The sequence below is a fragment of the Pteronotus mesoamericanus genome, unplaced genomic scaffold (genome assembly GCF_021234165.1).
Source record: "Pteronotus mesoamericanus isolate MK-2021 breed Mesoamerican mustached bat unplaced genomic scaffold, CSHL_Meso_final contig_50, whole genome shotgun sequence".
NCBI classification, from domain to species: domain Eukaryota; kingdom Metazoa; phylum Chordata; class Mammalia; order Chiroptera; family Mormoopidae; genus Pteronotus; species Pteronotus mesoamericanus.
The window spans coordinates 9,533,675-9,677,853 of NW_026555186.1; the positions used below are offsets into that span (position 1 = coordinate 9,533,675).

The 144,179-nt window shown below is 41.6% G+C and overlaps 3 protein-coding genes across 4 annotated transcripts; 2 read left to right on the forward strand and 1 right to left on the reverse strand.

The window, feature by feature from the left end:
* The first annotated feature begins 23,494 nt into the window (after positions 1–23,494).
* CMBL (carboxymethylenebutenolidase homolog) lies at positions 23,495–38,751 on the forward strand. The gene is made up of 6 exons (XM_054578332.1): positions 23,495–23,621; positions 30,033–30,266; positions 33,168–33,275; positions 34,071–34,213; positions 36,618–36,709; positions 38,064–38,751. The coding sequence occupies exons 2-6, from the start codon at positions 30,052–30,054 to the stop codon at positions 38,241–38,243; spliced, it is 738 nt and encodes a 245-aa protein (XP_054434307.1). The 5' UTR covers positions 23,495–23,621; positions 30,033–30,051; the 3' UTR covers positions 38,244–38,751.
* A 4,602-nt stretch (positions 38,752–43,353) lies between these two features.
* CCT5 (chaperonin containing TCP1 subunit 5) lies at positions 43,354–58,294 on the reverse strand. The gene is made up of 11 exons (XM_054578333.1): positions 58,102–58,294; positions 55,411–55,471; positions 51,887–52,051; positions 50,655–50,853; positions 49,565–49,757; positions 49,335–49,484; positions 47,007–47,126; positions 46,184–46,369; positions 45,501–45,638; positions 44,778–44,958; positions 43,354–43,716 (listed from the first exon to the last, which is right to left on the reverse strand). The coding sequence occupies exons 1-11, from the start codon at positions 58,204–58,206 to the stop codon at positions 43,589–43,591; spliced, it is 1,626 nt and encodes a 541-aa protein (XP_054434308.1). The 5' UTR covers positions 58,207–58,294; the 3' UTR covers positions 43,354–43,588.
* A 316-nt stretch (positions 58,295–58,610) lies between these two features.
* ATPSCKMT (ATP synthase c subunit lysine N-methyltransferase) lies at positions 58,611–74,283 on the forward strand. Of its 2 annotated transcripts, none has more exons than XM_054578205.1 (5): positions 58,611–58,655; positions 63,774–64,063; positions 65,870–66,007; positions 67,199–67,249; positions 73,728–74,283. In XM_054578205.1, exons 1-5 carry the CDS (start codon positions 58,637–58,639, stop codon positions 73,896–73,898), a joined length of 669 nt encoding a protein of 222 aa, XP_054434180.1. In that variant the 5' UTR covers positions 58,611–58,636; the 3' UTR covers positions 73,899–74,283. The 2 variants fall into 2 exon arrangements, with proteins under 2 accessions (XP_054434180.1, XP_054434181.1); XM_054578206.1 differs by having other exon boundaries at positions 65,870–65,961; positions 67,197–67,249; positions 73,728–73,753.
* Positions 74,284–144,179: the final 69,896 nt, after the last annotated feature.

Below are 144,179 nucleotides of genomic sequence, written 5' to 3' on the forward strand. Positions count from 1 at the left end.
GAACAGCCCAATTTGCTTGTGGGTAGCAGGGGGGAAGTGACTGAAAGCTCACAGAGAGCCCAGCAAGCAGCCTTGTTCCCTCTCAGAGCCCTCCCCCACTTACGCATCACAACTCAGCGACCTTAGTTGCCCCGCCCTAGCAATACCTAAGGCTCCACCCCTTCCAACTTAACAGGCGCGCTGAGACAAAGAAATATGGCCCAAATGAAAGAACAGATCAAAGCTCCAAAAACAGAAATAAGCAATGAAGAGATAGCCAACCTACCAGATGCACAATTCAAAACACTGATAATCAGAATGCTCACAGAATTGGTTGAGTATGATCACAAAATGGAGGAAAAAGTGAATGCTATGCAAAATGAAATAAAGAAAAATTTACAGGAACCAACAGTAAAGGGAAGGAAACGGGGACCCAAATCAGCAATTTGAAGCAGAAGGAAAAAATAAACATTCAACCAAAACAGAATGAAAAAACAAGAATTCAAAAAAATGTGGAGAACCTGAGGGACCTCTGGGACAACTTCAAGCGTTCTAACATCTGAATCATAGGGATGCCAGAAGGAGAAGAGGAAGAGCAAGAAATTGAAAACTTATTTGAAAAAATAATGAAGGAGAACTTCCCCATTCTGGTGAGGGAAATAGACTTCCAGGGGATCCAGGAAGTTTAGAGAGTCCCAAAGAAGTTGGACCCAAGGAAGCATATTCCAAGACACATCATAATTACATTACCCAAGATTAAAGACAAGGAGAGAACCTTAAAAGCAACAAGAGAAAAGGAGACAATTACGTACAAAAGAGTTCCCATAAGACCATCTGCTGATTTCTAAAAAGAAACCTCACAGGCAAGAAGGGGCTAGCAAGAAGCATTCAAAGTCATGAAAGACAAGGACCTACATCCAATATTACTCTATCCAGCAAAGCTATCATTTAGAATGGAAGGGCAGATAAAGTGCTTCCCAGATAAGGTAAAGTTAAAGGAGTTCATCATTACCAAACTCGTATTATATGAAATGTTAAAGGAACTTATCTAAGAAAAAGATGAAGATCAGAAATTATGAACAGTAAAATAACAACAAACTCACAACTATCAACAACTGAACCTAAAAAAAAAACAGAAACAAACTAAGCAAACAACTAGAACAGGAAGAGAACCACAGAAATGGAGATCAGAGGGGAAGGGGAAGGGGAAGTAGGAGAATGGGGGGGGAAGTACTGGGAATAAGAAGTATAAATAGTAGGTACAAAATAGACAAGGGGAGGTTACAAATAGTATAGGAAATGGAGAAGCCGAAGAACTTATATGTACAACCCATGGACATGAGCTAAGGGGGAAGGGGAATGCTGGGAACAGGTACAGGGCAGAGGGGAATAAAGGGGAGAAAAAAATGGGACAACTGTAATAACAATCAATAAAATATATATAATAAAATAAATAGAAATAAATACATAAAATCTTTAAAAATAAAATAATTAACTGGCTGTGGAACCTCCATGTCCTGAAGGAATCCTATTTCCGGGAGTGGGAGCCAGGCTAACCCATATGAGTTCACGGGCTCAGCTCCAGAACCTCATGAGAGCTCCATGGCCATCAACGAGCATTTCCATGAGTGAACTTCTTAATGTTCTTGCCTTTGGGATATGGTATAGTGGGCTAAATCGTGCCCCCCGCCAAGAGATGCCCATGCCCTAGTCCCTGAAATCCTATAGTAGTCTTTGCCAATATAATTAATGATCTTATAATGATGCCATCATCCTGCATTAGGCAGGTAGATGATAAATCCAATGACAGGCAGTGGGAGATTTGAGACACAGAGAAGAAGGCCATGTGCAGACAGAGGCAGAGACTGGAGTTAAATAGCCTCAGGTAAAGAATGGCAGCAGGCACCAAAAGCTTAGTAAGCCCTGGGCAAACATGAACCCTGCAAGAAAGCAAAACATCAGCTAGTGAGCGGGTGCCTATCAGAGACCAGAGCCCATTAGAGCCCGCAGTTGCGCCAGCCCTGGGGTTGCAGATTGGGTCAGAAAGAGGCATAATCTGGCATTCCCTCATTCTGCCAACCCAGAGAAAACAATGCAGCAAAGGATTTTCCTTAGAGCCTCTGTAACAGGAAACGGGGTCTTGCCTACACCTTGACTTCAGACTCACCCCCAAAACTATGAGAGAATAAACTCTGTTCCTTGAGGCCACCCAGTTTGTGGTAATTTGTCACAGCAGCCACAGGAAACTTGTTTTAACCGCCAATTTAGACTTCAGCATTGAATTGCTGGCTGCAGAGGCTGTGGACAATCCAGTTCCAACCCCCTCTGCCACACTGCAACAGCTCCTGAGCCCCAAAGGCATGTCTTTGTTACTGATGTGTCTCTTGAAATATACGTTTCCACCTGATATTTTGGTTTCTAACCTAAAATTGTGTATTTGATGTACAGTGAAGCTATGCCTTAGAGGTTTTAATCTTAGGTGCACGGAATCCTAAGGAATCTTTAGGGATTATCTGGCACCTCCCATTCCTGTATTTATGGGGAAAAAAACATTAAACTCTGAAGCTGAATTTCTTGTCATCCTCTTGTATATCTTCATTATCTTCATCAGACATTTGCTGAGAGCTTATTCTGTTGCATATGCTGTCTGGGCCTGGAAGATAAGCAGGTCAGACAAGTCAAAAACCTGATTTTTGTCCCCAAAGAAAGTTAGCATTGAATTATGGGCTGAGGCCTAATTTTACAGAGAAAGAATCTTTTTTACTACCTCACTTGGGGAACCCATGTAATTATAACCATTCTGACTGCTTAGATGGAACTTTGAAGTTTAACTATAATTTCTGGCTTTCTTGGGTTTAAATTTTCTTTTGGACCCAAATGGTAAGCTTATGAAAACACGCACATGTCATTTTTGTTTGTGAAGTCCTCCATCTCCTTTCCTCCTGGCAACACTATCTGCCTCTCTTTTAGAGAACTGCTCCTCCCTCACCCCAAGCACAGGGTTCCAGAGGAGCTGCCTGTCTCCCCACCGGCCCAGCCCCTTTCCTCTTCTGTCCTGCAGAGAGCATGCAGTCTGGGCTGGGCTATATGTCAATTCTTGGGGGCCCATGGATGCTGTGTTTCTACTGCTGGCTCCCTTCAATCCACTTGTGCCAACTTTCTCCACCTAACTGAGTCCAGGTTTCCAACACTTCACAGTGACATCAACACAATTTGACATTGATCCCAACAATATTTTAATTTAAAATTTTAAGCAGTTATTCAAAAGTTCTAAAATAATGTAGCTAACATTGACTGAGTACCCGGTGAATCCAAGGCACTATCCAAAGAACTTGATGCATATTAACTCATTCAGCTCTCAGCACTCTGATGAGTAGGAGCTGAGGAAGGAAACTCTCAAGTTCAGTGAGTTACCCAGCTCCCACACTTCAGACGTGACTGCAGACGTGTTTGGCTCCAGGCTCTGCGGGAACACTTCCCAGGCTCAGGAGAGAAACTCTGAGTCTCCATCAGAGGTGCCCCTGCTTCCTGTGTTTCTGGTTTCAGATGCGTGTTTAATATTACCTCCCCCTTCTCTTCCCTCCCTGTGATGCTCCATGCCCCACCTCTTCGACGGGGCTGGGCTCAGCTGTGTCCCTAAACTGCGCAGTGCCTCACCTTCTTGTTAGTGAGACCATGGGGACCACTCTCTTGATCTGTATAACGTTAGGGTAGTCACTGAGAGACTGAATATGCAAATAACAATGACCAGACCATAAAGGATAACAGAACTCTGACCCACAGTGTGCAGCAACCAGTCCAGAAAGCCAGACCACAGCCTCTGAAGCAATTGGCCCAGAGTGGTCAGAACTTAATCAATAACTGTCAACTTCTTCTTCTTCTTATTTTTTTTTTTTTGACTCTGCTTCCAGTTTAGAACTAACCAGAGAAAGACAAATGTGTTTCCTTAACCAATCACATAGGATGTCCCTCCCCGTCTAGTTAGCTGCCTCCAGCTTCCCCAGGCCAACAGCCACCAATCAGCAGCACATTTGAAGTCGGTCCTTTTTCCACTATGAAGCTTCCCCTACTCCTTTGCCCGCCTTTGAGACTCTGCCAAGCATGAGAGGGTGGCTAACTCCTTTTGTTAAGCAAGCTCTGAGTAAACAGACTTTGCTCTTCTTGTTTGGGTGGTCTTTATTTATTTCCAAATCATTTTAGCTTTCACTGGTCCTTAAACCTTCCTGTAGTGCCCTGCCCACCCCTACCCTTCAGAAAACCTTCACTACTCTCTCTGAAGCCTGCCCCAGCCTCAACTCTGTCCCGATTCATCAAGAATGACCCTGACCAACAAACCAGCCTTTTCCTGCAGTGACTCATCAATTTCCTCATCAGACCACTGTGCTCCACTGCAGGTGAGATCTCCAGTCACTGCCGTGACACCCACAGAGCCTCATTTTAGCCCCAGTACTGGGGAGCAGTTGCCATAGGGATTGATGAAGCAGGCAGGCAGGCGGAAGAGTGGCTCACTGCACCCAGCCCACGTCAGGGAGAGGCCGGCCTGTTACCGGTCCCTGCTGCTCAATCCCGATCCCACCTCCTCCTACCTCCACCCTCACACCTCCAGAGCAAAAAGGAGCTGAGGCTAGGGCTTGTCCACGGCAATCGCTCTTGGATCCCGGACTTAGCACATCCCTCACGTCGACTGCTAATGGTTGGCATCCCTTGATTGTGCAGCTTAGAGTGTGTTGCTTAGCAACGAAACAACAAACAACGTAAATCGAATCTCTATTGAATCTGCGTGAAAGCCTTGTTAACGTGGTCGCCAACTCAGTGCTGCAGCGCCAAGGTGGGGGTGGGGACAGTTTAAACCTTTTTAAATGTGGGATTAACACATACTGTAAAAAGTGCACAAAGCCTAAGTGCACATCTTAATAAATTGTAAGAATACCCAGGAACGCACACATTTCCCGTCTACCCTTCCCACTCAATACCTAATCCCTGCGGACGTGGATGTGCCTTCCATCACCATCAGTTGGTTCTGCTTTTGAACTTCGTCTGAATGGAATGGAATCAGAGAGTAAGAACCTTTTGTGTCTGACTTATTTCACTCGTCACTGCAGCCGTTGAGGTCCCCCTCATTGTTCCCTCCAGCTACACACGCAGCGTGCCTGCCCCCGCCCTTTTCTTTTCTTTTGCTTATAACATATTTATAGGTTCTGGGGATCACAAGGTGGACATATTTGGAGGGCCACTATTCTATCACAATGTATTTTGTATATTGTTAAATGATGAACATAAATTATTTTGGCAATAAAAAAGTGCTAAGAGAGAAGGCCTAGATGGACAGTTACCCTCTTGCTCACCCCTGCAACTCTTGCCGGCATGTGCCACCATCGGTTGAAGCATCCCTGCCACTTTGATCAAAGGGCAACAGAGGGAGCAACTTGTGACAACGTGGCCCAAGGAAGCCCCCAAAGCAAGCCGCCCAGGTGAATGGCTCCGGACAGGGCAGGGGGCAAGATGTCCCCCATTTGCCTGTCTGTGCGATTCCTGCAGCTGGCACGATTTTTAGAGGAAAAACGAGGATACTATGGGGCGCCTGGAGCGCGGTTTTCATTCTGGTAGACGGATTGCAAGCGCGCGGTGGTGGTGTTGAACCCGTCTCCGAGCGCATTCTGCACGCAGCGCTTACAATGCTGCGCGGCCCTCCGCCTTGCGGCGCACGCCCAGCCTGCCCTGCCCACGTTGTCCACTCCGCGGGACTGGGGTCCCTCGTGATCCCGCCGCCGCGACCCCGCCGCCTTCGCTAGCTCGCTAGCTCTTAGCATTCCCGTCCCCCCGTCCCTCCAGTTTCAGCTTTCTCCGCGCGCCCACCAAACCCTGCTACTCGGACACTTTTATTTGCTTTTCTCCCTTACAACAATATTGCCATTTTGCAAGCCTCCAGCCCCCTGCTGTCCCTTTGATTCTGAGCCAGGTCTTGCTGGGCGAGTCGGACGGATTCCGCTGACTCAGCACTTGGGATTAATCCTCCCTGTTTCCTACTCCGTCCTCCCCTATCCCCAATCTCCGACGGGCCTTGGGGAACATCGCGCCCACCCAAAGGCACCTCCGGTTTCGCCCACGCCCCCGCGGCGCCTGCTGTTCTCCTTTCTCCGTCCCCAGCCCCCGCTCCCCCGCAGCCTGAAGTCGGCAGCGACTCCCGAGGGACCGGACTCAGGAGTCGGGTGCCCAGCCGCGGAGCGGGCTGGCGGCCGCCGCCCTTGCCCTCTGAAACGCTCTCTCTGGTCTGGGGATTCCGTTGTGGTTGGTTTCGGGATCTCTTGGGGCCTCTGGGGTGCATGTGACCCAAACAGCTCCGTTAGTGGCAAGTACCACCCTCCGTTAGTGTCGGCACAGCAACCCCTGGGAGCTGGGCAGGCGAGCAGGCCGTGGGCGCGCACAGCCTCGCGGGCCTTCCCTTGCACGTGGGGGCAAGGGGCCCCTCGCCAGCTCCCGAGACTCTGAAAACTCCACCCCACCGCATTTGAAAGGGGAAGAAGAGGAAAGGGAAATGGAGGCTTGAAGAAAAGGCGACAGGGGCCAAGTGCTGGAAGCAGCTTCCAAGGCGATTTCCTTGGCCCTTAGGACAGAAATGATATACAATATACGGGCCTCTATGGACTGGATGCTCCTTGACAGTGCTCAAAAGACGTTGATTTTTAACCTCTTTATTGAGCTGTAACTCACATATCATAGCATTCCTCCACTTAGTGTATAATTCAATGGTTTAGTATACTGTATTCACAAGCATGTGCAATCATCACAACGAATTTCAGAACGTTTGCCTCTCTGTAAAACAAACATAAACCCATTAGCAGCCATTCCCCATTTCCTCCTCTCCCACCAGGCCCTGGCAACCTCTAAATGAAATCATATAATATGTGATATTTTGTGACTGCCTTCTTTCACTTGGCATAATGTTCTCACAGTTCATCTATGTTGTAGCATGTATCAGTATTTTATGTATATAGTACATTTTATTTCTCCACTCATTAGTTGGTGGACATTTGGATTGTTTCCACTCATTGGCTATAATGAATAATTCAGCTATGATCATTCATGTAAAAATATGTGTGTGGACATATGTTTTCAATTCTCTTGGCTATATACCTGGGAGTAGAATTGCTGTGTTATATAGTAACTTTAAGCCTAACATTTCAAGGAACCATCAAAGACGTAATTTTAGATAGTTTGGAAAGAGGGGAGTGTGGCCAGTTCAAAAAGCAATTGAGTGGATCTGCAACCCAGGTGTTGATGAAGAACGTCGTATACAGAAAGCCTTTGGAAACTTATGAGAGAAATTGTTCACTGTATTGAGAGGAATGGTTAGGGTTCAGGAGGGAAGGCTGGATCCAGTGAGGACATCCTTCTCTCAGTGAGAAGGGAGATAGACATCCCAACTCCCAGCTATAACCTGTTCCATGGGTTTTATACAGAAGACAGAAGTCTGCAGGACCCGCCCCCCCTCACCCGCCACCATGGCGGCGGGTTGGGGTGGGAGTTCTGGGGAGGGTGTGGGGAGGAGCATAGCTCTACAGCTGAAATAATATTTACCTCCACCTCCAAGAGACTTTGCAGCAGGGGGCAGGGACCAGCATGCGGTAGAGCCCAGCTGTGGGAGAACGCCTGGTGTGCTTGCTAGTGGTGAAAAGAGGATGGGGGTGGGGGAAACCGACCCAGGATGGTAAACTGAGGCCTGACTTCCATGCCGGGGAGTTTGGACTTGAACCTATAGGCAGTTTCTTCCCAGGGAGGAATTAGCCAAGATTGCAGATGTTCGGCATGGCCCCGGTCCCCATCCGAGTATCCTTTTTTGTCACCGGAGTGTGTCAGGCTTGGCTGCCTGTGGCGGCAGAGGGCCAAGTCTGAGCTGCTGCGTGCACAGGCATTGTTATCCTGGCCTGTGTGCCTTCTGCTCCAGGGGCCTGCCAGCCTTCCAGCTCCAGTTTGCATTTATGTTCAGGTCTGCCCACATCCTCTTGGGAACTGGATACTTTCATATTTCTACAACATTGTGAAATGTTTAGACATCGAGAAACCGGAGGGAGTTGACATACAATTAGATAATAACAGTGCATTTTAAAATAACTAATGGTTTCCATGTTACTTTTTTCTTCATTGATGGCTAAAATCCCCATAAAAACCACAGGGCCAGGTTGCTCTTACTCATCTATGAGTGGTTTCCGATAGTTTTAAAAATAAGGATTAATTACATCAAATCTGAAATTAATATGAGCTTCTGATTCAAAATATATCCTTAAAAAATTTTTGTTTAATCCTCACCCAAGAACATGTTCATTGATTTTTAGAGAGAGAGGAAAGAGAAAAGAGAGAGAGAGAAACAGTGACATGAGAGAGAAACATCAGTTGGCTGCTACCCACAGTTACCCTTCCTGGGAATCAAACCTGCAAACTGTTGATGTACACACAGGATGATGCGCCAATGAATGGAACCACCCAGGCAGGACCCAAAATATATCGTTAATTTCATTTAGTTAACAGTTTCAGAGCCAAGAGCTAATTTATGTTTACGTGAGCATTAAACACCATTAATAATAGTGTGGTGCATTGTTAGTCATGGTCCTCCAACAAATGGTGTCCCTGCATCCTCATTTCCTTGCAATGTGATTTTGCTGCTCCTCCCTAAATCAAAAGGTGCAACCTCTTTCTCCCTCCTTTGACTCTGGGCTTGTTTTGGCCAATGGAAGGCAGCAGAAGTGACAACGTGCAACCTCTGAACTTGGGCCTTAAGAGCTATTGCAAATTCCATTTTTAATCTTTCAGAATACCCGGAGACCACATGGAAAGAGAAGCCCAGCAGACAGCCAGACCAAAGCTCCAGACATGTGAATGAGGCCATCTGAGACCTTCCAGCCTCAGCATTTCCACCAGCTCTCTGAACCAGGGGACACCCGCAGACACTTGAGAAACAGAACATTGTTGCTTTAAGCCACTACATTTTAGGGACATTTGTTATGCAGCAATAGATAATTAACACAAATGGTATCCTAAATAGTGACAGAATGGAGGAGTCTTTTCTATAAAAACTGACCTCATCTCTAAAAACAAATGAAGTATTTTCCCATTTTTCAGAACAGTAAGTTAGTTTCTTTTTTCCTTTGAAATAAAGCAGAGTTGTTCAAGAAAGTCTGTGATTTTAGATTTGAATGCCAGAGTATAATAATGTTTACCCATTTTTAAAAAACTGTGGTGTTTTATTAATCAGTCTAAGAGCTAGTTAGGGTGAAAGAAAAAGCAATTGATAAGTGAGTTCATTGACTGCTTCTCATTTTGTCCTTATTGGTGCTTTGCTGGCTTCCAACTGAAAGAAGTTTGTATCTGCCCTCTTTGCATTTGGCTTTGAATTAACAAAATTGTGTTTTCTTCTCTGCACCCTTTCAAAGCTAACGCTTCCTTCACAGCAGTTCCCACCACAGGGGCACATACTACGCTCTCAGCCTGCACCGCATTGAAATTAAAATTTATTTCCCAACATCAGGATTTCGGAAATGACCTTTTTGCTCTTTTATTGAAAAAGAAACGCATGACCAGACAATACTTCTTTTGTGAGATCTCTTGAAATTAAGGAATTGATAGCAGAATATTGGGCAATAGATACCTGGAGAAAAAGAATCAGTTAAGAAATTATTGTCCAGGATTTTTTTTTTTGGGGGGGGGGGGGCCAGGGGGATAAATGGTAATGGAAAAAATTAATTTTAAAAAAGAAATTACTGTTTAAACTTTTGATATTTTCCTCTTTGTATATTTTAAATTTCCATACTGTGAATTTTTATTTCAGCACGCAGACCCATGTGCTTTAATATATATGGAAATACGTGTATCCACAACCATCACCAGGTTCAAGAACCTTTCCTTCCCCCTAAAAAACTCCCTTGTGTGCCCTTGGGTTGTGAAATCTGTCAGCCCCCAGCCCCTGGCATCCACTAGTTTGGTCTCCTTTCCTACAGTTTTGCCTTTCCAGAAGGCCATATAAATGTGATCATGTAGTATGTATCTTTTTGAGACTGGCTTCTTTCACTCATCCATCCATGTTTTGGGGTATATAAATAATTTGTTCCTTTCTATATCTGAGCGGGTGTTACATTGTATGGATGTATCACCATTTGTTTGTTCATTCACTCATTGAAAAATGTTTGGGTTATTTCCAGTTTGGGGTAATGATGAATAGAGCTGCTATACATGTCTCATTTTAATTCATAAAACTATAATGCTGTATATTTCAAAACTACTTTATCAGCAGAAATATTAAATGATAGTTTATGATACTCTGATATTTATTTAAAGTGTTTATTCTAGTAGTTTTTTGGGAGAGGGGCTAAATGACCATTTCTTCTGTATTAGCACTTTTACTAGATTAATATCTTTTATAAAATAACTACCATGACTTAATATGTCCCCACAAATTATGACAACTCTAGACAAAGTAAGATCGAATCCATATGATAGATACAAAGATGGTAAAATGGTAGTTTGGAGCAGGTCAGTTTTACACATGACCTGAAGACAGAGAGATAAAAATAAATTTTTGTTTTAATTTGTTGCATTTTGGTTTGACCTGAGGATGTACTCAATATGTTAGCAGCTAGAAATGTACAAAGGATGGCATGGATTTTTTGGTATTTTTTTGGGGCATCCTTAGGGGTAGTTTTGGGTACAGAAAACACTGTCAGATGTTTGTTTTGGCTTTACATTTTTAATTTTCAATATGTGAAAATTACAAATACTAAATTCTTATTCTCTTATTGGTTATTAAAACTGATGTTACAGATCCCATTTTCCTTATTATACATCGAGCGAGTCTGAGGCATCAGTTTTAAGAAGTCTTTGGTTAATGCTTGGTCCCATTTAGTAACTCAATTAACCTTCTTCAAGTCTTTTTAACTTCATTTGTAAATGGGATGTAACTGATTTTCTTTTTAAAGTATTTTGTCAACTGAATTAACAACAAAAAAAAAACTTCCCTGAACACTAAATAATTATAAGAAATATAAATTAAATTTACAAAGGATGCACAACTTCACTTCTCTTAACTGTTACAACATAGTAAATAAACTCAATAAGATTTCATCCTCAAATCACAAGTCTAAGTTAATTATTAGTTGAACATTTTATTTTTATTTTTAACTTTATTTTATCCTTGCCCCAGGATGTGCTTTTATTGCTTTTAGAGAGAGAGGAAGGAAGAGAGAGAGAGAGAAGTGTGAGAGGGAAACATTGATCAGTTGCCTCTTGTATACTCCCTGAGCGGGGATGGAACCTACAACCTTAGTGTGTCCTGACCGGGCATTGAACCCACAGCCTTTGTTGGTGTACAGGACAACACTCCAAACAACTTAGCCACCCAGCCAGATCAATTAGTTGCACATTTTAAATTGGTATTACATGGCTGACCTTCTAATAGGTCAAATTCTCTTAATCCTTCTAAGAATATAAAATTCCAAATATGCACATATCCTACTTAACAAATTTCATAGTAACACTATGGTTTTGAGTCTCATAAAGGTTTTCATAATTATAAATCTCCCCTGACTATGAAAGATTTACTCACAGGAGAGGATACTTACCATCCCAGTTACTTGAGGCTACTCAGGCCAAGGGCATCAGACAAACTTGAGTCCTGATGCTGCTGAGATCTTGAGTGGCTCTTCTCACTGTGGGACAGTCATGCAGCCCTTTTGCAATTGTAGCCCTTTCTACAATTGTTTTGTCAATGACTCCATAACCTCAAGAAGGTGTGTTGGTGTTACCCATATGCTTATACTTCAGTTACACATGTTGCTAATTCAAACACTGTTGACTTTAACAGGGATCCCAAAAGGTGTAAATGGCTGCTTCTTTTGACATGAAAGAATGTTAAACTTGTTGCAATCTTGCTTTGTCTTATTCTTGCAGGTCACACGCAACTTTTATGGTATTTAAAGTGTTATGCAGTTGAATTCTGGATACATGTTCCAGTTGATGAGGTCATTCCACTAGCCTGCGGAGAAAGCCCACATGAAGTATGAGGTCCAGGTTCTAATACTCAGACCTTGTGTATGTGACCTTATTTAAAAAAAGAGTCTTTTGTAGATGTAATTAAGTTAAGGATCTTGGAATGAGATCTCCCTGGATAACCTGGGTAGGCCCTAAATCCACGAAGTGTCCTTATAAGGGATAAAAAAGAAGACAAAGACATGAGGAGAGGGCCATGTGAAGATAGAGGCAGGGACTGGAACTATGCAGCCACAGCAAGGAATGCCTGCAGTTTCCAGAAGCTAGAATAGATGAGGAAGGATTCTGCCCGAGGGCCTTCAGAGGCAGCATGGCCCCACCAGACTTCTGGTCTCCAGGACTGAGAAAGAATACCTTTCTGCTGTTTTAAGCCACCATATTTGTGTTATTTGAGGTGGCAGCCCCAGGAAATGAATATGAATGTGTTTAGAGGCACTTCTGGGTGACGCACATTAAGACTCTTAAGTGGTAAGTGTGGAAACTCAGTGACACTATCTTATGCATAAAATGGGCACTTGGTAAGGACAGAGTTTGCCAGAATTGACTGCCAAAAAAGAATCTGGCCCTGGCCAGGTAGCTCATTGGTTGGAGCATTGTCATGTATACTAAAAGGTTGCGGATTCAGCCTCTAGTCAGAGCACATAACTAGGTTGTGGGTTCGATCCCAGGTCCGGGCACATATGGGAGGCAACAAATTGATGTTTCCCTGTCATATGGATGTTTCTCTTTGTCTCTTCTTGTCCTCCTCCTCCTCCTCCCCTCTCTCTAAAATCAATAAACATATCCTTAGGTGAGGATTTAAAAAAAAAGTATCTGGGCCTCAGAAAGAGGTGGGAACCAGGACTCAGAATGCCGGCAAGACCCTCTGTATTTATCTTTGTGTCTGCTTCATTGTTTTTCTTACTTTAGACCTGCTACCATGTGGAATATAGCTACTCTATAGCTCCTGCATTTATGTGCTACTATTCCAGACACACAGAGCAACTAGTTAGTTTTTACTCTCCCTTATACCAAAGGCTTGGTTGAGTTAGGAGCCCCTGGTTTGGTCCAATGTGGCCCTGGGGCAGAGTCTTGCAACCTAAACATGACTGTGGGTACCTTTGTCTATGGATCAGGAGGCTGGTTCTGAGAAAGGCAGGTATCGAACAATGTCTACTTATAGCAGCAGTCTTGTTGTGTATCAGTTAGCTAGTGCTCCCCCACCACCAAATAAAAAAGCTGCCTAAAAAAAAGAAAAGAAAACCTAAAATGAAGTACCTGAAAACTAGTTATTTATTTTCACAGATTTACAAGCCAGCTGACTGATCTAGGCTGGGCTTGGCTGGACCATCCTGCTTCAATGGATGACTTTCTGGGGCTCCAGTTCAGGTTAAGGAGAACTTTTGTTGTGGTGGTGATAGAAGCTAGAAGCAGAAGAGGGCAGGTCCCAACTTGCAAGCATGCTTCAGGCCTTTTCTTACATCATGTGTGCTAACATCCTACTGGCCAAAGCAAGTAACATGGTAGAGCCCTGCATCAGTGGCATGGGGAAATACACTCCTCTTATCAAGGCTGGGTGGATGGGAGAGGATTTTGAACAATAATCTACCACGTGGTAGAATGATGGAAATGATTTGGAGTAATGGAACCAAGTAATCACACTTAACACTTCCCATAATGGGACAGTTAACAGTATGTGCCTCCTGATATACTAGAACATGAACTTCTTAACGTAACCCTTGCCGAGGGCCATAAAGACCCTTGCCAAAAATGTTTAATATGAACCTCATCGAGCCTTTAAATTTACCTTCCAATTCACAGGAAATATGGGAGTGGTAGAGCAATTACTTGTCTATTTCTGAGTAACAAATTACCTCCAAACAGCTACTTAAGCAGCAATAAACACAGCATCTTACAGGGTGGTCCAAGGGAAAACCAGGAAAAAGCCACAGTGCCTTATATCAGCTGTCCCCAACCTTTTTGGCACCAGAGACTGGTTTCGGCAAGGAGGTAGTTGGGGGTGGGGTTGGGGGCTTAGGTGGGGATGGAGCCCAGGCGGCAATGCCAGCGAATGGGGAGCAGGAGTAGGATGAAGCTTCGCTCCCTTGCTGCTCACCTCCTGCTGTGTGGCCAGGTTCCTAGCCACAGACCACAGACCAAGACCCCTGCCTTTGTTGACGTAGTCTCAGAAGGTACAAACTGTCACTTCTGCCACTTTCTGGTTATTAGAAATGAGTCACCAAGTAGAGTCTACACTCAAGAGGAAGTTCCATCTTTTAAGTAGGTAAAATCGAAAAGAATTTGTGGGCTTAATTTTAAAATCACCATGGGGTTATTTTAAGTTAAAAGAGATAAGGAACTCAAAGCAATGTGTGAATCTTGATGGGATCCTGGATTTATTAAAAAGCCCTAAAAGTCATTTTGGTGACAATTGAGGAAACCCGAATATAAAATAAATATTAGGTGAATTATTGATAATTTTTATAGGTGTGATAGTGGCATTGTGATGATGTGGAAAAAGGTCCTTGTTCTAAGACAGGATTCAGACAGACATAACCAGCAGTAAAATGTCATGAGGGCTGCAACTTATTTTCTAAAAGGTCAGGAAAAAAAAGAGATAAAGCAAATGAGGCAAAATAACAACACTTGAATTTTAGTGGGAACTTTAAATGTGTTCATTGCACTAATTCTGAACTTCTTCATACTTTCAAAATAAAAAGTAGATAAATATATTAGGATAATTTGTGGTCAAATTCAGGATGAAATCTCAAATTCCAGGCTGAGGACTTATGTTATCATGCTTGGTTTGTCCATAAGGAAAATGAGAACCTCTACTTCTAAGTAAAGATCCTTTGATCTAACATTCCTGGCAAGTGGGTGCCACATAGACGTTTGCAGGGATCCCTCCGTTAGATCAGGGGACGGAGCCACTTTGAAACCATCAAAGACATGGAGGAGAAGCAGAACAAGGCAGAAATTGGTGCGGGGGAGAAAAGCCAACGTACTTTACAAATCAGAATTTCCAGAGACATCAGGGAAAGTCCGAGGGGAAAGGAGAGTGAGCTATAGAGGTGGGCAACAAGAGCCTCTCCAACGTCCAGCCCAGGGCTTGAAAGAAAACCACCAGGAAACTTCTGTTAGACACTGAAGGACTCCTGGAGGAACAGGAGGGGAGAACTGTGTCCAAGGTGAACAGCCAAACGAACACCTCAGGATTATGCTTTCAAAAGCAGGTCCACACCCTTTGCTTGAGATTACCCAAAGGAAATGCTATGTATTAAAATTTACGGTTAGTGATGAAAATGCATAATTTAATAAAACACTTCAATATCCCATCATGATTTAATAAATCTTATTGACACAAAACCATTTCCTCCATTTAATAACATGGTGTTATTTTTAGCAACTGGATATTGCTTTAAAAATCACATTTGATTAAAGTCCATCAGAAAGACGCAAGCAAATCTAATCAGAATATGGGACTTTCTGTAAGATTATAAATGACTCAATTTCCAGATTTAAAGAGTGTTAAGAGAAAATAAAATCTCAAATCTTGGAAATAGAAACGGATGACTTAACTTCCTGTCTTTTCAATATCGTGCTGGGGCACCCACACTGGAGGGGTGTACACTTTTGCTTCAGACTATTTGAGATTAATTAATACAGTTTGCAGTTCTGTGAGGGAAGACGATAACATGTACAAAACTGACAGCGGTGCAAATAATTCTTACAGCAGGTGAGATTAATTTCGTCTGGTAGAGATACGAAGGATTTCAGTCTGGTAGCAAAAATCAAAAACGTTATGATGATCAATTTTAGTGTCTTAGAGGTTATGAACCAGTTTTTTAAAAAAATCTAACTTTGCAGTTATTTTCCAATGTCTATGGGTACTCCGTTTCTTCAAGAAGATTTCTTTTAACCCTCTTAGCTATCCTGCTGCTTCCCTCATTCATGAGTTAATGAAACAGTTGAGACCTAGTTCCTTTATGTTTATGAGATTCAGGTTTTGTCTTTTTAAAAATTCTACTTTGAAAAGAGACTTGAAAAACTTACCATCAAATGGAATATATGGGTCTTATTTGGGAGATGGTAAACAATTATAAGGTGGCCTAATTGTTAGATACTATTAAGAAATGATTGTTAATTTTTGTTAGGTGTGAAGATGGCATTGTGGTATGAAGGAAATATGTATATATACATATGTTCTCTAGTATTATGTCACAAATTCCCCCAAATCACTGTAGCCTTTCAAGTGTAGACTTTATTATTATTTGGGTATGGCAAGATCAACAGACCAGGAGATGCCTGCCATTAAAAAGACAGTTTATTATTATATTCACACATCCCAAGAGAAGGGGCCATGCTGTGTGACAGGTAGGTTATACGGGTGACCAGGGTCAGTGCAGAGGCAGAGACGGTCAAGGGAAAATGTGGGCAAGAGACTTTAATGTTGCTTTCACAGGGAGGGACAGGTGAGGCAGGTCAGGCAGGTTTCGGATTGGCTAGTCTGAGTATCTCAGTGTCTCTGGGGCACAGGGGCTGTCTCCAGTTGTCTGCTACCTGGCCGTGGGGGTGATTACTGCAGGCAGATGCTGGCCCAGGGTGTGAGAGCCCAGCAAGGGTCGGATACAGAAGATGGGTGGCGTGTGGGCTCTGGATTAGTGGGTTCGCCTATGGAACCACGTGCTATCTTTCTGGAATTGGCTGGCCCTGGGAGGGACATTCTCTTTAAGGTCAGCAAGGCCCCAGATGTCAAAGCATCAGAATCACATGGTTGATACACATAGTGGCTTAAAAACTTTTTAGCATTCCATACGATTTCCGAGAGTCAGGAATCTGGGAGTGGCTTCGTCAGGTGGTTCTGTCTCATGATCTCTCAGGAGACTACTGTCCTGATATGGCCAAAGGTGCAGTCATCTGCCCTTGACTGGAGCTGGCAGCGCTGTGGCCAAGGTGGCCCAGGCACATGGCAGTTGGAGAAAAGCCTCCATTCTTGGCTGACTTTAGCCACATGGATCTCTTCATAGGGCTGCTTATTTCTCCTAAAGCAAGTGATCTGACAGAAATAGAGAGGGGTAAGCCACTCTTAGAAAAATAAGTTAATATCAGGAGTTAATAACACCACTTCCTTTGATGCTATTGGTCACAGAGACTAACTATGGTGCAATTATGGGACAGGATCACACAGAGTGTGACTACCAGGAGGTGGGACTCAACGCGAGCCAACTTGCAGACTAGCACAGTCCACCAAAGACTCATGTCCTTCCCACATATGAAATATAGACTCTTCCAGTGTCTCCAGAAGCCTTATTCTTTTGTAGCACCTGCTCAATGTCCAGAATCTCATAATCTAAGTTAGGTCCTGGTATAATTATATTTCCTTAAATACAGTTCCTTTAGTACAGTTCTTTACAAGATATCTGCCTCCCACCTCCCCCTTTGTATTAGTCAGCTTGCGCTGTTGTACTAAAATACCTTAGGCTTGAGGGCTTAAACAACAGATGTTTGTTTGTTTGTTTGTTTGTTTGTACCCTGGAAGTCCAAGATCAGGGTACCAGCGTGGTCAAGTTCTGGGGAGGACTCTTCCTGGTTGGAGATGGTGGCCTATTTGATGTACAGGCAAAGAGACAGCTAGCTCTCTGGTCTCTCCTCATAAGTGTACTGAGCCCATCACAAAAACTCCATCTTCATGGCCGCATCTAAATCCTAATTACCTCTAAAGGCTCCATTGCCAAATACCATTACATCGGGGGTGGGGGTGGGATGGGGAGGGGAGGGCTTCAACTTAAAGCATTTTGAGGAGACACAAACAGTCAGTACCTAACACCCTCCCCCACTGAACATACAACAGAACAGACACTGAATAACCCCTCTAGACACTCTTGCTCAAAAAGGGAGGTGATGAGATCCATAAAGAAGTTACTGATCCATACAGATTCCAGATTCTCGCCAGGCAAATGTGAGTTCCATAATTCTGTCTCAAGGCTTAACACTTGGAGTGGAGACTACACTGCAAGTCTCCAGACTCTGCCCTCTGGGCTCTTGGTTCTTCCCTGTGAGTCATCTGTCCTTTTTCATCAAAGGTATCATGTGTTTTTCTCTGAACAATATTCTCAGCCTGCTTCCTGCCAGTAGAATTTTGAGGGTCCAAAGGCCTTTTTTTGTTCGATATTGTCTCTGTCCCTTTCAGTCCAAGCTGGTGATGATTCTGTACATATAATTCTCTCAAAATATTTAAGAATTTTCTGTGAATCTCGTTGGGCTCCACTCCATCAGACGAAGGCGACACCCACAGTTCTTTCTGACAGGAGCTCTTCTTCATGTAAGGCTTCTGCAGACAGCTGAGGGATAATAAAGCTAAGCTTTCTAGGGGAACTGTCCTTTGATTGAGAGCATCTGTGAGGGTCTTTGTCCGTTTGGGTTGCCATAATAAAATGCCACAGACTGGGTAGTTTATAAACAACAGAAATTTGTTTCTCATAGTTCTGGAGGCTGGAAGTCTGAGACACGGTGCCAGCATGGCTAGGTGAGCAGACTTCTTGTATCCTCACACAGTAGAAAGGGGGAGGGAGTTCTCTGGAGTCTCTTTTATAAGAACTCTAATCCCAGTCGGAGGAGCTACATCCTCAGGACTTCCTCACCTCCCAAAGTCTCCAGCTCCTAAAACCATTGCACTGGGGATTAGGATTTCAACGTATGAATTTGGGCGAACACGCACATTCAGACCACGGCAGTGAGGCACGCCTTTTTAGAGGTCCTTTTTGTCTGATTGAATAGTCCTCTGGGATACTGCCTTATATCTTTGTGAATCTCTTAAAAAATAATTTTACAGGCACAGTAGGGTTTATGTCTGGTTCACAGTTTTTCTGGCAGAGCCCTGAATTTGATCTCTGCTTGGAAGCCATTCCTTAATTCTTGCATAATTTGCCATCTGGAAAGGCTGAGAATTTTCAAACCCATCCAGTCTTCACTCCTTTCTGCTTAACATCCATCCCTTTCCTTTATCTCTCTCCTCTTGCAATTAGAAGAAGCTAAGTGCATTTTCAACACTCTGGTTCAAAATCTCCTTAGCCAGATCACAAGTTCATTAGAGGTGTTTTCTTCTGTCTGCATAACTGCAGGAAACAACATTACCAGGATCCCCCTCCTTTAGTTCTTAATAGCATTTGCCTCACTTTCCTGTGAAGCTCTGACCTGAATCTTTAAAGACAACGACTCTCTTGTTAACATTTCCTTCAAAGCACTTCAGGCTTTCACTTCCCCTCTCCACAGAGCCCCCGCCCACTTTCAAAGCCATTCCCACATTTTAGGATTTTGTTACAGAGCACCCCACTTGCAGGCATCAAAATGTGTATTAACTGTCTCCTGTTGTATAACAATGTAGCCCAAAATTTAGCAGCTTAAAACAATAAAAATGATTATCTTGCACAGTTTCTAAGAGTCAGGAAACTAAGAGTGACTCAGCTAGGTGGTTCGTGCCCAGAGTCTCTCAGGAGGTCACCACCAAGGTTACCTTTCAGATGGCTGGGGTTGCAGTCATGTGAAACTTGACTTGGGCTGGAGGATCCTTGTCCATGATGATCTGGCACACGGCTTTAGTCAGAGGCTTTCTGTGCCACATGGCCCTTCGTGGTCATATTCATGACATGGCAGCTGACTTTCCCCAGAGGATGTGATGAGAGAGAGACAGAGAGAGAGAGAAAGGGAATGAGAATGTACGATGGCAGCCACAGTGTCTTGTATAATCTAGTACCGGAAGAGACATACCACCTCTATTTCTGGATTCTACTGGCCACACAGACTAGCTCTTGTACAGTGTGAGAAAGGTGTGGATTCCCAGAGGCAGGAAGTGTTATGAGTCATCTTGAAGGCTGACTACCATAAAATTACTGAAGGGTGAAATGTTATGTTGTCTATAACTTATCTACTTTGGAAAAAAGAAAGAAAAGAAAAGAAAAAGAAACTGATGAAGCAAATTTAGCAAACTACTTTTCTATATACAGTCACACCTTGGTACTCATCAACTTTAGAACTCATCAAACCCTATACTCGTCACATTTTGAAGGGAAAAAAATGTTGCAGCACTCGGTGCTTGCTTGGGACTCATGGTACTTGTTAGAATTTGTGAGTCACAATACAGCACCAAAAGAGAAAATGATTTGTTGTTTGGTACTTGTCAGTTTCAGCACTTGTCTGGAGTTCTAGAACAGTAACAACAAGTACCGATGTGCCACTGTATTTGTAAATTTTCATAATAAAAAGGGAAAAAAAAAGATGGCTTATGGGCTCATGAATCTTCTAGAAACCAGCTACTTTCTTTTCTATCCAGCCTCTGACCTGTCTTCACCAGTAACACCTGTCCTGCACACAAGACTCGGTGCTTTCCTGCTGGCTACCCACAGCTGCATTCAAGGGGTGGAGGGGCTGAGTCTGTACCATCACCCCATAAATGGTAACAGATGAACTGGAATGGGTTCTCCCTCAGGTATTTTGAGATGTTCTGAAACACACCAGCACTTTTTCTGATTTTGATCCAAAATCCTTTAGAGGAGCAGTTCCATGAAATACTTTTCCTGACCTTGCCTTGAAGACCAGTGCCAATCACAAGGTTTTAGCAGAGCCAGCAGTTTTGTTTAACTTTGCCTTTGCTCTGTTTGTTAATTCAGCTTGGGCTCATTCAGTTTCTGGAATTTAGTTCCTTATTTCATAATGAAAAATAAAACAACTTTGGAGGGATAACCAGCTGTGACTGCTGAGTCATAGCTCTTTAATTTATTATGGAACTCCATGAAATCTTAGTGTTCACTTACACTGAGTTCTATAAGGATGTAACATTTTTTTTAGAATGTAACTTTTAATTCTTTTTTTTTTTTTGACCCTGGTTTAAATATTAACTTGAGTGAGGAATTTCCCAGAGGAGTTTAAAACTAAAATTGGCGAACCTGAAAACTGTCATTTTGGGTATTGTAAACAGTTTGTGCATTTTAGCATAGAAATAAAGATTTGTTCTTGGGCCTCAGTTTGCTTTGGGTGATAAAACTCTGGTGATTTCTTTTAATTATTCAGATGTAAAAATGAAACACCTACCAATTATTTTGGAACAACCTGAACACAGTAAAATAGTTTGTTATTTTATGTTCCCAAATTGGGTAAGAAAGGGGTAAATCTGTGTATCTCTAGCAAGCTAACACTTTTGCAGTGGCGAGGACTGGAGAGTACCCACCATGGCATGATGGTTTGGTAATGCACCCACTTGTCCAGGCTGAGCTATTTTTCCCAGAATTCCCTTTTCTTGTATATTTCCAGTTTGAGCAAGCTACAAGGAATATGCCATCCTGAAAGTTGTATCTGCCCTCCTTCAGCTGAACCTACAACATAAAATCATGGAAGGTTGACAGTGACATGACCTATACAAATTTTCTAGTTCAGTTGGTTCCTAAACTTGGTCCATCATGAGAACCACCTGGGAAGCTTCTTTGAACTACAGAATCCCTAGTGCCAGCTCTGAAGATTGTGGTTCAGTGGGTCTGAGCCCAGGACATCTGAATTTTACAAGTTTCCTCGGTGGTTTTGATGATCAGCCAAATGAGTCTGCTAGTCACTGTGATTCTGGTCTATGGCTCTCAAGGAGCGGTCCTTGGACCAGGAGCATCAGTGTCATCACCTGGAATCTTGTTGGACGTGCAGATTCCTGGAGTCCACCTTAGGAGTCCTGAACTGGAGACTCTGTGGTAGGGGCCCAGTGCTCTGTGGTTTAACAAGAACTCCTGGGGTCTCTGATGCATGCTAAAGTTTGGGAACCAAATCTTGTCTAATCTCTCATTTTACAGTTGAGGAAGCTAAATCCAAACAGAAGGGACATGTCTTGAGGGTAACAAAAATTGATGGGGCTAAGGGGCATCTACTCACTGAGCTCTGGTGTGAAAGGGAAGAATACTTATAGCTTCTGTCTTGAGAAACCTCAGATTACTATATATGTGAAAACAAGGCTCATCAACTAGAAGATGATACATGATCCTGTTGAGTAAGAACGTCCAAACCCGTAGAGAATTTTTATGAGTTTATTTTAACCAAACTGATGACATATTCCGGAGAGCAGAATCTCAAATACTCCTGAGAATAACAGTTTTGCAGCTCTTTTATGCATCCGAAATTAAGGAGGGAATGTGAGGAAGATTACTTGGAGGTAGGAAAAAAACAAAGGTGGGGATTGGATTACAGGAGAGTTAACGAGATTATGTACTCTTTGAAGATTAATATCCCTTTGGAGGGGTGTTACTTCTCGTATTTCAAAAGTGTGTTAACTCAGGTGCACAAGAACAACAGTCACAGCTGACTTAAAACCTTCCACTAGCCCTGACTGGTGTGGGTGTTATCCCACAAAGTAAAAGTTCCCATTTCGATTCCTTGCCAAGGTAGAGGCCTAGGTTGGGGGCACACACAAAAGGCAACCAATTGATCGATTGATGTTTCTCTCTTGCAAGGATGCTTTCTTCCCTCATTTTTCCTCCTCCATAAACAGACAAACAAACACCTTTCACTGACGTTATAGACCTGGGGCAGGACTTTAAAATTCAGAGACTGAAAGTAACCACATAGGATGGTCTGATCATACATTTCTAACTAAAAGGGGCTCATGGTAGGGGCTCTAGTCATATCCTAGGCTTATAGCTTCCTTGACAAACATCAATCTTTACCTTAAGTGAGCGTGTCTACTGTCTTTGTGCATCTAAGATAAAATACCTTGAAATGTCAGAATAATCTTTTTCAGACCCCTTGAAGGCACAACCGCCAGCACCAGAGCAGGAGACCACAGAACCGGGATAGTTATTATGCCGCCCTCATACCATCTCTCGCACTGTAAGTGTTTTTGTCTAATTACCTGCCCACCAGAGTAAAAGGAGTATGTGTCTCTCCATTATCTTTTATCCAATCCCAGACATTTGCCCACTTTGCTTTTCTCCTGCCCCCTTAATCTACCACCAAAGGATTGCACAGTAACCCTCCTTATGTCTCCTCTTTTTATTCTAATGTACAGAATAAGCTGCAAAACTGCCCTTCTCCAGAGCATTTTCTCCTTGAGATTTCGTTTCCCAGCAATTGTCCTCAGTTTGGCTCAAATAAACTCATAAAAATTCTCTACAGGTTTGGAGGTTTCTTACAAAGACAGTTTTTACAATCTTAGATGATCAGACAAAATATGGAGCGGGGGTGGGGATGGGGGAGGGCAAGTGCGAATATGTAATAATTTACTTTTAAGAATAGCCTAACTTTGATTTACAACGCAGAAGTTACAGGTCTTAGGTGCCAGGCACAGGTCTTCCTTCTCCAACCCTGCCTCCCTCCCTCTCTCCCTCCTTCCCTCTCACCTCCCTCGCCCCTCCCAACGGGTCTCCCCTCACTGCTCCCGCCGCCCCGCCTTCCCCGGGGCGCAGGGAATCCCGGACTGCCACTGGCCCGCAGAGATCCCGCCGCCCTCGGTCATCGCGTCCACTTCCGCCCGGGCAGGAGGCACCTCCCACTCGGCTCACCCCTGACCGTGGCTTGGGGCTCTGAGGGTCTGCGGCGCTGCCCCCTCCCGGCGTCGCCCCCTCTGCGCGGTAGGCAGTTTCCAGACGGCGGAAGAGGTACGTGCGCTTCCCAGTAGGGAACCGCGCTGGGAGCTCCGCTCCACTCTAAATCGGTCGGGTGTTCGCAGGAGGCAAAGAAGGTTTTGGCCATGTGCACAGGTGATGAGCCTGTCGAAGTCCATTTTCAAAACCTGGCTTTTATTAAAGCAGTACCTTGTCATTGCAGAAAAGCAACCCCCGCCATTCCACCTGGGCAAATTTTCCTATAATGTTTAGCCATACACTTTAAAAATAGTTGAAATCATACTGTATAAAAACTTGCGTTCGTTTTCCCTAAACGCTTGTCAGAAGTTTTCCTTCGTGCTATCAAATGCTCTTGGTATCTATTCTTCCTACAGATAAACATTTTGGTTGTATAGTTTTTTTTTTTACTACTAATATAAAGCTATGGGGAAACGAGTATATTTGCATCAAGATCACTGTCCACATTTGGCAGTATTTTTTTTAAGGGTGGATATTAAGAGAGGAGGTACTGGGTGTAGGAGTGTGATGTCCTGGCTGCTGGGTACATGCTACCCAGAAAGACTGCACAATACACACCCACAGCCATATGGGTCGTCAGGCAGAAGTGTCACCTTGCCCAGGCCTTGCTAACATTGGGTACTGCCATTTAGGTTTCTTGCTGATGGAAAATGCCACCTGTCGCCTTCAAAGCCCCTTTAAAATAAGGTGGTCAGAAGTGAGCCCTGCGGGTATCTGGCGAAATCCTATCTAGGCCTGACTGCGGCCCAAGCAAAGGTCAAAGGCAGCCAGGTGATTGGCGCGATCCCCAGTCAGCGTGTGCTCATCGCGGCTAGCTTTCTGCTTAATACTGCCTGGACCTTGTACCTTTTAGAAAATACAGATGTGATTGCTGAAAAATAACTGGAAGAATAAGTAACTGGAGGAGTTGACGTTCACATAATCATCAAAGGAGAAGTAGGGCCCAGTCTTCCCCTGCAAGATTGAAAATCGGTTCCCAGGCACACTCGTACAGTGTTTACTAAGTAAAGGAAAAGCCCGGGAGCCTTCCCGGTAGCCACCGCCCTTCCCGTATAATCTTTCAGTGTTGCTTTTGTGGCGCTTGCAGGTGGTTTCTATTTCTAAATCTCCGAAGCTTCCAGAAATTTATTCCCAGACTTCTTTGCTTTTTACAACCCCATCTCCGCCAATCCTTTTTGCTCGTCAAAATCTGTTCTCTCCGTTTCTGGTGGAGATCTCTATTGCGTTGGGAAGTATGACTTCCGAGTTATTTAAATCCTTGGGGTGTGCATGTAGGAATACGACACTTGCTCACCCATACTTTATCACCTATTTCTCGCCTTGCTGACTTCTGGTGAGAAAAAGGGAATATTGTTCAATTGTATTGTTAGAAGATATTTCTCAGCGTAAGGTAAAAAGTCATGACTCTCATACAGATATAAAAATGAACACTGTTAAAGCTCTGTTTTATTCATTAAAGAGGGAGTCAGGCAGATCTTATAACTGGTTCAAAAAAGAAGTCAAGAAGCACAAATTTATATAGAGTAGAAGACAGCTGTAGGAAGGTACACCTTAGGAGAGGAGCAAGGATTGGCAGCTTCTTGGGATTTGCAGATCAAACATGCACCCGTGATCTCCACAGGTCTTGACTTGTAATTCTGGGGAGGCACCTGCTATGTGAAGCAGGGCTGGGGGATGTTCAGGAAAAAAATTATTCATTCATGACACTTGTTAAAGAATGGCAAGGCAGACCTTATTCGGGACTGTCATGATAGGTGTAGGGACCACTGCGGTGGGATTTTGCAGTAGAAAAGAGATTGGGCTCAACTCTGAATACGAGAAAAATTGGGGCTTTTTAGCCAAAGAGCAGAGTAGGGATCGGTGGATGGAGGATTACCAAGGAAGCATCAGGGTGAAGGGAATCCAGCTAAATGGACTTTATAGGATTTTGGCACAAGACAAAGCCAAAGTTGATCAGACATCACCTGGGGGATGGTGGAGGGCGAGGATACTGATCTGATACGGAGAGTGGGAGGGCTCTGCTAGATTGACTTGGCAGGATTCTTACTAAAACTGACAATGCAGAGATGCGCTTGGAGGCCCAAAAGTCAGAGCCTAGCTGAGAAGAGGGTTCAGAGGAGTTTGGTCAAGGAGAGAATCTGCCAGGGACCATTAATCTGTAGGGGGGTCAGCTTCGCAGCCCTTCATGCATATGTGGCATCTTGCATGAATGTTGTGGGATAATCGTAGGCATTAGTGGTGAACTTAGCATGGCATTGCCAAAGAATGTGCCCAGCCAGGGTGTCCTCTGCAGAAGCCTATCTTGGCCAACCCTAGTGCCATCAAGAGGCCTTCACCGGTGGGGATCAAAGATCTGATCTCAGGGTGGCCACAGTGTGTTGCCAAACCCACCAGCCATGATACAGAAAAGTTGTTCCAGACACACATTTTACAAGGACACTACCATACATGTCAGACCCACAGTCCCATCTCTTTCTAGGAGGAAACAGAAACCTTACCACTCACACCGAATGACTCTAGAAAGGACATATGGAGAAAACAGTTTCAATGGGAAGGTATCCATCATCCACAGCACATACTTCTGGGCTGTCTGATTCTAGCACTGTTCATTGTATTTGAACACTTTGGCAATTCTTTGAAAATCATGGGTAGCTGATAGATTTGTAAATTTTGTCCTGTCTCAATTTGCAATTCATCTCAATATTCCTTTACACAACATAAACTTGTGCTCTTTTCTTTTTTCCTTTGAACAGTTATAACATCTGTCTCATGTCTGCCTATCGTATGTGGAAAATAAAATCCTTAATGTATTCATTTTCATATCTATACTAGGGTCATGGTTTTACTTTTTCCTGTAAGTTTTCTTTTAACAAATGTGTCTTTTAGGGGGAAAGAGCCAAAATGCTGAAAGGTATATTTTGCATATAGAAACTTTCCTCATAGTGTAGTCAATCAGTAAAGCGTCAAGGGTATGTCCCCTGAGGCTCTCATCCCACTAAGGGGTACAGTCTGAAGAAACTGCCTGGCCCACTGTGACCTTGGCCCTGGCCACACAGGCTGCTGTGCCACCTGAAAGGCCTGGCAGGAGCCCAGCCTTCCCCACAGGGCACACCCATGCCTCTCCTGGCCACCACCCCTTTCTGCAGGAGAATAGCCTTTGCAGGATCAGTCCAGAGTGGGGGTCTCCTGGCTGTAAATGCTCCACCTGGAAAGTGAATAACAACTGACGATAAAATTAAAAGATTCAGATTCAGGCTAATTTGGAATAACCAGGATTTTCTGTGGTCTCTGCATCCTCAGGACAGCCCAGGGATGAAATCAGCTGAGGGAATCAGTTCTCAACAACAGTGCAGTGGACGTAAAATTCACTGCTACTGGCATTGGACTCTCCTGACTTCTCTTTCTAATGGTAGTTCTGTTACTTAGTTTATGAACACAAAACAATGGAAAAGGGAGTCATGTTTCCTTTGATCAAATGGCTAGTCTTAATTTCTCTCTCCTTAAAATTTAGTTATGTTTTTTCTAGTTGTGAACATTTAGAATGCTCTGGGAAGTACACAATAAAGTATAGCTGCCACCCATTTTCACATGATCTAGATTTAAAAAAAACTTCAACCTTGGTGGTGTGACTTGGTGGACTGAGCGCTGGCCTGTGAACCAAGAGGTCATTGGTTCAATTCCCTGTCAGGGCGCATGCCTGGGTTACGGGCCAGGTTTCTCGCTGGGGGCCTGTGAGAGGCAATCAACTCATGTTTCTCTTGCACATTGATGTTTCTCTCCCTCTCTTTCTCCCTCCTTTTTCCTCTCTCTGAAAATAAATAAATAAAATCTTTAAAAAAATAAAAGTTTTTTTCATTTTTCCCCTTGTACTTTAAATCAAAACTTTTTAAGGAAATAAAACAAATACAATAAAAGCCAGCAATCTCCTTCCCCCACCAATAACCGCTGTCTAGTGATGGTGTGTTTTGTTCTCTCGAGTTATACTTTTAAAACCCTATATTTATTAATAAGTATTGTTTTGGGGTTTTAGTATTTACTTAGCATAAAAAAGCCATTCTCTTTTTTTATAGCATTACATTTTTGAGATTTATCATATTGATATATAGCTTGTTTTTTGAACTGCTATAGAATATTCTTCTTATGAATTTTTTTGTGTCCTCAGGTTTCCATAACCAATTGTCACAAACTGAGTGACTTAAGACAACAGAAATCTATTCTCTCAAATATTTATTCAGTTCTGACCCTGGTTGGGCGGCTCAGCTGGCTGGAGTGTCGTCCCACACACCAAGAGGTGGTGGGTTCCATCCCTGGTCGAGGCGCGTGGCGGGGAGCACCTGATCTATGTTTCTCTCTCTCCTTGATGTTTCTGTTTCTCTCTCTCTTCCCCCTTCCTTCCTCCCTTCCTCTCTTTCTGCAATCAATAAGCATATCCTTGGGTGAGGATTTAAAGAAAAGAATTATTCAGTTTTGGAGGCCTGAAGGCCTAAACGAAGGTGTTGGTAGGACCATGCTCTTCCTCACACCTTTGAAGGAGAATCCTTCCTTGCTTCTCTTTTAGTTTCTGGCGGTTGCTAGCCATCTTTAGTGTTCCTTGGTTTATAGATGCATCACTCCAACCCCTGCCTCTGACTTCGCTCCACTGTGTCTGTCTCTATCTCCAAATTTCCCTCCTCTGATAAGAACCCAGTTTCCTGGGTTTGTTGGATGACACCCAACCCACTGAGCCACACCAGTCAGGGCTGTATCCTGTCTTCTTGCTTTATTTATGGAGGCTTTTAGCTTATCGTTTTTCAAATTTCAGAGAAATTAAACATTTTTTGTTGAGGAAAATCCTAAGGATATATAAAAGTAGAGAGCCCTGGATGGTGTGGTTTAGTTGGTTGGGTGCCATCCAGCAAACCAAGAGGTCCAGGGTTCGATTCCTGGTCAGGGCACGTGCCTAGGTTGTGGGTTTGGTCTGTAGCTGGGGCATGCAGAAGAGGCAACCTTAGTCGAAGTTTCTCTCTCACGGTGACATATCTGACCCTATCTTTCTCCCTCCCTTCCCCTTTCTCTGGAATCAAGGAAAGAAAAAAATTTTTTTTAAATAATAAAACTAGAGAGATTAGTACAAAGGACGTTCCTGAACTCACCATCCAGTTTCAACACTGACACCGGAACACTCTCCCTCCCATCTTCACCACCCTCTGGGCTATTCTGAAACAAGTCCCGGGCATCTGGTCCGCTTACCTGTGGTCCGCTTACCTTTTTGGACATCTTTGGGTTCAGCGTTCTCAGGTTCTCCTTTCCAATGGTGCTTCGACATTTAAAAATTCAATTTAAGAACCTGTCTCAAACAGTGAATTTAATCTTTTTTAATTTATTTGGATCTATTTCAGCCTTTCTCCCTTTGCAGTGGGTAAGATTTAATTTTTCTTCTCCTTTTCTGCTTTCTGTTCATTTTGTCAAACTTCTTAGGTCCCTTCCTCATTTCTCCCCACGCTGTCACCATAATTTCTCCTGATTATTGTCTGTGTGTAGCGCTTTATACTGAGTTCCTTTTCAACGGGGAGTGTTTCGGTCTTGATTGTGAAAGTCTCGCTGTAAAGTAGATTTGCATTTGCTTCTCCTGGGTGCCCGGGGCTAATTGTTATTTTAATTTCTCAGCCCAAGCTTTGCTACTTGGAAAGGACCTTGTGAATTTGGGGGGGATGGTTTCCTTTCTTCCCCTTTCTGGGCTTCCTTACCGTATTCCTAGTCCTGGTTGGCAGAGTTTTCCTTTTTTGTTTTTGTTGTTTGTGGGGTCACCCCCACCCCCCACCTAACTCTGAACCTTTGAGGGCTCTGACATTTTGTAGAGAGGTCTCAGCTACAAATCCCATCTCATGGGGCCCCAAGGCCTCACAGGGCTCCAGGCAGTGTTAGGGTTGGTCCCCTGTCCGGCTGGTCTCCAGCCTCGCAGGGCTCGATCGGCATCTGCTCCCGCGATCCTGACCCGAGTTTCAGCTTCCTCTCCAGCCCTGGCTTGGGTGCTGTTCCTTTTTCCTATGAGCTGCACTATTTTTTGTTTTTATTTGATGGTTATGTTCACTCTGGTATTTCTAGTGTTTGCAATTGAAATGTAGTCTTATTAGCTCCAATCTGTGGTGTTGTCAAAACCAGGAGCCATCACTGATTTCTTCCCCTCACCCAGAAAATACATATTAAAGGTGTGCCTAATGGATATTACACATATGAAAGATATGTGAGAACATGTTAAGCTAATAAGAAATTCTTTCCTATAATGTCTTCAGATGAACCAAATTTCATCGTTGATTTCTTCCGTGAGTACACTAGGAATAGAGTTAAAACTAATATTTCTATGTAACCTTGATTTTAGTTTAATTAATGTTCATAATCTTCAGATTTGCACTCTTCAGAATATAAGGTATGTTTCTTTCTCTGTAGCCCGACTTAACTATCTCCAATGGCTAACGAAGCTTATCCTTGTCCCTGTGACATTGGCCATAAGATAGAGTATGGAGGGATGGGGCATGAAGTTCAAGTTGAGCACATCAAGGCCTATGTCACCAGATGCCCTGTTGATGCTGGCAAAGCCGTGATTGTCATTCAAGATATATTCGGCTGGCAGTTGCCCAATACCAGATATATGGCTGACATGATTGCCGGAAACGGATACACGTGCGTATAAAGTTCTGTTCCTTTGCTTAAATCCCTGTAAATTTCTGTGATCTGCATTTTGTTCCCTTCAGGGAAAACAAAAAGACCAAAAAACCCTGATTGTGTTGTAATTTACATTATCTACTTCCTTCGGTCTCTGGAGTGTGGATGAATGGGAAATGTCATATGAAAATTAAATACCCTTCTGCTGTCCAACGGAAACCACCTGCTCCCAACCCAATCCCTGGGCTTCAGGTCTTCCTAGGAGTGACCTCAATGTGGGCCCCTACCAGACACAGGTACAGGACATGTGTTCTTGGGCAGATGTCGCCAACTCTGAAATGGCCCATCACTTGGTCCTTGAAGTGTGTTGGCTTCGAATCAGATTTCACAGGCAGGGTGCCCGTGGTTATCCTGGTCTCCATACAAACTGTCAGGGTCCTGTCTGAGCGAGACTGGGTTCCCAAGTGGGACAGTGAGCTCTCTCCCTCATCTCCCAAAGGTTATGCTTTTGTCCATTCACGGGGCAAAAGTTGTCACCTGTTTGCTTTTCACCTGCCCTGGTGTTGGTAACAGCTTCAGTAAAGCGGTAGAGAATAGGAACTCTTCCTTCCCCTCTAGATTCAGAAAGCATAAAACCCAGCAAGCCCTGAGTTTGTTGCACCCTGGTTTCCTTTGTTTTCTCCAAAAAAGAAGCTGGAAATCAAAGGGTGCATCTTCCTTGTTTTCCTAAGAAGAGGATCCGATTTAAAAGATGCAGACCCCCTGCCGTAGGATGCAAATTTAATGTTTACCAAAAAGAGGACTTGCACTTGATTTTTCTCTCTTTCATGCCCCCAATTTCTTTTTAAGGATGAGGTAACTTAACTTCCCAGGGGCAAGCCCAGTAACAAAACAAAAACAAGAACAAAACAAGAGCCAAAAATGATTACCAGCCCCATTGCCTTTGACCCTGCCTATGTCTGTTGTGCTTAATCCTCTCAATGACCCCTCCAGGGCAGCACTGTCCTGTTCTCTGTTTTTTGGGAAACCTTGGCCAGTTGAAGTAGATTCAGTGGCCCCGGTCACTTTGCAGCAACCGGCAGATAGAATGGGATTGCGGCTTCTGTTGTTTCAGGTGGTTCTTTAGCTGACATCAAAACAGTTAAGGACGCCTGGAATTTACAAAGCTCTTTCTTGCTTGCAGACTCCTTTTGCCTCAAAATAACCCTATGACATTGGGTGGTGCCAGGTGCAGTCTCTGTTGGGAGAAAATGAGGCTAAAAGTGGTTAAATGGCTTGAAGAATATGGGCAGATGATGCAGTAGTGGGACTGGAATTCACATTCTTCTGACCCAAATTTCAGTGTTCTTTTTGCCCCTGCAGGAGGAGCTGTGTTCCCCTACCCTTGGCGATGGCCCTTTATTTTAGGAAACAGGTCTCTGGCTGGATCAGCGTTGGCCTCACCCTCCTGGATTGACTTGCACGGAAGATTGTGAAAGGGAACAGAATAGGCTGCCCCCAGTTGTGCCACTGGGGCATGTGGATTGTTTTGAGCTGAAGGCAGTCAAGGTCTGGCAGACTCAAGGAGTACTTGTACCTCTCCCTTAACTACCTAAAAAATTTTAGCTATGGAGCCTGAACCAGAAAGAGACATATGACCAAAGATAACTTTTACCTAAATGACATACACATATGGCAGGACAAACATGTAATTACCAAACCTCTGCTCTTCTTATCGTCCTGTGACTTAATGTTCCCTTTGAAGTCCCAGATCCATAACCCTGTCCTTAGATCAGGATGGCGTATAAGCCTCAATTGCCTCACTGCCTTTGGGTCTTCTATTTTTATGGGGGCTCCCCTATGTGAAATTGCTGACGTAAGAAATGTTCAAAACTGTAGATCATTTTTATGAGTTTATTTGAGCCAAACTGAAGACGTGCCGGGGAGCAGCATCTAAATGAATAACACTTCTGCAGCTTCTTTTATGCGTTCGGAATTAAGAAGGGAATGTAAGGAACATTACACGGAGGTGGGAGAAGCAAGGTAGGGATAGAATTACAGGAGTGTTAAGGAGATTATGTGCTCTCTTGAGGGTGGTTATGCTTATTTCAAAAGATGTGTTAACCTAGATGCACAGAAACAATGGACAGGGCCTGCTTAAGGCAAAGAAAAATGTTTTACTAAAAAGTTTTGTGCCTGGGATGTGACTACCCACCCATGACTTGCCCAGTTAGGAATTTATGATCGGATCACCCTATGGGATTTCTTCCCATAGAACCCCTTTTTCGTCCACAAAATTGAATTTGTTTTCACCTGTTCATTGTCTTGTGTCGATTTAATTACTAGACCAGCCAAAGAACCTAGAAGGGAAGGAAGGAAATTTTTTCCGCCCCTACAATCGACATGGACTCAGGCAAGCTGGCTGTTCTCCCGCTGCGGCCCCTTTTAGAACCCTCATTAAACCACACCATCTGGGCAGGAAATTGTGCCCTGTTGGCATGCTGGGCGGAGCTGGGGAAAATTGCTTGGTCATAGTGACTGGACATGCTAACCAGGTGTGCCCTTTTGACCTGAGGCTAACATGAAAGGCCAGCTGAGAGGTGTGGGGACTGGAGGGACCCTGGTAGCCACCTTGCTCCAGGCCCACACTGGTGGGTCCCCATGTCTCATGGGGTGTGTGCCCTGCTGAGAAACCTTGTCATTTTAGATGGGCCGTGCTATAAGTGGGCTGCCAGAGGCCATGCACCTTTGGTTGTGACACCCGAGATGGTCTGGCCTAGCGCCAGTTGGCCTCTTTGCTGTGATCAAAGTTGGCTCTTGTGGCCATGACTTTTTCTGTCAGCGAGAATCGCCAACACAGCAAGTTTTTTAATGAATATAAGCAAATACTGAGTCCCAACAGCAATGAAACTAAGATCAATTAATGTCCCTAATTTACAGAACCATTGTTCCAGACTTCTTTGTAGGGCAAGAGCCATGGCACCCCTCTGGGGATTGGTCCACCTTTCCGGAGTGGCTGAAAACAAGAAATGCCAGAAAGATCGATAAGTGAGTTATGGGTGGGTATGGCTGTGTTTGTGGTGCCCCCAGGCACCAGGGAGAGCAGAGTCCAGAGGGAGGGAAAAGGGGGCCGGGCTTCACTGTTCAGACACCTGCCCTCCCTCTGAGTAGGACGTGGATGGCCACGGACCCCTAATTAAGTTCATTGCTTCTAGCTGAAAATGTCTTCTGAGTTGTTCCAAACAGCCAATTTGCAAATGAACCATTTGCAAGACAAGGACCATTGTCCTTGGTCCCCTCGTGGCTTAAACAGTCCTGGTGGCTTTCCAAATCTTGCCCTGCTTTTTGGATACAGGAGGAGACAAGCGATGCAGAGTGGGGTGTTCAGCAGGGGGAATGAAGGTGCCAAGTTAGAGTATTGGGAGAGCTGCCCAGTTGGAGCTGGTGCCTGTTGAGAGGAAACTGGTGTGCTGGGCAGGGACAGATCTTGGGGCCAGGCCTCAGAGCTATGCTGTGGCCTTTGGCCTTTATGCTGAGGCTGGGGAGGCTATCGCTCAGCTTTCGGTTGGAACGTGAGCTGGTCAGATTTGCTGGTCTTTTGGAAGGAGCCTGCCTGCAGCCCTGTCAGGTGGTTGAGGAGCTGGGTTTGGCAGGGAGGCTTCCCAGGAGACGTGGGCGTCACTCGCCACATGGGCAGGAGGTGGTGAGGATGGAGCTCCGAGAGAAAGGCTCTCAGAACCTTAAGGAACAGCTGCTGATAGAGCCCTGTTAGCTGCCCAGTGCCCTTCCCAAGGCTTCACAAAAGACCTCTTAATTCTTGAATAACTTTTCTTTCTGTTCTAGAGAGGTTGATGCTGTCTTGAGGTATCTGAAACAACAGTGTCATGCCCAGAAAATTGGCGTCGTGGGGTTCTGCTGGGGAGGAGTTGCAGTCCATCACGTGATGATGAAATACCCGGAATTGAGGGCAGGAGTGTCTCTCTATGGTAAACATGCCTTGTACAGATTTACAGAGTGAAAACAGAAGGATTCATGGGTGACCATAACCACAAGCTTCTTCCCAAGCTAAGGGTGCCAGGTGTAACATAAAACCCAATAGTCATGAAAATGGCTTTAAAAATCTAAAAGTCGAGACAGGCGTTTGTAATGCAAGACACCAGAGGATGTCACTGGGAGTGGGGGACATGGGTCCCAACAGTGTTGTTTTGGAAAAGTCACCTAACCTGGCATCTCAGTTTCTTCACTTAGGATGAAGGGGATACCATTTATTCCAGTGACAACAGTTAATACCAGGCAACATTTTCATGAGGAATATCTATGCAAAGATTTTTCCAAGATACAAGTTATTCTCCACTGTATGCATGTGTGTGCGTGCACACATACACACAAGCACACTCTATAAAGAAGGGAAGAAAAGGAAAAACCTACTCCAAAATGTAAATAGCAATATAAACATGTCAGCCCAAACAATCCACAGGTATCATAGCACTAATAATAACATTATATCTGTGTGTGGAAATGACATACTAAGTTCATAATATCTGAGGGGTGACACAAATAAATCCAGAATTATCTTCCAGAGGGTAGGCGCCTGGTAGTATAGGGTTCTTCCGCTAGTCGAGTGTTCTAGAAACCCATCTGTATCAGTGTACCAGGTGGCATTGTTGTGAGGGTCTGCATATGGCTTCAGTGAATTTTTTTTGAAGACCCATTTCGTGTGGGTGATTTACAAGTGCACCTGCCCACACTGCTTGAGTGTTCAGCAGTTTTTAACCAAAAAATGGCACGACCCCAGTGTCCCACCCTCCCTATTCACCTGATCTCAACTTTATTTTTGTTTCCCTGGATGAATAAAATCCTCAAAGGGGATCATTTTGCCGATGTGGAATAGGTGAAACAAAAAACGGCAGCAGCACCAAAAGGTGTCCAAATTGACGGATTCAAAAACGGTTTTGAGCAATGGGGAAAAAGGTCTTGACAGGTATATCAAATGGAGAGTACTTTGAAAGTGACTGAAGTTTAAACATGTAAGAATAAATACACAATTGTTTATAAGTAAATTACAGGGTTTTTTGATGCCCTCATAGAAGCATTCAGCCATGCACATACACAAAATAAGTTAAAAAAAATATTTGGCCTTCTTTCATAATATATACATCACACATTTATACTAATGATTCTTATTTGGCTTAGTGATTCCACACTGGTGTATTTTCTCTTACTTTTAGTATTAAAAAGTCCTTTTAAGTATTTACTTACACGGAAGGAATAAGTTTCCAGTTGTTACCAGGGTTGCTAGAACGCGTAGTTTCTGCGAATTAGCGCAAAGTTCTCCTGCTTGGGTAGCTCTCTGGCACCCCCTTTTGGCAACTTGTGCAATGCAAAAGCTGCGGAGCGAGGCAGGACTACGGGGCCCAGGGGCATCAAAATCGATGTCCAGCAATGTGGTGGGGCAGGAAGTGTGGCCATCTTTCCTGTGGCTCCTAGAAAGAATTTATAGGTGAGGAAAGGCTCTCTAAGTTACTAAGTTTCGCTGTTCTGCCAACAGAAAATGAGGGAGAAAAGCCATCCATTATTTTCTGCCACCTACTGACTAGTTCAGGTCTTCTTTTACCAAACTTGGGTCAGGCTCCCATGTGAGTCCTCTCTCTGAGTAGGCTCCACCCTTGGACTCAGTCCTTGGCCTACTGGGTCAGTGTAGTGAGAATCCCTCACCTTTGATACCTGATCAAATCCTCATCCCCCATCGTCTGTACCTTGTCACCAGGTCTGCCTTCAGCAACAGTCCTGCCAAGTTGGCCGGAATCCCACTTACCCCGATGTTTTCTCTTAGTTTTCAATCCATCCACTGCCTCCCATCCTGCTCGTTGGCCACAAATCCCCACTAGATAAGCTTCTCTTTGAGGCTCATTTTATAGGACAGCCCACTTCTGTGGAGTTGCTTTTAAAAAGAAAATAAAAGCCCAAAAGCACCTATTTTACTCTGAAAAATTAAAGAAAAACCATATACCGTATTTTACCGTGTATTATGTGCACTTTTTTGCCCAAATTTTTGAGGGAAAAATAAGGACATGCATATACATGGGTAGTACTAATTCCGTATCTATATGTTTTTAATTCTTTTATTTATGCTTATGTGTTAAAAGTGTGACTCTAGAAAACAATAAGGATATCTGTATGCAAAACAATACCCTGGAATATGATAATCAGTTTTGTTTCTTAAAAAAAATTAAAACAAAAGATTTTTCTTTTCCTGAAAGTTTGGGTCAAAAATACATGTGTGAAGTATACACAGGAATGCATTATACATGGCAAAATATGGTAGTCTTCCATGACACATATTAGAAACGGATGGAAATCATACCTCATGTCACTGTCCCCATCCTGCAGGCATCATCAAGGATTCAGAAGATGTGTATAGTTTGAAGAACCCCACATTGTTCATTTTTGCTGAAAATGATGCTGTGATTCCTCTTGAGCAAGTAAGTTGGCATCTTTCCTCTTTGCATTTCTGTATTTAATAACACAATTTGACATTTTTGGGGAACATACTAGAAGTTTTATTTGTTGCTTCAAATATTTTTCAGCATTTTTAAAATTTTTAACATTAAAAATTTTTGAAGACTTTATTTTTAGAGAGAGGAAAAGGGAGGGAGAAAGAGAGGGAGATGAATATTGATGTATAAGAGAAACATCAATTGGCTGCCTCTCTCACGCCCACAGCCAAGGACCTGGCCCACAACCCAGGCCTGTGCCCTGACCAGGAATTGACCTGGCAACTTTTCAGTTCACTGACCCGCATTCAGTCCACTGAGCCACACCAGCCAGGACTAAAAAAAGTTTTTTTAATCCTCACCTGAGGATATGTTTATTGATTTTTAGAGAGGAAGATAGAGAGAAAGAACGTTGATTGGTTGCCTCCTGTTTGCTCCCTGACTGGAAATTGAGCCTGCAATCTTTGGGTCAATGAATGGGCGACGCTCCAACCCACAGCCTCCTGGCTAGGGGCATCATTGAGTTTTAAAGTTGAATTTTACTGGGGACTTAAAGTGGGATTGTAGTACCCCCTAAAGTCCTCTCCATGTGATCCAGTTACTGGGCTTAAATGCGGCCCTCCCTCCTGTCTCCACATGTGTAATCTTCAAGTTGACAAGGAAAATGCAGAAGCAAACGGTTCAAAAGCATTCATGTAGAAATGATTGTTATTCACAACCAATACTTTGTTAGTATAAATTTCAAATATTTTATATTTGAGTATATTGAATTTTATGTTAAATATATTAAATATTATATATTTGAATAAATGAAGTTATGTATTGAATATTAGATTATCTAGAGTATATTATATAAGCTACATTAATACAGCTCTGGCCATTGGGGCTCAGTTGGTTGGAGTGTCGTCCCGTAACTGAAAGGTTGCAGGTTCAATCCCTGGTTAGGTGAGTACGATCCCCTGACCAGGCGTGTACGGAAGGCAACCAATCCATACTTTTCTCTCACATCAATGTTTCTCTCTCTCCCTTCCTCTTTCCCTTCCTCTCTCTCTAAATGCAATGAAAAAAATGTCCTTGGGTGAGGATAAAAAAAAAGATACATATTAATTCAATTTTGAATATTTGATGTATCATTTTTATATTGCCCTGAATTCTCTCCTTTCCCAGAGGTAAGGGTTATGTTATTTATAACATTACAAGTAAAAAATTCATTATGGCTCTGGAACACAGCTTAAAGCATTGATGTTAAATCTCTTTTATGAGCATTCACAGAAGACTTAGAGATTGGAAAATATTACTAGAGGTTTAGAGTCATTTCATCATGAAAATCTTTGCATACCAGGTCTCTTTGCTGACCCAGAAGTTGAAAGAACACTGCAAAGTGGAATATCAAATTAAAACATTTTCTGGGCAAACTCATGGGTTTGTGCATCGAAAGAGAGAAGATTGTTCGCCTGAAGACAAGCCCTACGTTGACGAGGCAAGAAGGAATTTACTTGAATGGCTGAACAAGTACATTTAGGAGTGGCCAGTGCAAACTTTCTGAAGCTTTTGTCCAGAAATAGTCTTTGAAATACTTAGATCATTTGATTTAATTTCTGTTTATATAAAATAAATCAAGGAATCCTGAAATTCATGATTTCATCCGAAACAGAAATTCAGTAGGAAATGTTAATGTTTGAAATTACTTCTTTTTAACATGCACCTAAATAAAAATTTTAAAAACAGATTAGTACCTGAAGAATTTGATTGCTAGAATAATATCCTATTAATAAAAACCTGGGGCTATTTCGGTCCAGCTGACAGCTCAGGTGTGACCTTCCTGGGCTGTAATGGACGACAACCTTTAAAATGACTAATGTTGCAAAGCCATGACGACATGAACTGTAAACTCAGGTAGACTGAGAGCCCAGCTTAATTAGACGTTTATCTGTGTCTTAATACAAATGACTTTCATGTTTATATATGGCACTGTAAAAAATAAAGATTAAAATAGGGTTCTATGGGCCTAATTATATCAAGCTAATAAACTTTTTGAGTTTTTGAATTTGCGGTTTTTTCTAAAAGCTGTCTCCTAGGCATTTTTGGGTCTCAGGGGGTGGGGCTACATCAAAAATCACGCATGCATGCAATCAGAGTTCATTAAAATTAAATAAAAAATTCAGGTCCCAAGTATCCCTGTCACATGTTCATCACTCAGTAGCCACGTGTGGCCACTGGGAACAGAATTGGGCAGTGCTCACCTACACTAGTGAGAGCGCTTCGAATTCTTTAGCTGCTCCTGTTGACTTCCTGTTAATTCTGTTATCCTGCCATGTGACAGCCCTGTGGTTGGTCTCCCTCAGTTCCTGCTGAGAATGTTTTCTTGGAAGACTGACCAAGCCTGGACCAGTCCCTTCCACTGGACCCTCTCATGCCTGCAGACACCAGAAGGGCTGGTTAGTGTCCAGCTCGCCCAGGCCTGTGCTCTCAGGAGGCTCCCTCCACTGGGTGGGAGACTGGGGAGGGGGTTTGCTTGGGTCCTGGGTGGAGGGTGGGGCTTTCATCCACATGTGCCATAGCCAACGTGGGGCCATTCCTTGTTAGCCTGGGGGCTCCTGGTTGGAAAATCATGGAAGCTGGGGAGCAAGGAGCCCTGCAGCCTCAGGGAGGCAGCCCCATTCCTCTTTCATCGCTGGGTGGGGCTGCAGAGCCCCAGCTTGCTGATGTTTTTCGTTCTTTCTCTGAGAGCAGTAGTAGTGACAGATGGGCCCCTCTGGAGACGGGGGATGAGGGAGGAGCGAGTGGCCTGACTCCAGGTTGGGGAATGCGAACCAAGTATCTGAGATCAGCTTAAGATAACCCAGGACAAGGAATAGCAGAAGAGAAGCACAGCTGTGGAGAAAAGTTTGGGTTTTGGTCCATTCTGGAGTATCAGTTAGGCTTTCTTGGGCTGCTCATAACGGAAACGCTCACTAGCACTGGCTCAGCTAGCAGTGGCTAAGAGAATAACATTGAAGTCCCTCCTACAACACCCTTAAATGGATTTAAGTGGCTCAAGGCTTTACTGACATCAAAGCATGGTTAGGTGCCTGCCATTCCAGGCCCTGCTCATGGGCATGGCTGTGGGCCTCCACCTCACAAAACAGCAGCCACAGCAGGAAGGGTGGGGAGGGCTGTCCTTTTGTTACGGAGGGAACTCTTTCCCAAAATCCTCCAGCTGGTTCCCCATATGTGTCATGAAAGACGCTGGGAGTGAGCATGAGTTGAAGTTGTGGGAGTCTGGCTGGGACTGGTTGGGTCCCCAGGCTGAGCACAGTGAAGAAAGGGGGCATGGGGCTCAGCTGAGTGGGCAGCAGATGCAGCCCTACGTGGACCTATAGCCTTGGGTGTCACCTGCCAGGTGGAGGCAGAGGGAAAGGGGTGGGAGGTGGGTGTAGAGGATGTAGAGGGCAAGAGTTCCAAGTGCCCAGGCCCTAGCATGTACAGAAGCCCTGTTTTTCTCAATGTAAAAAATCTATAAATGAGGAAAATGACATCACTTTGCGAGTGGGGTTGTTGGGGGAATAGAGTCTCCTGGGGGAGGTATCATCTGTGTACCTTGTACTCGGGTCGTGGTGGGGACCTCACATACCTTCAGAGAGGAGTGAGATGGAGCCACACGAAAATCATGGCGGGAGTGGGGGTGGGTAGAGTTTCAAAAAGTAGGCAAAAAGGGAGGGGATTGCGAAGAACATCACTGGGGGATAGGTATCTCCTTCTCCGTGGGCCACGCGAGGATACTGCAAGTAGGTGGCTGTCTACAAGCTGGTAAGCGGGCCCTCACCAGACATTGGATCAGCCAGCTCCTTGATCTTGGACATCCAGCCTCCAGAACTGAGGAATGTTTATTGTTTAAGTCACTCAGTCTGTGCTATTTTTGTCATAGGAGCCTGAACTAAGACACTTATTCTGAAGTGACAGGCTCACTATATTCACTTTTGAGAAAATGTCTTATATATCCAACTCCGAGTAATCAGTTCGTCAGTCATTCTTTGAAACAAAAATGGTGTTCCTTAAGGGGCTACTTCAGCTGAGACCACTACATACTTGTTACATGAACGTTTACATACTTAATGTCACAGAACACTAAAAGCCGTGCACTCAAGGTGAGATGTAATGATTTAGTAGTCTGCATTGCTTGATCAAGGCCATCCTTCAGGGAAAACGGTTTTTTCATGTGGTGGTGAAGACTATGACCATTAGTATGATTTGGTGCCACTGCCCTCACTCAAGCTAACAGAGCAATTTTACCCCTCACTGCTTTTGCACGCCATCAGTGCAAATTTCTACAGTGAAAAAGGCAAGTGGATTTTGTTATGGCAATACTTTTGCCCTCACAGCCCCTAGGAGTCTGTGGGCCACCCTGCAGTAAACCCACTGTTAGTATCTATAGAAAATATTTATGGCACCTAAGACACAACAAATGTTGCACACACATGTTGCTGCTTGGTTCTCCCCACTTGGCTGGCCATTTTCTATGCAGCCAGTTGCCTCTGGTATCCCCTTTTCTGGTGATTTAGATCCGTCCCCCACCCCCTCCACATCTTGCAGGGCTGCCTGCAAGATCACCCAAGATGGAGAAACAGTTCTCCGTGCTTACAAAACTAGTAATTTATTGTTTAATTACTGTCATGCCCATTTCCAAACTCCCAACCCTTCAGTGGAGCTACTTCACAGGAATAGAGAAAGGCAAAAGGATTAATGAAATTCAGTCACATGTAACAGACTAGCCTCTTGGCCCTTCCAGGCGCATTTGTACTTCAGTGGTTGTTTACAAGACCAGGGCTATTACTCAAGAAACATCAAATAAATCCAGCCAGCGTAGGCACCAGGAACCAACAGGCACAGGGTGGCTCCTGTGTGAACCTGTCCTCAGGGTCGTGCGCCTGTAGTTCTTGCCACTCATCATAAGAGATGGGGGATCTAATGTGCAAAGGATGTGAGGCTTGACAAGTGATTTGGAATCTGAAGGTAATGCTGCCTTGAGGAAGTGCTTTTCATGAAATACCAACAGCTGTGAAACATCTTTATATGGTTGCCAGTTCCTAGACCATGTAGTTTATACTCTCAATCACAGAAGAGCCAGGAACATGTGAGGTTCGTTTTTGGAAGGGAAGAGTGGTTTAGTGGCTCTTCTCACACAACCACAAGCCCCTTCAGGTGACATTGGTCCAAAGCCCGCTGCTCTATCCTCTCTGCAGGCTGCAACGAGTCCTCATCAATCAACTCACCCTAACTACCATGCCAATTATCTAAGCAGGTCCATGTCTGACGAGACCCTACCAATGGAACACGTACATCCTGATGCGACACTGAGAATGCAATAGTGCATAATAATTATGTGATGTCACCACCCATTGTATGATGAAATATACAATAGCTTGTATGTTTAGTAGGTTTTAAGCTTTCAATACTCAATTGTCTAGTTCTATAAACATTCTAGGATTAGGAACACTGATTACCACTGAGGATTTAGGATTATTCAGGAAATTACTCCTGAATAATCCTAAATCCTCAGTGTACTTGTTCTGCAAAACCAATACATTCATGTAGAGAAACACAATGACCCAACAGTTAAAGGCTCATCAGCATCCAGGTTCACAGGAGGTAACCCTGACACATTCGTCAGAACCACCATATCCCAATTTTAGGAAATCAGACATGTCTTACAAGTACATCCTCTACTCCTGATGACACGTAAGTGAACTTTTATCATGATTCTCTGTAAGCAACATTCTTTTACAAAATCCAGAGAACCATACACAAGCAAGATAGTTTAAGTGACGCGAGTGGAACTCGGAACCCTGTGGAGTTAGACAGCCAGAGTTTGACCAGGCTCTGCAACTTACAGCCATGAGACTGTCTGGCAAATGGTCAAATCCTACTTACAGGATGTGAATAAGAAATGTATCTCCTTCATAGGATGACAAGAATTGAGACAAGTAAACTCTTCAAAACAAGACCTAGCCAGTGGTGATGGCAGCCACTGTTGGTATTATTTTAGTATAGAATTAATAGCAAGTTACTCATACATGGCAATTCCAAGACATTTCCTTGTACTTTATTTCTCCCTTATTTTCTAGAATTCACTCCTCCACTTGTTCCGTCCCTCTGGTAAGAAAACCTCAATTGTTTCTGACTTGCCCTTCTAAGCATCTGTGGGTGCTAGAGGAGTCTGGGCCTGCTCTGGCCTCCACACACACACAAGCCGGCTTGCGTTTAGGATGGGACCGGGACCAGGACCAGGATAAGGCAATAGGGACTATAAGATTAAACCTCCAATGCTGATCTCATCAGCACTGTAATAATGTCCAAGGTTATGTTGGTGTAACTGTAACCTAATGGCACTCAAGACACCCCATAATTATGTGGTAGAAACCCTTGCCTATGACAGGTCTCTATAATCAAAAGATTCACCCATTTAGATATGCACATGTACATACATTTAATAGGATCGAGCCCCTACTCATCTCAATGTTAAAATAAATCTTAAGAACAAACTCAATGTTTAAGCTGTTAAAACAGTTCCTAGAACTTTTTAAAAACAAGCTCCTTGAATGAAGGCAGCATTTGATTACAACAAATGATTACTAAAGAGCAACAGATAAAGGTGGTTTTAAGAGATCCTTTTAATATAACAAATACAGAAGCTTGTGAGACAGCATCCCTACAATTGCATGTCTTTGAACAAGTGAAGCTATGGTTACCAAACAACTATTTTTATCATAGCATCTACAGTGTCTGAAAAAGAACACAGTAATAAATAACCGTAGATGCACATATAACCCCCTTTTATTTAATCACAGTAGTGGATCTTACTACTACATTTTATTCTAAATCTTGTCTTTATTCTTCAGATTCTCCAGGCTTACGGATATCATCGATCTTCAAAATCATTCTAACCATTTGCGTTGCTAGAGAGATCTGTTGCTTTTTGCCAATCAATGTTTCTATGACATGTTGTTGCTTCATATCTGAAAAATACAAATAAATCGATTTGTATCCTAAAACAGCATATATTTCGTACTGAAAACTTGTTCTGATTAATGGAATCATACTAAAAAACTCAGAAATTACAAATTTGGAAGCCAGTTAAATTCTCAAAGGGATAAATTCCATTACTCCCAAGGACGTTCTGGAATTTGAACATGGTTATTGCCAGAGCCTGGGGTGGTGGCGGCGGCGTGGGAGTTGGGGGGACCTGTCCGCAGTCACAAGCTAAAGTGCTAGGCGACCGGCTCAAAGGTGGAATCTTTCAGTGACACCTTGCCCCCCAAGTATCCAACACCATATAATTTAGTAAACCTGAAAAATAAATGAAATCTAACTTGTACTTCAAGTGCAAGATAATTCTGAGACAGACCTAAAAATGGTACATTTAAGCACAACTAGGCATTCAAATTAAAATTTGAACATCTGACAAATTTAAAACTTAAAACATCTGCTGTTAAAACATCCTTGGACTTTGACACAAATGGCAGAACATACCTATACTTCTAAGTAAAAAAACAGAGTGCTTCTGCAGCCAGACCAATTGTAGAACTCCATATATGGTGCAAGCAGTACAGAAACCCCGGGGACCACCATTTCAACAGGCTAACGCTGTACTACCTTTCAGCAGGTGAACTATTCACATAGCCACAGAGGTTACAGTAAGTCACATTGATAAAAACATCCTGTAATTTACAGGGTACAAACATAGAAGCAGCTGTGAACTAAAAGTCAGTTTCAAGGTTCTTTATTGAGACCCAGAACCAAAGCACTTTGACAGAACATTTGTGTAAAAAAAGCAAGACAAGAATTATTTTCTAAAACCAGAGATGAAAATGGAAGCCATCTTTGGTATAAACACCACATTGCAGCTGCAATCAAATCAAGTATCTGTAATTCAGGACCTGAATACCTCAAGTGTGTTTAAGTGTTTAAAAGGACAGTAACCTCACAGTAAGCATTACATACTACATAGCCATGCAGGACATAATTACTCAGTTTAAATCAAACCACAGCCCTACACACAGTCCCAACAGCTCCTCACCATTTGTACCCTTGTGCAAACAATCGATTCCAAGAGCAGGGTTCATCTCCTTCACTTGTCTGGCTCGGACTTCGGTCATCGTCTGGATGGGATTCATGCCACTGTTCTCAGCAAGGGCCATGGGGATGACCTCCAGGGCATCGGCGAACGCGCGCATGGCGTACTGCTCCAGGGTGGGGCACTGGAGGGTACACAGTTAAGGTTAAGTGTGCTTGGCAACCCCCCCCTCCCAGGAGCAACTTAGAAACATAATTATATACTTTGGGGAAAAAAACCCCCCACAACAAACCAATGCAAAAACCCGTTAAGAATTCTGAAAACTCATGAAGGTTATCTTGATTATTTTTAATCTACCAGAATATGAAAATATCACTGCAGAATAACGATGGGGAAGGTATACATATGAGAGAGATCCGAGAACTATCTCTTAATTGATTTGTTTGTATTATAATATTTAATTTTGAATTTCAAATAACTTAAGTATAGAGATTTACACAAAATAACAACTGTAAAGGCTGGAGTAACTGAATGAAGCTGACAAGTGCAATTTACAGTCACACGAATGACTACATGGGCGTGAGAATTAGCGCACACTGAACACCTGCTGAACTCCCAATGTTTTTGTTCACTTTGAGTCCAGTACCTGGTTTGTCTGAAGCACCACTGCCTCACATACAGTCCAGAGCCACCTTAGCCCTTTGTGAGTCCCCATGTGCATTTTACCTTATCTGCTGCCTGGCTAACCGCCAAAGCACAAGAGATTTCAGCAGCGCCTCCACCATACACCACACGATTATCACGGATGAGGTTCCGGATGACGCACAAGGCATCGTGAAGGGATCGCTTTGCTTCCTCAATGATCTAGGGAAACAGTTCTGCCTAAGTTAATGTGCTCACGACTTATTCACTCTAGAGTCAAATACATGGCATGTCTGGTTTAATCAAAGTGCTTGCTAAAAATATTCCCAACTCCTACATTTTAAAAACCAGTTTGGTTCAAACAAATGAAGAGAGCCTGTCATAATATTTGTTATTAGACGTTTCTATCTTTAGCTCTTCTCCTTATAGTCAAAAAACATGAAACAGGCAGCCGGTGACTCATTCCAGGACACAAGACCAAGCACAGGGGTCAAAAAAAGCAAAGCTGACTAACGCCTTACAGTGAGTCACTTTCTTAAGCTTCCTACTTCTGCCTAAGGGACGGAAGAAAGGCAAATGTGCCCTGTAAAACTGACAACGAAACACGGTCTTCGGTGATTTTACACCATAATATGTCACTGTTTCTTTGAGAAAAATGATCCTGTTTTACTTACAGTTAAAGGGTCTCTGTTCAATATATTACAGGCAAAACCAAACCATATTACCAAAAACTGGGAAAAATGTAGGACAAATAGCTGAATTCTCACCATCTTATTTCCTCCTCTGATGAAAATGGTTACAGCTCTGGAGTTCTTACACTGCTCGATGACCAGCATCTTGTCTTTAGTTGTCCCAAATGAGATCTCTTTCACAAGCCCAGCAAAACCCAGCTTCTCAGCCGTGAGCTCCGAGAAGCGTGGCACGATCCGCCCTCCTGTTGCAATGGCAATCAACTAATTGCGGTGGGTCGGGCAAAGAAGGAAGACAGTGTTGGTCAACAATGAATTTTTACAACTGGATTATAAATGAGCTGACCTCAACCACCTTGTTCACTAGGGCGGCTGCCCCACTCTGGCCAAACAAATTCAGGTTCAACCCAAAAAGTCTTGGTAAAAGAACAAGGCTCTGAAGAGCTGAGTGTCTAGGTCTGGCTCTGGTGCTGCCTGACTCTGTTGCCCTGCACATGCCCCTACAGTTCTTGACCTCATCTCCTGACTGTGCCCCTGAACCAGAGGCCTGTACAGCCAGCCGTCCCTCTGCAAACTGGGCTGCAGTGAGGACCGAAGAGGCTGTGTGTAGGATGGCTGACACAGAAGCAGGGAAGACCACCTCAGAGAGCCAAGTGGAGGCCAAGTGAGATCACATATGGAAAGCACAGGCTATAGAACACAGAAAGTAGATAGCACTGTTAGTAAAATAATAAAAAAGATCCTAGCACTTTTCTCTCTCCTAGCGCATCACTCTCTGATCTATAAAGCCTCAGCATTATGTGGTAATTTAAGACAAGTGTTATTAAAGCAGCCCCAAGGTACATGAATGCATTGTAAGCTCCCACTGTAAGTTCAGAAGTCTCTTTCCACGATTTCCTACCTCAATTTCAGGTCCTCCTACCCAGCGAACTGCAGGCAAATTGTTCTGAAGAAGTAAATGATTTGCTTCATCATCAAAGCCCCATTGGCATATAGCTAGGTTAGCACCAGTTTCTTTAATCTGGGAAAAGAAATGCAATCATGTTAAGAAAAAGTAAGTATTCTTTGTGCTGTTTGAAAAAAGGTTGAAAAAAGGTGGGAGGCATAGTTGGGTAAGGTGGGTGCATTGAAATAATGTACAGAAAACATACAACTGTCTACTTTCTGTCAGCTCCATAATGAACACATATCAATAGGAATCACTTCACTTTTAAACTAGTCTTTAAAAATCAGGAATTCAGCCCTGGCTGCTGTGGCTCAGTGGCCTGAGTGCTGGCCTGCGAGCCAAAGGGTCACTGGTTCAATTCCCAATCAGGACACACGACTAAGTTGCCGGCCAGGTCCCTCGTATGGGGTGCTCAAGAGGCAACCACACATTGATATTGATGTTTCCCTCTCCCTCTCCAAAAATAAACAAGTAAAATCAGGTGGCTCCGACACGCAATTGATAGTGCACTGGACTTCTAAAAATAAATAAATAAAATCTTCAAAAAAGAAAAAAATCAGTTATTCATACGGAACTCAATTGTTACTATGGAGCAAAACGAAGAGCCAACAAAGTACCCTGCTACCTTCCAGGAAATCAAGGTTAACAGCTCTGTCCTCTCACAAATACCTATAAAGCAGTTTCATTCACTTGTGTTTAAAAAAATATCGATACACATTGCCCTTCAACTTGTTTTTCTCACCTAAATGGGCTATCCTCTGTGCACCCACGGATACTTATTTAGACACCAAAAATGGTGATCCTTGCTTCTAAGAAAAAGCACTCTTCCGCCCCTCGCAAATGGCTCATGACTCATTTGGAGGCAGCAACGCTTAGAGCCATCCCGTTTTTGGTCATCACCTGCAGTGACGGTGCCATGGCCCACAGCCACCACTTCACTTCTGTCCTCACCTGAGACTCTCAGGTAACCCACCATGCCTGGCTCGCTCTCTCTCTCTCCCTCTCCTTCCTTTTTCAACTTGCTGGAACTTGGTCCATTAACAGAAAATTCCTTCTTGCAATGTTTCCATTACATCATTGCTGTGAACAAACCCTTAGTGTCCCCTGCATTCCTACTCAGATGGTTGTTTTTTTCTTTCATGTGCTCAACATAGGAGAGGGGTCCTTCTTTTTCCTCACAGCCACCTTCTGGTTCTCTTGGGTCACTCCCTCTCATTCTTACCTCCCTTGGCCTCTCAGTTCCCATCGCTCTTCCTCCACTGCATCTTGGCCAGCATTCTCACGGCCACCCAGGTGACGGACCTTTATCTACAAACTCCTGCTAGCGTGCTCCGACCCTTCAGTCCTGCTGTTTTCTGCACGTCCCAACCACATTCCTGCCTCAGGGCCTTTGTCCATGCTGTCCGCTCCACCTTGCCATAGCCTGGAAGCTTCTCACCCAGATATGCTGCTCTTTCTGTCCACATTGTACCTTCTTACAGGCCCTGTCTGACCAGGGTCTGTGACAAAGCAAGCTCCCTGCCACTTTCCTTTGTTCTGCACCTCAAGAGCAAGAGCTCCACTTTGTTCACTGCTGCACCTCAGTGCCTACAACAGTGCTTGATATAAAGCAGGCACAGGAAAATACACCATGAAAGGATGAATTCAATACTTCTCTGAAATAGAGACATCAAATCTCCTCTAGCTTGGCTGCTATAATAATGTCCATGTTTGTGTATCTTTTGAGTTCTACTGCTTTAAATTCCCAAGGACAGAGTCTCAAAGAACTGCTACACCACAGAGCACAAACATAAAATATCAACAGCCAGAGGCAGAGAGGGAAGGTATTTTTAAAATAATACTCTCACTTGTATGAGCAAAGAACTGGGATTTCTATGATTTCATTCTAGTTTAATTCCAGGTATCCAAGAACTCCACTCCTTTGTCTAAGAGTTCTATTTAGATGACTCAGGTATGTGGTAAGCCATATTAAAATTTTCCAAACTTTGAACTTATAGTTTAGATGTGTTCAGGAGAGTAACTATGTAAAATCAAAAGCACAACTCAAGGTAACTGAGTCCACTCTTTCAGGCATCCTATACACATTATCATTTTGAGACAAAATCAGACTTCCTTTCCTCTTATGCCTTTTCTCATTATGAATATTTACTCCTTTGTTATTTACAGCCACATAATGAAGTATCAAGATAGCATGGGTTAGTGCGACACACATTTATTACCTACAGCTGCCTAACTGCATCCTTTAGGAGCTTAAATGTCACTAAGAGTTATGGGAACGCTTACTTGCTGAATCATTTCTTCAAACTTCTCCTTTTCATATTTCTGAAGGGCTTTATAGTCTTCCACAGAGGTCACATCCAGCTTATGCTTTGTCTTTGGTTTTGGTGGTTCAAAGGGACACGTGAGAATTGCAATCTTAGCATCTTCTACTTGCTATGGGGGAAAATAGAAACATTTGACTTAGTGGCTTTAAGAGTTAAAAAAGCCTGAAGCTGTGAAAGACAATGACTTACTTTAGGCATCTGTGGGTGACTGAAATCCTTGTCCACAATCACGCCCTTAATAAGCTTAGTGTCCTCCAACCGCCCGCCCACTTTGCCTTCCACTTTAATGAGCTCAAAGTCAACGTCTCTGCGTTGCATATCGGCCACAGTGAGGACAGCATTCACAGCAATCTCAGCCATTTGTCGGTGACAGCTGTTAACCCTGGTGAAAACACACAAAACAAATTGTTCACCCTTACTTAGAGTTACTGCAACCAAAGTAGACCATATAATGTGGAACTCAAATACAAAATAATATATTAAACTGGAAGATATTTTATAAAACTAATGGTGTTAAGAGTGTCAGAAAGGAATGCCAGCACAACCCATACTTTAAACAGTGTGGGACATGGATTCTTAACCTAGAATCCAATGGGAAATGGAAATATTGATGGTAAAAAAACTTACATCTTTATTTTCACTAACTCTAAAATTTAGTATTTCTTTCCATGTGTTTGTACATGATAAACATAGTCGACTACTCAACTATGGCAATAACAAAGATTTTTCCAAGATTCTGCTACTTTTTAACAGTATTAATATTTTAAAAGTCCAAAAGACAATGGGAAAAGATAAGAAACCACCCAGGAAAAGCCAATTATGTGACGGAGGTGTTGCCCTTACTGAGAAGTAAGAGTTGGTGTGGTGTTTTACCTCTGCAGAAATTTCAACTGCAACAATGGTTACAGGTAGGAAATGTTATCTTTTTGGAAAGCCTTGAAACATCTGAGTAGACTGCTCAATAAATTTACTTTTGATTCTGGAAACACCACAAGGGAAATCTAGTATTTGAAATGGTGTTTGAAATCTTATATTATTTAGGAAGATAACCATGAAACTAAAAATGTTGCTAGTATCCTAAGTAGGTGATGTGTAACACTCTATGTTGACTGTGTCTACACATACATTAAATACAAAGCAAAACCAAAATAACAACGGGAGCACAAAGAAATTAATCAAATCAACGTGAAGCCATTGAAGTCATTTCCTGTTGCCTTTAGGAATAAGTAAACAAACTTTGCCGCCTCTACAAATACTACCTATCACACTGAAAACATACACTTTGGAGCCCAGCGTGGTTTTTGCAGTCTGAATCAAGGGCTCGGTGTCCTTTACGTCAACAAGGACACTATCGCTGATTTTGTCCAGGTGCTCAATAGCAATGCGGGCAGCTTGCTCATAGCCGTCAGCGATCCTGATTGGGTGAATGCCGCGGTCCAGCAACTGCTCGGCTTCTTCCAACAAGGCGCCAGCCAGGACTGCGGACAAGACAGTGCACAACTGGTTCAGGGAAATGTTAAAACTTGTATAGTCAATACAGATTAGACACTGCCCTGGAAACCTGAAGGTTCCATGACTAACTGGAATATCTTAGAGGCTGAAACCATCTAATCTATTTTTAAAAAGAGAGCCTCTTGTTTCAGTTCCAGAAAAGGTCTAACGGGTCTCCCATTATAGGTGGATGTTCAACTGTCAGCGATGTACAGAGTGTAACTAAAAAATACAAAAACATTATAAGGGGAAAGAAAAACCTTTTATGTTTCCTGGGCCAGGGATTTCTATTCTGTGACATTTACGCTCATGGTAAAAAATTTTTTCCTTATTCACCCATTCCTAACCTCCTTTAGTGCCACAAAGATGTTTTAATACTGCTACATTCCAACACATCTAGAACAGTGTTTGGTTCCCAAAAAGTATGAATAAATGAATTATAATTCCATCGGCAGAAAAATAGCAAACAAATCTTTAATCTTCCTCAACCTTTTAACATTTCAGAACCTCAGAAAAAAAATGTGAGAACAGAAAAATGAACACTACTTATTAATAACATTTTGTCACATGTATTCTCTGTATATATACTCTTTCCCTGCTCAATTCTTTGAGAATTGTTGCAGAAACCAGGGCTTTTCTACATCAATGCAATGTATTGTACGTTATCACTCAGGAGACTTAACACTGAAAAAAAACACTATGTTGTGATATAGAATACACAATCAAATCCCCCTAAACGTCCGAACATCCCTCACAGCGTAAAATAAAATTTGGCATCTGATTACGTTTTACAGTTGGCTGTCATTTCTCTTTAGCTCCTTTACTCTAACAGCCTCCCCAACTCCTGTTTTTTCATGATGCTGATAGTTTCGAAGGATCTGGGCTACTCATTTTATAGGGTGTTCTTCAACTTAGATTTGCCCGTCATCTCATAATTTGATTCTGGGTAGGCATATTAGCCCCGTGATTTTAAATAAATAACATCTCTTAAATGAGAAATGATATTTTGCCCTTTCTTACCAACCACTCCTGTGGTTCCATCTCCAATTTCATCATCCTGTGATTTGGACAGTTCAACCATCAGCTTGGCAATCTGATGGTCAACATCCATCATGCTCAAAATGGTGGCACCATCATTAGTTACAGTCACATCACCATCCTTATCCACCATCATTTTATCGAGCCCTAAAAAGACAGCAATGGTTAGAACGGTTAGAACTTTGGGGGCAGCGTGGGGAGCGGAAGAGGCAGCCTATACAAGAAAATGTTAAGAAGTCTTGACCCAGGTCCTATCTAGGAACTTATCATAAACAAAACATTAAAATCTAAGGTGGCTAAAACCCAAGAAATGGCAGAAAAATTATGGAGTACCGCTAAATGTTGTACAAGATGACAGCTCTGATACATAATCCTGCAGGGGCACTCATATTCCGTAGGCATTTGGAAATCACAAAACCATGGACCCTAGCACCTGTGGGTTGAACCCACACACTGTAGCAGAGCTCAACGGCACACTCCTGGCTTTTCTTTCATTTGGGGGAAAAAAATTTTTTTTTTGGTTTACTTTGAAAACCCTAAGATGAGACATTCTGGAATGAAATGTAAGACAGTGCTGAAAGATGGGACTTCCAGGTTGGAAAGTCCTCAAACACTTAATGGGCAAGAGCAGAGAACAATTACAAATAGCATTGTTGCTAATGACACAACTAAATCAGAGCTGAAAGGACGCCTAGTGGCTGATGTGCACAACGGCAAAAAAAAATTACGATGCTACACAATAGACACAATAGGAACATAGAACATTAAGAAGCATGAACTAAAGTAAACAGGAAATTGTAAAGTGAGAAATGGAACACCTCACCATTGCAGTGCTTGGTGTTAGCAAACTATAATGGGCTGGACTGGGACATTTCCAGCAGTGTTCTGCTTTGGAAATGACAAACTCAGAAGGACAAAGTGGCTTTAGTACTGAGCCAAGATGTAGCACAGGCAGTTAGGGGCTACTCTGCAAGGTCTGACAGAATAGTATCAATCAGACTTCTAGGAAAACCTGTTTTAACATAACCATTACTCAAGCCTATGCTCCAATTACAGAGGCTAAAGATGAAATAGAAAACTTTACTACAAGTATTCAACAAGAAACTGATCATACAACAAAACAAGACATAATTTTAGGCAACCAGAACATGAAAGTAGGAAATAAAGCAGAATGAGATGTTTAACAATTTAGAATAGGGGCCAAAAAACGAAGCAAGAGATTGGCTTGTGGATATCTGCAAAGCCAACAACTTGTCCATCACAAGCACGTTGCTTCAAACAATTGAAAAGGCGACTGTACACACAGACATCACAGATGGTCAAAAGAGAAATGACAGACTATGTAACGAGTAACAGGAGATGGAGAAATTGTATCCTCTCTGCCAAAACAAAACCAAAGCAGATTGTGGTACTGACCACGAACTGTTAATATTGAACATTAGGGCAAAGCTGAAAAGCACTAAAATAAATTTTAGTGCCAAAATACAATGTAAATAACATTCGTGGTGGATTAAAGTCCACAAAAAGAACAGATTTGCACTGTTAAACTTAACTGAGAGCTAGATCTGTGAACTGAACCTAGAAATATTTTTATGGAGAGAGTGTGAAAAGACAATGCTGGAAGTAAAAAAGTAAAAGAACTCAAGATGATGACAGAAGAAAGCCCTAAAAATTGTTAGAGACAGTAGAGAGGTAGAGGGTGACAAAAGCAGGGTTAGAATTCTGAATGCAGTCTTTTCAATGACTATCATGCAGAGATAAAGAAAACTATTACAACATTAAAGCAGTCAACATAAGAAGAGAACAAAAAGGTAAAAACAAGAGATGTCTACCAGAAGATTCAAGAAATAAAAGAGAAAATTCAAATTTTGATTAGGAATGCTGCATGACCAATGAGGAAGCACATTATCTGATCAGGAAAAAATACAGAAAAGGTAGAAACAAGTATATTGAAATTGTATATACAGAATAGATGGGAAAATGACAGATATTTTTGTAAAGTCATATGAGGAAGAATTCTAGAAAGCAAAGTGAAAGCTGCCCTGAAAGTGTTGGGAAGAAATTAATCACCAGGAGTAATAATCTGTCAAAATCCTAACAAGACTATGCCAACATGGAAAACAAAACAGTGGCCTACAGACTGGACATGCATCCCAATCGTCAAGAAAGGAGATGCCAAGAAGTGCGGTAACTAAAGGAACACTGCTCTAATTTCCCAGGGAACTGTGAGCATTTGCTGGACATTGGCGTGTTCCAAAGAATTTCAGAAGATTACTCTGTTTTATAGGCTACAGTGAAGCCTTTGACTGCGTCAATCATGAGAAGCTATGAGTTGCTCTGGAACAGGCGTGCCTCAGCACTCCACTGTCCTGACACATGGCCTGGACTGTGAGCAGGAGGCTGCTGTAGGACAGAATACGGAGAGAGAACGGTTTCCTATCAGCAAACGTGTCACACAAGGGTGCATTTAACCTCCTTATTTGTTTATTCTGCCTGCAGAACTGGGCTAGATTAAGAGGAAGGAGTGAAAATTGACAGAAGAAATATTAGGAACTTAATATATGCAGAAAACAACATTTTACTGGCAAGAAGTATCAATGACCGGAAAAGGCCTCTGATGAAGGTGAAAGAAGAAAGTGCCAAAGCAGGGCTGCATCTGAACATCAAGACAAAAACTGTGACTGTGGAAGAAACACACAACTTTAAAGAGTCTCATGCTCTACCAACTGAGCCAGCCGGGCAGAAACACACAACTTTAATATACACATGAAGAAACTGAAATTGTTAAAGGTTTTGCTTACCTTGGCCCAACAATCAATTCAAATGAAGTCTCAGCCAAGAAATCAAGACAAGGCTGAGACTCAGAAGGGCAGCAATGGAAGACTTAGGAAAGATCCCTAAGAGCAAAGACGTGTTATTAGAGATTAAAGCTAAGGTCAGCTACATGCCTGCATTTCCAATTACTATGTACAGATGCGAAAGCTGGACTGTGAAATTAAGCCTAAAATAACACTGGAGGCAAAAATGGCAAAGCTGTCGCTGTCCTAATTTGGACACATCACCAGAAGGCAGATTTCTTTGGAAAAGACAATGTTGGGTAAAACAGAATTCAAAAAGGAAGGCCGAATGAGATGGATTGGCTCCATAAAAGAAGCCACAGGCATGAGTCTGCAGGAGCCGAGCAGAGCAGGTGCGGACAGGACAGTGTGGACATCACTCTATTCATAGTGTTGCCAAGAGTCAGAGTGGACTCAATGGCATGTAACACACACACACGATTTAGAAATGAAACGATGATACATGGAAACAAAATAATCTGACCTAAAATTATAGGCACATCATGACCATGACCATAACCGTGTTTGGTGTACTGAACACACCAGAAGTCTGGATGTAGCAGGGGAGTGGGATGGTCCCCCTCCATTCCCCTCTTCTGTAAAGAGGTTTTACTGACTAGTTTCTGATTTAAAATTTTTGTTAAGTACCTCAGAATGTTAATCTCTTACCATTTGGTCCAAGCGATGTTCTCATTGTATTTGCTACAGCCTTTGCTGCCATTATATGAGACTAAATGAAACAGAAAAAAGCAAATATTCAAGTTACATATAATTTTAATAGTTGAAAGCATACAGCTGATGACTGATATTAAGACCACTTTGCAATGCGAACTTCATGTGAGTCCAGCTGTAAACATACGGCACCTTGAACGGTCACACAATGGTTTACTACAGAAATATATTCTTCTCTCAAATGGCCCAGCCAATACCTAAATCACCCACACACAAAAAGTCATCCTTGCTTATCACCTGCCAAGGGCGTCAATACTGAAAGAACTGGAAGCTTGAAACCATCTGTTCCTGTTTCCACACATAATTAGGTCCATTTTTCCTCCATGTCTTGTTTCCTTTCTATTCTTGCTGTCACAACCTAGCCCAGATCCACAGGACCCTACTGAAATCCAGGGTCTCTTATCTTACCTCCTTTCCTTCAGGTTCATCCTACACCCACCTAAGCCATCCGTTTTTCTCTGTCGCTTCAGTCCCCAAACCTTACTGGCACCCTCTCCCTGCCCCAATGTCTCAACACGAAAGTCTAAAAGCTGCAGCTTCCCAAAGTCCTCCACAACCTGAGATTTAGGTTCCTTCCAGTGAGAATGATTTATGCCTGTTTCCCAAATATGTCCTCTGACCCCTGGACCATGCACACACAAAAGGCCCTCTTGCTACCCACCAAAACTCTTATCAGCTTCTGAAGCAGTTCAAATGCACATGTTCTGTGAGGACTTCCCTGGTCACCCCATCTGATAGGTAACAAGACACAAAGTTCATCACATCTGTGAAAATGCTGTAATCCTTAAAATATACTTTGACTGGTATGTCTGTAAAACAGAATTTTTAAAGGATAATAATCACAGGGAGGTGGTTCCTAATGCCGGGTTTTGTTCCCCAGGAGGCATCAGCAATGCCTGGAATTTCTGGTTGTCAAAACTGGGGAGGGAGCTATTACAGCAGTGGGTAGAGGGAGGCCAGAGATGCTACTTAACATCCCACACAGGGGAGGTCCCAGCACAAAGAATCTGGCCCCAAATGTCGCAGTGCCAAGGCTGAGAACTCAGGTCTAGATCCCTGGTTTTGGAGTTCAACAAAGGTGGGCTTCACCTATGGCCCTGTTCTTCACTAGTGCTGCGACCTTAAGCAATTACCTGACTGCTCTGGGCCAAGTTTTCAACTGCGTCAAGTAATACCTGTCCCAGAGAGTAAGTATTGTTATGGAATAATGCACATAGCTAAAAAAGTGGCTGATGCAAAACTAACCTGTAGCTTCTGCCGTACTGTTTAACTGTGTGCCAGTGTTAAATGTTACTTTCTCTGCTGGTCCCTTTTACAGGAAAATGGAACTGGGTATGTAATACAAGTGGCCCAAGTACCCACCGTGAACACTGTGTGGTCACTCCTTAAGTTACCCCCATTGAATACTCATTCTCAGCTTGACAGAGGTGCATTACACTGAGAAAAGGTTCAGAGAGGTTCAGTCTGTGGAAGAACTGTACTGTTTATTAATTTAACTCCAAGACATTAAGTGAACAAGAACACCTCATACCTGGTGACAAACTCTACACATATAAATGTCGTGGATTCCTTCCCTTTATAAAAAACTCCTAAGCCAGTGCCTCTTTCCCTTCCTCTGTCCTTTTTGTCGAAGCCTGGGCTCAGATGCCCAGTCCTTACCAGGACTCCTACAATGGTAGATCTGACTCCCCTGGTCTTCCGTATTCCCTTCAGTCCAGCCCAGACTCTGCTTCCTACGGCACAGCACTACCTAAGTTTTGACTCTGATCAGAGCCCTCCCCTTCCCACGGGAGAGCACCTTGACTGCGGGGCATTCAAGGGCTTCCATCTTGGGGAACTAGCGTAACCTGAAGGGGTCCGTGCTCCATCCAAACCAGGTTGCACTCTCCCCGTACAACGTGCCATGCCATCTTCTTCCCAGGCCTTTGCTTTCCCAGTTTCTCTTTTCCAGAATGCTGGCTCAATTTCATTCAAAACATGACTCCATCCCTGATCAATAAGCCATCTCTATCAAACGTCTGACGGACACCTCCAAATTTTATCTGCATTTCGGTTACTGCTGTCCATTTCTCACTGTTACAGTAGTATTCCCTTCCTTAAGGATCTACATTTAAAACTTTTAAGACACTGTATCCAGGAAAACGCCATGCACGAAAGATATTCAAAAATGAAATACTCTGTAAATGCCTAAGCCTTTAGAAAGTGACAAAATGAGCCTCCATTTCTTTTAGGGCTGCTTCAGATACACTAGCTGAAGATTAAGCATCAGAGCCTTAAACATCCAGGTGACCAGAGAATACTTTCTCTGCATCTCACTGACAAAAACACTGATCCGTAAAATTGCCAGGCTGGAGAAACGAGCGAGACACGGGTTCGCTGCTTGTGACTTAAAAAACTGCCTCACCTAACTGTGAAGGGCATTTTTGAGGCTCACCCTAACCCCTAAAGGCCTACAGCCTGGCCTCTCCCAAGCCGTAGGAGCGGGGTGCGGGTCCAGACACGAGAGGAATTCCCTCGGCTTTTACTCGGAGCACATGGCAGAACCTCTCCTAGGCTTGCGCAGGCGCAAAGCTATAGGGATCCGCCGTTTCCTCCCTTCCTACCGCCAGTCGGACCCGGTCCCGTTACCTTGAGAGCCTCTAGGCCCGTAAGACGAGTCTTGCGGTCCTGATCCTTAATGATGAGGAAAGGGCGCCCATATTCATCGAAGGCGAGGGTCCCGACGGACGCCATAGTGCAACAGCAGGGCTTACTTTCCCGCAACCGGCCGAAATCACTCCGGAACCTAGAATGCACCTTCCGCCCAAGGGCGGGCTCCACAGCCTGCGCATGCGCAGTGCAACCCGAGTGAGACTTATTTTTCACTTGAGACTAGTTTAACGCCAGACAGTACTTTCTGGAATCGGCGGCCTTCGGAAACTTCAATCATCTAGGAAGCTGTGGGGGGGGTGGAAGTTCGAAGTCACGGACGGGAACTTTAGAACCTACAAGATAAGAGGAGACAGAATTTCGTCATTTCATGAAGTTACACAATTGAGAGTATCTGGATATTGAATCCCAAAAAGCAACTCATTTACTTAGAGCATTATTTTCTCTCTCCCTTTCGGTAGGAGATGGTATAATCCACTTCCGGGTTTTTCTTTTTCGCGCTGGAAATCTCGCGATGGAAGGAGGAGGAGGAGGTGAGGTTGGAAGGACATGGCGGGTCCCTTGGATTCTGTGTGGCGTACTGGCATGACTTGGGGCTCGCCGTTGGCCGGAGTTTCGTCCCATGTAGCCCGTCCCTGTCGGGTGAGGGCAGGAGTGGGAGCTCCTGGCGCTGTTCTTCGCTAACTGTCTGACGTTGAGTGCACCGTGCTCAGGCCCACCGCACCCCTCCTCCCTTTGGAGCTTGCCCGGCTGCCCCGTCTCGGGTGGTGGGCTGAGTGCATTTGCTGGTGCTAGGATCTAGCTGCCAGGATCTGTTCTGAGCGCTTTCGGGCGAATAAGTCACGTAGTTCTTGGCACGGTCTTAGGCTGGTATGGGCACTGCACTCCCACTGCCTAGGTGGGAATCGCAGCTCTGCAATTTTACTAGCTATGTTTTGGAGATAGTGACTGGTCCACTCTGTGCTTCAGTGTCCTTGTCTGAAAAAATGGCAATAATATTGTGGGATTTACTTTACACAGCTGCTATAGGGATTCAGGGAGAACAAGTGCCTGGCGCTTAGCAAGCTCTGTTTAATTGTTTGTTAAGAAATGCCCGGTTTGCGCATACGGTCCAGTAACTTGCCCGAAGTTACACAGCTAGCTAGAAAGAAGCAAAATTGCACAGCCTTGGGCTAAGGGTCCCACTGTGAAGCCCTGCGTTGTGCTGACTTGAAAGCTGTTTCCTGGAATCCCTAACTTAATAGTACTTGGCCCCTAAATACTTGACACTGCTTTTTCTTTAGACCACTGATCATGACCAAATATTTATGGATATTTGTTAGGAGTTTTCAGCCTTCTGTACTCCCAGCTGCCAAAAAAATACGGGCTTACTCGTTTGTTCCTAGTCTTTATTAGATACTCGAGTGTTAAAAGGAGTGCACGCTTTACAACATGGTTAACCCTGGCCTGAAAATCAAGAACTGGCTTTGTCATTGGAGAGTTGATGATCACTTAACATCTCCTAGTGCTTGGCCCACTTATTCTCAAATTTTCAAGAGAGTGATGATGCAAGGACATTTTAGATTTTGGAGGTAGGTCTCAATTCACTTCAATTTGGCTGGTTCAGCATCTTCTCATTTAAAATGGTGAATTCTGCAATTTCTTTGGCTCATTAGACTGTTGTGCAGTATAGGAAATGTTTAATGATGTCTTCCACACAGTTCATTTTTATTTCCTGTCAAAAAGGTTTTTCCTAGTATCATTAGGTGCTGTATATCCAAAGCACACGAACGACATTAGACCAATACAAGAAAGCCTTAAAGGACTAAAAAATGTGATAAGGGGACATAAATATATGCTGTAATTTTTCAACTGGTATGTGAATACAAGTACCCAATAGCTCTTAAATATAAACCCCAGTTTAAACAGTGTGGCAGATAACAATTCCAAACAGGCCTGTTCTTTTTTTCTGGCCTTCTTTTTGCTTGAACTTAGATGAAAAGCCTGTCTGCATTTTTGTGCATTTCAGTCATTGCTTCTAGCTTTAGGTGACTCAGATCTGTCCCTGAAAATTGAGATTTTCAACCATTAACAGAAGTGAGTAACTAGGCAAGCGTGGGGACAACAGAAGTTCACCCCTTTGAGTCCTTCACTTTCAAGGACTGACTCCTAAGTGCCCAACAAAAACAGCTAGTGGCCACCACACCTCTCATCTAATGGAATGGCTCAAAGTTCCTAAGAGCACATGCAACAGAAGTCTTTGTCATTTATATCATAGTAAACAGTTTTATGACCCTAAATGTGTTCCATTAAAAGGATTAGAAATTTGTAGAAACAGTCTTCATTTTAAGTTTTGAATCTTCAGGGACTGGTTTTTACTGATAAACATCAAAAATTTTTTTAATTGAATGGAGGTAACAATACAGTCATATATTGGATTTACATAGTAACTTTAAAACCTCATACCAACTTTTGTGACGTTAACAGACTTGCAGATGTAAAAACTAGTGACAGAAAATTCAGTGATTTCATTAGGGGATACACTGCTGCGGCACGGATTGCCTTTCTTAAAAACACAAAGAGTGTAGTGACTTTGTTCAACAAATTTTATGGCAGTGCACAAGAGTAAAATGCACGCTTAGCCTGGCATCAAGGTCTCACACTCGCCTTCCTGCGCTATCTACCACTCTGCTCAGCAAATGGTTCCCCACCTTCAGTGCCATAGTTCCAAGGCTGGCTTCTTTTGCTAATGCCCTTTTTTCTAGCACCCTCACGTATAGCTCAAGTTCTGTCTGTCCACACCTTCCTGACTCCATCACTGGGATCAGTCTTTCTTCCACCTCCCGCTATGTTCCCAGGGTGTCTTGTGCACCTTATAGCATTTCTTACAACCTGCCTTGTGTATGTCTCAGCTGCCCCCTACCATGCACACCGGTTAGATGGGAGGCCCTGAAGATAGGAGCTCTTTATTATATCTTTTGCTGGTTGAATTGAAGGGTATAAGTCTACACAGGTGAAACAGATTTTGGGTTCTCTCATTGGGTTCTGCTCTTTCCTGGCCTATGCTGACTAGAGAAACTGTCTATTAACGGACAAATGGATTAACAAAAATATGGTATATTTATGCAATGGAATATTATTAGGCTATGAAAAGGAATAAAGTGCGGATACATGGTACAACATGGGTGAATCTTAAAAACATTATGCTAAGTGGAAGGGCAGTCACAAAAGACCACATACTATGATTTCACTCCTATGAAAGTCCAGAATAAGGGACTTTAGACACACAAAAAAATAGATTAGTGGTTGCTTAGGGTTACGGAGTGAGGGGGAGGATAGAGGAGTGCTAATGAAAGGTTAAGGAGTTTCTTCTTGAGGTAATGAAGATGTTCTAAATTTGCAAAATATCTATGAATATAATAAAAACTTTAAATTCTACATATTAAATTGTACATGAATTACATCAAGAAAGTTGTTATAAATTAATTCCCCACCCCACCCCATGATAGTGTTGAGAATAGTAATGACAGCCAACAGTCATCACTTACTCTCTCAGGCCTCTGCTAAGGACTTTGTATGCATTATTTATTTAAGGATTCAATAACCCTATGGGAATAGTGTTATTTTCAAGTCTTAGGGGGAGGAAACCCAACCTTAGCCACAACTTACCCAGTGCCATGCAAGTAGTTAAGGTCTGAGACTCCAGAACTGTGTGACTCAAATCCTCTTAACCACTGTGCTATACAATTGGGATGCCCACATGATATTTTATACAAGGCATGGTAGACATGCTTTAACTATTTAAAAAATAATCAAATGCTTGACTAGTATGGCATATGAAGTCCTCCATACAATGCTGAAAAGTGTAACTGTAAATGTATTTAGAACTCTTGCTTTCTATCAAACATCATCATCCTCCAAAACTATTATTTTACCTCCAGCACTAGCACAAGGAGTAGACTTTTGTTGTTTTTGTTTCTGAGTTGGTTTCTGCTATGAACCACTTTTAAAATTCACTTTAGGGAACCTTAGACATCAAGAACAGCAAAGCTCCATTGTTGGGAGGTACTGGTGGTTGGTCAGCTGCCCTGGAGCGGAGACTCACTGCTGTGAACCAGCTTTTGGTGTGTCCTGTGTTCAAATTTGTGCCTCCCCAAATTATAACAATCATCACATTTCATGGGTATGGTAGGTGGAATAAAGACCCCCCACCCCCAAACAGGCCCATGTCCTAATTCCCAGGAACTGTGAATGTTACAGGAGAGATTTTTGCAGATGGGATTAACGATGTTGAGATGGGGAGATTATCCTGGATTATTTGGATGGGACCAATAAAATTACTGGGGTCTCTATAAAGGAAATAGGCAGGAGGGTCAGAGAAAATGTTATAAAAGCAAAAGTTGCAGTGTTTTGGGTCACTGGCCAAGAAATGTCAGCAGTCTTTAGAAGTAGGAAAAAGCAAGAAAATCCATTGCAGACAGTTGACCTCTCAGAACTGCAGGGTAATAAATGTGTATTGTTTTAACCCACTAAGTTTGTGGCAATAGGAAACTGATCCAAGGGGTTTTTGAATGGCTTGGTAGTTACTGAAACCAACAGGAGTCTGTTGTCCTCCCTTCCTCCTGCTCTCTGTTTCCTACCTATTCTTGTGTTTTTAGTCTTAGCTCCTCAGCTAGATGGTTCACTTCTTCAGGGCAGGATGATCTTGTTCCCTGTGGGATTCCGGTGCCAGGCACTGTTCTGAGTGCTTTACCTGCACCCACTCGTTTCACCCTCACAGTGACCTTGCGATCCCCGCTTTGCAGATGAGGAGACTGAAGGTGAGAGAGGGGAAATCACTGTTGGCAAAGACTGCGCCTGGGGTTCTAAACACTGCAGGCTTCTGCTGTTATTTGTGGTGCTGTGCTCAATTGATTTCACAATTAATTTCAAGTCAATTTCAATCTAAAATACTTGAGATCTTACTGAGAATGTGGAGGTTAAAACTCAAGAGGAGGATATTTAAGATACCATTCATTTCTCTGTGATTAGTGATTGGAATTTTTTTGCTTTATTCCATGCTTGTCATAGCATTGAAATGATAATTTTATTTTTCTTTTTAGATCTGCTATAAAAATCTCATTACCATACTTATTTAAGATTTTAGTAAAACCTGAGTCTTGTCTCTTCTATTACTACAAATTGTGTGTGCAACTGGAATAGAGATGCCTGACCAGTTTTGATATGAAATCCTTTCATCCTATTTGAAATGGGGTAATAATTAGATATTTTCATGCTTATTTGTTTATGAGGCTTTGTTCTCAATCATATACATATGGAGTTCTTGATTAACTTGATTAAGTATTAATGGATATTGAATTCATAAAATACCAAATAGGTATAAACACATTGTTTTATAAAGTTGACTATTAGAGACAAAAAAATAAAATGTTGGAAAGAAAAGATTTTAGTCTTCCATTAGTATCAAATAATTTTCTCTAAAACACCTTAGTTTAGTTCATGAAATTTAGAAACCATTGTGGAATCCCACACTAGTAATTTAAATTGTATTCAGCCAAATTATCTTTGTTTAAAAAGCATGCATTTATTTCTCAATAAGAATTATAGAAAAATAGTGCCTTAAATTTCAGGTTTGGGGCTACCTATATATTTTCTGCTTACTCTCAATCTAGGTACACCCCCAGAAACACTTAAAGAAGAAAGTCAGTCAGGATATGCTCCACCTACAAGTGTTGAAGCCAGCGGTGTGAAGAAGAGCAGTTGGGGCTTCTTCTTTACTGGGATTGTTGGTGGGACCCTGGTGGCTGTGTACGCCGTGGCCACTCCATTTATAACACCAGCCCTCCGAAAAATTTGCTTGCCTTTTGTACCTGCAACAACACAGCAGATTGAAAATGTTGTGAAAATGCTGCGAAGCAGAAGAGGACCTCTGGTGGACATTGGTAGTGGTGACGGACGGATTGTGAGTTACGATAATGCGTTTTAAGGTTTAGCACCAGAGTTGTTTAAATCTCTTTCATGTTTTGTAGGAGGTTTATGCAAAGACTCACTAAACCTGACAGTTTAATAAAGTAGTCATTTCATTTTGTGTTTGGCTGGACTGTCAAACCCTTGAGCATGAATTTGGAATGTATTTTTCTCATTTAATTTTTCCTTAAAGGAGAAAGTGCTCTGTAGATATACCAGGTAAAAAGGAACAATTAATTGGTAATTATGAAATTGACTGTTAAGAAATTTGGGCCAATAGAGGTGCATAACTAGACGAAACATATTAAGTCATGGAGTTTCACTGTTTTACATTTCTGCACCATATACTTTTGCTCCTACATTTATCTGTACTTACACATGTATCCTATGGGGTAACAGTTAAAATAGGGAAGAGCATTAACCCCTACTTTTTGAAAGATCAGATTTTAGTGACTTGAACTCACTTTTAACTGCCCCCCACTGCCCCCAATCCCGTGCTGGGAAGCTGTGTTATTTATTCAAGGCCAGAGACTGGCAAATGGGTGTCCCAGAACATTTTCCTTCAGGGACAGGGTGGCATCTCAGGATTTAGGCCTCCATTTAATGAGCCAAAAAGTGAAGGTAGCAGTAGCCAAGGCTAGTATTCTCGAAACCTTTTCTGTGGAGACCAGCAGGCTGCTATGATGCCTGTCACCAGCCCCTGCCCACATAGTCCCTGCACTTTCATCACCGTGACCCGAGAACAGTCAGAGATTGAAAAGGGCCCTCTTTTTGAGAAATCAGAAGGTGCACATATTAATCAGGAGGAAGTTTTTTTAAAGATTTTTATTTATTTTTAAAGAGAGGGGAAGGGAGCGGAAAAGAGGGAGAGAAACATCAATGTGTGGTTGCCTCTCATGCACCCCCAGCTGGGGACCTGGCCCGCAACCCAGGCATGTGCCCCGATTGGGAATTGAACCCTTTGGTTTGCAAGCAGGCGCTCAATCCACTGAACCACACCAGACAGGGCAGGAGGAAGTTTTAAAATCCAGATTTGAATGCTTTACATGTTCAAAGAGTATCTTTATGATTTCTCAGAACATGGTTCCTTCTTAAGGGGTGACAGTATAGTTACTCTATACTATAAATTACTATAGCTGGGACAGCTCCTTCAGTGATGTTCCCTTGGAGAGTTGGGGCAAGACCAAATGAGCAGAGACCCCAGGGAACAGCCCATTAGGGAGACCAGCCCACTCTCCCTGTCACCTAGGTGGTGGCATTGTGCAGTTGACTTTATTCTGATTTGTTCCATTTTACTTTAACCTGCTTGCAACTTTGAGTGAACGATCTTAAATACTAAGGAAATATGTAATAAATTGCAGATTCTTGCAGTAAGTCTAATTGACAGGTTATTTTTATTGCATATTCCAACTAGCTCACAATGCATTCATTCGCCTGCTGGTATGATATCACTGATGGAGAAAGACTGGGTTTTCAGCAACTTTTGTCAGACTTAACCAGAGGTTGGCCAATCCACAGTTAATTACATAGTTGTCTAAAGCAAACCTGAGTATTTATTCTGATGCTCTAGGTGAAATCTTTAACAAAACCTGGAAGTGGAGTTAAAATTGACATGCATTATTTTGTCTTCAAATCTGCATAATTTTATACATCTATCTTGAAATGGTGTCTTGAACAAAGGAGATGCCTTTGGACGTTTTAAAATTATAGTCCATAAATAGGAAGTATATCATTTCTCAGGTACGCAGGTAAGCTGATGTTTTTCTTTTTGTCTTGAATAAATACCGACCTCTTTCTGCAGGTGATAGCAGCTGCAAAGGAAGGATTCACAGCTGTTGGTTATGAATTAAACCCATGGCTAGTTTGGTACTCCAGGTACCGCGCTTGGCGAGAAGGGGTACAGCACTTGGCCAAATTCTATATTTCAGACTTATGGAAGGTATGTAAAGCAGACAGCAGTCCTAGGAAACTCTGACTGAAACTTTATAATTCATCATTTGTATGATTGCAAACTGAAAAAATGTATAAAAATAATTAAAATACACATGTATATTATAGCATAATGAAATGTGAACATCTTTTAAATGAATAGAGATGCACATTGACTATTTTAGAGTATAAGCTTAAGATTTACAACAGGATTGATTATGTGAATTCCAAGAATTTACCCAATTAAAGTTCTCATTTCTATTTATTACAAAATTTTGATCTCATTTGGAAATCTTACAAATTGTAACATAGGCATTAACTTATTAATGTTGTTCTTGGTAAATAGTAGACTTTTCTGTGTGTGTGTGTTTGTGTGTGTCTATATTTAGAGAGAGGCAGGGATGGGTACAGAGAAAAGAAAGAATCCACCAACGATGCTTTCTCCTGGTGTTCATAAAGTATAAGATACTTCCAAGTGTATTAGTACTCTAAAAAAAAGCTTTGTAATTTTGCTTTAGGAATGCTCCATAAAATGGTTTTTCTTAAGTAAGAATTTCCCATTGTAATAGTGTCATCAGTAGCTTATAAAAATTCACTTGCATTTTGCTTGCAGTTTTCTGATACCAAATATACATAAACGATCTCTCTGTAGAGTAAATAAGACTTTTATTGGGCAATAAGAATTTTGACTGGCAAAGCACTTTCCCCCCAGTTTTTCCACTAAAGTCCATTTTATTGTGTTTTTTACTTAGTATTTTAGAGAAGAGGACAGGGACTAGAATTTTAAGGATGGTTCAACATAAAAAACTGGTAGTCTGAGATCCCTTGAGTTCTTGCAAAGCTAGTTTGGTATAGAGTAGGGTAGGGCAGTGTGGACCGGGGTGCAAGTGTCCCAGGGCCAACTGGCTTGGCCACCAGCTGGTTCTTGGTTGAGACGCTGGCTTTGTGACAGATGACCGCTGGGGCAGGCTGCTGTGAGGATGGGATGAGATGACTTCTGGGGGCGCATTTCTAAAACTGATGGGGTGAACTAACATGAATGAGAGCATGCCCGCACTGTTTCCTTATGAAATCTAAAGGGAGACCACTGTGAAACTCTGCTATTTAGTAAAATGTAAAATTGCTACTTATTTTGAAACAAAAGTTAAGCTGGATGTTTGGTTTTTAAAAATTAACCTATGAATGGTTTCCTCCTCTTCAGGTTACTTTTTCACAGTACTCAAATGTTGTTATTTTTGGAGTGCCTCAGATGGTGAGTATGCGCGTTCCTGTCCCATCTGTTTGGTTTGAGGTCCTGACGGCCCTTCCAGCTCTAACTGCCTCTCCGTGTCCTGCTCACCCATGTGCAAAATGATGGCCTCCCAGATACCCTGAGGGGACACTGGGTTTCAGTTTATTGATTAAACAAAATACTTCAGGGTCTTAAAAGTTTAATCATAAATGATTTAGTCTTATTTTTAAACTTTTGTTTCTGATAAAAATCTCAATTTTCTAAGCCCTAAAAATTCCAGTCTGAAAAGTGGAGAATTTTGAGTCCCCAGTGTCTAGTGTAGTTGGAGATTTTCACGGTCCCTCACTTCTGTCCAGTTGAAATCACTTGGGAAAGTTAATAGGATGTTCCCTTTGAATCGATTATTCCTGATTTTGCAGTAAGATAATTTTCAGGGCAGATGAGTGCTGACTAGTTTCAATTGACCTGAGATGACTGATGTGTACTGAACTTTGATTATGTACTTTCGAAAGTGAAAATACTGCAGCATTGCACTGAAAATGGTCTTAAATTTAGTCTTTGGAAAGATAACTGGGATGGGATGCTTTTGTTGTAATTGTTGGTTTACAGACCGTGGAAAGAAATCCCTTTTCACTTTTCAAAGTCTGTAATTGTAGCCATAATAGTCGTGGTGAAATTGGATGTTTGTTGAAATGCCACTATAAAACTGACATGGTTTTCAATTTTAAAAGGAAATTTACTTTTTTTGTTGTTTTGTTTTCTTATTCATATTTTAATTTTTGTACAAGAAATTTTAATGCTTGAGAAATTTATTCTTACCACTAAAACCTTCAGTGCAATGCCATTTTCTTTTATTTTTTTGAAGTCATTTTAGCAGTGCTGCATTACATATTCTTGAAAGCGACAGGATTCTGTATGTTTATAATTTCTGATACGCCTGAAATTAAGATGAAACCTGGGTGTCTACAGTTTTGTTATAGGAATGAAAAGAGGTAGAAGGGCATGATTGTTGGCCATTAAAAACAAAACAAAACTATTCAGGATCATAGAATTACTATGGAATTTGAAGGTTATTTACTAGTTATGATGTTTGGGCATTCTTTCAGAATAATGAGCATTTAGGGGCAAATAACTAACTTGAAATCCATGCTTTCTAAAAATAGAAAGTTGATATGTTTTGGGGCTCCCATGCAATGTTGAGAGGCTGAACTATGGCTGTGGGCTATGAGATGTGGGCTTATGAAGCCACAGCAACTGTGTCCCAGTGGGGGGCAGCAGTGGCCTTTGGTAGTCACTGTCACCGCTTAACCTGTGCGCTCCAATTCCTTGTGCTTCTTTTATCACAATTGAAGTACAGTCAGTTTTTAGAGCTGTTCACTCAGGGGAGAGAGTCCTATTATTTTGATGAATGCTTTCGCAGTTTTTGTCCATGCTTCTGTACACAGAAACAGTCTTAAATAAGGAACTCATAGTATTTCATTATTCCCAAGAAAAAGGGGAGCAGCTGAAATGCAGGAAGCACCTGCATTGCCTGGGATGGCAGGGATTCAGCCACGCAGGTGGATAGATCACAAGTGCAAAGTGCCCAGGTGGTTCTCTTGGCCTGGAGGCCCAATTTCACAGGTGGTGGACCCACTTTCTGCCTTCATCAAGCTTCGCCTAAGTGGATGATGGGAGTGGGAGGGAGAGCCCTGTCTGGGGAGCCAGGGGCCAGGTCTGCCATCAGTGAGGTAGGTTGTGTGAGCCCTGAACGATCCTTTGATCTATCTGAGCCCCATCATTCACTCTTCTATTAAAATGCATTTCCCTTCCCTGAGCTGCGTCAGTATTCTGGTCATGCCTAGGTGGTTCAGCAAAGCCAGTGTGGCGTGAAATGTTTCCTGGGCAGCTGAAGTACACATAGGTCACAGAGAGCCAGGAGGACCTTTAGGGAACTTCAGAGGTAGAAACCCTGGTGTTATAAATCCTCACCCTGTTTCTGATAGCAGGCTGATTATTCCTAACAGCACTTTGTAGGCGTAGCTTGAAATTAGAGGTGACCTAACATTTCAGTCCTGGTGTGTATTTAACATATAGGAATGAGGAATCCCATTGGACCTGGTAAATTCCGTAGTAGGATTGTAAATACCCATGTTTAAGACTAGTTTATCTACCAAGAGCATCTTCGGAAAATGTGGTACAGATCATTTGTATTCTCGTTTAAAACCCTTCCATGGCTTCTTGTTGCTTCAAAGCAGTGACGATAAGGCCTGAACTCTCGGCGTGGCCCTGAGGCCTGCTGTGGAGTGGCCCCTGCTTCTCTCAGCTGCCTGTCCACCAGCTTCATTTTTCTCTTGGTCCCTGGACGCCACTGTGTATGGGGCCGTGTCTTTCCTCTGACTTCAGTCCCGCAGCTCTGGGCCTAGTTAGTAAACACCTATTGACCACTCATGGTCCAATGCTTTTTCCTCAGAACTGTCCCTCACCCCCCAATGGGAGGAGCTGCATGCTCCCTGTTTTTCACGCGCACGGTGCCTGCTGCCCAGGCCTCACAGGAGTTGCTGTGCATTTCCTTGTGCAGCGGCTGTGCCGGTGTTACCGTGGCCCTGCACTGCACGGCCGACTGCGAAGGCCAGCCGGTCTTCTTGGCATCCAGACCTCCAGCATGGCAGCCCTGGCACAGAGCGATCACTCAGGGCGAATTTGCTAAATGAATGAATAAATATGGTATAAACATACCCATTAAGTACACTTTTCCCAGTGGGCTATTACATTTTGCAACTTCAAAGGATGACTAATTTAATTTTAGTTGTGAATCCTGTTTGGAATTGACAAATGAAAATATTATTAGCATGTTCTGGTAAAGAAAAATCATTCATGATTAAACTATTTATCCTTCATCATTCATTTGACCAGTATTTATTCGGGGCCCACTTGGAATACTTTAGTGAATAAAAGAGAAAAACCTCCCTGCCCCGGGTGCTTATATGCTAGAGGGGAGAACAGATATTAAATGAGATGCCTGTATAAAGTATGTCGAGCAGAAGGGGATACGTGCTCTGGGGCAAATTAAAGCAAGAGAGGGATGGGACAGAAATAGTGTCACGGAAAAAGGGACATGTGGAGGTGAGAAAGGGAGCTGTGTGTCTGTGTCCAGAAGAGGGGAGCAGCATTCCAGACAGAAATGTAGCCACTCTGAAGGCACTGCGGTGTGTGTGCCTGTTGGGTTCCAGGAACCACGAGGAGGTGGGTGTGGCAGGGGCAGGGTGAGTGAGGGGAGCTGGGGAGAGGTGAGGTCAGAGAGAAAATAGAGCTGCGACGGGAAGGACCCTGGGCCCTTGTGGGGTGGGAACCATGGGGGGTTTGAGCAGAGGAGTAGAGGAGTGGGCTGGAAATGAAAAGGATCACAGGCTTTCCTGGGGCAAGGGTGACTCGCAGGTTTTTGTCCTGAGCAACTGGAAGTTTGGAGTTGCTGTTAATGAGCTGGGAAAGGTGCAGGCAGAGGGGCTTGAGAGAAGATCGGGACTTCCAGGTGGCATGTGACGTTTGAGATGTGTGTGGGGAATGTCAGGTTGGTAGCGGTGGATGGGGGGATCTGAGGCTCAAGAGAGGGCTGCAGGTCAGGTTTTTGGGCATCAGCTCCCAGAAGTTGAAGCAGAGCGGTGGCTGGATCACTTAGAGAGGGGGCAGAGCCATGCAAGTCCTGAGCCCTGGTCTCTGACAAATGAAGGGCACTCAGCAAAGGACTGGAGAGGAGGAGCTTGGGAGGACCAAAGTGGGGTTGAGGTTTTGGGGGTGTTTCCTGGAGGCCACGTGAAGCCAGTGCCTCAGGGAGGAGGGCGTGAGGAAGGGCCTCAAAGCTGCCCCTGGCCATGGCTAATTTATCTTACATGCCTTTGAGCTGGTTCAAAGTTATGTTTAAAGTTTTGAAGATGTAATTAAATACGATGAGTTCGTGTTACTTTGAAACCTGTAATTGTATGAATAAGTTTGAATTCCATTAGACATACATGACATATCACTGCTTTTCTTTGTGTATGATGTCAGGACCCTGATTTGTTGCATATTTATGTGTAATTTAGCCAGTTAATTTCTTATGATTGAAATAGCTCCTTTCATTTTTAGGGTTATCTTGACTTAGCATATGACAGTCATTTGGAAATAAAAGAAACTGTAAAAGAGAAAAGAATAATGGTAATATGAATACATTTACAATTGTCCTTTTTATGAACAAAATTACCATAAGAAACCCTTGATATTTTGGAAAAACACATATTGTCTCGTTCTCTTCTTATTTAATTTTTCCCTCAAGGAATAAACTTTTCTGTTTTAGTCATCTTTATCTGGCTGTTAAAAGAATAGAAATATTCCACCCTTAATGGAATTTATCCTTTGTTATCTTGGTATTGATGCTAATGACAAATCAGAATTCTGCCTCACTTTAGTCATAGGTCATATAGAGGAGTCTTTCCAAGCCAATTTTAAAGGTATAAAATCTTCATAGAAGTACTGTTGATTTGTTCATCTTGATTTACTTTGGTACTTGTAAAGGGAGTAGTTTTTGCTCAGATCTTGGTTTCTATATACCAGTTCCCACCCAGAGGAACTGGAAATGTGTGAGAAATGGCCTGAGGTCCCAGGTCTGAGATCCCAGGTCTGAGATCCCAGGTCTGAGGAAGGAAAGATGCAAAAGCCTGGAACATTTTGTTAAGCCTGAATATAAGGAAGTGCTCAAAATATTTGATGGGAGCAGGTCCAAAGGAAAGAGAAGCCTTCTTGAAGAGGTTCCCAGGGGCCAAACTGGGACAATTTGAGCATTAGAATAAATGGAACAGTTGTTGCCTATCACCCATTGAATGAAATAATCTAGGAGTTTATTCTATAGTGATAGCTAGCTAGGTGGAGAGAAGGGAAAGCTGTTTCTTGAAGTAGAAAGTAGAATTCCATCTAGAAGGAATTATGGGATTAGCAAATCCACACTTTGCAGGCATTATAGCAAAAATTGACTCAGGCGGGAATCATCAGTGAATGCTACAGGGAGTGAGGGGCAGCTTGATGAGTAACAAGGTATATACATCCTCTCTCTCAAAGCACATGCCCCAGAAGTATTCATTATGAAGGAAAAATAGTGACCACACGGTGGAGACACCAGATACTACCTCAGCTGAGTGGTGACCATCACCCTCAAAGCAGGAAGACCCCATGGGCGTCTGGCTATGGGGTCCTGAGATGTTCACAACCCCACTTGTGGGTCCTTGCTAAAGACTCACCCACTGAGTCATCATGAGCAAACACCAGAGGAACCTCAGTGAGGGCCTCTGGGGAAAATAACTGGCCCATGTTCTAAAGGATGTTATTGTCGTAAGAGGCAAAGAAAGGTAGATGAACTGTTCCAGATTAAAAGAGACCAAGCAAACATCACAGCAAAATGCAATATGGGGCCCTAGACTGAAGGAAGGCCTTATAAAGGACATACTAGACAAAATTGGAATGTTACTGTTGGAATTATTTTATTGGAATATAATGCTAAATTTGCTGACTGTGTAAACTGTGCTGGGGCTATTTCTTAGAAAGCACTGAAGTATAAAGGAATAAAGGAGCATATTATATGCAACCTAGTCACCAGTTAGAAAAAATGTTCACAGAGATGGGAAGAGGGCAAATTGGATAAAGCAAACATGACAAATTTTTCTGTAAGTTTGACTTTGTTTCAAAATAAATTAAAAGGAGAGAGTGGAAAAAGATATTCTTGGGAGGTGAAGATGGTAATGTATTTTTAGGACCTGAAGATAAATTTCAAGTGATTGTTAATTTGCTGATGTAATTACAATGTCAATACTTTTAGTAAACAATAAAATGCTTTCTCCACAGGTGGATAGTAGGATGATACAAAAGTGATAAATAAGAGGATTTTATTGTTTATATGTTATGCTAACTATCAATAAATCAATTATGAGCATATTATTGATATTTTTAAAAAGTATGAAATATTTTATATTTCAAGTTGGTAGAACATGTATACTTTTAATAGTCTTTTTATTTTATGTTTTATTGAATCTAGGTGCTGTTAATTTTAAAATGCACTTGTGCTATTTAGAAAGAAAAAATATTGCCAATTACAATTCTAAGACAATGTCAATGGTATGATTTCAGCGATGTTAAAATGTGGAAAAATATGTTAAAGAGTTGAGACAGAATAGAGCGAAATGTTTAGGTAGGTAAGTAATTTAAATGTGCTTCTCATTTAAATTATTGCAACATCATGATTTTAGTTAGAAAATCAGAAATCTGTGGTAAAATTGGCATGTTTCATAATTCATATTAGAAGTTCTTAGAACTGTTATCAGTGTGACTTCTGTGTTTTGAGAGATCGTTTGATAATGTTCTTCTGCCCTGAAGTGATCTTTTTTACAATTAGCCAGTTTTGCACAGGTATTTTCAGGAACTCAAATACAAAAGGACATTTAGGAATCATTCCCTGTAACTTGCTGCTTATAATAGTGACTGTCATTCTCTGCAGATGCCGCAGTTGGAGAAGAAACTTGAGCTTGAGCTTCCGGATGATGCTAGAGTCATCGCTTGCCGGTTCCCTTTCCCACACTGGACCCCAGACCAGATCACTGGAGAGGGGATAGACACTGTGTGGGCGTATGACATGAGCACTTTTAGAGGGATTGAAAAGAGGCCCTGAAGGCTGATGCATTTTCAGTCAGTCATTTCAACATGAAATTTATTGAGAGTCTTTTTCTGCAGTGTTGGTGATCTTTGATTTTACAGAGACTTAACAGCTGTGTGTTTAGCAGAGAATACACTTTTGTTTGACATGGCATGAGAGACTACTGTTACTTTCCTTAATTGTTGGAGAAAACAAGTTAAGAACAGCTGGTAGCTTTAAAGTCCCGTTTCGTGGTATATTCTAAAAATTGTGCTTACTGCTTTTCACGTCCTTGGATGTGTGAAAATATAAATAAGTGATGGATGTTGGTGGGTGGGAAAGAGGTTGGCAGCTCTTCACATTTTGAAGAATATGATTTAATGCCACAGATAAGAAACAATTTCAAAAAGACGCATATTAATAAATGTTTGCAGATTCCTATAACTTTACTCATACTTAAGATTTATCTCTTCTCTATATGTCATGGCAACATTAATTTTCTAAGGGATTTAGAGAGGCATTTATATTTTATAATATTTATTAGGAATAATTTGTTCCTAGCCTAGATTACTGTATTTTATTAAATCTAAGATGTGTGTGTGTGTGTGTGTGTGTACATATTTTAACATTTTTGAAATTGTGAGATACCTTCCAAATGATGGTATTTTATAGCTGTATTGAGCAGCGTTGTACATAATCAATTATCATTGCTAGAACCTCAGATTTAATGAAATAGGGTATTCAGAGAAGATACATGATGCAGTGGAGTGACTGGCAGTGATTGAATAGTAATAGGAATGACCGTGAGCTTTGGAGTCAGCCGGACCTGGGTTCAGATCGCTGCTGGACCCTCAGCAGGAGGCCTTGGACACTCTCAGAGCCTTGGTTTCCTGAGTATCCCTGTTGTTGGGATAATGATTTATTCAGAAGGGGGACTGGTTTGTAAAACTCAAGGCATGTGGTCGTTGGTCTGTAAATAGTATTTATTATTACTTTAGATGCTAATGAAAAGCTTATTCACAGAAGTTGTAGATTATTTCTGCTAGTCACTTCTTTATTTTATGAAAGCAGCCATTTATTTAATATTTCTCACTTGTGAGAAGAGACGACTGATTTAGATAAAGACAAGTTAAGGAAAACCTTTGAATTTGAGTAGGCAGGCTTCATATATCTGAAAAATTAATATTGAATGGTGGCTCGACTAATCCCTGCTTATCACAGAAAAGAATTGAACTCCCAGCCATACACCTTGTAAGCTAAATACCAAACTGTCTTAGAGATCTGATCAAGTGAGATGATTGTGACTTTTACTAAACTGATAAAAATATGATCAATTTGATAATTTTTATTTAAATGAGAAGCAACTGGGGACTCATTCATTCAGCAAATACTTATTGAGTGTCTACTGTGTAATGAGCTTTTCCGATTCAATGGTGAATGCACAGGTAAAGCCCCTAATCTTAAAGAATTTATACTCTGAAAGTAGGGAGACAAAGGAATAGGTGAGTGAATGTTACTGTGTGTGAAGTCCTTGGAAAGAAAGAACAGCGTGATAGTACAAAGAGCGACTGTGTGTATTATGTGTGAGGGGACGGGATGTTGTGGACATTTGTCAGGTTTCTGGCTGCTGCCATCTTTCCTTTTCCCACCAGGCCCTGATTTCCTAATGAAAAACAGATTCTCTGCCATGGGATGCAACTCTGGTGCCTGCCCCTCACTGTCATCTCTGCTGCGGCCAGCCTTGTAGTTTGGCTGGGCACGCTTGGTGAGGGCCCCGTTGTAGCTCATTGCCAGGATAGTGTGGCGGACGGAGGCAGTTGTATTCCTGGTGGATTTGTAGAGGCATCAGGTTATATGCAGAGTCATGTATAATTGCCACTTGTTGAGTTTCTCCTATAGCTTCCCAAGAATTAAGATGATGCTTGATCTTGAAACCTTAGAGTAAAACAGACCATCTCATAGAAGTGTTGTGACTCACAGAGTCTGCAAGATTAATTGCTTCTTAAAATTGTGCCTTAAAGTAAGGACTGTTCAATAAGATTTTTCCAGTAGAGGTTATTGTATCTTCCCTGATTGGCTGCTTTAAATTTTTATCAGTTACTAGGTGCAGGACATTGATTAAATTTGCACATGACACAAGGTAGAGAGTGACAGCTACTATGTTTGACGTGAAAAATAGGGTTTAAAAATGTCTGTGTAGATTGAAATCTGGGATAGATAAAATTTAAAGTTAAAAATAAAAGAAACAAAAATAGAAACATAGCTTAGGGGTGATGCAGCCTAACAGAAGCCATTGTGAACACAGACCTACAGGGTCCCTTGACACTCAGGTCAATGATTTGAGCTCATTCCCATCTGAATACGTCTTTCTCCAAAAGCATGGCCCCAGGATCACAACCTAGGTTTGCCAGGTGGGCCTCATAAGACCCTCAGTCAGTCTGGCATTCAGATTCCTTGAAAGCCTTAGCTCCACTTGTGCACATGAAACCAAGTTTAAGAGATTTAAGAAATGAAACTCTTCTGCATACACTGTGTTTACCATTGCGGGGTTGCTGGGGTACACCATGAAAAGTTACAGGTAAAGAGAAGAGAAAAAAATGCAAGACTCCTTAAACCACACATTCCAGTACTACCCCTCTGCCAAAGTTCTTTTCCTGATGGCCAAGTGTGAGATCTGCTGTAAAGAAATGTGTCCTCAAGTCCAGGAGTCTTCCAAACTTATGCTATAACCTGAATGTCCCAGTGTGGGCGGGGCTTAGTGCGTTCCAGGAAAGACTTCTGAGTCATTGCAGTGTATACTACAGGAGTCCACTTAAGTCTCAACTGACAAACAAGAAGCACATAACTTAGTTGCGTGGTGTGTCTTTCGCCTACTGGGGCCACAGTGTGTCCAGCTGTTCATTAGGACATGGCCTCCGACCCAGGTCACCTGTCCAAGAGCAGGGGAAACCAGCGGGCCTGCCAGAGGTGTGCAGAATGGCTGCCTCCTACCCAGCACTTAACTGCTCCTCTCCCTTAGTAACAGAATCCCAGTGTTCCAGGTGTGAGGCGTCGATCTCCTCAGGGGTGATGGGCCCTGCCAGTTGTTTGGTCCCATCTCTTGAGCATCACGGTAGGTGGTAGGCATGTGACCCAGTTCCTGCCAGTGAGGTTTGAGGGACTTATGCTGGGAGCTTTGGGAATGGTTTTGTTGCTGATAGGAGATGCTTGAGGAATGAGCATTCTTCTGTCTGGACAGGCTGCATAGGGCAGTAACACCTGAAGGTTTAGCAGCCACTTTGCAACCACTGGAGGAAAGTAAAGATGAAAGCCAAGGTGCTGAGGCTGATGGAGCGGAAAGAGGAAAGACTCTGGGTCTTTGATGATGCCACTGAGTTGCTGAACTAGTCTGGAGCCTCTGACTTCAAGACATCTTGTTAGGTGAAGTAATAAACACATGCTGATTTTAAGCTGCTTTGACTTGGTGGTGTGTTATTACCCCATGCAGTAACCTGACGGGGTGGGGGGGTATAAGGCTGAACTGGGGCAGGGGGAGCCCAGCAGGGTGTGAGGCAGGCACCTGTAGGGAGGGCATCCTCTGCCTGCACCAGAGGAGATAGCACCTGTCAGAGGGTGCATCTGAAGGGTGCAAGGGGGGCAGAGAGATCTGGGGTGGGGAGACCTTCCAGGGTAGCTTCCAGAGTGCTGTCTGGGAAACTGTACCAAGTCAAGAGGGCCGTGAGCGTGGACTGGGCCTTCAGAGCTGACATGTCATCCCAGCAGATGTCCTGTTCTTAAAGGTGAGTAGGGGTGAGGACAGCAGAGCTTCAGCTGGATCCCTGCACCCAGGGAGTTTTTATAAGGGGGAAGATGATTTCTCAGGATCAGAAAGGAATTAGGAAAAGGAAGGGAAGAAGTTACCTTCAGACTGTCCTCGGCAGGTTGGGTCACCAAGCAGGGAAGCTGTGCTGTGGAGTGTTTGTGTTCCAAGAACTTTGAACATTGCTTAACCTCCAGTGTGATGGTATTAGGAGGTGGGGCCTTTGGGTGATTAGGTCATGAGGGGAGACCCCTTATCAGTGGGATTAGTGCTCTTATAAAGAGACCCCAGGGAGCTCCCTCACCCCTTCTGTTACAGGGAGGACACGGAGAAGCTGGTCATTTATGAACTAGGCAGCGGGTTCTCACCAGACACTGAATCTGCCAGTGCCTCTAGCTTGGGCTTCTCAGCCCTCTACTGTGAGAGAGAAGTGCTTGCCATTTAAGCCTCCCAGTCTGGTGTCCTGTTACAGCAGTCAAGCTGACTGAGATAAGCTGGTAACAGAAGAGCCATGACCAGCACTACCCAGACTTGTCTCAGGACCCACAAGTACTTAGCTGGCATGAGGAGAGGCAGTGGGTGGGGAGCCAAGATTCATGAGGATTCGTGGCTGGGCAGGGCAGGTGCCATCCCCCTGGTGTGATGGTGGGCTCGTTGGCTGAGTTGGGGTGCAGTTGGCTCCACACTCCCAGGGAAGGCCTTCCTGGGAGGGATCTCCTTTGAGCCACCCCTTCCTGGCTCATGAGGAGGTACTTCTGGCATGGTTTGTTCCTAAACTAACATGGATGATGTAAAAAACTGGAAATAAAGGAATAGACGAAGTCATGATGAAAAGCTAAACAAATTCTAGGTGGTGAAAGGTCTTGAAAACATACCCTAAGAGGCACAGTTAAAGAAGTTGTGGATGTTTGCCCTGAGGAGAGAATGTTTGAAGAAGTCAGGACAGATGTTTTCTAATAGTTGAAGGGTTGCTGAGCAGCAGAAGAAAGGACAGTGATAATAAACATGACTATGTGCCCCTGTTCCCATCCTCAGGGAGGAGGCACTGTCTTCATTTTTTTTTTTTTAACCAAGGAGAGTTGTCACTTTGTTCAGTCACATCAACACGGGAGCACAGGGTCTTAGTACATTCACTCACTTCCCTGCAATTAGACATTCTCTGACTAGCTCAGGGTGTAAACCCTGTCTTTGGGTGGGTCCTGAAGGGGCATAGAGTTTAAGCTCAGTCTGGAGTGCAATCTTAATTAGTCATTTAAAGTTAAAATGTATTGCCTTTGGACAAGGTGAGTTCCTTGTCACTGGAGATATTGGAGCAGAGGCTGGGCAGCCACTTGGTGGGGATGTTGTAGAAGGGATCCATCTGTAAGCAGGTGTGGAGTCCTAAAATGACCTAAAATGAGTGAGCTTTCCAACCTTAGCAGGATGCCTGCCTGCATCCTTTCAGCCGACCTCTGTGGGTTGTGAGTCATCAAAGTTGTCTTCGGCAGTAAAGTGTTCAACTCCAACAGAACTTCACATCCCCCGAACGTGAGGAGGCTGTGGCGACTTTTGACTCTGATGTTGCAAAACAAAGTACAGGCATATCTTGTTTAATTGCACTTCAATTTATTATGCCTCACAGATGTGTTTTTACAATTTGAAGGCAACGCCCTCCGCCAGCAAGAAGAATATGACTCATTTTACTGTGAGACTCACTTTATTGTGGTGGTCTGGAACCAATCCCACATCTCTGAGGTATGCCTACAGTCAGAATATTGGGGCAGCTGATGAATGAAGACAAGCTGTATCTAAACTCCAGTGAAGAAGGGTAAATGATCAGAGAAGAAAGCTGGAACCTGCCAAGTCCCAGAAGGTTTTGCTAGAGAGAAGAGTTGTATCCCCCAGTACTGATTAGAACCAGGGACTATTCTTGAAGCCCTGGCAGAAACATGTCCCTAACAGTGCCTTATCACCTTCTAAGTGACATGCCTCTCCCATAACCTTGTCAAGGGAGCAGCTTTATGAGGACCCAGAGCTCCCTGACCCCTCTTCAATTGATGGGACTAGCGTTGGGCATCTGAGACAAAGGCCATAGAGATGAGATGAAGAGTTCATGCTGAGAATTTAAATTGGGAAACAGAAAGATTGGGGACATCTAGGTAGACGTTAAGGCCATGAAGCTGAGAGTAGAGGGACTTGGAGGGCTGTGAGAGACAAGAGAATATCAGGTTTCTATTTGGGTCAAGGGTTCAGTTCAGAGAGCAGGCCAGTCAGGAGGGGTACGATCCTGCCACAGGCCCATCCCCACCCATTGTCAGCATGTCCAAAGGACCAGAGAGACAGGGGCAGAGCTGTGACTGTCCCTAGAATGTCTCAGCCCACCTCCACATCACGTTCAGTTGTGTGTTGTGTTCTTTGAAGAACTCCATCTAGGAAATAGGTTATTCTATGATGAATGTAAATACTATTGTCATAACAGGTATTAAACACAAGGAACTTACTACCCCCAAAGATGGTATGGGTCATATATTTAAATGGAAAAATGGATATTTATAGAAATGTAGGGAAGTCTCCATCTAGATAACAAAGTTCTGTCTCAGATAAGAAACTCTAGACATCTGAGATTCTCTTAGGCAGAACACCTTCTTACTTTAAAGTAAAGTGTTCCTGTAACGACATAATTATATGGGAATGGGCACACTTGTGACTTAATGGACTGATGCGAATTGAACATGAACAAAATCGCATAACTTTTATAGGTGAGGGAAATTTGATGTCTTATTTTTTCTAATTTAATATTATGATGTGAACAGTATCCAAGAAGGATTGATAAAACAATATCTCGGTCATTAGTTTTAATTCAAGGATGGGAGGGAGCAATCAAGTTAGTTTTCTTCTCTGTGGTATTGTAGGATGGAAAATTGGGCTGCGAAATTATTTTTTATAAGAATGAATTCTAATGTCAGAATAATTTAAAACTTTACGAGGCTATGTATATCACAAGCTTGGTGAGTACATTTGAGTGGGAAGATCTTATAGGGTTTGCTGTAAAGATAGCTTTGCAGTGTTATTCATGGGGAACGTGACAGCTAAGAAGAAACTGTGTCACAAGGCATTAGGCTAAATGCTGGTACAGCATAGCTAGCAGTCAGCAAAGCTGTAAGGCAGGTGAACTTTCTATAGTTTTGTAGATCTTCCCTTTTTGCTCCCCCTCCCCCATACCTATCTGTCCCAGGCACTTACCCTTGATCATTTGATCACATGACCTTTCCCCCCGATGCCCACTGACCTTTGATTTAACTGTTACATTATGTTTTGCCATTTTCAAGGGCATTTGCTTTTTGTTAAGGGATGCTTTAACATGACTTAGAATTTTAGTGAGACTGAAAGAGCTGAGTTTGTAATGGAGAAATGTAAGACCGTTTCTACCTGGCCTTTACCCCGGTCCAAACTGTCCACTGGCATATGTGTGGCAGCTCAGAAAGGCAAATTGTGGTTACCATAGTTTCTCTTGACCTGTGTTAATTATGGATGGATATTCATAGTCCAGAAACTATAATAACAAGGCTAGCTCTCATATATTGACTGTCTATCATGTTGAAGTTCTTTTACATACATTAGTTTTAATGCTTATATTAATTCTGCATTGTAGATATGATATTTGTGGGGAAAGCTCTTCTGCTCTGGAATTGATCCCATCTATCAAGTTAGAGTAGACATTAGCAACATCTGAATCACCTGAAGCTTGGGTCCCACGCCTCTTTGAATCAGAATAACTCTTTTTGCATAGGCACGGGGTGGTCCTTGACTTAGAAGCATCAGCCTGAGAGAAGGGTAAAGCAGCAGATTGTCCAGAAATTTGTTCAGCCCACTCAGAAGTAGATAGATGAAATAGTATCTTCTAACAAGAAGAACTGAATTACCACCTGCCTTTTAGGTCTACCCTACCTAAGGGTAGGTTAGTGCAAATGTAACATCTATGTTGGAAACTAAGCAGTTTGTGAAAGTACACGTCTGTATTAGTTTGCTCAGGTTACCATAGAAAAATACCGCAGATTATGTGGTTTAAACAACAGAAATTTATGCATCATAGCCTGGAGGCAGGAAGTCCAAGATCAAGGTGTCAGCAGACCTGGTTTCTCCTCAGGCCTCTCTTCTTGTCTTGCAGACGGTTTTACCTCTGTCTTTCTGTGGCCCTTCTCCTGTGTATCTGTGTCCTAATCTCTTCTTATAAGGGCACCAGTCCTATTGGATTAGGATCCACCCATATAATCTCATTTAATCTTAATTACCTTTTTAAAGGCCTAGTCTCTACATATAGTTACATTCTGAGGTATTGGGGATTAGGGCTTCAAAATACAAATTTTGGGAGGACTATGTAGTCCATAAGAACTGGCCCCAGACTCAGCGTGTATCAGCTGAGACTAGTCAAGCACATTTTGGTGGATCTGTGTGGAACAGCTGTGAAAAAGACTGCAGAATGACTCCTGCCAATGCACGTGTGATTTGTAGATAGACACTCCATCTCCTGTAACACATTCTGCAACAATGCACGTTAAACATTACTGGCTTTAGGGAAAAAGGAGGGTTAATAAGAGGCCACTCAGAAAGGGTGCAGCCTTGAAACCACAGCATTAATGGGAACAGTCATTGGTACCCGGAGATTATTTGGACAATGCGGACAGGCAGCTCTGTGGTGCAGCAGCCTGCCTGAGGGGATAGTAACAAAATAAAATAGCGTGGGAAGGCTGGTTTGGGGGCTTGACAGAATGCAGAGCTGAGACTGAAGGCCTTCTACCCTGTCTCAATCCCAGGGCTATGCAAGGTGCACGTGAGCATATCCTGCCAGAAATGAACCGTGGACATATGAGAAACTGGTAAGAGCTTTTGCTTCTAGGGAAGTGGGGTGAGGATTGGGATGTGCAGTGAGAGGAAGACATCTTTCACTATATATTTAAGAATATTTCTTGCACTTTTTACATATATATGACTTTTCAAGGAAAAGTTAATATTTCACAGTTCAGGTGTACAGATAGAAGTTTAGTTTCGATTCACGTAAGAGATGCCACTTTTTAAAGGACACATGGGAGAACTACTCAGCAGTGATGTGGGATTGAGACATGCTGAGCTGCTGTGACTGTGGACACTGGTAAATAAAATGGAAAGTCAGATATCTGGGGCATTTCAGAGCAAATCCACCAACACGCGGTGCTTTTATGAAGATGGAGAGCTGAATTTTGGTGATTTGTGTTGGTTAAATATTGTTAGTTTCTGATTTTTTCTTTCTACCTCTAAGTCTTTCCCTATCCTCCCCCATGTATGTCTTTCTCATAAATGAAAAGAGAGAAGCATGTGCTTTGTAAGATTTAGGTCAGCAGCTTAAAGGGCCCAAAGTTTGAAAGGCACTGAGAGACAGAAGGTGGCAGGCGGGCCATGGCCATGGACTTGGTGTGGAGGGGTGAGGGGAGCAGCTCTGGGAGAGCGCCTCTCCTGGCCATACTTTCCCCTCCCCACTTCTCCATCCCTGTCTGCTCTAGGTCAAGGTCATCCCCCTCTCTCCCTCTGGTTTTCTTCCTCGGTGTCCTTTCTTGGCTTCTCTGAGAGTTTGTCACTAACTTTTAGGGTTGGTTGTGACCGATACTGAATTTTGACAGTAAGTTAAAAGCCACAGTGCCTTCTCCCTTGCCATAAATATATATATTTCATATTTTATATATTACATATATTTATATATTATATATTTATAGCACATATATGCTATATATGTATATATAAATATATTCTATAACATACATAATATACTGAATATTATAAATATATTAAATATATATTATATAACATAACAATATATACTATATATTTCTATATATAAAAGATTTTATTTATTTTTAGAGAGAGAGGAAGGGAGGGAGAAAGAGAGGGAGAGAAACATTGATGCGAGACAGAAACATTGATCAGTTGCCTCTTGAATGTTCGGGGACTGAACCCACAACCCAGGCATGTGTCCTGACCAGGAATCAAATTGGCAACCTTTTGCTTTGTGGGATGACACAGAACCAACTGAGCCACACTAGTCAGGCTCTCTTCTGCTTTTTATATTGCCTAAAAAAGGACATATTGGGTAGACAGCTAGTCGTGTACACAAACAGAGCTGAACGGAACCTTTAGGATCTTGACTCTAAATAACCATAAGCCTTCCCCCACCCTATCCCTGGTGGGAAACATTTCCTTTGTGGTTATGGAACCCTATGAGAATGCTTCAGACACTCACAGTTCACTCCTGACTCTAAATGCAGCCTTTTTACCTGGGTGCACCCCACTTGAAGATGCCTTCTATATACCTAGTTGAAACCTGGCTGCCTAGCACCTCCCACCTACTGGCTCTGACTTTACCCCCTGGGGACCACCATTAAGAAACCTAATGCTTCCTGTATGGGATAGGACTGCAAAGATTTGAAGTTCGTTGTCCCCAATGAATCTTCCATATAACCCAGCCCTCCCTAGGCTGCTGACACTCCTGCAGCAGCAGGAGTTTTAAATTATCTTTCTGAACTGTGGCTCCTGACACAGCTCCTAGGTGTAGTTTAACCAGCGACCAGTGCAGAGGAGAACAGACAATCCTCTTTTTTGCTCTTGAACTTGCCCACAAATAAGACTGACATAGCCATCCTCGACTCCCATGGAAGTTTTACTTATGTTTCTAAGTTATCTGTCCTGTCTCATGGTCTAGTATAAATCACATCAGGGTAGTTATTTATTTTTTTTGACCCAAGTGAGTTTTAAGTTTCTGAAGCAAGTGAAGAACCTTATATGTATTCCTTAATGAATTTTATCATGTTAGACTTGCTCTACTCCTATGGGACTTTTAAGGGACTCTGGGATCCTAATGGGTTGTCCTTGTGGAATTTATGCCACACACAACTTTAATAACCATGCTATCAGTATCCTCATCTATGTTGTTTGAAAGAAATAGTCACAAACTTAGACTGAGACAACACTCTGAGACCTCCCTATCCTATAAACCATATGCACATCAATTTGATGAATTGGAATGCGGCACACTGCCACGAAATCATCACCATGGTCAAGGTTGTAAACTTATCCATCACCTCCGAAAGCTTCCCCCTGCTCTTGTGCTTGTTGTCATTCTTTTGTTGTTGTTGGAAAGAACACAATGTAAGATCTACCCTCTAAACAAATTTTGAAGTGTACAATACTGAACTCTAGACGCTATATTGTCCAGCAGATCTCTAGAACTCATTTATCCTGCATAACTGAAACATAATACCCATTGAAGAGAACTTCCTATTTCTTCTCCCCTAGCCCCTGGCGACCACCATTCTATTCTATGTTTCTATGAGTCTGATTATTTCAGATTCCTCGTACATGTAGGGAGGTCATGCAGTTTATCTTCTGTGACTGGCACACCTCACTTAGCGTAGTGTCCTCCCAGTTCGTTCGTGTCATCATCTACTGCTGGAGTCTCTGCTTCCTTTTTGCAGGCTTGCAGCCACCTCCCAGGCCAGTCTCTCTCCCGAGGTACCATTAAGCTCCCTAGTGGGTAATTTTCAGAATTCATTGTCCTCACCTTTTCAAAACTCACATTAATGTTTGCATACCACTGAAGGTCTCTGGCCCGTCTCCTATTCTACACAGTATCTCCAATATCCCCCAGTAAAAATTCAGCTGTCTCATTTATATTTTCTCAGTTTTCTGGGCAATATTTAATCTTAAGATGCTTGGAAATTGGATTCATTTAGAGCAGTTAACTGACATAGCTGTCTCTCTGTGGATTAAAAAAAAACCCAGTTGGAATACATGTTTCTATCTGTTCTTTTTTTTTTTTTTTAACTTCTTTTGCTTTTTATGCTTATGAAATTCTCACAGCACTGGTTTCTTCCCGAGTAAATGAGTTTAAGTTTGTAATTTTTAATGAAAAAGTTTTCTCTTAGCATAATCACTCATTGAGAGAACATTTCTCTCTACTAATAATTTTGCATTTATAATATGTCAATTAAAGAGTTTTTGGGAGAATGGTGAATTTCAAATATAGAACAATGAATTTCACATTTATCACTATTAAATGGTTCCACTTAATAGTTTTTTCTTTTTTCCCATCCATCAGTTTGCAGGGCCGCTTCTCTCCTGTTCCCCTCTTGCCCCTCACACTCACCTTCATGTTTTTTGCTGTCCTCACTCTTTTGAGTCCTGGGCCCTGTGGGTTCTGGCTTGTGCCATGTGTTCTTTCTGCCTTTGACGGGATCTTAGGCCCTTTCCTTCCACATTTTAATTTTTTTCAAATACAATTTTTGATTTCAGAATTCATGCCCTAATAAAGCCTCTTGTCATTTTGCTTTGTTCACATTTAAGTAGGCGTCACCTCTCTCTCTCTCTTTTTTTTTTTATGTTTTATTTTGTAACCTATCTGCTGATACAGCATCTCTTTTGTTTCCAGTAAATGAAAGGAAAACATTTCCACCCACTTAGTAGTTAGGCAGAGGGAAGGGAAAAAGCTTGAGTGCTCAGCAATTCTCTGAGATAAGTATGTGATGGATTTACATTTTCCTCTGCTTCATGATTTGGTTCACATGTTGGCATTTTGTATCTTCAGTAGTTTGGTGATTATTTGTTCAGGTTTTTACTCAATGCTTTTTAAGATATGAATTTTGATCCTATATAAAGAGAATTTCCATTAAAACAAGATTCTGATTTTTTTTTCGGGCATAAGGACTTACATTGCCGAAGAACACAATGGCTTATGTTTAGACTGATATGAACAAACAAATATTTCAAATTATCCATATGACTTGGTGAAATCCCGCACACTGCTAGCAAACATTAAAATAATTCAGACCAATCACGATGAATTCTTTTCCAGAATCGAATGAATGATTGCTGGAATTAAAATGAGAAAGAGAATTTTACAGTTCAATTTGTATGTGGAGGAAAATGATGAAGGACAGTGATTTGCTATTTACATTTTTTCCCTATTGTAGGAGAAAGTTTCAAAGTTTCAAAGTGGGCTTGATGCATTTTTCTTTCAGTTTTCTTTCCTGTGTTCAGAAAAACCAATATTCTTGCCTAAGGAAAGAAATATCTTTCAAGTTTAGGCTGATAATGATAACATATGTGAATATTATGCAGAAATGTTTTAATGTAATATTTTAAGGTGTTAATGATAGAGTATGAAAGCTACACACTTTGAAAAATTTGGGGTAATATTAACATACATAAAAATACACCTTTGTAGTTTATAGTGCTGTTTTGACAATGTATTCAGTTTCATATCAACCACACAATCAATATGTAGAATAATCCCATTACCCACAAAATTCCCTCATGGTCAGCCCCTCTCCTGACCCTGCTCCCTGGCAACTACTGCTCTGTTCCTTTTTCCTATAGTTTTACCTTTTCAAGAGTATTATGTAGATGGAACCATACAGAACATAACCCTTTGAATCAGCTTCTCTTAGTGTAATTTGATATTCATCCTGATGTTGCATGTTTGTTACTGTTCATTGCTGAATAGGGCTGTATGAATGTACCTGACTTTATCATTAGTAGAAAACCATTTGGATTTTCCCCGGTTTCTGATGATTATGAAGAAAGTCATTACAAACAACTGTATACAGGCTTTCTTTTCTGAATATACATTTTTGTTGAAGCCGGTGAATACCAACTTTTTGGAAATAAGAGTAAGGTTAAATGGAAATACTGTAATGGTCCATTGTAGGTCTGGGACAATAAGCTGTAATAACCAACTCTGCGCTATAATATGCTATTAAAACTAGTCTGTTTTAAAGACAAAAAAAGTTCCTCAGGGTCTCCAGGCAAAAAAGACATTATTATTAATGAGGGTAGGAAATTTAGGCTGGCATTAGACTTCTCAAGAGCAGCATACAAAACAGTTAACAGGGAAGTACTGATTTTAAGAAACTCAAAGGAAGGGAAGTGAAAGCCAAGAATTTTACACCCAGTTGAGCTCTTCTTTAAGAATAAAGGGTATATAAAAATCCTTGTGAAAGGGCAAGGACTCAGGGAATATATTCTGCTCAGGAACCTTTCCTGAGGTACTGCGAGAGAAGGAGCTTTATCAAACCAACAAGAAAATTTGGGAGAATCAAAATGGTGGAGGAGTAAGTAGAAGTCACACTGACCTCCTCCCAGGACCAACCTGGAATTACAACTAAATTGTGGAGAAATCACCTGGAACAAACAACTAAATGATAGTGAGAGAGGAGCCTTGTATCCTCAGAAACAGAAGAATCGGCTTTAGCGCAATCTAACTGCCACTTACCCTGGTCTCTGGCAAAGGCGGGGGCAGAGTGGGCTAGACACACCTGAGGAGAGACTAGGGAGGGAGGCTTTGGAGAGAGAACTAAGAGAATAGCCAGCAGGATCTCAGTGCTGACTCATCCCCCATGCGGCAGCAGCCATCTTGCTCAGGCAGAGACCACTCCCCCAGAGCGCAGCAGCATCAGAGGACCCAATAACCCTAAACCCAGGTGGGATACCACCCTGTCCTGTGTTGTCTAATCTGCCCGCTGAGTGGAGAGTGGCAGCCACAGATAGTAGATCCCTGGATAAAGGGGGTGCAGAGAGGTCTGGAGACACTTGAGGAGAGAAAGGAGATGGAGGCTTTGGGGAGAGAAGGGAGAGAGTTGCCGGTGGAATCCCAGTGCTGACTCCTCCTCCATATGGCAGCAGCGTGAGAGGACACAATAACCCCGCCCCCAGGAGGGACTGTGCCCTGCCCTGAGCTGTCTAAGGTGGCCTGCTGAGTGCAGAGTGACTAGATTAACAGCTGAAGGAGACAGCCACAAACAGTAGATTCCTGGAAGTCTTGAACAGACTGCCTAAGGTCAGACGTGGATGACATCTGACATCAGCAGAGGCAGATCCAGAAAAGAAAAACAGCAGTCTCCTGCCATAGAAGTTCACACCACAAAGTCAGGAAATCAAGACAGGTCAACTTAAGAAGCAGAAGCAAAAAGGAAGAGTCACAAATAATGGGAAGACAAATATGCCCCACTCAAAGGGAAAGGAGGAATCCCCAGAAAAAGAACTAAATGAAATAGAGGCAAGTAAACTATCAGATATTGAGTTCCAAACAACAGTTCTAAGGAAGCTCAATGAGCTCAGTGAGCTCATAGAGAATTACAAACACTACAGGGAAACTACGAGGAACTTACTGAAAACTATATCAGCATGAAAAAGGACATAGAAACTATCAAAAAGAGGCAAGAGGAAATTAAGAAGACAATTTCTGAATTGAAGAACACAGTAGAAGGAATCAAAAGCAGGCTAGGTGAAGCTGAGGATCGCATCAGTGAGGTAGAGGACAAGGTAGAAAAAAGCCCCCCAGAAAGAGCAACAAAATGAAAAAAGACTCAAAAAGAATGAAAAGGCGTTTAGGGAAATGCAGGACAACCTGCAATGTAGTAATATCTGTATAATAGGGATACCAGAAGGAGAAAAGGATGAGGAAGGGATAGAGAACCTGTTTGAAAACATAATGATGGAAAACTTCCTTAATTGGGGGAGAGAAAGTCACACAAGTCCAGGCAGCACAGAGGGTCCCACTCAAGAGGAACCCAATGAGGCCCACTCCAAGATACATCATCAATAAAATGGCAAATATCAAAGACAAACAGAGAATCCTAAAAGGCAGCAAGGGAGAAAGAGGTAGTTGCATATAAGGGAACCCCGGTACGGTTAGCAGCTGACTTCTCAACAGAAACACTGCAAGCCAGAAGGGAGTGGCAAGAAATATTCCAAGTAATGAAAAGCAAAGGCCTGCAACCAAGACTGCTCTACTCAGCAAGGCTCTCAATTAAAATGGAAGAAAATAAGGAGTTTCCCAGGCAAAAGATGTCTAAAAGAATACATCTCCACCAAACCAGCACTGCAAAATATGCTAAAGGGACTGCTTGAAGGGATGAAGAAAAAGAGTCTGTGAATACCCAGTTCCTTTCACAGTTGCCAATATTTGATATTACCAATATTTTTAAATACATATTAATCTGATTGTGACAATTATGTGTTATTTTAATTGTTCCTTTATTATTTGTTGAAACTAAACCTATTTTAGTATATATCTTGCCTCTTTCTATTATTTTTAAAAAGCTTTAAATGACTTTTTGGTATTCTTTATCCATTTTTTGATTAAATGTTTGTAGAAGTTTTTCCCCTAAAAAAAACTCCAAAACGAACCATTAACCCCTTTTTAAATGTGTTACAAATACTTTCCTATTCTATTACTTGTCCTTTAACTTTTTAAATATGTATATTACTGTACAGTCTTAAATGTTTAATATAATTATATTGTCAATATTTCACTTTATAGCTTCTGGGTTTGAATATTTTACTTCAGGGTAAGAAAACATTAGTTTGTATTTTCTCCTAAAACTCCTTAGATTCTACATATTGATTTTTAACTCACCTGAATATTTCTTGTATAATGTGTGAAAAAGGGACCTATGTTTGTTTTATTTCAAGTAATAGTGGTCCGTGTGCCTTATTTGTTGAATAAGCCTTATTTTACCTTTTGATTTGAAATACCAACTTAATCATATATTACATTGTTATATATATATGTTTGTCTCTGGAATGCTCATTATATGTCATTGATCTACTTGATTAGTTCTGTATTGATGTCATGTTGGTTTAATTGCTGTGACTTTATAATGGCTTTACATTTTAAAAAATATTTTATAATTAACTTCGACATTTAAAAAATAAAATCAATCTGCACTTAAGAAAGAAAGAAAGAAAGAAAACAAAGAAAGAAAGAAAAGAGAGGTGGAACTCCTACTTTTTGTGACAACATGGATGGAACTGGAGAATATTAAACTAAGTGAAATAAGCCAGTTAATGAAAGACAAATACTGTATGATCTCACCTTTAAGTGGACTCTATTCAACAAAATAAAATAACGAACAAAATAAACCACAGGCATGGAAATATGGAGCAGACTGAAAGTGACCAGAGGGGATGGGGAAAGAGGACAATGGTGGAAAGTAGGGGAAGGGACTAGACAAAGAACATGTATAAATGACCCATGGACATGGACAACAGAGTGGGGATTGACTGTGGGAGCAGGGGTAGAGGTGGGATGGGTGGAGGGGGGTAAATGGGGAAAAAATTGAGACAACTGTAATAGAATAAACATGATCTATTAATTAAAAATCAAGACAACTGTAATAGAATAAACATGATTTATTAATTAAAAAGAAAAAAATTTGGCAAAAGGACTGATGATGGTAATTTGATAAATTTCATTGTAGACCTAGACAAAATCAAGAGTGGAAATGTGTGCAGGAAAAAGTATGTAAAAGCCTTATCTTCTGACAAAGTTGAAATAAAATGTTATTAAATACATAGGAAAAAAAGGAGAGAAAGATGGAAAATGGTACAAGGACATTGATTGCTGTGTAGTTAATAGGAGAGAGTCAAAAGATACCATTTAAAACTGAAGATCAAGATAGTAAAATGTTAAGTATGAGAAAAGGAGATACTCTATTGAATCTGAAGACTGGTTTGTGTATTATGGCCATCTTAACACTATTAAGTCTTTTGCTCTCTGAAAATGGGATCTTGTTCCATTTATTTAGATCTTTAATTTCTTTCAATAGTGTTTTGTAGTTTCCCACATTAAAGTCTTGCACCTTTTTTAAGTGTATTTCTAAGTATTTTATTTAAAAAAATTTAAAATTGTATTTTATTGATTTTGCTATTACAGTTGTCCTAATTTTTCCCCCTTTGCCCCCTCCACACAACAGCCCCTACTCCCTCAGGCAATCCCCACACCATTGTTTATGTCCGTAAGTCATGCAAATACATTCATTGGCTACTCCATTTCCTATACCATACTTCACATCCCCATGGCTATTCTGTAACTACTTATTTGTACTTCTTAATCCCCTCACCTCTTCACCAATTTCCCTATACCCCCTCTCCTCTGGCAACCATCAAAATGCTCTCTGTATCCATGATTCTGTCTCTGTTCCTCTTGTTTGCTTAGGTTGTTTTTTAGATTCAATTGTTGATAGGTATGTATTTTTTGCCATTTTATTGTTCATAGTTTTGATCTTCTTTTTGTTAAATAAGTCCCTTTAACATTACATATAATAATGGTCTTGTGATGATGAACTCCTTTGGTTTTTTTCTTGTCTGGGAAGCTTTTTCTCTGCCTTTTGATTCTAAATGATAGCTTTACTGGGTAGAGAAATCTTGGCTACAGGTTGTTGCTTTTCATGACCTGAGTATTTCTTACCAATCCCTTCTAGCCTGCAAAGTTTCTTTTGAGAAATCAGCTGACAGCCTTACAGGACCTCCCCTATAAGTAACTAATGTCTTTTCTCTTGCAGCATTTAAGATTCTCTCTTTATCTTTAACCTTTGGTGTTTTAATTATGATATGTCTTAGAGGAGGCTCTTTGCATCTATCTTGTTTGGGACTCTCTATGTTTCCTGGACTTGCATGTCAATTTCCTTCACCAAATTAAGGAAGTTTTCTTTCATTATTTTTTCAAATAGATTTCCAATTTCTTGCTCTTTCTCTTCTCTTTCTAGAACCCCTATGAAGTGAATGTTGGAATTCTTGAAGTTGTCCCAGAGGCTGCTTACACTATCCTTGTATTTTTTGGACTCTTTTTTCCTCTTGTTGTTCTGCATGGTTGTTTTTTTCTTCCTTATGTTCCAAATCATTGATTTGATTCTTGGCTTCATTCACTGTACCATTATTTTCCTATAAATTGTTCTTTATTTCAATTAGTGTATCCTTTGTTTCTGACTAGATATTTTTTTATGCTGTTGAGGTCCTCATTAAGTTCCTTGAGCATCTTTATAACCAGCATTTCGAACTCTGCATCTGATAGATTGCTTATTTCCATTTTGTTTAGTTCTTTTTCTGGAGTTTGATCTGTTCTTTCATTTGGGCCACGTTTCTTTGTCTCCTCATTTTGGCAACCTCCCTCTGTTTGTTTCTATATATTAGGTAGAGCTGCTATAACTCCCCATCTTGGTAGTGTGGCCTAATGTAGTAGGTCTCCTGTAGGATCCAGTGGCACAGCCTCTCTTTTGGCACAGTACCCAAACAGGATACTATAGATGTGCCCTTTGTGTAGGCTGAGTACACCTTCTTCTTGTAGTTGAGCCTTGGTTGCTGTTGGCAGATCAATGAGAGGGATTTACCCAGGCCAGTCAGCTGCAAGGAGTGCCTGTGACCACTGACCACCAACTTCCACCCTCTGTGGAGGACCAGCTGTGGAGGAGCAGGATAGTGGTACTCCAGTGTTGTCTGTACCTGTCCACTGGGTACACAGGCTCTGGGGTTTCCTGGGTGGTACAGGCCAAGGTCAGTCCCTACCTATGTTTTACCTGGGGCTACTCTGCCCGAGCTATGAAGCAATCTGAGATGGCTGTTACTTGTGCTGGGCTTGGAGATTCCCAGGCAAAACCAAGCTGTGAATACAGGCTGGCTGCTGCTAGTACTGTGCCTGGGACCACTTAGCAAGAAGTATAGGGGCTGGGAGCTCACTGAGGCTGGCTGTTGTTTGTTTGAAAGGACTTAGGAAGTTGTGCAGTATGAGCCAAGATCAGCCATTCACACAGAGAAGCTACTGTTAACAGCTATAAGATGGGTGGGAAGGAACCTCAGAGGAAATCCAGGGTGAGACAAACCATGTTAGTCAGTTGATGGAGTCTCAGATATAGCACCCACCTGCCAGCTTTGTGGCTCTGTGGGGGGAGGGTTCAGAAAAGGGACAATAGCCTCTGCCTGCCCTTCTGTCTGAGAGAAAGCTGTCCCCCAGCTCTTGCCTTGATGCCAGACATCTCATTTCCTCCTGTATGCTACTGGTGCTGTTCAAGTTGCTACCCCAATGCTGGAGCTTAGAGGGAGTGAATCTGAGTAAGTCCATTTGTGGGTTTTTTAAGAGGAACTGCTTGGGACTCCAGAAGTTCCTTCTACTGGCTTAATCCCTGCTGGTTTTTGCAGCCAGAAGTTAAGGGGACTTATTTTCCTGGCACTGGAACCCTGGGCTTGGGCTCTGGTATAGGGCTGAGACTCCTAACTCCTGAGATAACCCTCCAGAATTTTTATCCACTATATGTGGATGTGGGACCAGCCTGTTCTGCATCTCCACACCTCCTACCAGTCTGGATGGATGTGGTTTCTTTAATTCTGTAATTGTTGGACTTCCATTCAACTCAATTTCTGATGGGTTCTGAGTGATGGTTTTTCTATCATTTAGTTGTAATTTCGGTGTGGTTGTGCAAGGAGGCAAGCTGTTTTAACTATGCCATTTTCTTGACTGGAAAATATTTTATTTTTTTCTATGATACTATTAATAGAATTATTGTCTTAATTTTCTTTTCAGATTGTCCATTGCTAGTGTATTGAAAAGCAATAGATTCTTGTCTATTGACTTTGTACCCTGAAACATTTCTGAACTTGTCTATTAGCTCTAACAGTATATTTATGGATCCCTTATGATTTTCTATGCATGAGATCCTATCATCTAACCTGGACACATTTATTTCTTTTCCTTGTCTAATTGCTTTGGCTAGAACCTCTAGTACAATTTTGAATAGAAATGGTGGGATTGGCCATCCTTGTCTTATTCCTAGTCTTAGGGAGAAAACTTTCAGTCTTTTAGCATTTAGTATAATGCTTTCTGTGGGGTTCTTGTAGATAACTTTTGTCAGAATGAGAAAGTTTCCTTCTATTCTGAGTTTATTGCATTGTTATGATGTAAGAGTGTTAGATTTTGTCAGCTTTCTCAATATCTATTGAGATGATCACATTGTCTTTGTTTTTCATTCTATTAATGTGGTGTTTTACAATGATTGATTTTCATATATTAAATCAACCTTGCCTTCCTGGGATGATTTTTTCATGTTACAATATTCAGTTTTCTAGTATTTTGTTGAGGATTTCTGTGCTTATAATCCTAAGGAATATTTGTAGTTTTCTTATCTTACAATGGCTTTATCTGCCTTTGATATCAGAGTAAAACTATATTCATAGACTGAGTTTGGAAAATGTTTCCTCTTCTATTTTTTTGTAGAGTTTGTGAAGGATTGATGTTAATTTTTCTTTAAGCATTTAGTGGACTTCACCAGTGAAGCCACTTGGTTACCTGATGCTTTTGAAAAAAATAAAATCTGCATTTAGTTTTACATACAGCAAGGATCAACATGTTAATAGTTTGTGTAATACTTTATCACCTTCATAGTTAGCTTATTTAAATATTTTTAGCAATAACTCATCTCCTAAATGAATTGCTAAAAAATCAGATCCATCAATAATTGGCTAGGTGCAAAGTTCAGTCAGACCAAGGAATTATGTTTGATAGACTCAGTTCTCTTTTAACTGATTAAAACCATTAATTGAATGAACCCATTCATTCAGTAGACATTTATGGCACATCTGTTTTGTGTTAGATTTAGAAGAGAACTTTTGACATGAGGATAATGTTCTAATTTGCTGCTGCTGGAGAGACTTTAGATCTAATTAATTGTGCACTGGTAAAAGTGGAAGTTTTTGATCACCCAAAATAGTGAAATTTTTAAAAATATGATTTTAATTTGCCCTATTTATTCCTTTTTGAAAACCTGGCCACTAATTTCCACTTGATAGTCTCATTGTTTGCCAAAATATGTGATAAAAGATTATTTAGAATTTCTGTTCTTTCTGAGCCTGTTCTATCTGACATTTTGTTCTTTATGTAATTAATTATGATTTAACAAAGGTGAGGTGACCTCAGGACTTTACTTAGTAGACATTTATTTTTAAGAGAATTGCTACCACCATGGATCAAGGCAGATAAACATGAAAATAAGATTCTAAGAAAACTTTCTAATTGCTAATTTGATAATTTCTTATAGTTTACTTTATCGTTGTCTCTCCTTTGAACAAAACCAACCATAGAAAGTATATTCTCAAGTGAATAAAAACATATCTTTCACAGACTTTAAAAAGTCAACTGATTTCCAAAAAGTTTATTTTTTAAAAGATTTTATTTCTTAATTTTTTTAGGGAGGGAAAGGGAGGGAAAAAAAGGGAGAGAAACATCAGTGTGTGGTTGCTTCTTGAGTGCCCCTTGCTGGGGACCTGGCCCACACCCAGGCATATGCCCTGACTGGGAACCAAACCAGTAACCTTTGGTTCGCAGGCCATTGCTCAATCTATTGAATCACATGAGTCAGAGTTGATCTCTAAAAAGTTTAATTTTAACAATCCAAGTTCAGAGAATTGCAAAGTATCCAAACGAAATTATGCTACTGAGAAGCAAATGAAAGTCTCAGTGAAAAACCTGAAGTGAGATGAATCTTCAATCACTCTTCAAAGTCTAACTCTTTCTCCTGAATTTTCTGCTTTTGGCCCAGTGACACATTCAGTGAAGGATCATGATTTTATACAATTAATTTCATGACTATAAGTACTAAAAAAAGAGAGGTTATTAAAACTCGGGAGAGTTTGAAGTTCTAGTAAAACCATTAAGAAGGAACTAATGTGATAATAAAATGGAAAGCAATTCAAAACTCATCAGCCTAATAAAGAATATTACCAAATATCTTGCTATAATAAAAATCAAGGGGAAGGGAGGGAGAAAGAGAGGGAGGGAAACATCAATAGGTTGCCTCTTGCACGTCCCCAACCAGGGACCTGGCCCGCAACCCAAGCATGTGCCCTCACTGGGAATTGAACCAGCAACCTTTTGGTTTGTAGGATGACATCCAACCCACTGAGCCACATCAGTCAGAGTGGGTTAAAATATCTCTTGCGATGGGTTTAGCCCTCATTAAATCAGCCATGATATCTGAAAGAGTATATTTAATTATTGGGTAATTTGTAACCAGATTTGTGGGAGAGCTATAGAGGAATTGTAAGCATTAGATATCATCACTACATACACAAAGTCTAGCCACAAACATTGTTTATCCTTTGGTACTCACCTGGTTTTTCTGTGATTCAGTTACAAGCAATTCTTTCCTCTGTAAGGAAGTGAGTTACACGTACGTTGCATTGAAATAACACCACCATTCTGCCAAGAAGCACAAAGTATTTCATCTATATGAAGGCAGTTTGATATCAAGAAATGTTTTGTGCCAGGTGGCAATGTGTACAGGTCTCCTACCCTCCATTTTTACAGTCCTGAAGGGAAAAGAGGATTAAGTGTTCAACCTTGGACTCTAATTCCCCTGAGTGGGAATGTGCCCATTCTATCTTGTTTCCACACAGGATTATAGAACACACAAAGCTTACATATCACGACCACCAGAAAGCATAAGTTGAACTATTGAGAAAAATTTAAGTAACAAGAATTACAGAAATGCCAGGTGCTCTCTTCTGCTTGGTGTGTCTGCCTGCACTTATCATCCCTTACAGATACTTCCTCAGCACTCTTCTATTCCTGGTTTGTTTCCTTCTCTCTCATCTCCTTTCTCCACGGTTCCCCTCCTCCCAGGACCCTCAAGCTACTTCTGGATGCCCACCAACATCTTAGAAATCTCACTGTTTTAGATTTCTCTCTCCACAACCACCATGCTTATAAAAGATGAGCTTTCTTATACTAATCTCCAGTAATTATAAAATTGAAATGGGCTTTCGGGAAATATAATCCAACTCCTTCCTGTTAGATGAGCGGTAACTGAGAAGTGATATGCCCCAGGCCATACAAAAAGTGGCTGGATTGGAATGAGAATGCAGGTGTCTTGGATCTTGGCTAACTAACTGGTTAGTTAATTCACACTAGGCTGGTAAAAGCCAATGCCGGCTTTAGAGACATTGTCAAGTCTTTAAAATGTTTTGCAGAAGTATATAAAGCCATTGGAAGAATTAATATGGCACATCTTCTTAGAGCATCCATTCAGCTACAACTATTATTGGAAAATAAGTACTGTGCTGATTAAGCGATTGTCCCTCAGCTCCTCTGGCCCCTCCATGTTCGGTGTGGTGGTGTTGGGGCTGCTTTGTCAGTTGTTCCCTTGCAGGCTCTGCCAAGAGGTAGCGCTAGAGGATGGCTGCAAGCCTGGGAGAGAAAGGAGGGACTTCTTCAGTCTGTTTCGTGTCGCTGACTCCCATGACAGGCTCTTATCTTGGAGCATCAGATGTCCCAGTAGTGATGATTGCTTTCAATTGCAGTCTCACAGGTCCCCTCTGAAATGTCCTCACTGGCGATTCATGTTCCCTCCTCAGAGACCTTGGTCCTGTACGGGGCTGTTCCCTCTGCTTCTAGGGTTTAATAATCCCAACCTCTTCTTTGTGTTCCCCACTTCTGATATGTTAATTGTTTTCTCCCTTATGATCTCTGTGAACCTCAGTGTCCTGTATTTGCAATTTTTAGGTCACCAATGCTCAGTTATCAACTTTTTATGTTAAATTCTCTGTTTAAATAATGGGCCTGATTTTTGTTTCCTGACCAGACTCTGAGTGATACAAGTACTTCGATCTGTATTTATTGTTATATTAAAATAATTATTAAAATCTCTGGAGTGGAGCACAAAATTTATTAACATTTGAAAGATGAAGCAGGAGCTTCTTCAAATAAATTTCACATTTCTTCAGAAATTCCTTCTTTATTCCCTTCTGACATCTTCATTGTCTTCTCTTAGTGGGGAAGTTTGAGAAGCATAGACTTAATGAGTTATTCCCAAGGGCATATTAATGCCAGGATGGGGACTTCCAGAGACTAGTGCCTTCATTTAAAGAGATGGAGATGGCAGTTTGGTTGGGAGGATAACTTTTAGCAACTCTTCACAAATTTTACTTATTAGCAAGTCAGATTGTGTTTTCAGAGATTAAAAGCATGTAGCTTTAAATGATGTTATTCAAGCAATGATCAGAAAATGGCAATGGATTATTTTCAGAAGCACTGTTTTCCTGAGCTCTATAAAACTCTAATAGAAAGTTTCAGCTCAGGCTGAGTTGCCTATCCCATATGGACTGGGTAGCTCATGCATGAATCAGAGCTTTAACCAGCCCTTAGAGATGGTATAAGTCACAGCTTCTGATCTGAGCCAGAACTAAACTAGCAGCTGTGGTTTGTTCTGTTCACTGATCAGTGAAAGTTCTGTTTCACATTGGAATACTTGTGCATATGCTTGACAAGCTGATGGAGTCTTGTTTGCAACTCCCAGAGAAGACATAACCACGGAGCATTATCTTCCTTGAGTGGGCTCCCAGTGTTCTTCTCGAAGTAAATAAAGCAACAGAGCAGGAAGAGAGGACACTCATTCTTGAGAATGTATCAAAGATTAAATTGTTCATAATGCAGTTTATTATCAGGAGATAAATCAGTCTTTCATTTCTAAAGTCATAAACATAATGGGAACTAGATATAAGTGGGTATGTAGCCTCCTTGTACTCCAAATTGAAAACCAGGGCATGGAAGTTATGCTGTGGCTGAAAGTAAAGAAATCTCCAGTAGTGGTTGGGCAAGATATGTGGAATAGGACAGAAGCAATGAGGATACACAGGTAAGTTTGAGTCATGCCATGGAGGTTATGGAATCTAGATGTAGCTTTCTACTATTTAAAATGAGTCAAGTTGAATTAATATGAATGGCAAGGTAGCATTTATGGGAAAGGAACTCCTAGAAGAGAAGCCTGAGCAATGTGTAGAAGAGAAGAGGAACAACTTCATACCTTTGCCTAATCAATGGTCAGAAGTTGAGAGCAGAGAGAATCTGTGATAGGAGAATTATCTATATGAAATAGCAAGTCTTTCCAAATGAGCTGTGAGATGCCTCCCTGAGTCATGGAAGTACAAAATATGAAACTCTGGCAAGCTGGTTCCCTAACATAGAGATACCTCTAATTACAGGTAATCCTTTGGATTCCATGGTTCATATTCTCTAAAATAACCAAGCCTGGAGTTAATTCACCTGACTAACAAAAATTAGACACAACACAGAATAAATCCACTTACTGAATTATTGGGTTGGCAAAAAAAATCCATTTAGTTTTTTCCATAAAATAAGATACTTTTTTCATTTTTACCAGTAACTTTATTGATCCAGATATTTTGAGTATGTTGCTATCTCCTTCAATTGGCTTCTAGGGAGTAGAGGCCAGGGGTGTTGGTAAACATCTTCCAATGCAGAAGACAGCCCCCAAAACAAAGATTTGGCCAAAATGTCAGTACTACCAAGAAACTTCACAAAACACCTTTGACATATTTGATCAGTCGTAGCACCTTTTACATACACTGTACATATCTTTTTTTTGCATTTCAGTTGCATTTTTATCTTTCTTGAAATAATAAAGCATAATACACAGAAAATGTTACATATTTTCTTTCATCTTCAATATTAAAATGGCTGAACAAAAATTCACCAATTCATCAATTTTGATAATTTTTTAAAAAATACATGCTGGTATGAAAGCTGTCACCATACAATCTAATATAATGGTTTCGAATGAAGTTAAAGAGAACTAAGCACTACTAGACAAATCATATGGAAAAAACTAAATGAAGTTTTTGGCCAACCCAATATATTTGTAGAAATAAAAGCCATCTCCCCTTAAAGTGTGTTTCGAGTTACATGAGTTCCTTGAGATGCTTCTGAGAAGTTCTCCAGTGAAGAACCTGTTAACTTTTTTATCCATCTTTTTTCAGCTTCTTTGGAACATACAGTTTTTCCCCCCCATGTAACATCTCTTAAAATCCAGTGGAGCCCTGGCTGGTGTGTCTCAGTTAGTAGGAGCATCATCTCATAACTGAAAGTTTGCGGGTTCAATCCTCAGTCAGGGCATATACTTAGGTTGTGTGTTTGATCTCAAGTCTGGGCACGAGCACGTACAACCCCGGGTCTGGATGCATATGATCCCCAGTCCAGGTGCTGATCCCCTGGCCAGGTGTGTACGGGAGGAAATGAGTTGATGCTATTCTCTCCCTGGATGTTTCTCTCTTTCTCTTTCTCTCTCTCTCTAAAAGCAATGAGAAAAATTGTTCTTAGGTGAGAATAGAAGAAAAAATTCAGTGGAACTTGCATCTAGATCACTCTGGGAAAGGTCCTAAGGTGTTCTCTCACATAAAGGAACACAAACAGAAATTGGTGTCTTCTTTTAGGCTGTGGTATTTTGGAAAGTTTATTGGAGCTTATTCTTAGGTATCTTGATTTAAAAAAAAGAGTGTGATAATTATAAGGACTGTTTATTATTATTTTGACATTCTTCTATCTGGGCACATGGTAGGATTGGACTTTCTTAAACCCTTGAAGTTAGGCTGGCCATGTGACTTGATTTGGTCAATAAAAGGTGGACAGAAGTCTTTGAGATCTAGTGCATCAATTACTCCATTCTCTTCCTCCTGCCATATTAGTTCCAGGTGGTGCCGTCTTTGTCAGACTATTGTGTAGTGAAGATGACATTGAGCAGAGCCTGCCTTTGCCTCCTCAGCAGGTGATGCATAATAGATGTGTCACATAAAGAAGAAACAATTATTTATTTTTTCTAGCCATGAAATTGTGGGGTTGTTTTTTTCTGTAGCATAATTTAGCTTATTCTGACTGTTACAGAATTTGCTACCAGGAGTGGGGCGCTAACATAGCAAGAAAATTATAATTTGTTATTGGCATAAAAAGCAAGTTGTAGCCAGCAAAAAAAATTGTCATCAAGTCTGGAAAGATGACAAGCCATGTTATGCAGTGGCAAAAAATTTGGTCAAACCGTTGTCCACAGTAACTTGGAAGGCCTAATGAATTTGCAGCTCTAGTGAAAGGGGCAGGGAAACAGAATCTTAGTAATGTATGCTGATTTCTGTTGGCTCCAGTTGATAAGGTTTATAGGAGATGAAAGCAGAAGAGAATTAGTTGGACTCCAAGTAGGAGTTAATGGGAAATTGAGGCTTTGAAATTTTGGAAAGGCTGACTGAGTTTAGGTTCTAAACAGCAGAAAATAATTCAAGAGAGCTTTATGGTAATGAGAAAATGTTAAATCTGAGTCTTGCAGCAAAGGCCATGACCTCTCTGCCTACTGTTAAAAACCATTCAACTGGTTATATTTTCTTGGCTATCACACCATTATTACCCTCGGCAAGGATTAAGGTGCATCAGAGTAAAGATCCAAATAAGATGCCTTGAAGGTAGCTATGTGTGTGACTGTGGCAGACAGAATCAAATAGATAAGAGGTTAAGTTGTTACAAGAGGTGGACGTCCAAAAGAATCACTAGGTTGAACTAAAAGAGACTGTAACTATTAAAGACATAAAATGACTCTTGGTCCCCAAAGATTTAGGGCAGGAAGCTGTGCAGCCCTCATGCAAAGCATATTCCCTGATACTACCATCAGAATGTCAAAGAGCATAATATAAAAAGAAGCCAGGGGTCATGGAGGACTGTGGCATGTATTTAAGAAGTAATGTCTCCCATGTGCAGGATAGACCTCATGGTATTTGTTTAGGGAATTTCAGAATTGCAAAGAACAGTATCTGTTGTGTATTTCCTATTTTCCTTCATCCTTGTAAATTGGGTGTTTGTGGGGTAGATAACTTTTCTTATTAGTTCATAAATTTCCAGAATCAGAGGAGCCACATCCACGCCCCATTTAGTCACTGGGTGTCACCTCCTATTATGGACTAATCAGGTCCCACAAAATTCAAATGTTGAAGCCTTAACTTCCAATGAGTCTATACTTGGAGATAGGGCCTTTAAAAAGACGGTTAGGACTTAATGAGGTCATAAGGGTGGGGCCCTGATCCAATAGGACTGGTCTTCTTATAGAAAGAGGAATAGACATCAGGAATGCACCCAGAGAAAAGTCCATGTGAAATATCATGAGAAGGTGGCATCTATAAGCCGAGCAGAGAGGCCTCAGGAGAAACCAATCCTACCGACACCTTGATTTTGGATGTCCAGCCTCCAGAACTGTGTGAAATAAATTTCTGTTGTTTGAGCCACCCAATCTGTGTAAATTTTTTTGCTAGTCTAAGCAGATTAATGCAGCTTTTGATGAAGAGACTACTGTGCATCACTTAGAGGTACTTGATCCATGACTGGATGGAACTTTCGAATTGTTTCTTTTGGGGAGGAAAGAAGTGAATTTTGTTTAAGGGAAGAGGACTAAGCTGATTATTTGGCAATTAGGGAGAGTTAGATTCCAGTTATTATTAGGGCACTTTAGCCATTCACCAATATCCTAGCATATAGGATTGTACATCAATGACCTTTGACGATGGGCATGGTTATGTGACTCATTTGACCAATGAAATGTGAGTGGAAGTGCCGGGTATTTCTTTTAGGGAGAATCTCTTAGAGCTAATGCACAACTGGCCAGCTCCCCTTCCCTGTGCCACAGCATCCGTGATGTTTTAGATGGTGGAGTATCTGTCAAACGGTGTCCCTGAATGCAAATAACATGGAGCAGGGTCCCAGCCAATCAACAATTATCATGAACATGAGTGAGAAATAATGTTTTAAGCCATTGAGATTTTGGGGACTCTTATTGTGGCATAATCTGGTTAATCTTGATTGATCTAATCAATGGTAAAAGTAGGCAAAATTTCCAAAATTCTCATAGAATTTGATTGTGTAATATGATCAATTAATTAAATGTATTGAAGTTTGTCCTTCATTAGATGAAGGAGTAAGGCTGCCATGAGAGGATGCCCATTAATCACTGAGCTGTCCTTTGTATTCAAAGATGATGTTACTGAATCACTGGAAGAATGTGTTTTAAGTTAATTTGTCAGTAGTGGTACTGCATTCTCTTAAAACCATTCACGGTTCTTTACTCAGCTGTCTGTAGAAAGGCAAGAGTTACATGTACTCATTGATTAGAATAAGCCTGTGCCTCAAACCCACATCAGTTCTATTCACTCGGTGCTGCAACAAATGGGCATGAGCAGTTGACAGCTGGAAGGCAGAAACATCAATGAATCTTCAGGTCGTGCTTAGCCTAAAAGTGCACCACAAACCAGGGACAGGGACAGGCAACCCACATATTATAGACAAGACACAGTAAGTCCTCACTTAATGTCATCAATAGGCTGTTGGAGCTGCAGTGAAATAATATGTATTAAGTCAGTTTTACCATAGGCTAATTGATATAAACAAGACTTAAGTTCCTATGGCATTTTATCAATGTTGTATCAAAACGACATTGAATGAAACAGTATTATTCAAAGGTCAGCTGTATAGTGGCCTGGGAATACCTGTTGTATGCTTTTTTGAATAATGAGATTTCCAAGGAACTTTTACCACATGCAATTCCAATAACTCATTGATAAACTCTAAGAATGTTGTCTGGTACATTATTACAATAGGGAATTCAGAGTAGCTTAAAATATTCTATAGACTAGAATTGGATTGTTATCTTATTGTTGTATGTTTGGGTGTTTGTTCTCTAACAATACTTCAGAAAGCAGAGATTTGCAAGCGTGTGTGTGTGTGTGTGTGTGTGTGTGTGTGTGTGTGTGTGAGAGAGAGAGAGAGAGAGAGAGAGAGAGAGAGAGAGAGAGAAATCTTGAACTCTTAGAAGGAATTGTATTGTTCCTTTCTTCCAGAAGCTGTCTTCTGCCACATTTTCTTAGTCATTTTGTGCAGTGTCACCCTTCCTCCTCTGCCCACAACTGATTGCCACAAGGGGACTATTGACCCAAACTGGACCCTTCCCCAGGATTTTTGACCAAGGGCCCAGAGAATTGAGCCAGTCTCAGGTGGCAGAGGTTGTAAGAGACAAAGCTTGAAGTTGCTGACAGAGTTTTCTTGCCCCTTTGGAATGTCTGTGGTGAGAGAAGGAAGACAAAACAGGTGTGTAAAGGGGAAAAGATGGACGCAAAGAAAGAGACTTGACAGTGTTCAATGGCCTAGCTTCATGTGGTCCTGTCCTTGACGATCCCAAGACAACCTGGTATCTTTGTGTATTAGTGTCTTGTGGATGCTATTACAAAGTACCATAGACTGGGTGCCCTAGAACAGAAATCTATTCTGTCAAATTCTGGAGGCCAGAAGTCCAAGATCAATGTGTTGTCACAGCTGAGTTCTTCTGAGGGCTCTGAGAGAGGGTATCTGTTTCACGCTTCTCACCTTGCTGCTCATGACAATGGCAATTCCTTGACTTGGAGATGCATAACTCCAATTTCTGCCTCTGGGATCACATGGCATTCTCCCTGTGCCTCTTCACATTGTCTTCTTGCTGTGGAGCTCTTATTCTGTGTCTCTTTTCTTGTCATAAAAACATCAGTCATATTGGATTAGGGCTCCCCCTAATGACATCATCTTAACTTGATCACATCTGCAAAGACCCTGTTTCCAAATAAAGTCACATTCACAGGTGCCGGGGACAGAATTCAACCATAAAACCTTGTCATATATCTTTTTCCTTAAGCTTCTTGGAAGTAATTTCTGCTCTTGCAATTTCACTTGGATAAACAGAGAAGACTTGTAAAGCAGAACTTGAGGGCCTGAAGGCAGAGTGAGGATGAGGGAAGGAATACTGAAGTGAACTATGGTAGGGTTAACCAGTGTCAGGAGGAAATACTTGATTAGGATCTGAGTTAAGAGAATGGCTCAAAGAAGACATGAGTGCAGCTGTGTATACTACTGGCTCCACAGTAAGATGTGATTAGCACTGCTGGGACTCTTGCAAAGCCTTGGAAGGCAGAGAAACCCAACATGAGATGGCTTAGGTCAAGAAAGGCGGGTGGAATTACTGACAGATGACTGGGAGTATCAGAGAAATTATATATAAAGCAGAATAAAACACAACCATTGGTCTATATGTCGACATCTCAGGAAGTACCAGGAAATTCCTCTTTATCATTGTCTAGAAATTAATGATGGTAGTAATAATATTTTTAAAAGGTACACCCAAATGTATTTGAATATATTGGTTGATGGCCAATTTTTATATTGATATGACACTAAAATAATTATTGAAATTATACATAATACAGGATAGGGCAAAAGTAGGTTTACAGTTGTTCACATAAATAGTCCAATAGTTAATAAATAATAATACAAGAATAAACTGTTTTATGCACTCACAACTGTGAAGCTACTTTTGCTCTATCCCGTATTACAGGGGTCTAAAGAAAGAAGGAAGAATTTTTGCTGAAATAGAAAGGTTCTCATAGAGGAGTTAAAATAGAAACTATATTTGGTGAATTGTGACTTGAAGCTGGAATTTTGGGGGCTAATTATATCGATCCCCAGTTTCAGTCATGTCATTGGAACTCAAATAGTCACCGTTCAGTGGAGGGCGTCCCTTTGCACCTCCAGTTTCTAGGCAAGGGTGAGAGCGGTGGCAAAGGTAAAGAGTGTGGATTTCATTCTCAAGCAGTCAGGTACCCCCTTTTGTTTTGTCTTTTTAAGTAGAGCAAAGTTCAGAGGATAGTAAATCAATCTCTAGAATTTATCAACCAAAAGACCGTAGTTACTTCAGTTCAATAGATAGAGTGCATGGATTTGAAATTTAAGTAATACTGTATTAGAATAACGCATGGAAACTTTTGAATCTCAATCCTCTTTCTACCTCATCTTTTGAGGTATAAGAAGAGAGCTTTAGAATCTAAAGGGAAGTAGTAGATGTAGGGAATTAATTTCCAAAAAGGCAAGATAGACATTATTCCAAAGTATGCTAACAGAAAAATCAAGTTCCCTATTTCTTTTTCTATTTAGAATATAAATAATTTTCTTATTTCTTTATATTTTTCATACTTTACAATATTTTTATAAGTAATATGGATTATTTTAATAATAAAAAGACAAAATAAAGGCAAAAAGACAAAATATTTGATAACCAGTACCAAATAATTGATAAACAATACCAAATAATAATCTTTTGTTGTTACTGTTGGTTCCCACCTGCAAAATGAGGGTAAGGGTTATCTCTTTTTTCTTTTAAGTTAAATTTATTGGTGTGGCATTGGTTAATACAGTTATATAGCTTTCAGGCATATAATTCTGTAATACAAATTCCTTATTTCTAATTTGTTTTAAATTTTGAAGAAATTAAAAAAACAAAAAGAGAGGAAAAGGGAAAAAAACACAAAGTCTTTGTTGATACCTCTCTGGCATTTCATAATGATTATGATAATTTATTAACTAATTAGTAGCTTTAAAAAAATATGTACATGATAAAATGGGTATCAAGAATAAAAAGGGTACTCAGGGTAGTGTAGCTCTACCTCCCTTTCTGGATTCCCTAATTTTTCCTTAAGGGTACCCATGGTCACTGGTATTTTATATATAGGCCTGATGATACTCTGTGCATTTCTTTATTATTCAAATGGTAGTACACCAAATGAACTAATATACATTTTTGCACCTTGAAAATCAGTCCATATGAATCCATGAAGCACTGTGCTTTCTTAATGGGAAGTGGACCTCTACCATATGAATGTATCATGATGGTTTTAATTGTTCACCATTGGTATACTTTTAGGTTGTTTTCAATCTTTGCTATTAGAAACAATGAATTTGTGGGGGGAGGTATGTACATGATTTCATACATGTGTGAGTGTATCCATAGGATACATTCCTCAAGGATAAATGTGTCAGAAGAGTTGGTCAGGAAAACAGAAGCCAGTCTATGTAGTTCTGGTGTTAAAGGTTTAATAAAGGCAGTGAGGGCTTAACCATCCAAGGTAGATCCAGGGCTGTGAAGATCAGAGAAGAAGTAAATGAAACCTTAGCCAGAAGCACCTCTTTAAGTGCCCTGGGAAACCGCTGTAGTTTCCAGGGCTCTCGAAGCTCTCATCAAGGCTGTGTGCAGGGCATTGTGGGTAGGGGTCAAGAGCCTGCCAGGAGCATCAATCTGTCTCTCATCTTCCAGTGTGTCTGGCTCCACCTGTGTATGGAAAATAATGCAGGCTCCTCTCTGGAGGACTAACTCAGAGTCAGCTGGAATGGGGCTCCTGGGGACTGGAGGTGCTTGCTTTTCTTCTGTGGTGCAGAGACTTTAGAGGGGACTGGTGGTGATGAAGAGTTGACAACAGACAGCTCAGTACAAGCAATATGCAGAGAAGTGCTGGGTCAATGGGTACGTGAACTTGAAATTTTAATTGACGACCACTTAATTGTTGCTCAAAGAGGTTGTACCAGTCTATGTTCCCTAGCCAATAGGATAAAGGATAAGAATGCCTCTTTCCTTCTGCTCTTGCCAACACAATGGATTACATAAAAGTTTTATCTTTGCTAAATGAATAATGGAAAGTAATATTCAATTGTAGTTTGTAATTTATATTTTTAAGTGATGAGATTCGGTATTTTTCATAGTTTTAAAAGCCATTTATCCCCCATGGCCTGTCTGTTTATGTCCTTTGCCCATTTTATATTATGTGGCTGTATTTTTTCTAACTGATTTATAGGAGCCGTTTGTCATAGTGCTGCAAGCATATATCATCAGTACTGCTATTTTTTTTTTGGCCATGCAGAACATTTTAATACTCTTTACTCAGATGTAAAAAAGTCTCTTATTTATAGCATTTGAATTTTGTGTCACACATAATAAGGCCTTCCTTACTTTGAGAACATAAGGAATTTGTTCATGTTTTCTTCTACAATATATTTAGATTTTTAAAAATTTAAATCTTTGACCTCTTTGTAATTTATTTTGTTATGATGAGTGTGTTAGGTATCCAATGCATTATTTTCCACATGAATTAAAGGGAAGCAGAGGGCTCTAGGTGAAATTGTGTTCTTTCCAACGATTTGTGGAAGTTACAGTTTCCAAATATCCCACCTGTAGGTTCTAGCAGTCCCTGGTCCAGATGGGCAGGCAGAGGACTGGGAAAGACTTTTCTAGTAGGAGCAGTGTGGGAGGCAATAGTGAATTTGGACTGCTCACAGCAGGGAGCAGAGGAAGAAATAAGGCTGGCCCACCAGGGGGTAGTCATGCTATGGAAACCCCTCAATACCAGGCTAAGGCAATGAGGAACAGGTCTGTGAACAGAGATCTGCAGTCTTTGTGTTTGGGAAGTTTGCCTGGTAGAGGATTGGAGAGGGCAGATACCAGAGCAGGGGTGCCCAGTGGAGGTGGCTGTCATAGCCACAGGCTGAGCCCAGCGCCTCTTAGACATAGTTTAGGGCTAGGTGGGAGGCTGAGGACCAGGGGCAAGTTTCAAGGCAGGACTCTCAATAGCGTCCCTGGAGCCAGAATCGAGCATTCCCGGGTACCTGGATGGCTGGTGTTTTGCTTCTGCTTCTGAGTTTTTATTTGACATCAGAATGAGTGTCTTCATGGCTTGTTTACAATGTGCAAGGCTGTGGGTGAGTTTTAAATGTACCATCTCATTTAATCCTCACCTGCTGTTATTCCTGTTTTATAGATTAGGAAACTGAGGCTTCACGAGATCCACTGACTTCCTCAGGTCCCAGGTATTGAAAATGGTAGAACTGGGCTGGAGAAGAGTCTTTCTGACTCCAGAACTGGAGCTCTTAGCGATTTCTGAGTTATACCTCTGTGACTCAGTGTCAGCAAAAGGTTTTTTCTGCTATTGGTTATGAGCAAAGGGCAAAGATTTATGTTCATATATACATTGTGCCGTTATAAGTTAAAAATGTCTCTAGCCATTGGGATGTACAAAGAAGTAATTGAGGATTATTGACCTTCATTCTGATCTAAGTAGGTAACTGCCTACATGGATTTTTAGAAACTTCTTTGGGGAAAAACGTTCTGCCTCCCAGAATACCCCTCTGTTTCTCACAGATGCCCATGTTCCTTTAAAGGGAGAGGATGGCTTTCATGACAGAGAAGGTTTAAAACTAAATGCTGGGGCTACAGTTTGTTCTTTTTTTTGCCTTGCACATTCTCTGCAGGGCACATGAAGTAGAGATTTGATTGTTTTCCGGAACGTGGGAGGAGAAAAGGTGACTATTTTAGTAATGTTTATCCTTCACATTAATTGCTATTTCTGTGCAATTATTTGATAAGAAAAGCAAAGTTCTAGAATTGACCATATCTATTATAAAAGGAAGGGAACTCGGTCTCTAGGCACTTTCCTAGCAGACTATTACTCTCTCCTTCACTAGCCCTGCTCTTCTGTAGTCTTGAGTGGGGGCTGGCTACAGGGCCATGCCACCCGGACCGTGGTGCAGGGTCCTGCCATTCTAAGGGCTCTATGCTTGGTTAATGCTCTGCTCTCGCTGTCTTAAAATTCTTCATAGTTTTTTAACAAGGAAACTTGCATTTTCATTTTGCACTGGGTCCCCCAAATTAAGCAGTTCCTGCCTGAAATAATGTGGCAAGGGATACACTTGTAGGGACTTGGAATAGAATACTTCAGTGTCCTCCAGTTCCGTGCTTGCCTCTTAAGGGTCGGTGATGAAATATCGGAAGCCCAGGTGCAAGGAGCAAATTTGGATAAGGTTTTGTATAGGTTGCCACCCTCCATCTCTCTACAGGCAGCTCTCTAACTTTCCTGCTCTCTCCCTTGCTGTAACCATCCACAGCCTGCAATTAAAGTGGCAGAGCTGTTATTGAGAGAAATGAGAGAGCCACGCTTACAACTGGGACCTTTGCTCCAAATGTGCAGTTGCTTATCATCTGAGAATCTGTGAGCCTGTCTTCTTGAGGTCTTAGTATCCTGTAATGTATTGCACCTGCTCATGAACATTGGAGGCATCCCCAAGCGGATCCTCTTTCTCCCAACAGCCTGGCACCAACATAGCACTTGGGCGTGTGGGTTTTGAACTTGGTTCATATTAAATCATTTGCAGAAGTCCAGGAGATAAAATACAAAATAAACTCACACCTATAGAAGCAGAGATGCCTCAACTGCTGTACTGCCTTTCTTCCTACCCACCCTCCTTCCTTCCTCCAGGGTTCCATAGAGCAAAGCTTAAAAACTGGTTGAGATCCATATATGGTCCTCCTGGTGTTTGTCAAAATTGAAGCTTACTAAATCTGAAGCATTCCTTGTCAGAGCAGTTACAAAAATCATGAGAGCATGAAAAATTCTCTATGAACAAAGGTTTTGCAGAATATTATAGTAGTTCAGAAGCACTCTTCAGTGCAGTGTTTGGTTCCTTCCATTAGAAATTATTTTTTTCTTCTCTCCTTTCTGTCTTTTTTTACCTCTCTGACATTATCTTTCCACACTCTCAACCAGCTCTTTTTTTCAACTTTTATCTCTACTCCCCACAAGGTCAAACCTCTCAGATGTTTGTTTTGGTAAACTACTGAGATTTTGCAGGTTTTTCCCAAGTTTTATTGTGATATAGTTGACATGAAACATTGCATAAGTTTAAGGCGTACAGAGTCTCACATACTGGAAAATGATTACCACCATACGATTAATTAGCACCCCTATCTCCTCACGTAATTACCTTTTTTTGGGGGGGGTGAGAACATTTAGGATTTATTCTTTTATCAACTATGAAGTATATAATATCAGCTATAATGGATTATAGTCACCATGCTGTATTTTAGATCCCCGGAACTTATTCATCTTATAACTGGAAATTTGTATCCTTCAATCAACATCTCCCCGTTTCCCCTACCCCCAGATGGCAACCACCATTGTATTCTCTGTTTCTATGACTTTCACTTCTTTAGATTCCACATATAAATGAAATCATATGGTGTTTGTCTTTCTCTGTTCTGACTTACTTCCCTTAGCATAATACCTTCAAAGTCCGTCCATCCTTCCATCTACCATGTTCGAAATGGCAGGATTTCCTTTTTCTGTGGGTGAATAACATTACATTACATATACATATATATATTTTATATTAACCAGTATAGCAAGAAAAACACTTTCAAGGCTCTACTAACCATATATGTGTGTGTTTGTATTAGGTTATTTCCATAGCTTGGCTATTGTAAATAATACTGCAATAAAAATGGAAGTGCAGATATCTCTTCAAGATACTAATTTCATTTCCTTCAGGTATATACCCAGAAGTGGGATTGTTGGATCATATGGTAGTTCTATCTTTAATTTTTGGAGGACCTCCATACAATTTGCATAATGGCTATACCAGTTTATATTCTGACCAACAGTGCTCTCAAAGCTTCCCATTTTCTCCACACCCTCACCAGTACTTGTTACTTCTTGTCTTTTTGATAATAGACATCCTAACAGGTGTGAGGTGATATTATTGTGGTTTTGATTTTCATTTCCCTGATGATTAGTAATGCTGAGCATCTTTTCACGTACCTGTCAGCCATTTGTATGTCTTCTTTGGAAATATACCTATTCAAGTCCTCAGCCCATTTTTTAATTGAATTATTTTTGTGTTTTGGTTATGGAACTGTTTGAGTTCCTTATATGTTTTGGATGTTAACCTCTTATCAGATAGATGATTTGCAAATATTTTCTCCCATTCCATAGATTGCCTTTGCATTATGTTAATTGTTTCTTCTGTTGTTCAGAAGCTTTTTAGTTTGATGTAGTTTCACTTGTTTATTTTTGCTTTTGTTGCTTGTGCTTTTGGTGTCATATGAAAAAACTATTGCCAAGACCAATATCACAGAGTTTTTTCCCCCTATGTTCTTTTCCAGGAATTTTACAGTTTCACTTCTTAGGTTTAAATTTTCAATCAATTTTGAGTTAATTTTTGTGAGTGAGGTAAGTGCCCAATTTTATCTTCTGCATGGGATTACCAGTTTTCTCAATGTTATTTATTGGAGAGACTTTTCTTCCCTTATTGAGTATTTTTGGCTTCCTTGTCACATGTCAGTCCACTGTGTATGTGCAGGTTTATTTCTGGGTTGTTGATTCTGTGTCAGTGGTCTATATGTGTGGGTTTGTTTGTTTTCTTTTTTTTTTTGCCAATGCTGCACTGTTTCAATTACTACGGCTTTGAAATAAAGTTTGAAATTAGGAAGTGTGATCTCCTGGCTTTGTTCTTCTTTTCAAGACTGCTTTGTCTATTTTGGGTCTTTTGTGGTTCCAGACGAACTTTAGGATTGCTTTCTTATATTTCTGTAAAAAATGCCATTGGAATTTTGATAAGAATTGTATTGAGTTTGTGGATCACTTTAGGTAGTATGAATATTTTTACAACTTTAACTCTTTCGATCCATTAACATGGGATATCTTTCAATTTATTTGTGTCTTCAGTTTCATCAAATTTTTATAGTTTTAAGTGTATAGATCTTCACCTCCTTGATTATGTTTATTTCTATGTATGCTATTGTTTTTGATGCATTTTTGTAAATAAGATTGTTTTGTTTATTCTTTTTCAGATATTTTGTTGTTAATGTATAGAAATGCCACTGATTTCTGTAAGTTGATTTTGTATCTTGCAACTTTACTGAATTTGTTCATTAATATGAAATATTTTTTGGTGGAGTTTTTAGAATTATCTATAAGAACATATCATCTGCAAACAAAGACAGTTTACTTCTTTTTTTTTTCTAATTTGGATGACTTTATTTCTTTTTCTTGCCTAATTTTCACTTCTCAGATATTGTGGTTACTGGTTATGTACATATGAGAGGCCTTTCTCATATGTCTCGAGATCCTTGACTGGTGGTTTGTTGTTAACGGTGGAGCACTAAAAAAGGGGTTGGGACTTTGCAATGATGGGGCTTGTTTGTTGACTGTCTGGTGAATGGGAAGGAATGTGGCCATTTCATAGGGAGCCTTCACATGCCAGTGTTTGCAGATGCTGCTATTGTGCTGGCACTTTTCCTGGGATGTCCCTGTCTTTTTACTGGAGTTTATGAACCTTGTTTCCAGCAATCTGGTGCTTGTCTTCTTACTGTGCTCTCCCAAGGCACCAATCTGTCATGACCAAGTCCCTCCCCAAAGGCCTCGCCTTCTACTACCACCACGTTGGGGGTTAAGATGTCAACATACAATTTTTGGAGGGCAACAAACTTTCAGTTCATAGCTAAAGAGTCTGATATAAACACTTTTGAACCCCAGGAGCACTCAAGCTAACTCACCTCCCAACTAGTCAGTAAGAGCTTTCCTGTTTTTGCCTCTTTTTCCCTCCTGCTGGACCTGAAGGGGTCAGAAGCTGTATTTTGAAAGCAGGAGCAGAAGTACAAGCTGCGGAGGAGAGAAGAGGCTATGGCAGCTCCTTTCCTAACTGCAGGTATTTTGCCTGCAACAGCCTGACCTGGAAAGAGTGTAGAAACCTCAACTTGGAATCAAGCTTTGAATTTTGATGCTTCCATGGGAATGGGTACTTAAAATGCAGAATTGATCTTTTGTGATTTAGGCCTTTAAAAGTTTTTAAATCCAACTGTGACCAGAACATTTATGGCACTGGGCTTTATCCAGCAGTAGAAGAGGAACTTGTCTACTAGCAGTTTTAAAACAAAAATGAGATGAGAGTGGATGTTAATAAATTTCATTTGCTTTATGATTATATTCCAGAATTTGGTCAGTTCATCATAGAGGTTACATTTATCTGAGATTATTTTTATTTTGCCCTTAAACTCTTGAGGTGACAAAATTCTAGGCTATTATTATTTTGTTAGTCACTTCAATGATATTATTCTGCTGTCTTCTGACATCTAATGCTTTGAAGTCTGTGTCCTTGTAATTATCATCTGTGTCTCTGAATATCTTGCAAAGAAGGCACTGACAGCCATTGTTCTGGGCTGTCTTTTTAAGAATGTTTGTAGAGCAAAGAGCCTTGGAAGACAGAGATGGTGTTTCCTACTGGAGCGAGAGGTAGGCTTGTTTAGCACCTTGGGAGTTAGGATTGTGTCTCCCTCAGGGTCTTTCGCCATCCTCAATGCATTGAGATCTCCTCTCCCCCTACTCCATCGTCTGTGGTGGGAGATGTTTTGAGCCCAGCTTTGTCTTTTTTTGCTTGGAACATAGGGATTACTACTTACACAGGAAGTTTACCAAATTTAAGTAAATAATCACTCTGTGAACCTTTCTTGAATATTTAATCACTTTTTTTGTGGCAGTGTGAATAATCCTTAAATTGCAGTTGTCAAAGCAATTGACTATTGATAATTCCCATTTAACAACCCTGATTTTAATTTTAGCAGACAGTGCCTATAATTTTCTCCTCAATATTTATTTCAGAGTACTTACTCTTTTCCTTTTTTTTTTTTTTTTTAGACTCAACTCATCCAGCCTTCCCTTATGGTTCACTGTCTTGAGATTTTCAGATCTGAGGTGTTGCTTTTCCTAGTATTTTTCAGGGGCAGCAGTCCCATTTAATACCCCACACGCTCCCCCCCTTCCTGCTAGATGTGTTATGTTTCTCATTGTATGACTTTTCACTTTTACAGACTGCCCTCTGTTGCCAAAAGTCCCACAGTGTAATTTGAAAAGTAGAACACTAAAATATCCATTTTTGAGTGAGCTGCTAACTACTGGGCTGTAATTGTATTCCAAATTGATAGTTCAGCTAAAACTTAAACTATTTTATTCAACTTGAGAGGTATTTTTGTAGCTGATTATTCCCCTCTGTGTCTTTACCTAGAGCTTTTACTTCACAGTTATATTTTGTACCACATTAGATATTTTTCCATCTATTTGTACAAAACTAGATAAAAATGTTAAAGACATAAAAGCTAAATGTTAAACCAGGAATAGTATGGAATCAGAAATTATATATTACATCATTTTACTTTTATTTTTTAAAATAGACTTATTGCTATGGGAAATATTCAACCCAAGAATATCATGGCTAATACAGTTATACAAAAATTTCAAACACCTTAAATTCTGGAGCCGAAAAACATCTTTCATATGCTGACTGGAAATGAAAAGGAAAATATGTTCAGATAAATGACCTGAGGTAGAAAAATAATTATCAACCACACATTTGAATGCTGTCCTGCTTGTTATATGTGTTAGACTGGGTGCTTCCCTGCTGAGAGCGGTTTTGTCATTTTAATCCCTCTGTCCCCAGTGAGTACACTTTGACCCAAGGAAAATTAAGGAACTACGTGTGGAGCAGGGAGAATTTTGCTCCAGGTGGAGGTAGATATGGAGGAAAAAAACCAAAAACCAAAAACCAAAAACAAACGGGAAATATCAGAAGCCAGTACATAATTATAAAAAAATCAACTCATCCTTAAATGTATAGTAATGATTAGTTTCCATTTTCAATGGATCATAAGCCCATATTACTGCTGGAGAATTAAGGCACAATGATAGCTTGGCTAAGTGGCTGATTAGAAAAATCATATATTTATATCGGTGCAGAAAGCTCTATAAGATATGCATCTACCTATTACTTGAAGGGTTTTTTTTGGGGGGGGCAGATTTTGGAGGCTTTTCACTTTCTACTTCACTTATTTTTTATTTAATTTTTAAAATTCATAACGAACATGTATTAGGTCCTATTATCATAAAAAATGCCCAAAATGTAAAGCACAGATTTGGGAGGTGAGGCTTTGCTCTTCACGCCTACAGCTCACCTAGGGGTAGATGGCTGTCAGAGTCCCCTGTGGGGTGTTTCAGCATAGGCATTGCCGTCTCCCAGCTCCCCTTCCGCAGCTTCACTGCCTGAGTAGCTCAGGGCATGCCCAGAGGTAAACCTGGTTATGACGGCATTCAATGAGAGGCACCTTGGAGAAGGCCGTGCACTCATTGGAGAAGTCAGACCCCTTGCTGGACCTTGTAGCCATCGTTTTCCCATCTCTGATGGGTGGGCTCAGTGGAGACCTCACCAGGGGAGATGATGATGGCAGAGGACACCAGAAGGGCCAGATTGTCCTCCACTATGACATTTCTATAGGATGGGACATCAGGAATGCACAGGGTGTCTTGTTCTCATGCACGTAACCTAATCTCAGGAATACCTTTTGCACTCTTTGCTGTCTTAGTAGTGTGCTGAAGTGGACTGAATTAATGCTTTCAATTAATGCAGTCTTAATACACTGGCTAGGCTTTGTGGTCTGGCTTAGCTCCTGAAACCATGCCCAAATCAATCTCCATGACTAGGGGGATGGAATAATCTATTTGACTTTGGCCAGTCAGGCAAAAACCTTGAATGGGGATGGGGCAGAGCTGAGTGGTGGAGGGGAGGTGTGTAAGGACTTCTGGAATTTTGTACCTTGAATAAAGGGAAATAATGCTGAGGGAAGAAATCACAGGTGTCTACTTTGTTCGTGAGTATTTTCTAGATTGTATATACCCTTCAGATGGCTGAACCAGATACTTGCAGACTTCAGTATTTTCATTTGTTAATTATCTTTTTATTGTTTTTCCTAGAACAGGTAGCTTTCTGGATAGCTCTGTTTCACAGGCATAGACGTTGCATTTGAGTTATTCAATTAATAACACAGCCATACCTTTTGTAGGCACTGGGGATACAAAGATGGGTAAGTCTGCATTAGTTATGATGATGTCAGCTGCTATAACAAAGAGACCTCAGACTAGAGAAGCTGCACGTATCAGAGTTTTGTTTCATTTCTTTGTCAGGGGAGCCTGACAAAGTGGCTCTGCTCTGTGGGGTCATTCAGGGACTTTGGCTGAACGTGACTGCAGTTTCTAACTTGTGGCTTTCACTCTAATCTTGGCACTCAAGACAGTGGGAAGGGGGAAAGAAGAATGGGGGGGCATTAACATGCAAGGTTTCAGGGGCCAGGCCTGGAAGTGACAGTTATTGCTTCTGCTCACCTTCCTTCCTTTCACAAAGTTTCTGTCTGTGCTCTCAGGATGTGCTCAGTTTGACTGAAGGTAAGATCAGCATGTGAACCAAAGGCAGAGGAGGAATAGGTCTTAAGCAGTAGTTCTTCTACCTCTCATCCTCTACCGTACAATTCCAAATTGTCCCAACACTATGAACTGTTCACAGGAAAAGAGCTCCAAGCTGGAAACACAATGCCTCCTGTTACATGGAACAAAACCATATTTAAATTTTTTCCTTTTTTTTAAATTAAGATTATGCATGTATTTATTTTTAGACAGAGGGGAAGGGAGGGAGAGAAACATCAATGTGTGGATGCCTCTCACACGCCCCCTACTGGGGACTTGGCCTGCAACCCAGGCATGTGCCCTGACCCTTTGGTTTGCAGGCTGGTGCTCAATCCACTGAACCACACCAGCCAGGCATATTTAAAAAATGTTATTTCCCCATTGTATCTGTTTCTAGTTAGCGATTTCTTGTTATTAGTGATGCTGTTAAATTTTATTGACCTCATTGCAGTTCCTGGTCATTCTCAATCACTACCCTTTGAAGAAAGACAAGTAAATACAAACCTTTATTGAAGGCTTATAATGTGTCAGGCTTATATTTCTGTCCCTTTGCCAGTGTAATTACAACATACCTGTAAGGAGGGATTATTAGTTTCATTTTACAGATGCGGACTTGGAGGCTCAGAGAATTTACAAAATGCCATTAAGGTCATATATTAATAGAGATAGAGCTGCATGTTTGCTAGGGTCACACTAGTGGCGGAATAAGTACACCTCTAAATATCAGGGCTGAACACAGACTTTTGTTTCTCACTCAGGGATAGCCCAACTCGGAGGTCCGAGTTGGTGGGTGACTTCTGTCCCCAGAGTCCTTCCATCTTGTGGATCTGCTTGTCTCTAGGACCTTGGAGCATCTAGTTGGCTTCCACCTAAGCTCATGCTCTTTCATTATTCTGGAATCCTACCTTTTCCTACGGAGTCGCGCAGATGTGCTCACACGTGGTGATTTTTGTATTTTCATATTGCCTTAGTACTATGAAATAGTGCTATGCTAGTAACTGCATTTAAAAAGCAAAGTTTGCAAAACTTAATGTCAGGAATTTTTGTCTCCCAATTTTACTTCAAAAAAGTAACAGAGAAGCAGTGCATTTTTTAGACTGTCGCCTATTAGCTTTATATTTTTCTTTAGCTTTTTTTCAGTAAAAAGGCATTTCTCGACAGTGTCTGTGTTTTTGCACTGCTCCCCTTCTCATTTCCCACCTTGAGAGTTAGTGTCTGTTGGTGTTTTGACAGATGCCTGGCTCAGACCGGCTCCTGCGGTGACTGGATGCGTCTCCACTCTCGCGTTACTGCTCAGGCTACTAACGGTTCCTTAAATGGGTTCACCAGAACTCAGCTCTCAAGTCGCCACTGGCCTTTTCAAGTTTGTCGGCTGCGGTGGTGGTATTTCTAGCCCTTCCTAAAATGTTCTGAAGCTCGTTCCACATTCACGTGATCATGCAGATCCTAGACTGGTTAAAAAGAATTCTACCTAGTTCTAGGGTCAAGACTTTGACAAGAAATGTCTATAATTTACTGTTATCAATTCTTTCTTAGTGAGCCACTTTGGGGCCCAATATGAGGGGCCTAGGATTAAACAGCCGTGAAGGATGAGTGAGTAAGAAGCTGAAAGGTTAAAGATAATCACTGTGTCATGAGTGATTCCCAACCAGTCAGCTCTATCTCAGGAGCAGGCCATCATCTTACTTGTTCTCCAGGGACCTGCTCTCTAAGTGGCATTGTCAGTCAGTGCTTTCAAGAAATATGCTATTTTCCCGGGATGCCCATGAACCTTGGCTGCTGGTCTTTCTGCAGCACCGGGGCGGGGAGGCGGGGTGGTGGGTGGTGGGTGGGGTGGGTGCTGGGGCACACCCTACCCTCCACCCATTTTACTCACTACTCCACCCCCTCCACCCCGCATCAGAAGCAGAAGTCGGAGGTGGCCTGGGGCCATGCATTTCTTGGACGCTGGCTGACGTCATGGGTTTGACTCCACCCGTCCGTCTCAGCTTGGTTCTGAGTGTTCCCCAAGACTAATGACAGGCTGGCTGTTCCTGCCTGGGAAGAACTTGGCCAGGGGACTTACCTTGCAGGGCTTAGTGTAAAGCAGGTCTCACGGGACTGCTATCTCCCCAGGGATTCCAAAAGTTGAACTGCGGGGTTGCTGAGATTCAAACAGGAGATACGTGATGACGTGGATGTGTGTGTGTGAAGCGCGCTTAGCCTCTCGGCTTTGTTTCTAGTTGTCCTGTAGAGCACGTTTTAAATCATGGATTCTAAGATATCACTAACTGTGAAGCACATTATCAATTTAATAACAGTATTTTCGTATGTGGGGGAGGAAAACAAGGTCCTACCATTTAAAACGTGCAATTTAACTGCAACATATATTTCAAATTTTAGAAATGATAAAATGCAATGAAACAGTAAAATGCTTTTAGCTGAAGGACATATGCTACAAAAGAAGATTTTCTGCTTTAGACTAGAGCAAGACCAGCTCCTTGGGCAGCTGGAGGAGCATTTTTTTTTCCAGGTTGTCTATCCCTTTGCCGGCAATGGTTCGGGGTCTGCAATTACAGGAGCAGGCAGAGGCCGGCGGCTCATGCAGGGCGATTTGTGGCTGTAATTTCTTGCCGTTGTCTGTTCTGCCGCCCACCTAACTAGCACTGAAAACTGCTGCCAGCCAGTGGACCCCTAGGGAGTGAATTAGCAGGAAGATAAATTCCCCTGTCCCTGCCTACATTTGAATGCTATTGTGGAAACTGCATAGAATACAGATTACCCCCAAGTTGAATTCTGTGTACCTGCTCTGCTAAGTAGAAAAGTGCATATTGGCTGACAGTTCCGAGACTCAGCTCTGTCTAGACACAAAACTTGCCCACAGTTTTTAATGTTCTTGGTCATTCAGGCATATGAAACTCGTTTGGCCCAATCATTTCAGGATCTCAGTCATTTTGTTTGGGGGAAGTTTTCACTGCCTGCTGTCAGCTCAGCTCTGGGTCCTACCCTCGAGAGTGTGGCATTTACCTCTGTTACAGCAATCGGCACCTAATTTGGAACTGCTTGGGTGTAGGGACTGGTCTCCTCTTAGTAGTAAGTGGTTAGCGTTAGTAGCAGCACACAGTTGATGCTCAGTAAATGTATGTTAAATGCACGAGTGCAGGGAGAACCAGCCGGGACAGAAACTTCTGCAGAGTCTTTTTATGTGGCCTTAGCTCTGGAAGGGAAACCCATCATCCCTCTCCTTATGTGTAGGGCATGTGGTTAAGATGTTAACTAATGTCTGTTGGCATTTTGACTGTTATTTTCTCCTTGACATGATTGCTTATTAGGCCCTTTGTCTGTTTCCTCTAAACATGAGTGAGTGTTGCGTGCCATAGGAGCTGGGAGAGGCTGCTGGTGCCACTGCAGCTGTGGCAGTTCTCTTCAGCCTCCAGGCAGTGACACAATTCAGCAAAGCAGGGCTAAAGATGCCAATCACAATGTGAAAATGCATGGACATTAGCATTCAATCCCGGATCAGTGCCAACTGTTGGCAGCATGGGTACTCCACGCAAGGGATTATTCGGGGATCATCAGGAAGACCAAAAGCGGGTTCCTTCACTGGTCCAGGAGCATATCCATTTTCACCAATATTACTTCATTCAGTTGAGGCTGAAGCCTTTTGTTTTCAAGAGTCCTAAGTAAAATAAAGCTCCATTTCAGGGACATGTTTGTGGGGAGGGCATAAATTGAGTGTCAAAGAACTTAAAACAAAAAATGTAGCCCTGGCCGGGTAGCTCAGTTGGTTACAGCATTGTCTTGATATGCCAGGGTTGTGGGTTTGAACCCTGGTTAGGGCACATTAAAAAATGCATAAATGAGTGGAAGAAAAACATCAGTGTTTTTTTCCTCTCTCTTTCTGAAGTCAATAAAAAAAATACAAAATCCAAATTTTGTTCTAAGATGGCTTTACCAAGATGAATCTTTTTTGTTTTTTTTCTTTGGAGACTTGTCGTGAGAGCCTGGGGTGGGGTGGGGTGGGGACTGAGCTATTTGATTGGCAAGGGGCAGAAGCCCAAATAAGAGGCTCCACCCTTTGATTTTCTCTTTGAATCCATGGTTTACTTGGGCAATTCTCACTGCTTCCTCTGGGGGTGTTTTTTTCCCTAGAGGCAGTTTTCCCTAGGGGCGCTGCACAATGGAGATTGGAGAGAGCATGTTTTGTTGTGGCAATGACTGGGGGCCTCTGATAGCATTTAATGAGCACGGCCTAGGAGCAATGTGTGGGGTGGCACTGCTCATCGAAGAATTGCTCTGTATCCTGTCAACCTTTCAAATGTCCCATATGGACATTTCATATGGGTGAAAATATTCTGTTTTCCATGTGCATAGATATGATGTACCCTGAATTTTCTAGGGAGGCAGCCACCATGTAAATCATTTTGCTTGGAACTTTACCAACAGTTGGAAAGTCACTTATGATAGTTGACTTACCCATGTAGGCCACCTCTGTCCATCTGTCTCAGTGGCTTTTGTGTCCTAGGGACAGCAGTAAGCATCTGGCTATAGAATTACAGCCTCTAGTGTTGTGTTCTCTATGAGCATTTCTATGTTGAAATATGAGGGGGCCCCCAAGAAACTGGAATTATCTTCTGGAGGGTGGGCCCCTTGTAGTACAGGCTTCCCCCTCTAGGTGAGTATTCTAGGAACCCATCTGTATCAGTGTACCAGCTGGCGTTGTTGTGAGAGGCTGCATTCTGCTTCAGTGAAATTTTTTTGAAGACTCTTTTTGAAATGTTTCAACGTGTTTGCCCATTTCATGACGGGTGATTTACTAGCACACCTGCCCACACCGTGCTGAGTGTTCAGCAGTTTCTGACCAAAAGGGGCATGGCTCCCGTGCCCCACACTCTCCATTCACCATATTTCGCCCCAAACGACTTTTTTTTTCCCCCTAGATGAAAAAAGTCCTCAAAGGGAAATGCTTTTAAAAAACTGTTTTGAGCAGTGGGAAGAACATCTTTATAGGTGTATTGCATGAAATGAAAAGTGCTCAGAAGGCAACTGAAGTTTAAATATGTAAGAATAAATACACCATTTTTTAATAAATAAATTCCAGGTTGTTTTGGGTCCCTTACTCATATATGCATGTTTTACTACAAATTTATTTTCCCCTTTAACTACAGTTAGGGCATTGTTTGAAATATTTTTTAAATTATGTTTGTGTTAGGAGATACACACACACACATACACACACACGTATCTTTTTTAAAAAGATTTTATTTACTTTTAGACAGAAGGGAAAGGAAGGAGAAACAGATGGAGAGAAACATCCATGTGTGGTTGCCTCCTGCGTGCTTCCCCGTGGGGACCTGGCCAGGCATGTGCCTTGATTGGGAATCAAACTGCCGACCATTTGGTTTGCAGGCTGGCATTCAATCCACTGAGCCACACCTGACAGGGCTATATATCTTTTTTCTTTTTAACATCTTAACCATTTTCAAGTGTACAGTAAGTAGTGTTCAGTATACATTCACATTATAGTGAAGCAGATCTCCAGAACTTTCTCATCTCACAAATCTGAAGCTCTATCCCCGTTGAACAGCTCCCCATTCCTACTTTACCTCAGGCCTGGGCAACCACCATTCTACTTTCTATTTCTACGAATTCAACTATTTTACATATTTAATACAAGGGGGATTGTACAGAATTTGTCCTTTTATGAGTGGCTTATTTCACTTATCATCATGCCTTTAAGGGTTATCTGAGTTGTAGCATGTGACAGGATTGCTTTCCCTTCCTTGTCAGGTGGAATAATATCCCATTGTTATGTATAGACCGCATTTTGTTTATGCATGTATCTGTTGATGGACACGTGGGTTCTTCCCACCTGTTGGCTATTGTAAATAATACTGCAATGCACATGGGTGTGCAGGTATCTCTTAGAGACCCTGCTTTCAATTCCTTTGGGTGTATGCAGTGGTGGTTGGGGCTTGGGGGCTTTCACCTGTTGTGGACTTCTTGGCCATATAGGTTATTACAACTCGAGCTAATACGCCATCATTGGGTGTGTTAAAAAGGTAGAGCATTATGGGATGATGATGGGGAGTGACTGAACTTTCTGTTGACAGATGTGGAAACAAGCCTGGTTGGCCTGTTTGTCCCAGGATCTCAGTTTCGAGGTGCACTTGGTGAAGCCCCTTTTGCATTAACCCTGGGCTCATTCCGAAGTTTCTCGGCCTCTCCTTTGGATGTCTTCTTTGTGCTCCCATGTGGAAACCCATTACTAGAACTGACCTGAGATGCATTTTGTAGCTGATGTTTTCTCAATAATCTTCAGTATAGGTCCCCCAAACAAATATTTCTTTTATGTGTCAGGGACCAAATACATATATTAAAAAAAACATTGCAGCATTTCACTTGAGATTATTGTTAGATAATGACTGGTTCCTTTTTTTTTTTTTTAGTAGTAGTTATGGCTATTGAATTAAACAGCCACCAAATGACAGGGAACCCACCGCCATTTCTGAATGTGGTATCTTGGTGTCTGTAGCTCACCATATGTTTGAAGTATGACATAATCCTTATGGAACACATTCAATTTGTTGCTTCCCAACTTCAATAGAAGCAGTTAAGTCTGTCTCTTTTTAGACAAATTGTTAATGAAAAGGTAGCTGAACAATCATTTTCTTGTAATATGCAATTCCGTCTCCTTAAATACAGGAACCTGACAGAGCCATTCAGCAGTTAGTACCTTCTCTATACAACTGAACTCTCTCTGACCCTCTGCAACTAACAAATGGAGCAAAAAGAGAGAAGGGGGGCAAGTCAGCAAAAAATAAATACTCACCTGTAATATATATAATCCTGAAAGGTGAATGGAACGTATATTTTACCTTATTGTTTTCAGGTAATGTATGAATGATCGTCTTCTGCTGCCAGATCCATTTTTATTGATTTTAAAGTATTTCATGATGTTGGTGCAATGTTTGGAAAATGGTAGGACTGTCTGAAAGATTCAGAATTTAGAGTTCTGAGCTTTCTTCTCTTTTAGCAGTGAGTCAATGCTGCTGATTATGGCACAGGTGCACAATGGATCCCTTCTTCCTGGAGAGCCACAAAGGAGAAAACAGAAAGTGGGCCATCTGTCCAGGCAAGCATGTGCTTTTACTTTATTTTATTTATTGCAAACAATTTTCGCAAGAATGTCTTGACTAAAATTGAGCAAAAACAACCTTAAATTTCCATTTTAAATACAAATAAAATGTTCTAACAGTGTCTTTAGGATATAGCATAGAATAGTAATGACTGGTATTGTTTGCTGTGCCATTCCAGATGCTGGTCATCTGTGTGCTTCACCAGTGAAGGGTGGTTGGTCCATAATGATCATCCCCATTTGATAGATGCAGAAATATGGGTCGGAGAGGTTAATTAACTTGCCTAAAATCACCGAGAAATTTTATGGTAGAGCCAATTTGTACACTCAAGAAGGCAAACTCTGGAGTAGAGACATTTAACTTCTACACCATGCTGCACGACAGCTGAAGATTGCTTCAAAGTAAAACCCCATAGTTCAGACTAATTTGGGGGCCTGGAGGAGGAGCAGTCTGAATGACAGAATGTTTGAAAAGAAATGCGATCTTACACCTCCAGGGAGATGTGCATAGAATAAATTAAATAAGGGTTTTAAAATTAGGCAAAGCAATATTGAAGATATTTTACTATAAAGGAACATGTCTGGTTTTTATAATAATAAAATTTTCTTTTAAGGTCTTGCTTTCATGATTCTAATCCACGTTTTCTCAAAGTACAAATGTAAACTATTTACATATTGATTAACAAACATCTGCAGTGCAGACCATGTAAGTGCCCTTGGAAGGCAGAATCTTGGAGACTGTAAACTCTGGGCTCAGGTCTGGGTTAAAAGACTAGCACCATTGCTTGATTGCTATTTGGCATTGGACAAATTTCTTTATTCATCAAGCCTGTTTCCCCATATGTAAGGTGAGCCTGAGGGTGGTACCAGCTTGCTAGCGTTGAGTGCTAGGTACACTAGATGAGGATTAGATGGACACACAGGTATTCATACCTCAGAACAGTGTCTGAAGCAGAGAAGATGCTTAATCGATGTGACCTGTTATCACTGGTACACAGAAATGAGAACTCAGGGCCTACAGAGAGAGCAGGGGACAAAGTTGCAACGACCGTCTTATGTAATGAATTAAATGTGTGTGGTAATGCAGGAAGAAGTGAGTCTGGAAAGGTGGAATGTGGCCTGATCCCAGATAGCCTCATGAGAGCATTTGTGCTCCATCCTGTTGGTATTAGGGAGCATGGGAGATTCTTGAGACTGGGAATGAGAGGGTAGGATTTAGAGTGTGATATGGTAGAGAGAAATCAGAGACCTCATCAGGAGGGGAAGAAAGGGAAAGGAGATAGCAAGACAAATGCTCACTGTGCCTTGTCAGGTATGCCCAGGTGGGAGGGCAGGATGGCTGTGACTCGGAGGCTGTGGCGCACCAGACCACCATCCTGTTTCCACTACACAGGAGAGCCCACAACTCATGGGGGCTGATTCTCTGCTTACCAGGTAACCTCTCCCCAGTTTACTCATAGACAGAATACAATGGCCACTTTAAACAGGAGCTTTAGGCCACTGAACAATTGTGTTTCTCATTGTGAATTGATAAGTCTAGGTCTAGTTTTATACATCATTGCTTTGTTAGCATAAATCAGCATCCCAGCTACACACCCTCTCACATGTTGCACAGATTAAGCTTCTGGGCAGCCCTGCCAGAAGCCAGCCCCAGACCACGGAGAAGGTAAATTCCACCTGTGGGCATTCCTGGTGGTCAAGCTGCCTTCCCTTAGAGATACTCCATTGTATTCAGCAATTTGCCTTTTTTTCAATTACTATGCCAATTACTAAAGTTGTCCCTGCTTCTCTGGCTTTTCTCCTGAATTCCAGACTCATATTTCCACTTGTCCTTGAGGTATCCATCACATTGATACATCTTCATTTGAACTCATCCCACTCATATCTAGTCAATAAAACCAACCTCAGGTCCTTTATCCCCACTTGTGACTGCATCAGCACCTCCTCTCTTCACTTGTGGCCTTGTTTTTATCCTCTTTGGGGAAATCTTGGCCCTGTCAAGGCTCATGACTCCTGATGATTTCTTTTGGGTTCAGACCTTGTCCAACAGCACTTGACTTCCATGGGCTTTGCCTCTAGGCAATCCTTAAGGTCTTTAGCCCATGCTTCCCCTTTGGGGGTCTCAGCTTCAGCTTCCTTTGGCAAGGCACTGCCCCAGTGTTATGTCCTCACCACCCGTTCCCCGGGAATCCATGCCAATTCCACATGAGCAGCCTAATTTTCTTTACTTTGACTTTGAACCTCTCTACATGGGTCTCCCAAAGGCATGTAAAAAGTCAAAATTATTTTGATCTTCCATGGTTTTTTTCTTTGACATTTCTGAATTTTAAAAAATGGCACAAACTTTTGTATATTTGCTCAAGGTAGAAATCTTGTGGCCATTTGTCACTCTCTTCTTTCTCACATCCATTTGGACACCAAACCCTTGTGAATTCTCTTGTTAAATATCTCTCACAGCCATCCACTGATCTCTGCCCTCCCTGCCATTGTCTTCACTCTGAACTTGGGTTTGAGCCCAAGTACAGTGACAGCCCTTTAGCGAGTCTCCTTGCCTTGTTCTCTCTCTTTTCTACCCTATCACAATCACCCCCCACACTACCTCTCTATAAAATACACCTACTTTCTTTTCCTGCTATGCAAAGATACAACATTCAGAACAGCAATGACCAACCAAGCAACGAAACCAATACAACCTCTTTGGTGGCCCTCAGTTGCCTGTAGGATGGACTCCTGTTTAATGTTGAAGATGTTCATCATCTTCCCTTCACTTTCGAGCCTCTTCCCCTGTCTTATAGGTCAGCCACATCACCTTCCACCGCGCCCCTATTTCCTGAGAAAGTTGTACATTTGTGTACTTGCTTTGTTTTTAAATGTACCTCTGTGCCTTTACACCTTTGGGGATGGCATTCCTTTGTTTGCTGAACTCATATTCACAAAGGCTTTGTTCAAATGGGCAGTGGCAGATGTTTCTTTCTCTGTGTTTCCATGGTGATTGGAAGACACCAATTTGATTCACATTGTACCGTGCTTGTTTGTCTTCTTGTGGCCTAAGGAGACTGGGCTACTGGAGGTTAGGGCCTGTGCATGACTGTATTTGCACTGGTTCTTGGCACCATGCATGGCCCTGAAATCCTTTATAAATATGAGAGCAAGGAGGGGGATGGAAGGAAGGGACAGAGTTAAAGCTTGGGAAAGCGAATGGGTGGCAGGATTGCATGGACAGGAACATTAAGAAACTTAAGGAACAGGCACAGCCAGTGAGCTGTAACAGCTCAGAACTTTGTGATTGACTTCTGTGCCATAGAACTTTGCCTTACTGCCAACAATTTTTGGAAAAGCCACAGCCTTAATGCTTAAGCACATTACTGTAATTCGACTCTCCATAAAGTGGTCTTTAAATTTTGTTTTGAGGTTGGGAAGTGCACATCAGTGACATGCTTAACTGTACAGCCGCAGCAAAACAGGAGTCTAGACCTATCTGTATGCAAATATGATGCTTCAAGTTCATTATTGTTATTAGGAAATGGAAAAACATCTAGACCAGAAATAACAGTATATTTCCCTCTGCCTATGCTGCTTTTTTGTCAATGGGGCTTCTGAAGGACTGTGCATTTACTAACCCATTAGAATGAGTGATTTTATATTATAATGTAAAATTAAAGAAATTTAAGGATCTGCCCAGGCGATACACTTGTTTAAACCTATATTAATGTCTCTATTGATTGTGTTGGCTAAGTTGGTACATTATTAGAAAAGAAAATGTCCAAGCCCTGTGTATACTTTCTAAATCTCAATGTATTTATTTTCTGACAAGGGTACAACTGATTTTCTTCTCTCCTATAAAGAATATAAGGCATAGGGATGACATAACTATTCTGAAATGCAAAACATACCGTTGGTTTTTTTATTTTATTTTTTACCAGCTCATTCCTATTATTTCATTCTCCCCTTTCCTGCTGATGTATGCCCTTGGCTCCTCCCACCTCTCATGTTTCAGCAGATTAATTTCTTTTCTTTCTCCTCCTTCAGCGATATTTACTGTGGTACCTACCGGGGCCTCTCCTAGGTTGGGCAAGACCATGGGTAAATGTTCTTTTGTGAGTCTCCATCCATGTTAACCATTTGATTGAAAAATTGTTATAAAATCTATGGGCCCATTGAGGCACACTGATTTATCAATGAAGATTAGAATAAAGAGTGCTGAAGAGATACTTATTTATTGTGCAATAAATGCAAGTGAGGTTCTTCTTTCTCTCCAGGTACAATCTCTTCCTGTTCAGGTTAAGAACCATTTCTTCATTGTTTTTATTACCAAAGGCACCGTTCCCCAATAATTCCATAACTTCTACCTTGTCAATCAAACATAACACCATGACTTTTTGGAATCTGTTTGTACTGAAACAATACAGCTCATCTTGCCTGTGCAGTTCCCCAGTCTGTATACTGAAGACTGGTTACACTATTTACTTGTGACCCTGCACCATCCATCCATCATTCGTCCATCCATCCACACTGGTTTCCAGGGTCTCTCTCAAAGGTGGTTACAATGCTTCCTCATTAATGACCATAAATGCAAGTCTGACCCAGAGAATGCAGTAAAATGTGAACAATCCTATGTTCCTGGTCATGTTGAATGTACTGATTTTATAGCGTACAGGTGGGACAGCACATTTCCCAATGATGTCTTAAACCCTATAGACACTACTACCCTCTTAGGATATGAACTCTCTCAACGTCGATCACTCCTTCGCACTGCACAGCCCAGGGCTGGGGTGAGAACAGCAGTCAACTGGTGCAGGAAGTATCTATTCTGCATCCTGTGGGGCTTACCGCTGACCCAGGAAAACACAACTGTAAACTATTTCCACTATATTTACTGTTACATCTGTAAAAATGTCCGTCTTTAGGTTTGTAGACAGCCTTTCTGAGTTATTCCATAGACGATTTGTTAAGTTTTCTCAGATAACTGGGAGCCTTGACAAATCTGAGTTGCCTGAGAGTCCTGTTCTCTGCAGCCCTGACTCATTCCCATCCCCCCACAGCAGAGGCTCATTGCGCCCAGTCTCTGGGTGAGGGATGCTCTGATCCAACCTGGCACTTCCCGTGACTGCTTTTTAAAATCACCTTTACAGGTTTTTCCTCCCAGCAAGTCTGAATTTGTGGACGTCCAGTGACCTATTTACAGACGTGGAAACTGGTTTATAACGTGATTTAAACCCCAGGCCTGAGGTTATGTTCTGAGAGAGAGTGGGGTGAGTCTGTCTCTCTGTCTGGTTTATGGCTTCCCTCACCCAGCAGCGCTGCCTCTGCCCTTGGCCTTGCTGAGATTTTATAACCAGCACTCCTTTTGGGTCCTGCAGAGCTCCCTTCAGAGTCATCGCAGAAGGGAAGGCAGCCCCGCTTTCTGGATGTGCTGGATCTTTTTCTGCTCGCCTGGATACAACAGTCATATGCAAAACTCCAGTAAATAAATAGTTCAGTTCTCCCTGAAATTGCCTATGCTGGAATTTGTGCCTTAAAAAAAAAACATGAATAATGACTGGGACAGAGCATTCTTTTATTTGAACCCAGATAATCTTAACTCAGATAGCAGACACGTGAGAAAGCCCAGTTAAGTGTATTCTCCGGGTTATAAATTCCTTTTCTCTCTAATGCCCCTGTCTTATCTGGAGATCCTCTTGGCCGAGATTTCTTCTTTCATTTCTGTCTTCTTTATTCACTGTGTTCCTTCTTTTCTCAGATTTTACTAGCTCAGCAGCTGCAGCTGAATTGAGCCAAGAATACTTGCTCTGGGTAACAAAGAAACATGTAAGATTTGTCTCTGTGGTCCTGCTCTCTCCAAGCACACTGGTCCCCTTATGTAACCCTGTCCTTTTCAGAATCAACTTTGCCACAGCTTGGTTTAAAAAAAAAAAAAGGCAGTGGATGACAAAACAATTTCAAATGACAGGGTTTGTTCGGCTTTCACTTGCTGCCCTTAAAACTGAGTACCTTTCACAGCTCACCCTCATTGTGTGTTCTTTGGCTGTGTCTTCAGGATACTTTTAAACTTATTATTATTTTTCAACAAGAGAACAGCATGACCAGACGAATTTTAAAATAGTGAGTTCACTTGAAATACCTTATCGAGCAAGAAGTTTTGTTGTTGGGGCCAGAAGTAATGGTGGTTCTGGCAAAATGACAAGGTAACTGGTCACTCACACAGAACTCATGCTTGAAAGAAACATGATATGTGCCCTTTGGGGAGAGTTACAGAATTTTTCGTATAACCTAAATCTACTCTGGAAATTGTAATTGAACTTGAAAACACCTGAGGCTGTGGTTTCAGCTGTGCAGAGGAGTAAATAAAAGTCAAATTTTGGGCATATAGGGTCAAGAGGAAACCAGAGAGAGCAGAGTGAAGAGGAAGAATATGTTGTAATGACAGAGCTAAGCCCAAATTTTTCAGTTGTGCTGATATAAAAATGAAATAAAAGGCTGAAACAAAACAACTCTGAAAGTTTAAAAGTTAATTTAAAAAGATAATGTAGCAATAGTCATACAGATAAATTAGCACTCAAGATGAAAAGTATTAAGAAGGCCAGAGACAGACATTTCCTATTAATAAAAGTGAAAATGCACTAAGGAAATATAATACTTTTGAAAATGTGCACACCTAATATCACATCTTTGAAGTATTTACAGCAAAATTTCTTTGAATTATAAGGAGAAGTTGACAAAACCAGAACTGTAGTGGTTTTAACGTGCCCTGGCTGCAATGGGCTGAACAGTGGCCCTAAGCGCGTGTTCCTGTCCTCATTCTCAGAACCTCTAAGATTACCTTATTTGGAAAAAAATGTAATTAAGCTAGGAATCTGGAGGTGAGATCATCCAGGATCATCCAGGTGGGCTCCAAATGCCATCGCAAGTGTCCTCACAGAGGGAAGCAGAGGAGACACATGCAGAGGAGGGGGTGAGAAGAGGGAGAGAGATCGGAGCGGACGTGACCTCAAGCCAAGGGAGGCGGCAGCCAGCCGGAGCCGGCGGGGGCTTCTCGCCCTGGGCCTCAGGAAGGAGAGTGGACCTGCTGACACTTTGATTTTGGACTTTTGGCCTCCAGAACTGTGAGAGGATAAATGTCTGTTGTTTTAAGCCACTAAGTTTGCGGTGATTTGTTATGGCAGCCCAAGGAAATGAATACACGTCTCAAACAGGACAGACAAGTGAAAGAATAAGAAAAATATCAAAGATCTGAAGAAGTTAACTACATCCAACCAAATATAGTCATTCTTTTTAAATACATAAGAACATTTATAAAAATTAACCATGTCCTAGGCAACAAAGAAATATTTGTAATTTCCTAAGGTTGAAGTTCTTATCCTGTGGGTGCAATGCAGTAAAAACAGTAACCGCCAACGAAAGTTGGGCAGAATGTCCTCCTCTTATGGACACATCCCTCTCACCTCGCCATTGTGTGTGGTCTCCCTTATCACAAAGAGTAATAAACAAAACTTGTCCAATTACAAGTGTATTTCTGGTGGCTTTTGGCTGAGGGGCATTGACAATACACACATGTAAAATATATGAAAATATAATTGAAAAGTGAGCTACAGATAAAATATGCAATATTTTGAAGATAACTTATTTCTGTTTATAATGATACTGGTACTAAATTTTTCTATACCATTTCTTCCTGTTGTCAATAAAATACATGAAGGAAATGTAATGATATCAATATGATCAAATATGCTTGATTAAAAAATCGTATTAATCTATTATGATATAGATATCTGAAGTCTTGACTCTAAGTTTAGCTTAGTTCAATACGGGTCTTAGCTGGAGTGAGACTTCACAAATATATGTACATCTATAAGGGACTTTGCTTCCTAAATAATGACACTCGTTTTTTTCTTTTGACAGTGAAATTTTTTTGTAATTTGTTTTGTTGTGTTATATTTTTTCTATTACCATTTATTTCCCTTGTACCCTCTTCCACTTCTACTCACCCCTCCCCCCTGAAATCACCACATGACAGCGAAGATTTTTATTGAACTTTGTCTATATAATCATTTCAATACAATTTAAAAAAATGAAAAGTGACAAATTACAGTAAAAATGAAAAAGTTATGGATTCATACTTAAAAATTCCATTAATACATTTCTAGGGAAAAGCTTATATGTACATGTTAGGTTCTTTTTTTTCTTTTTGTAGTTGCAAATATTAACATTAGAGTTTCTGTTCTTAAGCCTCGCTTCTACAAATTTGTCAACAACTTTTAAAAATATTTATCTTGGCATATTTATTTTTGCTATATCATATAGCTAGCTTTGTTGGTCTGTTTTTATTTGTAGTTGAAGAACACCTTTTTATCATTTAATCATTTGAAGAAGGAAAGATCATGTTTCAGATGTTAATGGATAAGTTTGGCAAAGATTCATAAAAATCCCATTCTATGACAAATTCCAGAAATTGAGTTTATTTCTTTGATGAAACTCATTTTTAAAATTCCATCCACCAGTTGTACAATTCAAAATATATAGAATAAAAATACATTGAAAATATTCATTTTAAAATCTTTTAAACTGATTAGAAAATTCTGTTTTACATGTGCAGACATGAGAGTTTAATAGATAACTTCTTATTTAATAGATAACATCTTTGGGCATTAAAGTCATGTAATAAAGAAAACACTTCCATATATCTGTATTTAGAACCTCTCTGCATAACATGACTCTCTTATACTCATATTAAAATGTTACTTTTACTTTGAAGGGACAGATGGAGTGTGCCAATTTTTTCAAACGTATTTCTATGATAACTGGAATACTCACTACTTGTCTTAAAAAAAGAAAGTCAAGACAACTTGGAAAACATTGCTTTGGTGCAAGTAAAGTGTAACTAACCTCTTTATATTTGACATCTTTTATAAGTATCTTGTCTTCACTAACAAATCTCTGTGAAATAACAGAAGGCATCTGTAGTCCCTTATTTCATTTCACATTCTGCTACGTAAAGGACTATAATCTGCACATCTCTGTAACTGGGCAGGTGTAACTGCAATACACCGCTGGTCCTGACATAGGGGTGCTACCATGACTTCCCTTTTGAGGCCACCGCCCCTCACTCCAGGGACCTAGTGATTGGTTACCACATGGACCGACGGGTGCCCCAGCATTCATCTCTATTCCAAACTTGGTTGTGTGGCCTTGAGCAAGTCACTTATTCTCTGGCCTCGGCTCTGCAAAATGAGGACAGTCACTGTCACAGTATCTCATAGGGCTGCTGAGTGAACGAAGTAGAGTGGCAAGGAAACCAGGCATGCCGAATGTGGGGCTTTCATGGCTGCTTAGAGACGAGAGATTATAATTACAGTAGCAGAGACAGTACAGAGAGCAGGGGAGCACAGAGGCAGCAGAATCCATGCTTGGCTGGGTAACAGGGGCCCTTTTGCGTCTTGGGGGAATGTGGAATTTGACTGGGACCTAAAGGGTGGGTTTGATTTAGTGGCTGGGAATTGAGAAGAGGTGCCTTCCTGGTGGTGGAGGCAAAGTCTATGAAGGAATCAAGGTGCAGGATTGGCTGGCCTTGACATTGAGGGAGGCTGTCTGGATTGGAGGTGGTTGCAGGGTTGGGGAGGGTCATGGTGTCTCAGCGTCGGCTGGGATCACCTGAGGGTTCAGAGTCCCCGTGAGACGCCCGGTCCTTCCCCTCTCCCACAGTATCCTTGGGCCTCATACATTCTGGTCAGTTGGGCTTAAGTCACTTCCTCTTTCCCTTTGCACCTGCCTTTTGGCTGTGCCCTTGAACTTGCCTGATTTGTTCTAGAAGGACTTAGCAAACTTGGTTACTTAGAAAGGGAGGCTGAATGATGATCTTTAAATTATTAATGATTTCAGCATTTTGTAATTAAAATGCTCATTTTCTGCATGAATTTTAAGCACACATATATCACAAATACAGACAGAATCTATTTTAATGAATAACATTAAAACACTCAGTTCTTAGTAATGAGGTTATTTCCATGTCTTGGCTGATAGTCCATATTTGATTCATTCACTTATTTATCCATTTACTCACTAAATATTTTTGCCCTCCTACTATGGGTAGAGTATTAATACAGGTTTGCAGATGTTGCTTCCATAAATTACGGTGAAACAAATTCTCTGTGCCCGAGTGGCACATCATTGCTCTTACGGACGATACCCTGTAACTAGGTATTTCATGGTAATACCTGGATTTGAGCACCTGCAGGCTCTTAAACGGCACTGGCCACGAAGGAGAATGCTCTGGTGTGAAGGGGGACGTTTCTCAGGGCATGGCCTGGAGAGGCAAAGGGGACAGTGAATTACTTTGTGTGATTAAGTCACAAGGATTTCGAGGTTTCTGAATCCATGAGGATGGAGGAGAGGATATGGGTCATGTGATGAGGTCTTGTGACATACATAGTATTTTCCAAAGATGGGTCCCCATAACATCTCCCATTAAATAGGCTCTATCTAGAGGTAGAGTCTATGTCCTCTTTTGCCTCCCTCCTTTCTTGCTGCTCCTACCTCCCTTCCTTCTTCCCGCCCTTTCATTCATTTCTCCCTCCTTACATCTCTCTTTCTCCTTTTGTATATTAAATAAGGATTTCATGACTAAGAATAGAAAGCCAGATAGTACCAAAGGGTATGCAATGAAAAGTAACAGCCCTTGCTGTGCCCTGCTCACCCCAGTTCACTGCTTTGAGGTGTTCCTGTGTTTCCGTCTTCTGGTCCTCACCGCTGAGCCCCCAAACAAAGCACTTGCTGGGCTCCATCTAGATTTATCAACTCCCAACACCACCTATTGGTTTCCAGAGAGAGAGAGATGAGGATTCAGACCCACACAGAGATGAGGATTCAGACCCACACACTTGTTCTTCTCCCCTTCGCTCCATCACTTACTTGGTTCCACTTTTGTTTAACTTTGGAACTCTAAATGATACATTTAAACATCTAGCTCTTCTTACATCAGCTGGAGACACCCATGCCCTTTGTCTTCCTCCCTTTCTCTTTCTCACCGCAGATGTTTCATTACCTGGTTTCAAAAGGAAGCCTGAAATAGTTTCTGCACAAACTCCTCTGTGAGGGCTGCTCCGAGTTGTCACTCCTCCAGCCAAGAGGGGCCACTGGCTGCCCAGGGCCAGGCAGTCTGATTTCCTGGGGTTTCCCCCCATCTTGGTGTTTTGGGTCCTGCTGAACAGGGTGGCTCCTTCGCAGTGGGCCCTGCCCAGCTGCGGGCGTGCCCTGTACGTAGGCCCGCCAGAGGACTCCATCTGACCCCCTGCTTCAACGGCACCTCGCTCCCCGGTGTGCTGCCCAGCTGCCACCAGGGCTTGTGCCCCGCTACGGTCCTTGGTGGAAGACTGTTTCCTAGCCCCTGCCTCTTTTCCCTTTTTTTCTTTACTCTCTCTTTTTGCTACAGCACATCCTTGGGCAGTATTCTAAGAAAGGGTGCATGGGAGAGAATTTTTGTTATTTGTTTTCTTTTGCTACAATAACAGATTACCACAGACTCAGCAGATTAAAACCACATCCATTTATCACTTCACCCTTCTGGAGGTTAGTCCAAAATCAAGGCGTTGAAAGGGCTGCTTCCTTACTGGAGGTTCTGGGATGAATTGCCCTCTGGGCTCCTTCCAGTTGTTGGCAGAATTTAGTTCAATGAGGGTGCAGGACTGACGTACCTGTTTCCTTGGTGGCTTTGGGCTGGAGGGTCTTTCTCAGACCCTACAAGGAGATAAAATAGATTTCCTACTTCCAAGTGGAAAACATGAAAGCTCAGAGTAAGAGATTGGTCCACGGTCACCCAGCCCGAGTCCCTCGCTTGCTGGGCTGGGTCTTCCTGAGCTTCTCGGAGCCGCCCACACTCCCTGCGCCTGCCCCCCGTCCTCCGTCTTCAGGGCCAGCAGGGGCGGGCCGAGTCTGTCGCACACTCTGAATCTCTCTGACTCCCTTCTGCCGCATGATGCCTCTGCCTTCCCACTCGAGAAAGTCCCCTGCTTTTAAGAACCCATGTGATCAGGTTGGGACCACCTGGAAAATCCAGGAACATCTCCAGCCCCGAGTCCTCCAACCTTAACCCTGTCAGCAAAGTCCCTGGGCCCCTGAGGTACATGCACACAGGCCCCAAGAACTGGAGCGCGGGCCTCTTCAGGGGCCCTTGTTCTGCCCGCCACATGGTGCGTGTCTAAGGGAATGTGCCGTTTTGCCTTGTCTCTTCATCAGTAGTTTGGCTGACTCTGCAATTATAACATGAGAATCATTTTCTCTCTGCCTTTGAAGGCTGCTCTGGTCTTTGAACACTCGTGTTTCAGGGAGGCAGGAGGCATAGAGGTTGACTCAGGCTCCGGCGCCCATATCAGCCGGGGTTTCTTCAGAAGGTCAGTCAGGGTTTGGTGGCAGCGGTTTGTGGGCAGGTGGTCCCGGAGACAGTGAGGGGTGAGAAAGGAGGTGGGAATTGGGGAAGCCAGTTAGTGAGCGGGTCACCCGCATGGGCAGATGGAGTGGGTCCGACTGGGGCTCCTGGGGTGTTGGCATGTGTCACCTGTTATCCTCCCTGTTGGGGGCGGGTCGTGTAAGGGGTATTCTCTGTGCTCATGGTGAGCTCTCCAGCAGCAGGAGAAAGGCCTGGGGTTAGGGACACAGACATTGGGTTGGGCTGAGATTCTGCATTTCTAAGCAGCTCCCAGTAGATGCGGCTGCTTCATCTCCGAGGACTGCCTTTTGAATAGCAAAACCCTAGAAAACAAGAGAAAAAGTCATCAGCAATCTCACATCACTGTGAGTAGAGCAAGATGCAGCTGGGCCTCCAGGTCTGATGGTCTTTTCAACTTTTTCTTTGCTTTTTTCAGTGTCCCTGACTCCCAGCTTTCAAGTCAATAATGTCCCATGAAAAGGAGCCCCATGTGGTACCTTGTTACATGTCTGCCTTACCTGTCCATGCCCTCTGGGACGAGGCTCACATTTGCCAGGGAGGTGTCAGATTTGCCTGTCCTGGGTTAGGTGCCCACTGCGCATCTGCCAGCGTAGACAGGAGGTGGGGTCTGTAGGCAATTGACGTTCTCCTTGAAAACATGTCGTTGGAGAGAGGGAGAAACATTTTCTAGAATCATAGAAGAACCTTCTCAGCGGAAGCAAGAAGGAATGCTGGGAAGCGTGCTATCAAGTTGGGGGGGTGGTGTCTAACTGGAGCTCCAGGCTGGGGATAATCTGAGGCAGGAAAGTTTTCTTAGCGCACCTACTACAAGGAGGGAAGGAGGAAAACCAACTGCAGATTGGGAATGTCCCAAGCTTTGGCAATGCACATAACAGTATATCTGTTTTCTATAAAATTGACACAGTAATTTCCTTGGCTTAAGTTATACTGTAGCAGTGCTTTGTAATCTTTGCCACCTCCTGGCAGATGCAGGAAAGGGCAGCATGGTTTCAGACCCTGGGGTGCATGGAGGTGCTGTGCATGGCCAGGGTGTGAGGGGTCTGGGCTCTGCATGTCCTGGAGCTGAGGAGACGACACCCACAACTGTCATTAACCCATTTGCCAAACGCCACTAGGGTGGCACCCTGCTTGGGAAGCTCAATTCTCAAGGGCTGTTTTAGGTTCTAAATCATTATCTTTATTAAGAAAATCTGCACCCTGGTCTCAAACACTATCTATTAACAAGGTAGTAATGTATGTAGTCAAAGTCTTAGGGAAAATGATTAGTAAGGCAGTCATGGATGCAGTCAAAGTCATAAGGGAAATGATGAGCAGCTTCACAAAGAAGTGTGATGACTACATACACGTCTTCATGTTAATTTTTTAGATTCATCATGGATCCAAACACAAATACCCTAGTATTTTAATTTTCATTAAGTCTAGTTCATCTCAGCAAAAGTTAAACTACAATGCAGGGCGCCTCCTCCTTACTTCGCCACTTACTGAGTCTAAATGGTTTATTAAATGAAGAATGTTGCCTGTGCTACGCCCCCAGAGACAAGGAGATGATTCCTGTGGTTAGATGTAATATCTATTCATTGGTTTATAGATCCAGAACACCACAGAGAGTTCCATGAAACCACGTGGTATGGGAGGCCTGGCGTTTGTATAATAAATCAGAACTAACTGCCAAAGGTTTCCAAGTGCCCCCTGGGCTGCTGTCGATGCTTCAGAGAACACTTCGTCTTTGGAAAGTGCACAATAGATCCTGTAAGTGATCCCTTTTGTTTTAAGGGAGGTAGAGGTAAAAAGGACGAGTATTTAGGTGCCAGCCTCTTGTCCCCTGACTTCTACAGAGTAAAATTCATTCCCATTATGGGAGCCGGGCAGGCTTTGGTCTTTGCAAGTCCTGGGTGAAAGTAGCTTTTTTGGGGCAATGGGGGAACCAATGAAAAATCAGTAAGTATCAAAACTGCTAGTCATCCCAAACCAAAGAGCAGGAATTGTCAGCTGCTAGTCAATGGAATGGTAGCTACAGGGCTAAGGGAGTGAATAATTAAACCACAGAGACTTGGGGAAAGGCTACAAATCTTGAAATAAAAGGCAAAACTTAAAAGTAAGAGGAAACTCCTTGCCCTCATCTCCTAATATCCCCAGCCTTAAGAAGAGTAGCTGGAACATAGTGAGGGCTCAAGAAATATTTGCTGAATGAATAAATGAATGAACCTGAGTGTTCCTCTCCATCCTTTGTCAATGTCCTGGAAAAAACATCCCCCAAAACAAAGAATAAAAATCTAACTAGAGTCAAATTCAAGAACAAAATAGAAAGTTAGAAATGTGAAACACTTTAAAATTGAGAAAAAGACAATGTCTACAGCAAAAGTAATATAAAAACTACTCAGTGAGGTAGTGAAATGATCACCATCCTGGAATGATGTAATTCTCCAGTACATATTTTTCACTGGGTATATGCCTCCAAGAGGCAATTTAAATTGGTAGAGAAGGGAAAGAATATTCAATGAATGGTGTGGGAACAATTGGCACAGTAATAGGAAAAAATGTCATTGTGGGATGTCAAGTCATACTATACAACTAAATAAAGTCCAGTTGCATTAAAAAGTTAAATGAAAAAGTAAGAGAAGTGGTAAGCTGTAAGAACGTGGAATTGTGTACTTACTGAGTTCCTGGTGGGAGAAAATTTTTGTTCAAACTTTCCTTGGATTAATGAGGAAATTGTATTTATATGATCATTCATATGAAAAATGAAAAATACTCAGGCACTACACAGACCAGGCCCCCCAAATTCCAGTGTTCCTCCCCTACCCCCAGGGGAGCCACTGGTAGATCCCCTTAAAGATTCTTTTGATATGAAAGGTATCACATCTTATAAATTACTCCAAGACTTGTAGTTTTCATTCAACATTATGCCTTGGAGAGCTATCCATTTTAGTACATATTGATCCATTGCCTTTTTTTTTTTTTTAAACTGCTCAGTGCAGGTTATGAAGACAAATAGAGCAGTATACCTTGAAAATCCTGGGGGAAAGTGACTTCACAGAAGAATCACAGTAGAATTCTATGCTGAAAATATCCATCAAGGTTGAGGGAAACTTAGAGACATTTTCAGACAGGCAGGAACACAGCTTACTTTCCTGTATTAGGGAGTTACTAAAGGGTGTGCTCCAAGAGTAAGGAGCAGGCAGGCAACAAAGTGGATGCAAATTGTAGGTGACGGTGGAGCACCCAGGGGCTTAACCTTGCTTGGTCCAGCGTGATGTTATTATTGCTCTGTCTCTTTGTCTCCATTTCTTTCTGTTACTGTTTCTTTCTCTATTTCTCTCTGTCTCTCTTTCTCCCCACTTCTCTTATGTTCTGCTTCCTTCTTCAGAACCCTAACCCCTCATTTCAGGGTCTCTACTAAGCCCCCTTACAGTATTATCCAAGGCAAATCATTCCTTTCTTTGTCTCCCTGGCCCACACTGGTTCTTCCTTGGGAAATTCTCTTTCACTTTTACAAATAGTGAAGTCCTTCTATTTGAAATTCTCTTCCCCTGCTGCACTGCATGGCCATTTAAACGTGTGCAGACATTTAAATCCGGCCACTACCATCAAAAGTTATTCAGCCAAAAGAAACCCTTCCCTAAGCAAAACCAACATTCGGGTTTTTCCAGCCCCCACTGTTTTTCTGTCTTTGAGCTTATTAACTTTGGCTTTTTTTTCTTATAATTCTTCATGTAGCTTCCCCTGAGTTTACTTTGTGTTTGCCCAGTTTTTTGAGTTGGGTGCTTAACTCATTTATTCCCTTTTATTCTTTGTTTTTTTTCTCTTTTTAATCAATAGAATGGAAGCGCTTTTTGCTGAGCTTTGCTCAGCTTTCTCCTGTGGATTCTTGCCTGTGACCATTTCATTATTGTTTTCTAGACATTCTGTATTTCTCTTTGTTTATTCTCTTTGACTCAAGGATAATTTAAGGGCACTTTTCCCCTCCCAGGTCTTTTTGTGTTTTGATTTCATTTTCAGTTTCTAGTTTTATTGCAGTGTGATCATGGAAAGTTTTCTGCTCTGTTTTACTTTCTGGAGATTTTCATTTTGACCTAACAGTGTTCAATTTTTATGACACTTACATGAGCACTTGGAGTGAAAGCATTTTCTTTCAGCATGTGTGTGTGAATGTGGGCATATGTGTATTTGTATATATATAAACCAGGCCTACTTTATTAATTATGCTATTTAGGTCTTCTGTAATTTATTTTTGGCCCAATTTATGTATCAAGGACAGAAGGAGGTGTGCAGAGGTTCAGAGCTATTATATTTTTTTTGGTGAAATTGTACCATTTAACTTAATAAAGCGCCCATTTTTGTCTTAAAAAAATGCTTTGTGGTCTGCAGTCTTGAGTGATTTTAAGACCACAACCCCTGCCCTTTTTTGGTTGTACTTGAGTTTTGAAAACCTTTTATTCATAAAGACTGGAAAGTCTTTATGAAATGTTTTGTTTTCTTGGAATGGCTCTTATGTGCAGCTTAGAATTGGGCTTTGCTTTGTTATCAACCAAACCTCCCTCCCTCCCCCTTTCTGCTCTCCCTCCTTTCCTTCCTTCCTTTCATCATAGATCAGTTAAGTGTACTTACTTATATTACTGGTAGATGGGTTTCATCTGACTTTTTCAAATTATTTTACATGATATTTTAAATTTTATGCATTTATATAAAGTCATCCGCCAGGTGGTCTGTTTCTTCGAAAATCTTCCTGATGTTCAGAGAAGCTTGTATATTTATTCTGATGGTTACTTTGATAAAATTAACATCCTTGACCCTCTATTTATTACACAGTATATGTTTGTCCCTCTCAATAAAGCAACGATAAAGTCAGTGTGTGCTCCTTTCTCGCTCCCTGAAACCCAGGTTTAATCAGTAATAACCATCTGTCTTAGTATTTAAGTTATCTTTGTAAGGTAGATGTGTTTATATATCTACCACTCTATTTGTCAGCTCTAATGACTTTTGTTGTCTTCTGGGTCTTATAATTGAGGCAATTGGCGGTCTTACTCTACTTTCCCCTTTTCATCCCTTTCTTCTGCTGAATTTTGTTTTTATATCATTTCTGAATTGTCATGGTGTATACCATTTACTCCTGCTCTGTGTCCCTAGTCCATATGATTGTTTTGGTCTTATTTTACATGAAATTTATCTGATTCTCATCATTAGGTTCTTTGCCATGTGGTTTACCTAATTATCTTTGGGCTGGCTGAAGTTTGCCCTTTACTAGCTTTCTCAAGAAGGACTCGTGGTAACAATGTGACTGAATTACTTGCCATTAAACACAAATGCACCCTTTATACTTGAAGGACAGGCCATAGTTTTTACCATGAGAACTTCATAGATGCTGTTCCATTATCTTTGGTGTTTAATGGTGGATAAGTTTGAAACCAGATTGATTTCTTCATCTGGAAATTTTTTCTTTTATCAAAATCCAGGGCATTTACTATGCTTAGGTCTCGACATCAACCATTCCATGACAACTTTTTTCCCTGGCACACAGTGTACCTTTTCAGTTGTGTACATTACATTCTTCTTTTTTTTTATTTCATGAACATTTTTATGAGTTATGTCATTAAATATTTACTTGGTTACATCACTTTGGATTTCTTCAGGGATTCCAATTATACATACGTTGAGTCTCCTTTATCTGTCTTCCAGATCTATTATTTTTCTCTTAATTAAAAAAAAACTTCCTTTAATTTTGTTTTATAATGTTTATTTTCCTCATTATTATTCTTTATATTTTTTAGTGAGTTTCCAGAGTATCTAGACTCATTTCTTGCTCATTTCAATATTTATTCATTTATTCCTGGACCAGCTCATGTGTTATTTCTTTCTGTTGAACGACCATATCTTTCCTAGGTTCCTGTTTCTGATCTTCCTTTATACAGATATTGGCTACATTGAATGTTATAAAATTCATGGTGAAATATATTAGTTACTTTTTTTACCTGCTCTGTCAGTGTGTTTTTATGGTGAACATTCTTCATCCATGATGCATTGTGTTCCTCTTTCTCCCATTATCTCCTAGGTCATCTTTGAATTAATGCTGCACTAATTCCTTTTTCATTATTCATCACTGAATGATCATATTTTCCTTGACCAGGTGGCAAGTGGTTTCTCTTTGGGAATAGGGTACTTTGGGGCTAAGATAGCTTTTCAGAGACAGACAGCTTCTTGTAAATACAGCTTTTTGTGTGATCTGTAATGTCAAACTTTCTCTGCTTCTTTCAATCAAACACCATCAAGGAGGGCTTTTGCCATTGGCTCTGCTACTTTCCCACCTCTCAGAGCTACTGCCATTCACAAGGGACCCTCCTGGTGTAAGAGGGGCATCCTGGTGGCATTTTCTGAGTTCTGGCAGCACTGTGTCTTCTTTCCATGTGGCTTCCTCTCAGTTTCAGCTGCATTTGTCAGTCTTTATGTGAATTTATAATCCATCAGCTACACTTTTCTCCAAATTTCACTGAGAGTGGAGTTTCTGTGTTGTTTTGGTAAAGTTTCTTGTTTCTTTTATGATTTCTAGGAGGAGAGGACAAGAGATGTAGACTTATATGTTCACATTTTGAAGTCTGTCTATGTTTTCTTAAACAATGTTTATGATTTCATTTTTGACATAAAATTAAGCCCTCAGGCATTTACTTTTTTTTGTAAGAGATAAGGTTGAGATCTGATAGATATTTTTTTAGTTGTTTCAATATCTTTCATTGAATAATCTGATCTTTGTGATTTTTTATTTGTTTTGAAATGGTATATTTATCATCTGCTATGATCTTTTATTTACTCTTTTTTTTGGAATGTTTTATTATCTCTGTTTCCCAGGTTACTATTGCAACAATATTTTAATATTGAATATTTATAATCTGCTTTTTGTATCTACTTTTTAGGAATTTATTTCTACTCTTTCTACTATTCTTCAAGATTTAATCTGGCAAGGTATATTTTGAATCCCCCAAGTGGGGATATGACATGCATTATTTTCTGTGTTTGTTGAAATATGGAATTCTTTCAATAGTAGAGAAAAGAAATTTTCTTTTATGAGGCTGATATCCTATAAAGCACAGTTTGAGAAATACCGCTCTAGTATTTTCACAGTAAACATCATGCAGACTGTTGGTTAAAAAGAAGACATCTAAAATGTTAAAGAAATTGGTGTATTCCCATTTTTATAATTTTTTAAAAAATAAGAAAAGAGATTACATTTAGCATCTATTGAGAAGAATCCTTTTCCTCTCTTTACCTGCTAATATAATAAATTTATGTCCAGAATTTAATTCTCACCATGAGCCATCTATACATTCCTATTACAAACTATATGTATTCAGGGCATGTTATTATTTTGATATATTTCTAGTTTTGATATACTAGGATTTTTGCATTTATATTTGT

Bases quoted from the DNA above. Each gene is read 5' to 3' on its own strand.
- CMBL (XM_054578332.1), top strand. From the start codon at position 30,052: ATGGCTAACGAAGCTTATCCTTGTCCCTGTGACATTGGCCATAAGATA. The intron at 30,267-33,167 runs GTGCGTATAAAG...CCTAATTTACAG, and splicing joins ATTGCCGGAAACGGATACAC to AACCATTGTTCCAGACTTCT. The intron at 33,276-34,070 runs GTGAGTTATGGG...TTTCTGTTCTAG, and splicing joins AATGCCAGAAAGATCGATAA to AGAGGTTGATGCTGTCTTGA.
- CCT5 (XM_054578333.1), bottom strand. From the start codon at position 58,206: ATGGCGTCCGTCGGGACCCTCGCCTTCGATGAATATGGGCGCCCTTTC. The intron at 55,472-58,101 runs GTAACGGGACCG...TGTTTCATTTAG, and splicing joins CGGGCCTAGAGGCTCTCAAG to TCTCATATAATGGCAGCAAA. The intron at 44,959-45,500 runs GTAAAATGCACA...TGTACCCTCCAG, and splicing joins TTAGCCAGGCAGCAGATAAG to TGCCCCACCCTGGAGCAGTA.
- ATPSCKMT (XM_054578205.1), top strand. The intron at 66,008-67,198 runs GTATGTAAAGCA...CCTCCTCTTCAG, and splicing joins ATATTTCAGACTTATGGAAG to GTTACTTTTTCACAGTACTC. The intron at 67,250-73,727 runs GTGAGTATGCGC...CATTCTCTGCAG, and splicing joins TTTTTGGAGTGCCTCAGATG to ATGCCGCAGTTGGAGAAGAA.